We start from the raw sequence: 102,640 nt of genomic DNA, 5'->3' as shown, positions 1-102,640 counted from the left end.
CAGTTTTTATAGAATAACTGGGTTTTATTTTCCAGCTACCGTGCGCTCCTTAGCACGAGTCGACGCTGATTCAAACATAATATTTTATAAAAATAAAATATTACCTACACGATTATCGAAAATTTTGCATTCTTATTTTATGGATCATTTTTTTAGCCAACCACAGTAATACTCGCCATTACTGTAAATGCACCAAGAATCTTAATACAAGCCTTTTTAGTTTACCAATTCGGCATTAAACATGGGCGATCGTTGTTGAATCGTTAAAAAAATAACAATACAAGAGTATAAGTATATAATTTCAATGCATTCGTTACGATCGTGTCATTTATGCTTTGCTTAGCATAAGAAATCAACAGGTCATCAGTTAAACTGTATAATATACTATATTACATTTTACTGTCACCGTATTGATATATAATATTATATATTAATATAAAGGATGGTTATTCAATGTTTCTGAGAATTTTGAAAAACAATCTTTTGATAAAGCGTGAAAGAATTTACCATAGTCCATGATTATTCACATGATATAATGTTAAAGACTATAAATATATTTATCTCAACAAAAACACTCCGCTAACTCCGTGTAAAAAAACTCTAAGTAAAGAAAAATAAATAAAAATGCTATAAACTATGTGATATAAAGTGGAATCTAAGTAAATGGTCTAATGTGTAAAATGTATACATAAGTAATTGATTCAAATTTAATAACATTGGTTATTTTATTATTTATATTCATTTATAACATGAATTATTGTATCTAAAATTGATCTAAATTTGGTTAATTAATTAATTTTAATAGTTATTACATACACTTAGTACTTGGCTATACATTTTTAGACCGAACATTCCAGCCAAGTAACCCAAATTTAGATAAATTTTAGTTAAAATAATTCATGTTATAAATTAATATAAATAACCAGTTTTTAATTTGAATCAATTACTTATGTATACGTTTTACACATTAAACCATTTACTTAGATTCCACCTTATGCCGGGTCCACACAGAGACGACACAGAAACAAAACAAAAACCAAACTCAAACCCTTCTTTTTGAAGTTTGAAAAAAATAAAACACAAACAAAACATGTGTCCATACTGAGGTGAGTAAAAATTAAACAAAACATGAACAAAATTCAAACATTTGTTCGTGTTTTGTTTTTGTTTTCAACTATCCATACAGAAATATAAGCTCGTCGTTTTATTTCGTTCATCCGTGGTCATTCCGTCTGTCTTCAGAGTTCTTGCTTTCTAAACTCTTCGTACTTACAAGTTTTTTTAAATTTTTTTACTCTGAGTGAAAATGTGGAAATTGAAAAGAGATATTGAAGACGATGAAGATTTATTTATGTTGGGTGCTGGGTATATTTACCTACAGTTACAAAGTAAAAAAATAAATAATAAGATTAAAATACGTTTTAATTATATAATAAATATATATTAAATTTATAAATAACCAAATTGGTACTGCCTGCGAAATCCCGATAAAGAATATTGCCTGTTGGTTGTTTTGAAAACATGTCCACACACGTTCGACAGTGTTCGCAAAAACAACAACAAAACCAAAACCTTTTGATGTTTATCGACACCGCTCGGGACACGACTTTGTTTTTCAAAACACGAACAATTTGTTGGAAAAAACAAAATTGTTTTTAAAATGTTTTGATTTTGTCGAAAAACACAGATTTTTTGTTTTGTTTTACTTTTGTCGTCTCTGTGTGGACCCGGCATTATGCCGATATCATTGGTTTTATAAATTATTATATTACTGAATTAAATACGCCCGTGTCAATTGTGAATTGCGGAAAAAAAATCCTCAGACCGCAATATTACTCACAACCTCATGAAAATGGTTGAACATATATTTTTAAACGTTAAATAACACCTACTCACAGTAAAAACATATAGCATATAAAAATATTTCGAATAATTAATGCGTCAATAATACAAAATATAGATAATAATATTAAAATTAATAATAATATAATAATTATCAAACAATAATCATTAAACGTAGGCAGCTATTCACAGTAAAAACATAATATAATGATATAATTGTTTGTAGTTTTTTGAAATTTTCAACAAATGTTTATATGATGTTTCCTAAGTAGGAATTTTTATAACATTTTCAAAATATTTTAAATATTTTAGAGCTATTTATAAATCAAACGTTATGATTATGACTTTATATATTAGACAAAAAACTGTTGTCATTTTTAAATGTAATTATAACGGAAAACAAAAATAATTAATACCAAAAATTACAAACATTTTCTAAAAATGCAAAAAATTTTCAATTTCTATAGCTAAGTATTGCAAATTTAAAACAAGGTTTCTCATAAGTAGTTGAAAAAATTCTAAAAATCTAAAAAAATATCTATACATTTTTACTCTAAAATACTCTATGGGACTACTAGGTACTCGGTATTTTTTATAGATATTTTTAGTTAAAATTATACGGATGAAAAATATTTAAAAATATAATTTTATAATAAAAACTTTGTTTTTCTAACAACTATATTAATTTATTGAATGATATAATATAATATAATATACGTATTTGTAATTAAATATTAATAATGCGGTAATTATAGATACCAATTAACGTTAAAAAATATTTGTGAATGAGGCTGTGAGTAATATTTTATAGTCTGGGGATTTTTTCCGATTACCGTCAATTGTTTACCCCGTGCACCCAACGACAGATTAGTTAATATTACTTAAAAACTAGATAATTTTAGATTCTGATGTAAGTAAAAGATCTTATGGTTTTACAATGATGTTAATTTTTTTATTTAATTTTTATTGTTTTTGTAGAATTTAAGCATCTGCTCTAAATTTAGTTTATTTTAAAAGGGTCCATATATTTTACACACGAGTACACGACGTGCATCGAATAATGTAAAAATGTAAACAAAACAGATAAGCTCGAGCGCGGGACTGAAATACCGACTGGCGACTGCACAGACGCACAGTACACCGATTTGACCGATTACTGATAGAGAATTAGAGAATAGAAAATAGAAATGGACGATTGTGATTGTGAACAATGTGAACCATGTCCATAATGTTGGTGCGTTGTATGTGTTAGCTGAGGGGGAAAGCAATAGTAGTGGGAGAAGTACGCCGCCGTCGTATGAATCCCCGCCACCCGTCCCCGACCAAGTGACCCGTATAACGGTATAAATGTATAATACGGCAACCGGCGGCCAAAGTAATATAAAATTAAAAATGATCACTAAAATAACCAGTTTTTTGCTCATAACTGAAATATTGTTCAACCGATTTCATTGAAAATTATATAAGCACGTAGCCTATGATTTTATCGATCGACTGATACCTCATTTTAACGATTAGACCATTTATTAGACCTACAGTCTTTAAAATAAAGTATAGCAAAATATTAACACGTATTTAAATGTGAATGTTTTGGTTTCAGATAATATACACGGCCGAGTGCTTCGCTTCCTTTTTTTTTTACTTAGCTGGATATTTTAGTTTTTAAAACATGGCGGCTATTTAGTGTGAGGCACAGCCTCTCGGCAGGCAACGATGCACGTTTTCCGAATTTAATAATTTGAAAAATAATTTAAATATTTAAAATTTAAAAATAAGTACCGTCGCCGAAAATAATATGTCCAAACACGCGCGGCACGGCTTTCCTTTGATGTAAATTGCCTATTAGGCCGATCGGAAATTTGGCTGTTGAAAACAAATAGTGATGTTACACTCTTGCAACGCGTAAAAAGCTGCTCCATCTAGACGTACCTTAAGGGTCTTCGTCACTAGATTTTTCGTGCGCTAAAACGGTCTTCGAATTTCCAAAAATTAACACAGTTCAAACTATTCAATTTCAATTTTGAAATCTGTTCTAAGCTCGTTACTAGTCTTATGTGTTTACACCAGATCATTTTTAATAATTATTATTTTTAAATTTAATACAAGCTATTAAGAAACTGATATTTTAAATAATAATTTACAACAGTTATAAAAAACTCAATATTAGTTTATTTCAAAATGTATCTGGTGTGAACCTAGATTAAGACCTTGGCTTTAATTTTGTTTAGGTATGTTATTTCTCTAAACTAGGCTTAGAAGGTTGGAAGTCGTAAATATGGAAATACTATAACATGTTTATTGATATAATAAATAAAAGATAGATATTAAATAATTTGTTTCACAACCTGTGCTGCTCAACAATTCTAACGGCCACCATGGTTATTAATTCCAATACTACTATTCCTGGAAATGCGTCGACGGTCGCGACTTGCGGCACGAGCGATAATACGACAGCTGCCGCCCGCCTGGCTATTTTTATTAATAATTGCTTTATTCTTACAACATTTCATTTTTATATTAACCAACACTAACAGGCCTGCTGATTATTTACTATTTACTATTTAGTGACTATTATTATTAAAATCATTTCCGTCTTGAGCTTCAACGTTGAAACGTGAACATTGAAATGGATCACTCTACAATTAATATTAGTAAAAATAAGAGAGGTTTTCCATAAAAAAAAATCCAAGATAATAGGTTCACAAAGCTTGTTTAAAAGTCGATGGACAAGGTACATATTTTATTATTATATTTTTTTTAATTTTCGATTCATAGTTTTACGAAAAATGTTTGTGTAACAGTAAACAATAATTTGAATAATTACTAAATAATTTGAAAATGTTCGTGATATTTAGGTAGAGATGTGAGTTTGTATTATACAAGGTATTATACGTATGGTGTTAAATTATTTTATACAGACGGTATAAAAAAAAAATAAGGCGTTATTTTTAGTTATTACCACGGTTATATTTACGATTTATTACTATTAATTTTTTAGTAGTACCTGTAGAATGGATCTCCAATACAGTATTATTATAAAATTAAAAATATAAAATATAATTGTAATCATGTTTATTTAGCATACAGGTGTTAAAATTACTTAAATCAATTTATTGTACTATTATAATATTGTAAATTTAGGTACAATGAGATAGTATAGGTATAATATATAACTATATAAGTATTAAGTATAGTTTTCCATTTATTTTTATTTGAAAATTAAACATAAAAAAACAGATACCCTAATACCTATGTTTACTTAAACATTTAAAAAAATAAATAATATAGTTATATATTTTTTTTCTAAATTTCTTACATTAAATATAAGTACTTAGTAGGTATATAAACATTTTTATTTTAATAGCACGGACTACCTATACTACTATAGTCTATACGACCATAATTAAAATCCATTTATATTTAGTTACAAAAAATAAAAAGATTATTTTAGCGTATTACCATTTATCACTAAAATAACATAAATTATTAAGCTAGACCGTGTAGTTTAGGTAATATGTTAATATATACTATGAAGGGTGTTATAAATTGAGAAACATTATATCGAGTTTAATGCAAAGTTACACACAAATAAGTAATAAGTATACTCTAAAACCTTAATTTCTTATTCTGTTCCCTGCAGGACTAAAGAATCATATCATTATAATTTTAAGATACTTATGTTTTTTATAGAAAGAGTATACTCAATAATATCATTCAAATATCATGTCTATCATTCAAAATCAACGCATAATACTCAATATCAAACAAACCGATCAAATATTGATGACCTGATGTAGCTTATAAATATTAAATCTTATGAAATTGGCCATTGCCTTATTATATTATATTATCAACAAGAATCAGCTGGATTTGGTTAACTAGGATTTGTGTGTAGCGTGTATCGATTTATTTATTTTTTGATCCTTATATACAGGGCAATAATTTTTGTCTAATCCCTCACTCATTGGTGAGCATTGGTTAAATGCAGGGCCGTATTTAGGAATTTGACATCAAGGGGCAACAAAAAAAAATACGCCTCATTAATCATATACAAAATACAAATTTAAGTTATAAAAAAATTAGCCACCCTCTCTTACTCTGCCACTCGGGGCAACTACAGTACCCTGTAGCTCCCCCTAAATACGGCCTTGGTTAAACGTAACGTTAAGATATAAACGATGTGTTTATGATTTCATTTTTCAATGTGCAATGTAAGATATGTAAGTATGTCACTGACATAATGTAAGTACCTAACACTTGTAGAAAATTTGTTTCGTTTTGTAGAGCGTCCGAACGAACTTGGTGAAGGTAAGAAGACGTGAATACTCTATGTGTTGTGTTTCTAAAAGACATGCATGTATTTCATGAGAGGTCTATTTACTCTGATTATAATACTAATGAAGCTACACACATGATCTACCTAGCTTATTAGGTATGTTACGCACCAGCGTTACGTCATCTTAAAATTAAAATCGAAAAATATTTTATAAAATTTTATCTTGTATAATATTTAATTTTAATATTTTACATGACTTATTAAATTAAAAAGATTCAATCGTTCAGTGAATTATATCATCGTGGAGAAGAAGAAGTGAGCCCAGGAATAAATCTGGGATGGATCAAAGGCGTGACAATTCCATGTCTTTTAAGTACCTGGAGCGTGATGATTTTCTATAAGATGCCGTGGATTTTAGGACAAGCTGGAATATTGATTTCAATCATTATTATTTTTCTTTCAATGCTTATCATTCTATTTACCAATTTTTCACTGTATTTGTTTTTCTTCATATATTAGATTAATATATTTTCAGTTTCAAGTAATAAATAATAACAATGCAAACTGTTTTGGAAAATTATTCACCATATTATAGTTTTACCTACTTTAAATGTCCAAACATTAATAATCATTAAATTGAACACGACACGTTAGGATATTATAGATTATTTCCCATAAGTAATTAAATATAAAGCCAATAAAATAAATATAAATATATATAAATACACATTTATTTTAATTTTAGATTAGAACAGTTGTTATCACTGTATAGAATAGATTTCGACTACATAGATATAATTTTAAAAGAAACCACTGGTACTACAACGATGGCATATTTCAATTCTTTATTGGAATGCGCAGCTTCCAAAGGTAACACAAACTCATTGTTATATGTCAATTATCTATGATATATTATATATGTATTATATGTAAAATTATCACAAAACTATCTATACTATGAGTTTTGGCACGTGTATATTTACAAATAACAGGTTAAAAATGTTTTATATTGCACGTATTTTAGCTAATAATTCTTAATTATTTAAAAGTCTGGTCAAGGGCGGATAGGCCTATCGGGAAAATGGAAATTTCCTGGTGGGCTCCCATCCTTATTTTGGCAATGGAACCTTTTATTTCATGCAGGGGCTTTTTCAAAAATTTTCGGTTGGCCAAAAATTACCCACCCGTGATCCCAGTTATTTATGAAATTAATTAATCAACCATTCAAAAAGCAAAAATTACTTTATATAATAATTTGAATTTATTTTTCAAACAATCAGTATGATTACAAATTATAAACAGAACATATTTCTGATACGTTATTTTTAAGAGATTTAATTTAATTACATTTATTTAGTTCTGATCTTATCATCTTGTATGTATATCTTTTAAGTTTATTTTTATATAAAAGATTGATTTAAAAAAATTAATTCCAGAATGACTCCAAAAAATGATGAGGGTATCAATAATATATTATTCATGTGTTGGATAGAAACGATTACTAGAGGATTGCCACCGTGTATTAAAATCAATGGAAGTACAGAGCAAGTTCTTGCCGTCAATTCTTAAATCATTAATATATAATACAGTTACAGTGTTTGAAAAGAACGTCGTTCATGAACGCATATGTTCACACGTTCACCTTCATAGTTAGTGAACGATACGCGTACGTCGCTCATTTTTTAAAAATAGAACGTAGTAAATTATTTATAAACAAAAAATTTGATGAACTACCTGATGAACGCGTTCATTTTTTTAGTGAACGTTTCGAACACTGAATAGTGAATATATATATATATTATATATATATACTTAATATATATAGATTATACTTTATTTATGTACACAATTTCGCACTCTTAAACATTTTCTTTTTCATTAATAACTAATAGCATTGATTATAGAATAGAATTATAGAATTCTATAATCAATGCTAATATAGGTACCTACCTATTGTGCTATAACTTGTATCGATTATAGTATAACTGTTTCCAGAGTTGATATTTTCCAAGCAATTTTTCCTGGGGTGCCAGGATGATGTTACCGCGCGCAACCTAAGCACTGCTATTACTAAACAACGAGTTCTATGAATATTATTATTTTTCATTAAGTGCACCATGACCATTATTTTTACCAGTTAGTACCACTGAGATTGAATTTGTACACTTTACATAAATGTTAAGAGTCATATCTACTTTTTTTCATTGTAAATGACAATGCTATTTTGCTATTTTTGTAACAATTAAAATATAAATACTTATTAATTTCTATTATTATCTTTATAAATTTTTCATTCATTGGTTTTTGTTATTATATTTTTAAATTAATTATATATTTTATAATGCAAATAACATTTGATACCTATCGTTTTATATTGATTATTTTATTTAAATTTTAAAATGTCAGCACGTCTTGTTCAGATTTTCACTCAGTAGTCAAACTAATGTTAAAGTAACCTCATTGGAACTTCGTTTAAATTAAGTGAAAATGAAATTAAGATACCTTTTTTTATTAAACCTAATATATAAGAAAGCGTTTTGTTGAAAAAATTTAAGGCGAGTTTGACAATGGTCAATAAACACTTGAATTAATTCTGTTGGTGATTAAATCTATGAAGTTGTATCCTTGTTGGTCTGGAACTATAATTAACAAATTTGCTGGTTTCAAAAAATCAATGGTACAGAATTATTATGTGAAATATATTTTTTGTTATTTGTTCATAAAAAAAGATAGTTACAATTTAAAAAACTCTAATAAGGAAATAAATCAATAATTGTTTATACCAGTAATAATTATTAAGTAAGTGCGTCTTAAAACCAATTGTGCGCTGGTATCAAATATGTAAATGGTCGTACAGAGTCATGTGAAATAAAAAAAAAAAATAATAATGATTTCATTATTTGCAACACTGTTCAGATTTTCCCATCAACCCGTTACACCTTCTCCAAGTTTTGACCTTCCATCCGGGTCCGAGTATGTTGCACCAGTCTCCGGCTGAATGTGCATGACAGTCGAGCCAGCGACACTCAGCATCGATCGTTGTGGCTGCGACTAGCAAAACTAAAAAAAAAAAATCATGTTAAATATTGTACACTTTCATATTATCAGGCATATGCAATTTTCTATAGTTATTTTACAATTTTTTTTATAAGCATTCAAAGTTTGAATTTTGACAAAATACGTAAAAATCACAAAAATTCGCAAATTTTAGTGCTAGAAATTCAGAATTTTTTTTTTTAAACCTAAGATTTGAAAATATAATACACGATTCCTTACAGTTTGTCAATCTTTATCACAAAAAAAATGTCCACCAGAAATTCAAATTAAATTTTTATGAGCATTTGAAATTAAAATTTTAACAACATTGGATTTTCACTGGATTTCTCTTTTTTTCATGAAATTTTCACTGAATGTTTATATAGGCATTTTCTATATTTGATAAGATTTTCAATTACTGACATTTTAATTTTCAACTTTTTTAGTTTATTTTTTGTATAATATGTCAATAAAATTTTAGTGGTTTGGTCAAAAAGCTTAAAATTTAATTTAAGGCTTCCAACATACTGTTTTAATAGCAGTTGAAAAATATTAAAAATACATAGGCATGATTTTTTTTATAAGCATTTAAAGTTCAAATTTTTACTAAATACGTGAAAATTACGGCAATGTTCAAATTATCTTAGACAGCATAAATTCATAAAAATTGACAATTGTTCTTTTATTTGTTCTAAGTTTTGAAAATTTAATTCAAGATTCCTTATAAGTTTGTCTACCTTTATGGCTTTATCAAAACAAAACAAAAAAAAAATGTATACCTACCGGAATGTCAAATATTTTAATAAGTATTAATAATAATTAATAATAATCTATAATACCTATATCCTAGACAGATAAACCGTCGCCGTTCAAAATCGTTTTTCGTATACAATGATATAGTATTATTGGATTCAAATTTAATTCCATCCATTACATAGTAACCCACTTGTAACCTACTGTACAGCAAAGCGATATCCACTTTCCCGCATTTTAATAAGTTTGATTACATTGTTTTGGCTGTTTATACATTAGGTGTATTACCATCGACGTCAATGGGAGGGGGTTGGTCAGGCACTGAACCTTATACTTAAACGTTTTTAGCTCCTTCTAGTTCAAATCTAAATCCTCTCAATAAAAAAATCTTCATACGTTGAATGAGTAAAATAATCGATGCTTTTATATAATATTTTAATTTATGATACACCGATAACGGTGATAACGTGGTCAATATGGTCTAGTACCATAGGCGCACATAGGGGGGTGCTTGGGGGTGCTTAGCACTCCCAGGTTTAAAATTAGCACCGCATAAACTATTTAAAATATTTATTACATAGTCATATCTTTTGAAATATTATTATATAAATCTGTTTATGTATATCAGGATATTTTGAAAATATCAACAGTTAGTTTATCAGCAGAAATGATGGTTTTAATGAATAGTCTACCAGCCAGCTTTATATATGAAGGCATGAAAAATCAATGTTATAAAAGTTCGTTTCCAAATGTCTGTAAGCTATTGGGAATAACAATTCCAATTTCTTCGTCAACGTGTGAACGCTCCTTCTCAGCTATGCGTAGATTGAAAAATTGGTTACGCACCAATATGGGCCAAGAAAGATAGAAAGATTTACTAAGCTATCTACGCTTAGAATTGAGAGGAATCTTACCAATAAAATAGAGGGGGAAATTATAATGCAAACATTTGCAATATCAAACAGAAAATTAAATTTTGTCTAACATTAATAATTAATGATTACATGTTATTATAACTTTTAATATAATTACAAAATATTTATTTTTATTTTTAATAAAATTTATAATTATTGCAATGTAATTATTATAGTATTAGGGTGGTGTAGTGGGGGGCTTCGCTCCCCACGGGTCTGTGTACTATAAATTATTTCAGCACCCCCTAAATTCACACCCTATGTGCGCCTATGTCTAGTACGAGTTCATATACGTTAAGAATACATCAGGTCGACTATGATTCAAAAAAGACTCAATGATATGGCTACAATATTAAGTAATATATACAGATAATAATTATCTAATAAGATTATCGATATAATGAAATTTATTTCATAAAACTTTGCGCCTAAATAATGTTATAAAATAGGTATACACATTTTATAATTATTTTATTTCTTATGATTATAGGTAATGTTGACGAGTGAGAGACTTTAAGCTGAATATTATTATATACAAAATCGAAATAAGACTTAGTATATAGATAGTAATATTATAGGTATTTTAAATTATTTTAGAATTACTTTGGAGTGTTATTATTTTATCCGTTGGGTCATAAAACTTGAAAATTTTATACAAGGTTCCCCATAAGTTGATATAATAGCAGTTGGAAAATATTAAAAATACATAGGCATGTTTTTTTTTTTTATAATTATTTAAATTTAAATTTTTACTAATTGGAAATTAAAAAAATTCTTTGGTCTTTAAAAATTTATAAGATGTTTAACTTTAATAGCTAAGGATTGAAAATTAAAAAAAAAGTTACAAGTAAGTAGTTGATTCTTTTGCAAAAAAATCTAAAAACAATGCGCAAACACAGTTTTTTCTTATAATTATTTTAAGTTCAAATTTGTAATTTTTTATCTATTAAATAACCAAAATTAACAATTTTAGCTATATTATTGTAATTTAAAAATATTCGTCTGTACTTTAAATTGTATATACCTATTACCTACTATGAATGACACTGAGTGAGCCGTGTGCATAATGAATTTGATTGGATTAATTTGGAACTTATTTTATAGGTATCTACCAACATTTTTGGAATACTACTAAAGTTAAATTTTAATGACAATTAATGTAATTTATATTGTACACATCCAAACAGTACAGTATAGGAGTAATAACTCCTTTGAAATAGTGTAAAAAATTAATACAAGCATAATATTTTGATTTATACAATTACAATTTCTAAGACGCATACATTTTTTTAATACTGATTTAAATCCGTATGTTTTTATTAGTCAATAAATAAATAAAAACTTATTTTAAATTTTTTGAGTGAGTACTTAAGTAGTAGTTCTAGATTTATAATCAATTAAACGTACTTTAAAAAGTCAAGTTACAAGTCTTGTTAATTCTAAATTAAATACCGTCTAATTTTCGGGATTGCTAGTTAATTAGTAATTATCAGTCAAAATAGCAAATATAGAAATGCTTACACTTTTATTAAAAGTTATAAGTTGATACTTATGATTATATACTAACTCGATCAACTTGTTACCTATGCGTCAAAGTGGATGCGTAAGTACCTACTACCTACTTAGTATCTACAATTTGGAAAAATAAATTGATCAATCAAACATTACTTTATATTTTGTAGTTTGTACTTACCTACTGCGACGATCAACAGAAACAAAGACAAGTTGCGATTCATGTTGATGTTGTTGTTGTTTAAACGTTAACTCACAGTAAGTTGATATCGATGGTTGGAAAGTGGATTCTGTTTTCTGAAGTGTCAGACTTGTTCTTTTATAGAACAAATTTCAAAGATCGGATGATTCATACTAGATACAATAGCCAATAGGTAGTACCTATATTCCTATTACAATATTATTATACCATAATATTTTTTTACTAGATAATAATGCTAATAATGTGGTTTCTTGCATGAGGATAGACGCTCAGGAAATTCCCAATACACAATAAACGAATAGTAATCAGAATATTATATCAAAGTTATATTAGTATTTTAAAATTATTGGTTATAACCATTATTAATTAATGAGATTAAACAACTAAAGATTATTAAAAGGTCAACATAATTTATTATGGGGTTTTCTAATATTTTTTTTTTTCCCATTATCAAGCAATATTATTAGCATTTTATTCTGATTGTACAATAAACATTGTACATAATAATATTATATACGTTTAGCATGACGTAAATTATAAATGTAATGTATTTCAATACTTATTATTAATTTTATTGAAATAAAAATAATACACACAAAATACATGTATAATATCATAATAATATAGTTTCTTAATAACTACTTGTTAATTATTGGTGAATTTTTTTAAAATGTATCGATCTTATATATATATCTTACAATGGTATGTGTTAATGTGTATACATTTTTCGTAGATGTTTACATGAGTTTATAGTAAAAAAAAAATGTTACGATTTTCAACACAACAACTTTTATAATTGATAATATAATCTAGTTAGTACTTTTTTAATATCAATGGGAATCAAAAAATTTGAAGAAAATTCAAAACCTGGAGTTTTACGGATGTTACATTTTTTCACAAAATCGATTTTTTTAAATTTTAGATTGTGAGCGGAGCGATGAATGTGTTAAATTTACAATGATGAGTGTTTTTTATTTATTTATTTTTTGTGTCTGTGTACACGATAATTTTTTGAAATAATGCTTTGATATTCAACTTAAGTAGCTTTTCCCGGTGGTACATTGGGGAGGCCAAATTTTTAAATTCCCAGTAGTTTTCAAAAGCACTAGGAAAAACAAAAACAAAAATGAAGGAAAAGCGGGAATTCGTACGCAAAATCAATTTTTGAGAAAATCGAGTTTTGAATTTTTGATATTGGTGTAACTCTAAAATAAGTTACTGTATACAGATGTCATTTTTACTGAATGTTTATGTTGGCATGCTCTATACTTGGTAAAATTTTCAAATATTTTTGAGTTATTTATAGACATTTGAAATTTTTAATCCTTTTAGTTAATTTTTAGATTCTGAACGAAGTGATGAATGTATTGATTTTACAATGATGTATGTTTTTTTTTTGTCTGTGTACAGCATAACTAGTCGAAATAATGCTTCAATTTCAAACTTCGGGGGTGGTTTTCAATGTAAAAGTGAATATCCTTGGTGCACTAAAGATATCAAAAGTAAACATTTTCCAATAGTTTTCAAAAAAATAACAATCGGGTGTTTAGACAGTGCTCACATAAATAATAAAAACACAAATACCAACAAAGCTAACTTAAATTAGTTTAAATAGTGTGTTGCGGTTGGCTTGTTTATTTACATTGCTAAAACCTATTTAATTATTATACTATGTCTATTATTATTCAAAATACGTATTAATCGTTTTTTTTTTTTTTTTTTTAATTTTAGGCATGATTATTATTATTTCAGAATGTAGTACCTAAGTATTTAGATTTGTAACATATACAAATATTATTAAACTCAGATTAAGTAATGTTGATTTACACCTAAAGGTGTGATTCATAATGAGATTGAACTTATTCCTTCAAGTGAATATATATGTTACCGGAAATGTTGACATTTAGGAAATGATGACAATTCCTAATAACGGAAGGAAATGATATCATTGCCTAGTTCATGTTATCATTTCCTAACGATATCAGGCAAAGATGCCATATATATTTTTCTTAGATATTTTAATTTAATCTGTCACAATTATTAATTACCCGCTATTACACTTATAAATTAATAATCAATGATCAATAATTAATAAAAAATTAGATATTTTTTTTTTAATCACTTTATTAAATTCAATTCGCATTTTATTCAAATCCATTTTAACGAAATAATACGTACTGCACTAAGAAGATAGGCACACACTACTAAGTGGACCGTGTTGTATGGACAGGTAGAGACACTTTTAATAAAACACGTAAATGGTACGTTAAGTGGACCACAATAAAAAATTCAGTCAAAAAATTTTTTACTTTTTTCATTTTTTCTTATATCCGGACTCAAAGGGTTAAACATATTATCAACCATTTTAACGATATCAGTTATTACCCACCTGATATTTTTAATAGAACACGGACAATATTGACAGTAATGGCAGTAAAATGGTTTTTAGCATCTCACCGTTCCGAGTTAGTTAATAGTTATCATTATAATAGTTTTACATTATTGTAAAGCCACATGACCTGCAACATCATAGTCACCAATGACTTTGTGTAAGAAACTGATACGTGATAACTAGGGCTCGAATCTTTATGCACTTAAAACTACTCTAATATAAATAAATAAAATTATAAAATATGTATTTTTAGCCAACAAAAACACAAAAATATGTAAAATAAAAATAGTATTATTTGATTCAGTAAAATATGAATTAAATTTGTACCTAGGTTAGCATTAAATTGAATAAATAGAAAAAAATATGCAATTTCATAAACATCCGAGCCCTAGTGATAACATTGCCTAAAAAAGTGTGGAAATTATGACAATTCCTAGGCGATGATATCATTTCCTTACGCTATTAGGAATTCTCATCATTTCCTAGGAACTGTCATCATTTCCTAAATTGTCAACATTTCCGGTAACATATATAATTCATGTAAATTATAGTGTTATGTGAGAAGTTCCGATGCATGTGTCTGGAATTTAAGAAATTTTCATAACAAGGGTTGTGTAACATTAACAATCCAAAAAGTAAAGCACAGGCAATAATTCAACACAGTATCAAGAAGAAAAAGCGGGTAAGTCGTGGATGTCGCTCTGCTGTACAGTAGGTTACAACTCGGTTACTGTAATGGATGGAATTAAATTTGAATCCAATGATATTATATCATTGTATACGAAAAACGATTCTGAGCGAAGACGGTTTATCTGTCTAGGATATATTATAGATTATAAAAAATGTTCAAATCTTAGATTAAATTTTTCCTATAATGATGCTTCGAGTTTTCTCTATAGCTACTTGAAGGAAAACTTATGGAAAACTTAGTGTTGTATTTTTAATCCTTAGTTATAAACGCAAAAAATTTTATGATTTTTCAACTTCAAAATTACTTGCAAATTTTCGCGTTTTCGACAGATTTCGTAAAATTTTGGACTGTAAACGCCTATTAAAAAAAATTGTGACTAACGATTTTCAATTTTTTTTAGCTAAAATTATAACAACTCATAAGGAATCTTGTATTAAATTTGCATGGTTTTTTGGTTGCCCAACATTTTTTTACCGACACTTCAAAAAAAAATTATCAAAAAAATCGAAAATTTCAGTGGTCTATAAATAACTAAAAAAAAGTCGAAATTAAACTGTATATAGATATCACTAACATTAACATTTGGTGAAAATTTCAAGTATTTACAGTGATTAGTTTTTGAATTACAACCATATAAAAATATCGATTTGGTCGAAAACTGGTTTTGCATAAAAATTCCCGTTTTTCTGTCATTTTTTTTTTGTTTTTCTCGATTTTTTTGAAAACTGTTGGAAAATGTTTACTTTTGACCTCTATAATGCTCCAAGGATCTTCAATTTTACATCGGAAACCACCCCCAAAGTTTGAAATCAAAGCATTATTTCGACTAGTTATGCTGTACACAGACACAAAAAAACACACATCATTGTAAAATCAATACATTCATCACTTCGTTCAGAATCTAAAAAGTGGGTAAGTTGTGGATGTTGATCTGCTGTACAGTAGGTTACTGTAATGGATGGAATTAAATTTGAATCCAATGATATTATGTCATTTTATAAGAAAAACGATTTGGGGCGGAGACGGTTTATCTATCTATAGGATATATTATAGATTATTAAAAATTTTCAAATCTTAGATTTAAAAAGAACATTTTTTATGAATTTCTAGTTTAAAATAATTTGCGAATTGTTGTGATTTTTACTTATGTTGTGTAAATTCAAACTTTGTATGCTTATAAAAAAAATTGGGACTGCATATTTCTTTTGTTTTTCAACTGCCATTGTAAAAATATGTTAGAAGCCTTGTTTTAAATTCTCAAATCAGTCAAATCTTAGATTTAAAAAGAAAAACTTTTATGAATTTCTATCTAAGATAATTTGAACATTGCTGTAATATTTATGTAGTTAATCAAAATTTGAACTTTAAATGCTTATAAAAAAAAAAAAATCATGCCTAATGTATTTTTAATATTTTTCATCTGCTATTGTAACAATGTGTCAAGAGCCTTGTATTAAATTTTCAAGCATTTCTACTCAACAAATAAAATTTTATCGATATTTATAGAAAGAAAAATTAAAAAGTTGAAAAACTAAAATGTGAGTAAACAGTTTAAAACAAATCTAAATATTTTGAAAATTGTATCATATTATATAGAAAATGCCTATATAAATATTCAGTGAAAATTTCAAGGATCTGCGGTCTTTTGTTTTGGAGTTACACCAATATAAGAAAATCGCTAAATGTGAAATCCAGTTAAAATCCAATGTTGTAAAAATTTCAATTTCAATTGCTCATAAAAATTTAATTTGAATTTCTGGTGGATATTTTTTTTTTGTGATAAAGATTGAAAAACTATAAGGAATCTTGTATTATATTTTCAAATCTTAGGCTTAAAAAGAAAATTTTTTCTGAATTTCTAGCACTAAAATTTCGAAAACTGATTGTGCGTAAAATTTCCTGTTTTTCCTAAATTTTAAAAATATTAGGGATCAATTTTACTGCCCCAAAATATGATGACAGACACAAAAATTAAATAAAAAAACACACATCATGGGAAATTCAAAACATTCCTCACCCCGCTCAAAATCTAATATTAAAAATAAATTTTCACAATTTTTTTTTATAATCATTTAAAATTTGATTTTCAACAGAATACTTGAAAATTACGAAAATTTGCAATTTTTTTCAGTTAAATTTTGTAAAAATTTATCTTTTTAAAACTAAGGTTTGATAATCCAACAAGATTGTTCATGCGTTTGTCTACTTTTATCTAATAAAAAATATCTACGGGAAAATCAAATTAAATTTTAATGAGCATTTGAAGTACAACATTAGATATTCCTCAATTTCTCTTGTACCGATATTCTTGTTTTGTTGTTTTTCAAAAATGAATAACTGTAGAAACTTGAAATTTACTCCATAATTTAGTTTTTATTAATTCCAATATTTGATAACATTTTCAAGATATTTCAACAACTTTTAAGTAATTCATAGACATTTTTAATTTTAAGTTTTGTATTCTATAAATTTCGATAAAGTTTTATTCATTGGGTGAAAGAAAAGAATTTGAAAATTTAACACAAGCTTTCCCATAAGTTGATATATAGTAGCAGTTGGAAAATATTAAAAATACACAGGCACGTTTTTTTTTTTTTTTTTATAAAATCATTTAAATTTCAAATTTGACAAAATGTATTTAATTGAAAATTTACAAATTCTTCAGTTGTTAAAAATGTATATAACGTTAAAATTGTATAGCTAAGGATTGAAGATATAAAACAAGGTTCCACGTAAGTATTTAATTCTGTACCGAAAAAATCTAAAAACTATATATACACAGTTTTTTTTTACAATTTTTATAAGTTAAAAGTTTGGATGAAATTACATACTAAATACTAAATAGCCAAGAATAACAATTTTAGTTATATTGCTGTAATTTAAAAATATTATTCGTTGGTACTTGACATTTATAGAGTATACTTTAATACTTTATATTCTGATTTTAATAGGTTATGCCTTAAAGAGTACTAAATATACGAAATAACAAAACTAACAAATTTAATATAATTCTAGCTAGACAGCTTAAAATATGTGGTCTCGTGTCAACAAAATAATATCGGCCATATTAATATTTTATAATCAAGAGATTAATGAGATGGAAAAATAAACATAATTTATATTCGTCGAACTTGACAGGCCACCATACCCACAAATAAAATATGAACCATTCACTCTAATATTAAAATGTAACATTAAATTCTAAACGTACAATTCACTATTTTTCGGTTATTTCGGTATCCTATTATTTCTATAGAGGTACACGTCATTTCAAAACATTTTATTATTTATTAATATAATTATATTAATATGTACAAGCGGTTCCATGCCATATAGCATACGCCGGAAAAATCCAACCGTCCATAATAAATACAACTGCTCACAATAAGCAATAAACTAATAATGTGGGTTCAATTCAAGCATGACGGTGTAATAATATAATTTATAAAAAACCATATATTTACGATTAGTACGAACTGCGGGCATCATTATACAGTATATAAATATAATATTAAAAGCGTACCAGAACTTAATGATTATTGAATTCCATCATTATAAATTTATAAACACAAATATTTTAAATTGTATACGTACATCGTAATTTGTGATGTCGGCCCAATACTCTCTCTAGCCTGCGCTCAATATAGACTAAACGCATTTACGCAGAATTTTTCTATGTTTTTATTAATCTCAGAGTAAAACCACCAGTTATAAAAAAAATAGAGAATAATATTTTTAATGCGGCCCTCACACGATCAATATTACTGACACTATGAATATTGACAGTATTTACTTTACTGACAGTATAGTCCTCAAACGGTCATTACAAATTACAGTCAATACTCAGTATTTTTTACTTTCACAGTAGTTCAGATCGATTGTTGTCTATTGATATTGTATATTGTCGTTAATTTTTTTCAATTCTTTCCGAAAATTGCTTCTTAATGTATTAATTTTTTTTTTACATCTTCAATTGTAGAGTCATTTTTCAAATGTTTATAATAAACTAAGAGTTTTTTATAGGCAGAATTTTTTTTATCTCTATTGGAGTACTCTTTACAACGAACATCCCACAATTCGGGCAATTGTTTGTACTTTAAAATAAAATCACGCAAAATGGACCGATCGCGGCATTCGCGGGTTGTGATTTCACTTCCGTCATCCATCGCTGCGATGTCAATACTGACGAAGTGTCAATATCGACCTCACACTATCAATATTATCATCAGTAAACAAATACTGACGACTCGATATCCGAATTTTTCATCAGTCATCAGTATCGTTTTTCCATACTGACAGTACATCAGTACTCACATTACACGATCAATAATACTGTCAGTATCAAAAATACTGTCAGTAAAATTGATCGTGTGAGGGCCGCTTAAGGGAATGACAAGATGGCGTAGAACATAGTTTTCCACATTCATACTCGCGTTTTTTGTCATCGGCTTGAATTGAGTGAACAATACGACGGATTGTTGTCGCAGTGACCAAAATAAAATTATATTATATAGACATATAGTAATGTTATTTGTATATAGCTATTAGATGCACGGCGCGGCGTGTCGGTGGTCGGTTATGTTGACATTTCGAATCGCTCTTATTGATTATTTATTTGATTAGTTATTTGATTAGTTCAGACTTTCATTGAAACTCGGCTCAGTTGGCTCACTATGCTCACAGTTCTCTGTGCCTATCAAGCGATCAATATGACGATGATTTTTATAGACGATATCCAAATTATGAAGAAATGATAGTTTATTTCAACAAAGGTATAATTTTATAATAGTGTACCTTCAAGAGTGTGTGTATGTATGTTCATGAAGCTGAGTGGCGTGAAGGCAGGGGCGTATTTATGGGGGTGGCTGAGGGGGCTTGAGCCCCCCCCCCCCCGAAATCCAGGAATTATTTATGAAGTCTACGTATTATGCCCTATCAGATGTAATTTTTCTAACTCATATAGGCTGAATTGGGAATTTCAGTTGGAGAAAAAACCACAGCCCCCTCCCCCAAAAAAAAATAAAATCCTAATACGCCCCTGCGTGAAGGTGCTCATAACGCTCAGGTCTTAGTGGTTATGGTACATCTGAAAAAAGGCTTTCTTATAATATAATGATGTCACTCCTATTTAGTCCTTTGTTTTGGCAGCTTGCGTATTAAATTTACAGTAGAGAGTTGTAGAAAAATCGTATTTGCCGATTTGGAAGGTCTACCGGTTCAAATACGTGCTTTACTAACACCTACCGGTCAGATCTGTCAAATCTAACTACATAATATTTTACATTTTTTTTTTCAGATAAAACCATTTTATTATAATAAATATTAAATATTAATGATGGTTGAACTATAATCGGGTTTTTTTTTTGTACACATTATCGTACATCAACGTAACCTAACCGATCTTAAAAATGATTTGGTTGTAAATTGATTAACGCCACCAAACATAAAAGCGAGTCATGCTAAGAAACGATAATTTTAACCGGCCCATAGTATGACGCATCTAAATTATTGGTGTCTATTTTTATCGATTTAGGTAGGTAATAGTTTAGTACCTACTATTATCAAAGAAGTGTTGTTTTCTATATTTCCCGATGTACTTATCGGCATTATAATATTTTTAATTGTAACAGTGACATTTGCATCACACGGCGATCATTTAAAAATGATAAAACTTATGAAAAATTATTTTCATAGCTCAATCGGATTTTAAAACATAGCTTTACATATTGAAAGACAACAATCTAATAACATAGGTAGGTACTATTAAAATGATGAAAAAAAAACTGGAAATTTGATGGACATTATGCTATTTTTAACTTGTATTAGCTGGTAAAATATAAGATTTATAAAAAATTTACGCAAGACTAGTTTTTATTGGCAGTAGTTGGACAGAAAAGAAATGCCAGTAACTGAATACTGTAAAAACAATATTTAGTGTTTGCTATTTGGCTATTTGGTACCCACAATAAATTAATAATTTTGAGTTTTTGTTTCCATTAGATTTACATCAAAATTTGATTTCAAAATCATTTAATGATATTATTGACTACAAATAATAACTTACTTTTGTTTTATCCAGTATTTCACCGGTTCATCTATATAGAATAATATCTATTTAGACGTTAGTTTTTATAAAAAAATATGGATTGATTAATATGAAAAAAAATAAAAATGTTTTTAGTGTAACTATAATTGTATATATATATATTACTTTTAATTCAGTATTATTTTTATATTTTGTTATCTGTTTTTGTTAGGATTTACTACACATATTTAGTTTTTAGTTTTTATCTAATATGTTTTCTTTATATAAATTGTAAAAGGGTATATACCCGTTGATATACAACATAAATAAATAAATAAATGCTAAATGCATTATATTTGTTGTTAAATTTATGTTGTCTTGGATTATTTTGGAGGTACTGGTCTGTTATCCCCCCACTAATCATAGGCGTAGCATGGTTGATTTTTTTGAGGGGGCTATAGCCTTTTTTTCCTCGTAGAATCAATGATGCTGCTGGAACTTCTTGTGAATTATTTCAGCGAAGGGGCTAGGTCTATAATTTGGCTACAAACATATATAAGTACTAACAATTTAACTAAAGAAAAATTTAAAGGAATAAAATATAAAAAGAACTAAATAAGCATATATTTAAGTTTAATATAAATAAATAAAATACCATATATCATATTATCAAATGCATATTTTATAATTGAATTAAGTGTAAAAAAAAAACATTTTAAATAGGAAATTATTACCTACAGTATCAAGTTTAAACGTCTACTTTTTTGCGCAAATATATTAAGAACATCTTCAGAATTAATAATATTAGCTAAGTCCCTTTCAATATGAAGTAATGATAGATTTTCAAATCTATCATAAGTCATAGAATTTCTAAGCCATGTTTTTATTCGCCGCATTACTGAAAACGATCTTTCGCATGACGCAGAACTTACTGGAATAGTAAGTGCTACTTGTAATAGTTTATATAAATTTGGAAAAACTTTTTTGTTAATTTCTGATACAATAGAATCTATATCAAAATTATCTTTATCAATACAATTCTTCATAATTAGCATTTCAGCTTTAAGTTGGTCCTTATCAATACATAAAGCTTTCTAAAAACAAAACCTTATATTAACATAAATATTATATATTTTTATACATTTTACTAACCTCGTAATGCTCAATAAAATATAAACTTTCAGGATATTTTAACTTTATAAAGTTATCAATACTAAGTCCCATTTTCAAGCTTTCTGTTGAAAATCTGCTTCTCAAACCAGATATAACACAGTCAAGTATCCTAAAATAACCATTAATTTTCCAGTATTCAAACTGTGTGTCTTCATCACTCATTCCTTCATCCATATTATCAACAGAACATTCAGCACCAGTAGTATTACTAACAAAATAGTTTTGTTTAATGTGTTTAATGTGTTGTTTCTCTACGATGGCGATAACATTATATTAGTCTAATGATGATTATTAGCTATATTCATAAATCACACTAAGTGGAAATTCAGTGTATATCATATTTTAATATATAAATAACATAATATTATAACAAAATATTATTATTGCTAATGATATCGATGTAATATAATGTATAAATAACTGAATAATTTAAAATTTGAATTATCAATTAAAATATTCTTTGGAAATAAAAATAAAAATAAATAATAGAACAATTATTCTTCAGTTCTCATAGTACATGGACCATGGACGTATAAAATAGTTCATTTTTACACAAGGGGCTAAGAAGAATTTTAGGGAGGCTTAACAAAATTTGGGGGGGGGGGGGCTATAGCCGTTAGATGTACGGCATTATTGGTGTGAAAAATACCCAAAATTGCACTTAAAAATTGCAATAAAAAATATTTTGTACCAAAAAAATAAAAATAAAATATATTAACAAATTATTTTATGAAATGGATTAAGCCATTTTATTAAGTAATATTATAAAGTTTTATTAGATAACCTTTAAACGAGTAGATAATAAAAAAGATTCAAATTCAAATTCTCAATCAAAATTATAATAGGTATAATAAATATACCTAACTTACTGTAGTATAAAACTGAGATCAGAGCTAAGGTAACGGTAAGGTTACCTACATAATAATATAACATGTAGATATTAATCATATATATACATTATAAATTCTTAAAAAAACTTTTCATTGTTTGTGTAGTGGTATTTTATTTTTTACAGTAGAATAGGTACTTAATTAATTTTAAATTTATAATAAATAGATAAAGTTGTCTATAATAATTAAAAACATTAATTTTTAATTTTGGTTGATAATAAAAGGTAGTACAGATAAATGCTGTGAACAATAAATGTTAATTGATTTATTGTGTATAATTAAATAAATATACATATATTAACAATCAATGTAATGATTTAAAGTAGTTATATATTAATTAGGTAGCTAATATTAAGCTTTTACTGCCAAAGAAAAAAATGTAGGAGCTATGTTAACTTTTAGTAATATGAAGGTACCACAAATGCTCATAAAAATCATAATATAAAAACATACATGTTCAAAATGCATATATTAATTAATAATGCAGATCATAAAAAACAATTATTTTAAACTTTTTAAAGTTTAATATAAGCGAGTAAACAATATACAGGTAACAGGTTACCTACCTTCAAATGTTTCAATCAGCATCCCTATATTATTGGCCATATTCCATTCATGTAATATTTTTTTTGTGAATTTGTCTATCATGGTCTATACATACAAAATAATAAATTATACCTATTCTCTATTTTTATTGTCTAGTTAGTAGTTGCTATCAGTTATTATAATAAAGTGACTTATATTGTAGATCCATATCAACTCATCTCTTGAATAATTAATCCTAAATAGTATTCATATCCCTTTGTAGTAAAACTATTGTATATATTACTTAATTAAACATAAATATTTTTAAGTTGGTCGTAGGTGAATAGGTGGGTAGGTATGTAAAATATTTGTACAGCTTATTTTAGAACAAGTATCAAAAATCAGATCAATTAAATAAATGTTATTTTCTAAAAAAACGATGGTTAAATTATGAATAGATGGTTATCTGTATTTACTTCATAATAACTCTTTCAATACCTACCATTCAAAATCGAAAGGAAATTAAAATTAAAATTATCAACAAATTAGGTTATTAATTTATTATGTTATTTTAATACCTATAACATTTAATATTTAAATCTTAACAATGAATATACAATATGTATATCCTATACAATTTTTTTTAAATAGTAAGCATAATTACTTATTTAACATTGAAATTGAAAATTCACAATAATTTAAAATAGGGGTAATCGTAATAACATAGTACTAATAATAAAGTACGCCACTGTCCACTGCTATAGACTTTTTGATGCTCGAACTACTAATTTTTTCCGCTCCCATCCATGCAATATCAACCTTTCAGTGGCAAAAAGACATTGAATTAATTTTTTAACAAATTAATATGTTAGGAATTGACAAGAAGTTTTACATTTGATAAAAATAGTATACTATAAAATAAGTGACAATAGTTGTCACTGACAACACTAATGTCTAATATATATAGAACTTTTTTTAAAATGTCGGGGGGTGTCAAGACATGGAGGACACCCCCCAAAATACGCCACTGAACCTATTGCGCCATAGAATATTTGTATAAGTAAAATTTATAAAAGAATACAGTAACGTATATCATTAATAATACTCATTATAAAAAAAAAAATCACAATTAAAGTATCCGAAATATTTATAACTGGTCATAAAAATATGACAAAATTTAAATGTACAAAAATCTAACAATAAATCAAATATAAGTACATTTTTATGGCGGAAATGCGGAATTTTATACAAGCAAAGTTATTAATTATATCATTGGTTATAAATATTTATAGTATAGTATCTTTATGATAAATTTTTCTGTAATTTTCCTTTTCAGTGTTGAGAAAAAAAATGCCAAAAGTGTTAAAACGATCCTGTTAATCGCAATAACGATTTTTAATCCTTTTTAATATTGAGAAGGACCTTTAATCAGAACAGTTTGAGAGATTGGAAAATGGTACAACCAATTTAATAAGAATTTGGATATAAAATTCCTATAAAAATTGTCGATGTACATATATTGTGTGGATATTCGATATGATGATAATTTTAAATTTCTGTAATAAGAACAACATAAAAGAAACCTATTTCAATTTCAAGCCGTAGCTATTAAAATTGAAAATAATTGTATGAATATTGTTAACTACAATATAATTGTGTTTTTTTGACGAACTGTGTCAAAATTTGAACTTTTAAACTTTTTGATCGGGAAAAATGTTTGCCACTAAGTCTAAAATTATTAACAAGAAACTAAGGAGCACAGTTTTTCCACAAATTCGAATTATTCAATTAGTTTTTCATTGTAGATACCTACCTATAAAGTCCTATACCTATAAGCTAATATGATCAGTGAAAAACTACACTAACATAGTAACATGTTATACATTGGTTTTAAATGTTTTGATTAATGATTTATGAAAATCTTTGGCAAAACATTGTAATATAAGAATTATTTACACTTTTTCATCTGACCTAATTTTTTTACGATTTTCTGATGCCAAAGGATCTCTTGAGTTTTCTATTATTAGGTATTTATAAAATACAGTAATTATTTCATATTGTTAAGAGCTATACAATTAATGGCTTTAAAAGGGGTTAAAATCTAAAGTAATAGTATACCTAATGTCCTAATAGATGAAATTTTAAATTTCTGTCGGCGAACGGTGTCGGCGAGATGTCCGTCGTCGAAACGGATGGTGTCGAGTCGGGTGGCGGTTTTATGGCGGAAAACTTTTTGAAATAATGAGTGTTGTGTTAAGAACCACTGAATATTGTATTAATATTATATTATATATATTCTTGTATTAATTGTATGTATAGCTGTAAAATATTGTAAACTGATGTGTGTGTGATTTCGTCATGCGACTGGTCTAAGGAATCCGCTGAATGAGCCTTTTTGAACCGGACGACCAGCTCGTATGAAGAACAACGGGGACACATAGTCAGTCTTTGAGTAACACATTACCAATACAGACCATTGCAGAGCGTTCATTTAATTAAAACATCATTTCAGTTAAATAAAGAGTATAATATTAGCCAAAGTAATTTCGTCTCGTTGTTTTTTTTTATTTGTCTTGGAGTCGCTAAGTGCGCGTCCATAACATTTTTGGTGGCAGCGGTGGGATACGGCTATTAGTCAGTATCCGTTACCACGAGCAAAAGAAATTACGCTAAATTTTTTTTTTATTCTCTTATAATTGTGTGATTGTTTTAACCGTCATCAATTTCAAAACATTCAAGACTCGTCAGAACATTTTCAAACTCCAGACCATCTACAGAATATTTCAAGTAATACAAGTTAATATTATATATAACGTAACGTGTCGTAGTGAACGGATAGGCATAGCGTGAGAAAGGGTAACGTCAACAATTTAATACAATACCCCGTACTCGCCGAGCGTATAATATTCGTTATTACGTAGCAGCCGCGCGTATAATATTCATTATTACGTAGCCGCCGCGCGCCGCCCGAATCGTCATCAGAATATACGATAAACAGCCGCCGTGCGTTAAAACAACTGGTTGTGTGTGGAGGTATCGCTCTCTAGTGGTGCAATCGAGCGAAACTACGAATTGAGCGCCACACAGTGACCAACGGACTATTTGTGCCGCCGTAACGAAAATTAGGTCGTGACCGTGAAATTGCCGCCGCGAAGCAACTAGGTCGTGACCGTGAAATCGACACCGCCGCCGACGACGTCGCCTACAGAGGGTACGCGCCGTCGCGGATGTAAACAAAAAAAAAAAATAATAAATAAATAAATACGTATTATCGTCGTACACACTAATACACAAACATCGCGTATATCACATGTATTACCGTTATCACCGGTAGTCACGTAAAATAAACTAAAAGAAGCGAAACCCAATATTAATTATTGGTCCCTGCGCCAGCTGTTTCGGGGCGTAGAACTTCGTATCAGAAATTGCAGTCGAAGAGGATAGTCGTCGTTGAGAACGGAGTACGTGATCAATCAATCCACAAATTCCCGGAACATTTCAGCATCAAAGGCGGACTATTCAAAACTGGACAGAATGACAGTAAATACACACCGATCCTCGTGAGTTAAAACTATTTTATATAATATTATTATATTTTTATTATCATTTTTTTTTTACTCTTTTCTTTTGTGCTTCTGCCTGTGAGTAGTGATTGCCTATTTGTAACTGCCATTCTATTGCTTATTAGCCAAAAAAAAAAAAAAAGGGGGGTTAATGAATAACTCCGAGAACGGAAATAATTCATTAAATGAATGTAACGAATTAAATACAGCTTTTACTCAACAACCTATCCCAACTTCTCGAACTAGTTTGCCCGTTAGGTTTTCAAATCCCGAAAACCCGATTTCTGAGAGAGAGGTAGCTGATATTACGGTAGATAATTTATTAATTAAGGAAACAGACCTATCGAAAGCCACAGATAATTTATTGACTAACATATCTCATGAACTACAAGAGGTAGACAAGAGCATAAGTTACGTTATCACAAAAACAACTAATCTAACTACAGAAAATACAGAACATACAGAAAATACAGAAAATACAGAAAATACAGAACATACAGAAAATACAGAAAATACAGAAAATACAGAAAATACAGAACATACAGAAAATACAGAAAATACAGAACATACAGAAAATACAGAACATACAGAAAATACAGAAAATACAGAAAATACAAAAGACACAGAAAATTCGATACGAACAGAGATTTTAGGACAACCCAAGGACTACAAAAATTCAAGAAAATCCGAACAGCAAAAATTAGAAGAAAGTTACTCAGAGATTCGCATTGATTGGACCATAGATCAAATTAGATACGACAAATTGAACATGGCAAATGACACAGAACCTCAACGACAAGATTCCGTATCAAATGAAAATGTCGGAACTTTGACTGTCACAGAAGAGCAGTTAACACAAATTATTAATCAAAAAGTGCAAGATGCACTCAGGTTACGAAATGTCCCTCAGACAGCAGAGGCGATGTCCAGCAATCAAATTGGCCTACAAGACGCAATCAGGCTATTGCCAAAATCACTTGATGGTGAGAATACCGAGCAAGTAGAAGTATTTCTAGAAAAATGTGATTTTGCTGTATCTTGTACGGTACATACAGCCATTCCACGGTTGGTACAAGCAATTCAAACCAGATTAACTGGCAAGGCTCGACAGGTAGTAAAATACCAGAACTTTGAATCTTGGGAAGAACTAAGGGATCTTCTGAAATCAAATTTAGAACCCCAAAGAACCACCCAACACTTGTATCAGTCTTTATATGCCACAAAGCAGAAAACGGGAATGGATATATTAACTTATTCTAAGGAAGTGGAGGCCCTTCAAAATACGATTATTGAACAAGAAACATTAGGCTGTTCAATCGAGGTAGCTCAAGCTCTCGAGAGGACAATAAAAAGACAAGCATTACAAGTATTTATTGAAGGCCTAGGAGATTTGAAAAACTATATAAAAGCCCGACACCCAGATTCTCTTTTCAGCGCCATACAAGCAGCTAGGGAAGAGGAGATAGTAAGAAAATCATCAGAGGAATCCAAAAAACTATATAAACCAGCAGCGACTTCAAAAAACCAACCAGGAGTATGCAATGTTTGTAAAAAGCCTGGGCACTGGGCAAGAGATTGTCGATATGCCAAGACGGAAAATAAGAAGGCCAAATCGACTACCACCTCCACATCAGTCGCTACAGTTAGTACGGTCACTTGCCAATATTGTAAGAAGCCGGGACATACGAAAGACGTGTGCAGGAAATTGAAATATGTACAATCAAAGAGGAATGATTCAAATCATACTGAAACTAAACCAGCGGAAAACTACCAACAACCGAGCACTTCCGGCGGGCGCCCGGTAGGGAGTATCAAAAGCGCCGTGATATCTTTTGCAGAGCATACCCAATAATTTCTAAATTAACAGATCATCATTTAACATGCAGAACATTTCAGACCATTAATCCAGACGTAAAGTTTTTAGTAGATTCAGGGAGTGATTTAAACTTGATCAAAATTAGTGCACTCAAAGATGAAGTGATAGTATACGAAGAAATTATCTATCATTTGAAAGGAATTAGTGATCAATTAGTGAAAACAATAGGGTACACTACAATTGGAATACAAGTTGGAAACCTCAATATACCTACTGAATTTCAGGTGATACATTCAGCTTTTCCAATTCCCCATGACGGAATTCTAGGAAAACCCTTTATAACTGGGAACCAGACTATTATAAATTATCAGACTAATGAACTCACTCTACCCACAGTAGATGATATTGTTTCTGCACATTACACATGCGCCATCATTCCAGCACGCACTGAAACTCTAGTGGCTATTCCAACACCAACTTTTCATGAAGGAGAAACCCTGTTAGTCTCTGCGCAGATTATTGGGGAGGTGTTAATGTGTAGTAATACTGTCAATAATGTACGAGATGGATGTGTACTTGTGACTGTCATGAATCCCAAAGAAGAAGCCTTTGAATTGACAACTTCTCATGTTAATAAACTCAGTATAGAAAAATTTAATACAGCCAAGATACATACGTTGACCAATCAAGCAGAAACTTCATATAAAAGTAACAGGATAACTATGCTGAGAAATGTCCTACGAACTAATGAGTTAAATTCTGAGGAACAAGAATCTCTCATCGCTATTTGTGAACAATATACAGATATCTTTCATTTAGAAGGAGATAAATTAACAAACACAGAAGCGGTTTATCACGAGATAAATATACCTACGGCAACTCAGCCAGTCAATGAACGTCCGTACAGGCTTCCTTTCAAACACAAGGAAGAAATAAACAAACAAGTAAAACAATGGGAAGAAGATGGAATAATAACACCTAGTAAGAGCCCTTGGAATGCGCCCTTGCTAGTTGTCCCTAAAAAACCAGATCGTGACGGGGTAGTCCAATATCGAATATGTGTTGATTTTAGGAAACTCAACCATATATCTAGTGGAGATGCATATCCACTCCCGAACATAACAGATATATTAGACCAATTAGGAAAATCCAGGTATTATACTACCTTGGATTTGGCCCAAGGTTACCACCAAGTAAAAATGCATCCAGACCATAGGGAAAGAACAGCATTTTCCACCGAGAAAGGGCACTTTGAATTCCAACGTGTCCCATTCGGATTAAAAGGAGCACCCGCCACATTCCAAAGACTAATGAATACAGTATTAACAGGATTAAATGGATTAAAAACATTTGTATATCTAGACGATATCATAATATATGCTCGAGATATCCCAGACCATTCGAAAAAACTTCAAGAAGTCTTTGAAAGATTAAGGCAGTTCAACCTGAAACTCCAGCCTACAAAGTGTGAATTCATGAGGAAAGAAGTAAATTATTTAGGACATGTAATTACGGACCAAGGAGTACGCCCTGATCCACAGAAAATTCAATGTGTAATGGATTACCCAATACCACGGAACAATAAGGATATAAAATCGTTCCTAGGTTTATCAGGATATTACAGAAGATTCATACCTGATTACGGGAGAATTGCTAAACCACTCACTTCATTATTAAAAAAGGACGTTGAGTTTAAGTGGTCTGATTTATGTCAGAAAGCTTTTGAGGATTTAAAAAATGCCCTCACACATGAACCTCTGTTGCAATACCCCGATTTCAATAAACCATTCAACCTCACATGTGACGCTAGCAATTACGCAATAGGGTGTGTGTTATCGCAAGGCCCAATTGGAAAAGATCTCCCAATCGCATATGCATCAAGAACATTGAACAAGGCTGAACAAAACTATAGCACAACGGAAAAGGAATTGAGTGCTATCATATGGGGAGTCAAGCAATTTCGACCTTATTTACTGGGGCAGGAATTCAACATTATCACTGATCACCGAGCATTAACTTGGCTTTTCAATGTCAAGGATCCTGGTTCGCGACTAACCAGATGGAGACTTAAACTAGAAGAATACCAGTATCAGATTCAATATAAGCCAGGATGTAACAATACAAACGCTGATGCATTAAGCAGAATCCGAGTCACAACTAGGGCACAAACTTCGAAAAACGAACAAAAACCTGAGTTTTCAGAGAATACAGAAAGTACAGAAATTCCAAAACCTTCAAATACTACAGAATCTACAGACATTTCAGAACCTTCCATGAATTCAGAATCTTATCAGACATTTTTAAATTCACATGACCTACCTACTTCAAATGTTATAGAGATGGTCGGCGATATCTTTAGTACGTCATCGGACACCTCACTGGCACATTGTGTTTCCGCAGATCTCAAAATGTCTAGAGGAATAGCCCTCCAATTTAGACGAAGATTTGGACGGATACAACAATTACGTCAACAGGAAAAATCAGTTGATGATGTGATACTTTTGAGAATAGAAGGACGAACAATTTTTTATCTAATAACGAAGTTACACAGTTGGCAAAAACCAACTTATCAATCTATATTCAATTGTCTACAAAAACTTAAGGTACTTTGTGCAGAGAATCAAATCACTAAAATCGCCTGTCCAAGAATCGGATGTGGACTGGATGGACTCAAATGGGAGGAGATCCGTAAAATGCTTCGTTACATTTTTAAAAACACTACAATTTATGTAAGTGTTTACTCTAAGGAGGAATTAACCGAAGATGAAAAACTCCGGCTAATATCAGAATTTCATGACACTCCGTTAGGAGGTCATCAGGGAGTCACCAGGACTTTTAATAAGCTATATGCGCAGTGTCATTGGAAAGGGATGAGGAAACAAATACGAGATTTTATTAAGAAATGTCCTATATGTCAAAAGAATAAAATAGGAAATAAACCATTGAAGGAACCCATGGTAATCACCACTACCTCTGACAGACCCTTCGAGAAAATATTTTTAGATGTAGTTGGACCTTTACCAAGATCTCATAGAGGGAATTCCTTTATCCTAACGCTGCAAGACGATTTAACAAAATTTGCATGGGCAACCCCGATGGAAAATCATGAGGCTAACACGGTAGCGCATCACTTCGTAACGCAATTCGTGTGTTTGCATGGGCTACCAAAGAGCCTTGTAACCGATTGTGGTACGGAATTTCTCAGCAAAGTTTTTAAGGAGGTATGCAATCTTCTTAAGATAAAACAGACTTCAACAACCCCGTACCACCCTCAGAGCAATGGATCGCTAGAGAGAAGCCACCGTACTATGGGAGAATATCTACGAAACTTCATCGAAAAAGATCAATTGAATTGGGATATGAAAATTCCATACGCAATGTTTTGCCACAACTCCACAGTACATTCGGCAACTAAATTTCAACCTTATGAATTGGTATATGGTAACCCAGTTACCATTCCCTCATCTTTATTAAAAGAACCAGATCCTCAATATAATTATGAAGATTACCAGTTTGAAATCAAGAAGCAATTGCAAGAATCACATGCAATAGCTAAAAAACATTTGATAGAATCTAAGTTAAAATCAAAAGCCCAATATGACAAGAATGCTAATCACAGAAACTTTGAAGTGGGACAAAAAGTTTTACTACAAGATAAAACATCTATTAATAAGTTAACTCCAAAATGGCTAGGCCCTTTTGAAGTTTTGGAAATTGATCCTACCAGTAAAAACATAACGATAAAAAGAAAGGCAAAGAGGCAAAAGATTCATTCGAACTTATTAAAACCATTCCATGAATGATATTGATAATAAACATATTGTTTACAGAAAACTGAAAATTAACGACCCAACCATACTCATCGGATACCTGATTGTCACCTCCATCCTCATACAAACAAGGATAACAAAATGTCAGAGTCTACCACCCATGGATGTAGCAAAAATTACATACTTCAACAATACGGAAGGACTTTACTACAAATTTCTAGGCAAACTAAAAGTTACGGATTCCGATTGGAAACTAATAAATTTCTTGGATCTAGAACACTATACAACGAGGTACATGGCACTATCCAGATTATACAATACTACTTCTCAACTCTGTGGTGAGTTACGACAGAAAACTGAAAATTCAGAAAATAAACATAGCTGCCAACAGTTTGCACAAGCAACCCTTCCATACCTTCACGAAATTGATCAAAACCACCAGAATATTTTATCAACAATAGGAAATAATGATCAACCTAAAAATAGAAACCGTCGTGGTCTTGGAAATGCTGTTAGTCGGATGGCCAACGTACTATACGGCAGTGCTGAGAACATCGATTTTGGTTATCTTTTCAACAAAATATCTAAATTAGTAGGGAATAAAGTAAAAGAAATCAACTTGATACCTGAGCAAACTCGAATTATCGAATTAGCAACTAATGAACACAATTACACGCTACACCAGACATTAACAAACCAGCAGAAAATTGAACAGAACATTCAACTATTAAGCGAACAAGCAAAGAAAAACGCACAGAACATTGATCACATAAAGATCAGGACAACGCTGTTGGAACAGACCCTTTTCTTTGAAGTTTTATTGAATCAATACGCCTATGAAACTCAAAATCTTTTAGCAATAGTGAATTCCGCACTACATGGAAAATTACACACTAGTGTACTGAATACACAGCGTTGGTTAACCGAACTTCGTGAAATTAAAACAAATATCCCAGTAGGAACAACTCTTCCATTCGAAATTAAAGCAGAATCTATTTCCGATTTCATAAAAATTTCCGAAATCATAATTTGTCACAAAGATCAATACCTTATCTTTGTAACAAAAATTCCATTAGTACAAATCACTGATTATAATGCCTATAATATAATTCCATTACCTATCACGTATGATAATCAGAGCCTTGTTTTAATTGATCCCGACATTGAGATTTTAGCAACTAGTTATGATACAGAAAAGTTTTTCTCGTTGACAAATAAGCAATGGGAAATGTGCAGAGAGGTACAATCATATACACTTTGTAAAAGTAGTCAACCGATCCATCATAAATCTAAAACAGATTCGTGTGAGATATTACTCATGTCAAAACCACAAACCCTGCCCGACACTTGTAAGATCAAATTCGTAACAACAAACGCATCTGTGTGGAACAGACTTCCGCAGTCAAACTCTTGGTTATTCTATTTACGATCAGAAATCATAACAATATATTGTGAAAACCCAGTCAGAACATTTACTTTTGAGATTTATGGTGTAGGTCGATTGACTATTATCACAGCATGTAACATTCATACAGATAATACATTATTACTACCCTCCAATCACATAAGACCGAATACTTATGCTGATTTAATTCCTGAAAACCCTAAATTTGATGTCAGAAACTCCTTTGCAACCTTGTTAAGTTTATATATACCTCAAAGTATCATTAATGTACAGATTATAAAAGACCTAACAAAGTTTACACATAATCTACAAGTATTAACTACTTTAGAAAAACGATCCCCAGAACCTCCAAGTTGTATAAAAATAGATGTACACATAGTAATATTATATGTATTTATTATTTGTATCATTGGTTTAAATATTTTTGTTATATTAAAATTAAAGCGGAACAATACAAAAATGTACAAGCCAGATATTGCAGAACCTGAGCTTACAGAAAATAATTAGATTAAGTTCATATAGTGGAAAATGGGGACTAATAAGCCCCCATGTTCCATTTAAGGGTAGGGGTGTTAAGAACCACTGAATATTGTATTAATATTATATTATATATATTCTTGTATTAATTGTATGTATAGCTGTAAAATATTGTAAACTGATGTGTGTGTGATTTCGTCATGCGACTGGTCTAAGGAATCCGCTGAATGAGCCTTTTTGAACCGGACGACCAGCTCGTATGAAGAACAACGGGGACACATAGTCAGTCTTTGAGTAACACATTACCAATACAGACCATTGCAGAGCGTTCATTTAATTAAAACATCATTTCAGTTAAATAAAGAGTATAATATTAGCCAAAGTAATTTCGTCTCGTTGTTTTTTTTTATTTGTCTTGGAGTCGCTAAGTGCGCGTCCATAACATTTTTGGTGGCAGCGGTGGGATACGGCTATTAGTCAGTATCCGTTACCACGAGCAAAAGAAATTACGCTAAATTTTAAATTGAATATATAATCAAAAGATGTGTATTTCACTTTCACATTTTCAACTTATTGCTCCGCTCAGAATTTAAAATAAATTTTAATTAGTCATTATAATATAGTATAATCTACTGGAATTCTGTGCCACAATCACTCGGCCACAACAAATCATAGCACTCAGCCACTTTCAAATTCATCAGAAAGCCAGAACTTCAAAAACAATATAATCACTTCATGAATAAGTTAATGTTAATAATAGGACCTTGTCACCCACTTGTCTATGTCGCTGTGGGTAAATTTTTGTTAATAATGAAAAATATATGTGTATATAAATATATAATGTAATCTTAGTGTAATATATTTATGCAATGTTTTTTTAGGTCTTAGGAGTTGATAAGGAAATAACTGAACCTACGTCAATAATATATATCAGTTGTTTTGAATTATTTTTGATAGGAAGATTTATATTCAATATTTGGCGTATATTTTTCGATAATTCAATTTCCGTGGTATTGACCAAACTTGAAAAAATTCATGAAAAATTGATACACCAAAATGTGGCAGGGACGATGAATATAAGAACTGGGTATTGGAATCCTATAGTTGTAATAATTACCGTAAATGTGATTGTAGTTATTATAAATATTTACTCAACGTCGATAATAATTAAACAATCATTAAGCACACAACTCATGGTAATTATAAACATTTTAACAAATTTTATAAGGCTATAAATAAATAATAATATAATATATAGGTACCTTAATATATAAAAATTTGACAAACAACTATCTCCCATCTTACCATTATTGCAGAATACAGAAATTTTATTTCTGTAATCTTATGGATTTATAATATAATCTGTGCTCTAGTCCTCATGTTGCCCAGATTTCCTTATCCAAATATATTTTGGTCACTTTGATCGTTTTAAAGATGTCCAAATGTGTTATATTTTATGAGTACTTTATGGGACTAGTTGTAGCTTAAATTCTCTTTTGAATCTATTATGTATATTTAAAATGTCAAATATGTTATATTTTTAGGTCACTATAGTTCTAATAACTACTTGCAAATACGTCGTATTTTATGAATACATATTACTAATAATATACATGAAGTGGATGGTCTACATTATAAATGAACAAATTCCGGAAAGAAGATCATGTTTGAGTACATTGAGAGACATGTATTTGGAAATTATAAAAATCTTAAATGAAGTCAACCATTTAATGTATGGTTGTCCGGCAATTATTGCTTTTGTTGTAGCAGAATTCGCTGAAATGATCAATGCCGTTTACCACATTTTATTCTCTAAATACGATTTGTTTGGTTCTAGTTTGGGACATATTTTAATTGCATTGTCATTGAAAATAATGACTGTTCTAACATTATACATGATTGGTCACTCAACGGAAAAAGAGGTTTTTATATAAAATTATATATGATTTTTGAATTTAATAAGGTTTTTAAAAATTATTCTTTTTCTATTCTCAATACTTAGTTGACGGAGTCAGCTTGATGCGTGATTGATATGTCCGAATTAAATTTAATGTTTAATTTTTGTTTTTAGATAAATCGTATGAGTTTGGTCTTACAACAACGATCCATAGTCGAAAAAAATCCGAGAATTAAACGTCAGGTATCAAATTTTTATTTAAACATTGATGGTCGCACGATACTATTATAGTCATGACTCATGATCTTTAAGTCAACAATTATTAAAAGTAACATTCAATTTACAGATTTTTTTGTAATGTTATGTATTGGTCGTGACCGTTAATGTATTGGGTTACTAGCGTAATAACTGCGTATGATTAATATTATATAAATTATTGAAAATTAATTTGTTTTATATTTTTATTAAGATCAAGTTTTTTTTACTACGAAGATTACATGAACACTTCAATTTTAAACTTTATGGAATACTTCATATTAATCTGAAACAACTACTTATTTTAATAAACAAAGCAATTGGATATTTAGTAATTCAGATTCTGTTTAAATTAAACAAATAATAATAACAAATATAATAGTACCTATACGGGTACAATTCATTATTTTCTTGTTGTCTTTCAAACTTTGAATTATGACCTATTTTTATTTATAAATATAATTTTTTAACATTGTTTAAAATATTATTTTATTCTCTTAAATTCACGTAATTTATGTTATAAACTTAGTTATCCATGTATGTTTTTTAAGTGAAGATAATAAAAGTCTAGTTATCAAATAATTATTGCTCTGTTCAACTATTCTTTGTTTTGCTTTTTTATTTGTTTGTTTTGAACAAATGTAATTTCAAATCCCTTATCATTATAATAAAATTATAAGTATTTTTTTAACATTTAATATACTTAAATTATATTGATAGGTGTATCGATATTATACTATGAAATACAATGTTTATTTTGTTCTTACTCGTATATTCATCGATTTTTTAATAGCATTATACATCATTTATTTTACGCCCAGCTAGCTATTATAGGTACACCTGTGATTTGCGATCAATGTTGATAAAAACATTCACTTACATTAGAATATAACTGTTTATCAGTTTAATTAGTTAATAATTGAACATTTAAATAAAAACATCTTAACAGTAAACCAGCTATTCTTAATATTGGGCTTTAGCCTTTAATGAATAATGATAAAGGTTATATTATCATATTAGGTTCTGCATCAAGTCTGTTGCGGTTTTTTGTTTTTGTTGAAACGTAGGTGGAAAATCCCATTTCGCACATATAAGAGGTTGCAAAGTAATAGTAAAAGTTCCAACACGGCATTTTGTGACAATTTAGTACCTATATTCATCTTTTGAACTACGATGAATCAGATGTCATTTCAATAAAAGTTTCATATTCTTTTGCTGACATGACTAGATATTTTGAAGTAATTTTCTCTACCTTTGCGAAACCATGAAATTATTTTCACGGAAAACAAGGGTTCCGTGGAACACAATTTAAAAACGCTGCAGATTTATTGGATTGTTAATAAATATATATTATACAATTATAATTAGTATAGGTACACAATTTATTAACTCTTAAATTACAGTATGTTTTTAAATATAGCTTAACAGTTTGACAAAATAAAACATTCATGGTATTAAAAACTGTTGAATGTAAACAACATACCCTATATTCTATAGATTACAAGTAAGTTATCCACACTGTATAGTACAGGCAGTACAGCAGACGCTGAATAGGCATTTTGTTTTACTATAACATAATTTTGTATAGTAGCCTGTAGGACGATTAGTTGTTGGTTTATACTACGCCTCAGAGCGCTATAGACTAGGTATAGTAATTCATATCAATCATATCAACTATACATATTATGATATTAATAGTAATAATTGTAGTAATACTAGTAATAGTAGTGTAATAATTTATTACATATATTCAATCGTATTATTATTTACCTTTAGCTTTTGTAAATCTGTGTACTTCAACAAAAACACATATTTTAGTTATTATTAATTTTTTATGTCCATCCATAACAAAAAAAGGCGGGTAAGTCGTGGATGTCGCTCTGCTGTACAGTAGGTTACAAGTGGTTTACTGTAATGGATGGAATTAAATTTAAATTCAATGGTATTATTATATCATTGTATACGAAAAACGATTCTGAGCGAAGACGGTTTATCTGTCTAGGATATATTATAGATTATTAAAAATTTTCAAATCTTAGATTTAAAAAGAAATTATTTTATGAATTTCTAGTTTGAAATAATTTGCGAATTTTCGTGATTTTCGTGATTTTTACATAATATGTTGACAAACTTCAAACTTTGAATGCTTGTAAAAAAAAATTGTGACTACGCAAAATTTTATTAAATATAGAAAATGCCTATATAAACATTCAGTAAAAATTTTAAGTATCTGCGGTCATTTGTTTTAGACTTTTAGAGTTACACCAAAATAAGAAAATCACTAAATGTGAAAATCCAGTGAAAATCCAATGTTGTAAAAATTTAAATTTCAAATGCTCATAAAAATTTGATTTGAATTTCCAGTGGACTTTTTATATTTGTGATAAAGATTGACAAACTTGTAAGGAATCTTGTATTAAATTTTCAAATCTTAGATTTAAAAAGAAAAACTTTTATGAATTTCTATCTAAGATAATTTGAACATTGCCGTAATTTTTATGTATTTAGTCAAAATTTGAACTGTAAATGCTTATAAAAAAAATGTGTGACTATATATTTCTTTTATTTTTCAAATGCTATTGTTAAACTATTTTAGGATCCTTGTATTAAATTTTCAAATCTTAGGTATAAAAGTAAAACTTTTATGAATTTCTATCTAAGATAATTTGAACATTGCCGTAATTTTTACGTATTAAGTCAATAGTTTAGTTATTTTCTGGCAACTCAGAAAATATTTATATTAAACAGTTGAACATTTTCGACATTATGTACATATTATGTATATTATTATGCTTATTGAAATGTTTAAATTAATTTATATATGCATTATGCACTATTTCAGTTTTATTTATACATATAATGATGATAGATTTACTATGTCTTGTACATTGTAATATTTATAAATATTATTATTATAATAATTCAAATTTGTTTTAATTCTTATATTTTGTTTAAGGAGTTTTAAGAAGGACAATGAGTTTTAACAACAGCTACATTTTACTATATAACCTATTAACCTACCTTTAAATCAAATATTATTAATTTATTACTTTGGAAGATTGCCGTGATGTCTGAACAGGATTATGGTACGTATTAGTGGCATCATTATTTACATCTTCGAGAGGTTCAAATTCAATCAAATTAATATCATCTATGTTTATTTCATCTTGAGGTACAAGTTCTAACACCTTTCCTCTTTTGTAATAGATGCATTATAGATGTTGATATAGGTAGGTATTACAGAAGCATTTGTACATAAAATTTGGATATTTAAAGAAAGCATTACTTATTTTTTTATTTTTTTTTTACTTACTGGAACTAAAATACTACTTTTAAACAATTTAAATTTGTTTAAAAATTTTGACTGGATACTATTTTTTGATATCAATATTTTGATTTATACATTTGTTCAAATGAATCATTGACTCTCTGTCTACCCCTTCATTTATACATTTGTTTAAACCAATTATAAATAGGGTGATTTGTAAAAGACAATATGAATTAAACATTATAAATTAACTGTTAGTTAATTCTGTAGTACACAACTGAGATCAAAGCTGAGCTAATAAGGTTACCTACATAATAATAATATAATATGTAGTCGTAGATATGCATTATACATTCTTAGAAAAACTCTTCATTGTTGTAGTACAGTATTTTTTATTTTGAATTACTTAACTAATTTTTAATAAAGTTGTTAATAATAATTAAAAACATATTAATTTTTAATTTTGATTTTTAATTGATAATAGTTGGAATCAAAAATGCTGTAATGATATCTAGAATCTAATAAAGTAATAAGTGTTAATAGATTCATATTGTAGATAATCAAATAAATATACATATATTAACAATCAATAATGTACTAATTTAAAGTAGTTATCTATTAATTAGGTTATAGGTTGAATAATTATATTGTTATTTATTAATTTATTATATATATAAATAACAGTGACGAATTTACGTTTACGGGAGAATATGGGGGATATATATCCCTTCTTCTCTTATTTGTTACATATTTTATAATGTTGTGATGTCGATGGTAAGCGAACTATCCACTCCTCTTTGAGAAATTAAACGTTTGCTATCGAAATTCTCCCCCTTGTCAAAATCATAAATAGCGCAGTCATATGCTCACAACTGGGAAATCGTTCTGAGTGTACGTACCAGCCGGTGTTGCTAGCTCCCGGATGGGTGACTTTTAACAAATCCTTGCTACACATACATTACGTGTAATAATTAACAGTCACATTTATCTAATAAAAATAGAAAATATAATTTACTTTGTGATATAACAGTGTCCACCAATTTTTTTTTTTAAGAATATCTAAACCACCTAATCTAAAATGCATTTCCAAAAAGGATTAATAATAAATTAAACTAATACCTTATTTTTCTATCAAATTTCTATCTTAAATTTATATTTATAATTTTGTTTTAATTTAACCAAAAAAAAAAAAAAAATGTAAAAAATATTTTTATACCAAATGTTCAATTGTGTTAATGACCTAGCCTACTTATTGTAATAGCGAAAAGTTTCAAGTGTTTTCGATCAATATTTTTTGAACTGCAACATAATAACTAAAATGTATTTCGTTACTACCAATTTCATCGGAATTTGTTCATAAAATTCCTATACAAATTTGTATATATATAAATTATATATAATATTATGTAGGTATTCGATATTTCGATATAATTTTAAATTTCTGCAATAAGAACAACATAAAAGAAACCAATTTCATTTTCAAGCCGTAACTATTAAAATTGAAAATAATTGTATGAATTGTTAACTAAAAAATAATCGTGTTTTTTTCACGAACTGTGTCAAAATTTGAATTTTTATGATTTTTGAAAATAAGGATGAGGTTATTTGATTTATATGTTAGTAAAAACATATTATGTTAATTAAAATTTTATATAGATTCAAATACAATTACGTAAATTCTAGAGCCCCAATTAGCCCTCCTTCCCCTTGGTGAGTGATAAAACTTGCCCTGTTTTCGCTGTACATTTTTAGACAGATGGCTTTTTTGAAAACGAATTTTTTAAACCGATTTATTTGAAGATGATAATATATAAAAAAGCAGTTTAACTCTGCTGTACATTATGTGTCTAGATTCTAGAGAGTCACTGTAATGAATGTGATAAATTTGAATTAAACGATATAACATAATAATTCATTGTTTTCGAGCGAAGACGGTTTGTCAGCCTATACCTACCTATATTTTATGATATTATTGTGAATTGTGATTAAAGTAATCAATTTTACTAATAGTCAATAGAACTACAGTAGATTTAATTTATTTTCACATCGGATATTCACTAAATTATGGCATGTAAACTGTATAAATTCATAGTTGTTAGTTGTTACTATATGGTATACATGAATATTTGAATAATGCGGCTGGTTAAAAAAAATTATTATATTCCATATTATATGATGGAACCAGGCGCTAGATAGGCAACCAAATCAACATTTATTTGTATTTAATGGTAATTAGTTTTCCTCTCATTTAATACATATCGATTAAATCTCTTTAAAGAATTTAATCAGCATGTGATTTTAGTTTTAATAGGAGGGGATAAAAGTTTTGACCAGCCCATATATTGTTCTATGTCTCTGTGATAGTGATATAATAATTAATATTACTGAATCGAAGAAAAAAAGGTTCGCAAGCTAATTTCAGTTAAAAGTTTTATCTTAACAATATTCCCGTGTCCCGTCTAATAAAACTTTATTTATATACGTATCCTAGTTCAAGGCAAAATTATTTTTACTTTAGATTAAAAAAGACGCCAGGAGTTAAAAAATTATGATAAACCTTAGTGGTGTTTTTTAATATTTTTCTAGTGGAATTCAACGGATTAAATTACAATATGAAAAATAACTACTAAAACGTACCTACTAAAAGTTTAATGATAATATTATCGGTAATAAATACTAAATTAGGTAGTTATCTTCTATTATGGTGGTTTTTTCGAGAGCACGGATAACTTGAAATGTGATCGTTTTGTTTTTAGAATTCCTAGAGTTTCAGCGTTTATGTGTATTTAATTTAAAAAACTATAAATATTAACTATTATCGTTACAATAGTTTTTTAGTGCTTAAACAGTATTATATTTCTTTAAAATTAGAAAAAAATATTATAGTATTACGTTATTTTGCCACAACCGGCTCAATAATATTGGATACAATCAGACATAGGAAAACGCATATTATCTTGATCGCCTTAAATGACGCCACTTAATTCATTACGCCATAGAAATCATAGCATATGCCAACATTTATTTATACTTTTTTTATAATATTTTTTCCGCGGTGCCTTGCTATGAATACGACGAAATACAAGACAAAAGAATTCTCAATAATAACAAAATTGTCGGAAAAAAAATTCTATACATTTTAAATCATTTATTTCGAGCCGTAGGCCGCAGTGTCCTTAGAAAGTGATCGCGTTGCACCGTTTGGGAATCGCTGAGGCGTAAAGTTTATACGCAAGTAAATTTTGCGCAAAAGGGGCTTTCGATAAAAACGATAGTTCAATAATTGCAAATTTGCGCCAAAATTATAAAATTAAATATGATTTGTATAGAACTCCTGGTCGCAAGGAAACAGATTGTTCAATAACAGGTCGTCCTGCGCACTATGTCAGGCCTGTTAGCAGTCGGCATCAACAGCGCAGACTTGTTCCATATTATTATGTTTTTGATTTTATTATTTTCGTGAAATAGTTTATCGCGGCGGTCGTTAAAACGACGGCCATGACTCGACTCGACTCATGTCTCGTGGTAAAATTACTCGGTAATCGCCGATTATAAACAATTTATAAAAAACTGTAATTGGATTTGGATAACTCTGTTGTTCGTGATAATTATATTTTTATCGACGTTTTCAGACGTCGTAGAATTGTAGACGAGTAAAGTAAAGACGTAGAGTTCAGTGGCAACAGAGTCGAAACAAATTAACAAACATTATTATGTCGAAAGATAATGGAAGAATTTCTGCCATTCGCTGAATGTTGAATTAGCGATTTGCTATTCATTTGGCGGAGTACTATTATAATACTATAGCTGGTGCGTATTTACCATTTACCTTGTTATCAGTTAAGTTTGTTCGTTATCTAAATTCTAAAGTACCGGCCGAGATGTACACAATCATTTTAATTTTTAATTTTTATGAAACAACCAAAATATTGTCTTAGAGCAACAACCAAACCACCAACTGTATACTGTTGTTATATTATGCTATATTCTAGTATTCCGTACCAAACGTTAGATCAAGTTTAACGGTTGAAGGTAACTATCGTCTAATGTCTATCTCATTGCTACCCATTTGTTTTTTTTTTTATTGAGAAGTACATTGCTTCGATTAACCGTTTATTTGTGAACACATTATATCGCCAGAAACCTGAAACAAACTTACTGGTAACACTTTGTACCTACATATTTAATTGCCTATTCATTATGATCTAAAGTAAATGTTCAACTACTGACCTAGTTTTTTTATTTGATCATGTCTTAATCAAGCAGTTGAGTTCACTTTTTACCCATCTGGTTGTACTGGTTGTACTGATCATATAACGTTAATTTAAAACGCAATTTAACAAAATAATTAGCTACTATGAATTCATCATTCATAGATATTATGTTGTAAGAGGTTAGCAAGTTGGATTTTTTTTGTTAAATTATGGCTTTAAACATGCTCTTAAAGATATTTTTCATTTCATTCCTATAGTGGTTGTTATGATATAGAGGTATTCAAACTGTTGTCACAGATTTAAAGAACATTATGAGTGTTGGTCATGTTATCAATGGTACTGAAAAATAAATCAAATAAATATAATAATGATGATGGCAGCTATTTTTGTGTAACAATATTGAAACCAAGAATTTTTGAAAGAAATTGTGTAATTGCACCTTTAGATAATTTGTGAGTAATGTACATTCTAAACACACCCTTTTTCACCTTCTTAACATAAAATTTTGTTGTCATTAATGATTCGGGAGCTCCAGGATTTTACAATGGGTGGGCTGGAAAATTGATTACAATTTTATTTTTGTTTTGTCCAGTCTAATAAAACGTGCTTAAGTAAGGTATTTTAAATTTTTGTACAACTTCAACTTCTCAACTTTTCTATTGGAAAAATATGCTCCATCATTAACTTTGACGGAAGTTTTTGTAAAAAGATTGGATCTAGTTATTACTTTCGAGAGGATTAAAATAATCAGGAAAAATAAAGATACATATCTAAATTAAAATTTGTAATTAGGTTAATTTTCTTTGGAAGAAATCAAATTAGCCAATTTGTAAATCTAATTTTAAGAAAAACGTTAATAGTAAAAATATTTAACTAGGTATCAATCTAATTTTTATTTGTGAGGTCTATTTGCAACTAAAATTATTAAAAGGTGTGTATTTATAATTATTTTCTAACAAAATTATTTAATCTATAAAAAAAAAAAACTTTAAGACTTCAATACAGCTTATTAGTTTTATTTTCAAAAGAACCTGGAGCATAAGTATGTATTTATCATTAAAATATATAAAATGAGATGATGATGGGAGGTTATAAATACTGATAAGAATAGGGGTAGATATTTTGTAACCAAAATACTTAAGAGGGTATACTAGTATGTGTTGTCTCTGGTGCAGTGGTGGGTTGGTTTCTAAGTATTATGTTTAGTGCTGCAAGACTTAGAAACTTGAGGTAAGACACTGGTTTATCAGTTACTTAATTGTTGATTAACCTTAATTACCAAATAATAATATAGTAAGTGTACCTAATTATAATTAAATATAATAAGTATACCTAATTATAATTAAATATAAAATTATACAATTAATATTAAATGTAATAGTTTGTTTTATGAAAAATAATATGAGTGTTAAGTGTTAACTAATTTTGATTCAAATATAAATATAAATACTTCACACGCTTAATATTACAATAAAAGTATAGGAGTATAGGCCATGGCCCATGAGTGCCTCTGGATTTTTAGAAAATACCTTATTGTGTTGCGAGTCAAAATAGCTTGGATAACACTGATATAGTAGATTAATTGTTTTAAATGTCTGTGTTGTCATCTGTTTTATTCCATTAGTTAAATATTTAATAAAATTAGATATAAACTAATAAACAAATGAATTTCAATCACAATTATCATTGGTTAAAAATTAAATTTTTATACTACTAGCAGCAAATCAAACATATTCTCCCCAAACCGCCTCTGTTTCCATATTTTTGAACTGATAACATTTCTGTGTTTAACAATCCAGTTATGTATTGTTTAAAATCTTTTATGAACTGACTAAAAATAGCTTAAAGATAAAAATAAGACCTATGTTATTCGTTAGTTTCTTGCAATATTTTAATTTTACATACTCATAGCATTGCTTAAATTCAAAATTACTTGAGTATAAAAAATTAATGTTTTCTGATTTTTATTTATTAAATTTGAATCAAAAATAAGTTAAATACTTTTGATTTCAGTTTATAGGACTGTTAAGAATTGATTGTGTGAAAATAAATTTTCTAATTACTTGAGGTAGGAATATCCGAATATTATAAAAAGTTACTTATTTCATTTTTTGGGAAATTATGGTGTTCTTTGTTTAGTATTTTATATTTTATTCACTGTGAACACTGAACACTGGACATGTTGAATTTTTTTTTTTTAAGCTATTATTTATTTGTATTATTCATGAGCCATTTTAATTAATTATATGAATTGTTATTTAAAATTTATAAGCAAATATTTTACTTTTGTTTTAGGTTTGAACAGTAGTTATTGAATAAGAAAAAGATTTTGATAATTATTTTAAGTGTGATGGAAAAAAGAGAGTGGCCACTATTTGTGTATGGTGGTCTATCATCCTGTATTGCTGAATTTAGTAAGTTATTAATTTATTATGTATATGTTTATGATACAAAAATATTTACTGTATATTATATTTTTTGTTATTAAAAGAATATAGCTGAAGTACATAACTGCTTATTATTGACTGTTGAATTATTTTACTAGGTACTTTTCCTATTGATACAACCAAGACTAGACTGCAAGTTCAGGGGCAATTGGATGGACAGTTTAATAAAATTAAATACCGTGGAATGGTAGATGCCTTTTGTCAGATTTATAAACAAGAAGGTTTTTTATCACTTTATTCTGGGTATTTATTTATTATTATTATTATTAACATTTATAAATTAAAAAAAAAAAGAAAACAACTTGATGTTACAGAATTAGCCCAGCATTAATACGTCAGTGTACATATGGTTCACTCAAGTTTGGAACATATTACACATTAAAACAAGCAACTAATGAATATTTGAAAGTGACCGAAGATGTAGCTGTAAATTTTGGATGTGGTATATGTGCTGGAATAATATCTGCATCTATTGCTAATCCTACAGATGTACTTAAAGTCAGACTTCAGGCTTTAGGTCGAGTTAAAACTGGAATTTTTTTAGATACTAACGTTTTTAAATGTTTTCGTTACATTTATGCACATGAAGGACTCAGAGGTCTGTGGAAGGTTTGTATTTTATTTTTATGTAAGAAAGTAGGGGCCAAATAATAATTATTTACACATTAATCAATTTAAATTAATTAATACACATTCATTTTGCTGGAGAGCTACTACACCTAAATTGTTTTGTAATCGATCTACAGCAGTGGTTCTTAATCCTAGGGTTCCGCGAAAGCTTAAAATTGCAAGAGAGAGAGACTGCTGGCGGCTGGTACTCTTAAGATAACTTTCAAAGGGGTTCCGCATGAAAAAATATTATTATTATTTGGTGTTCCGTGGTATCAAAAAGGTTGAGAAACACTGATCTACAGCATACACTGCTAATATAAGTTACCATATTAGCTTGAGTATACAGCGTGTTTCACTTAAATGGCAACACTAAATATTTCTGTTCAGTGAAGTCGGACTGAAATGGGGTTTTCAAGAGGATATATGGAATACTGAAATACACATTTTTTGCTCGTATCTGATAATTTGAATTATAATTTATTCATTTTCGTGTTAATATTTTATTATTTTTGTGCTTTTATTCATATATAAAAATGGCTAATCACAGTGAACAATTGGATATGCTTTCAATTTTTAATAAGTTTCATCAAAATTCCCATCATGCTGAAGGTATACCGACAGATATCAACCAGCTACCAGTACATAACTATTTTATATGCCTTGAAAATTAAATCGGAACTTATGGTTCATTTGGAAGTAGAGGTCAATACAGCAAGCAAACATTTAAGCTAACGAAAAAATTGAAGTTCATGTATCCTTTAATCAATCAAAAATAATTTTATAATGGCAAAATACAGACATTTTTAAATTTTTGAAAATTAAACAAAAATCTTTATTGTTTCAACTTCCACGCAATGTAAATCTTCCAATTTTCGAGATAGAAGAAAAATGTAAGTATAAAAATTGCTTAGAAAAAACTGGTATATCCGAATCTGATGTTGAAAATACTTAGAGTTAAAAATTTGAAAATTATCAAAAAACATGTATTTCCATATTCCATATGCACTCTTGAAAACCCCATTCAAGTTACCATTTGAGTGAAACACATTTTATAAATAGTTAACATATACATTTTTACTTTCTTGATTTTTAATTAAGTAAAACTGATGATTGGAAGGAAAAGAAACTTGTATTTTATTGTTACAAGAGTTTGTAATAAATAAAAATGTAAGACAGTAAAAATAAGTTGGCGGGTAATTAAGTTAGCTTTAATAAGATATTAATGAGATATATCCAATATTATGTTCAAGGTTAAAGCAGTATAATGATTTGAATCCAGAAATAGGTCTGGTTGTTTATCCCTTTTACTCTATTAATATTTATATGTTTTCTCTTCAATACGAGAGCTAAAAAATTGATTGATATTTAATTTTTAATGTCTTGTCAAGTAAATATTATAATATGAAAAATTTTAACAATATTAATAAATGAACTTTTTAATAATTAAAAAAATAGTCGTTTTTAGTTAGATTTTTCAGAATTTGGTTGAATAACTTCAAATCTTTTGACTATGTCATGAAAATTAGTAAAACATTGAAACGTTTTTCTGCTGAAGCAATAATCTTGGAGGATTTTGTTATAAAATTGTTCTACTGGTATTATTTCCTTGATATTTTTGAGATACATCTCATAGGTAAGGATTTTTTTTGTGATTTTTACTGCCATTTAAAAAAATTCCTTGTATTTTATTCGAAGGAACTGCTGTGCTTAATGCTTGTCGAGGAGCTGCAGAACATTTGATGCAATATTTACAGTTTCTAGTATTTTACAAAGAATTTAAGAAAATTTAAAATGAAAATCTTTTAAAAGTTTCAAAACAGATTACTTAGAATATTTTATTTTTATTTTTGCTTCTAAGAAATATAACATAATTATTAATAATAATATTAAATAAATATTAATATAATGATACAGAACAGCTAATATAAAATTATACTTTGATGACCATAAGTTATACATGAATCTTTTTAATGTAATTTAAATATTTGATTTCCTGAAGATAAAATTAATTTCTGACGTTTAATACTTTAAGAAAGCTTTTACTTTTGTTTCATTAACATGAATGCATTGCATTATTTAGAACTAACTTCAAATTATTTGAGGTACAGTAGATTTATTATGTTGATAATTATTTTTTAGATTTTAACCTAGTCTAGATACCTAATTTTACAAATTTATCTCATACCGTCGACTATGAGGTTTTAATAAATTAAAATTTTTTTGTTGTGATACAAATAATTTCTATATTGGCTTCTAAATGACACGTCATGTTTATGACCACTAAGTTCATTCACTACACTACAGATGTTTAATGCGGCATATTGTAAAAACACATACACATTTATGTGTAGTTATGACTTAGTACCAAAGGCGGAAATTAGCTTACAATTTTAAAAGTGATTTAAAGTATGAGGTGATTTCCATAAGAATAGTACAAATTAAATTTTATACTCAATATTTTAGAAACAAACCACTAAAACTGTGTATAGTTGGAGGAAAAAAATTATGCTGCAGCTTAGACAATATTTCATTTTTGAGCACTGCTTACAGTAGAATTTGGATTATTGCTAGTGTAATACAATTTATACACATATTAAATAATCATTCAAAAATTGAAAATTAAGAAAATGTAAACAACCACCCCAAATTGGCAAGTGTTTATTTATTCATAACAAATTGAATGCCTTATTTAAGGTATTTTATTTTAAGGATTCAATTAATTTTTCTAAATAGAATGAAATACAAATATCCATCTCAAAATTTTAATTTATTTTTTATTATTCTCACTGAAAATTTAAAATTTGGTGCCTATTTATTATATTTTTAAGTATTTAAAAACAAAGAATTTATAATTAATAGAGAACCATTTATTTTATCAGGGAGTTGGACCAACATCGCAAAGAGCTGCAATTATTGCAGCTGTTGAGTTGCCAGTTTATGATTATTGCAAACACAAATTGATGGATGTTCTTGGAAATCATATTGTAAATCACTTAATGTAAGTTTATGTTATAGGTAACAGTTCTTAATGTCTATTGTATCATTGTATCTATTGTATGAAAATAAATATAGTTGTCGGAAAAAAAAAAAATTTTTATTTCAAAATCAATAGTGGAATTAGAAATAAATAAATATAAATAATATATTTTTACTATTTATTAGTTTAATAGTACAATAGTTTATTTATGTATTAGAACTTTAGACTAACAAATATCAAATTTTTTTAATTTTTTTCAGCTCAAGTCTTATAGCTAGTTTCGGAAGTGCTGTTGCTTCTAATCCTATTGACGTAATCAGGGTAATTATTTGTTAACTTTTTTGTGTTTAACAACAATATATTAATTAAGTAATACAGATACATTTAATTTAAATTAGGCAACTAATTTTAATGCGTGCATAATAATAATAATAAATATAATGATACAACACACTAATGTACAATAGAAATGGATTGTATAATATCTTGATTGCCTTAAGAGCTATATCCATATTAATACTATAGCTATAATATATATAGACAACCTCACCCAGGATAGTTGTCTTTAATCTCAGAATTTTTGCTTTCCTTATAAACGTATAACCATACTCCATTCCACAAGAGAGTTGGACAATCCACAGACTAAAACCAGTAATCGACTGCCCAAGGCCCAGGTGTGCTATATTTTGGAGATTTGACATCTCCACCAATCATACAATATGCGTGAAACAATCCTATACTCTCACGGAATGGGATATATAAAAATAATTTATAGCATGATAATACTATTTATTAACTACAATTTACTGGATATTGGATGATAACTAAATTAAAATTGAATATTTTAAGAAATTTTATTTTATTGATATTGATTAATTTAATATATTATAATATAATTTTATTAAATTGTATGATTGGTTATATATTGATATTGCGACTGTATATAAACATTAATATCAAAGTCCCAATCATAACTAGCTTGCTATTGCTTATTTGAATATTTAAAATATTTTTCAAATTGTGATTTGCATAGAATATCTTAAAAATTACCTTGTTATAACTTATAACATTGGTTTAAAATCATTGTACAATAATACAGTTAAAAATAAAATGTTGATAATATATTTTTATTTTTAAATTTGATTCAATATATTAAAATACATTTTCAGACTAGACTGATGAACCAAAAGCACAATAGAAATGTTGAGCTTGTTCAACAACATATCTATAAAGGAAGCATTGATTGTCTAGTAAAAGTATGTTTCCTATATTTAGTACAAAATTTGATGATTCAGTTGTTATTTTATTTTTATGTTTCAGACTGTTAGGTATGAAGGAGTTGTAGCACTGTACAAAGGTTTCATTCCCACTTTTGTTCGAATGGGACCATGGAACATAATATTTTTTGTGATTTATGAAAGACTGAAAACAATATAAGTTTTTAGCCTATATAATTAAAATAAAATAGAGTATCCAGCAAGTTAAACTTACTATTGTTATCACCTATTTTACATTTAAGTATTATATTATTAATGGAAATATAAAAATATAAGATAATTCTGAGAATTTAACACAACATTTTAATTTATTTTTTCAATGAATTAATTTTACTTATCATACAATTGTAAACATCCATACAAAACCACTTGTAAAGAAAATAAGAACATAGTGTGTCTACTTATTTTATTTTAAATTTCAATAATATTTTAAATATAAAATGAATTTGTCTTAAGCTATATCTTAATTAGCCACAATCTAATTTAAGTATTTTATAATTAAATGAAGCAACCGCAAATATATTTAAAATAAGTGAATATAATATTGTTAAGTAAAATTATATACACAACATCTTAAATAAATACCAAAATAAAAAAAATCCATTCCAAGTTTTGAAATATGACATTCTCAGTTTCTTGGATTTTTACCAATTAATTAAAACTTATTAGAGAACAGAGTTTTACCCCTGTGATTAAATATATAAAATGCAGGTGTGTTATGTAATGTCTCCCATGTCTTGCATTCCAATTCTTCAATAGCTCTCACTTCTTTAAAATCGCCTGCCAAGTACAATATTCCATACATTGATATAAAAAGACTGATTACACCTTGCACAAATATCTGAAACAAACAATTATGATATTATAATAATGAAGAAATGATAGTAATTATTATTATGCAATTAAATATTTAATGGCTTACATCAAATGGCAATCCATCAAATTCTTGTTCCGTTATTCGTAAATAAGATCGATCTGTAAAATAAAACAATATTTGTTATCTTTCTAAAGTTTTAAAATTCAAAACCTTGGTTTTTGTTGTTACATTGTATTTCAAATTTTTAACTACAATATTAAAAACATTTTATGAACCCTTAGATCAGGGATGGAAAATCATTCTAATGATACACGTCAAAAACTATTGATCATTATTGACTTAATGTATACTTATAATTACAAATAGGAATACAAATAAAAAATTTTTAATTTAATTGTATTTATTAAGAGATTAAATAATAATAAAAAAACAATACTAATTATTGCATATAAGCTATGGATATACATTTCTGTCCTACATGATACCTAGTTCTTACCCACAATTAGAAAATAGATAAATTTGTTCTCATATTCAAAACAGAGAAAAATATTTTGAACTTAAAATTTAGTATATTATATGTAAGGCTCAAATGTTATTGAATTTCCAACTTTTTTTCTACCGTTTGAAATTTAGGTAAGTATATGTTTTAAATTTGTTTTTCAGCAAATTTAAGTTAAAATCTAAAATGATTATGTGCAATTTTTTTCAATTTCCTCAATAGTCAATTTTCTTATCTTTCCTCATTTATTCTACGATTTTAGATACTTTTCAATGTTCTTCATATAATTTGGTTTTTTTATGTTAGGATATGTTAGAATATTTTATGTGTATTGATAGTTATTTCAGATTTTGCAATGTTGACCATAAACTGGAGGTGAAATAAGACATTGCCACTTTATGGTTTTGTTAAAAAGATTTGTGAATAATTAAATTCCGAGAGGGAATAAAAAACAGTTATTTTTATTAATGACAGGTTTAAAATGTTCTAGATAAAAATAAGATTTATCAATAAATTCAAAAATTGATTAATTTAAACATGTACTAATAACCTCTATCAACAGTATTTCCATGTACATGAACTTTTATATATTAGCCCGAGGAAAAAATTCCTACACTGACAATATCAAAATTGAAAGGCTTAATCAGTATATTTGGTTTAATTATTTTGGTATACCTTTTTATCATAAGATTATAATTGAAGCAATATATATAAATTTGTAATTTATACTTTTATTTCAATAAACTATTTAATTTTTACTGATTGAAATTGTCCAGATTGATTAAATCACTCTTCTTTCATTTTACTGCTCCAAAAGAAAAAAAAACATCAAAATGTAAAATCAAGAAATTCCTTCACTTGCTCAGAATCTAAAATAACTCAATATTTTGATCGCTAGCAGAGCAGTATTCAATAACCTTATGAGGATGTTACACCCATATAGTGAACCTTAAGTAGTTATCTCTATTCTAATCATAGGTGTGTGCACGGGGTGGGCCAGGTGGCCACCCTGCAAGCCAAACTGTATATATATTGTGACCTGATAATTTTTTGTCATGAAAATTAAATAATACAATTACAAATTACAATTTTCAATTATAATAATTAATTTAATGGATTTAAAATTCAAAAATGTAATTGATTAAATATTTTAAAGTATCTCTTGAAGTATCTAAATTATAATTGAATTGGCCCACCCTGCCAAAAAGGTCTGGACACGCCTATGGTTCTAATATAGCATACATCACAATGAAACATTTTGTATTCAAAAAATATTTCTTAAGCTATATGATATGGTATAATATGTATGATATTAAATTTCATAGTTTAAAATGATAATAAGGGCATTTTTCAGGAGTCACATTGTCACGCAAAAAGGTAGATATCGCTTTTTATTTTCCATTTCTAATTTACTTAGCTATTGAAGGATTTATGTTTATATAGTTAAATCCAACTTGAATACTTATGTAAATTACAAAAATGCAATTATTGCAATCAATCACATTACTTTCAATACTTATTTTATAAATAAATAAACAAATATGCTTTTAAATTTGAAAAAAAAAATGGAAATACATTCTTGAATAATAAGAAAGTGATTTTGACAGGCCATTTTAAATAAACTACTGTTGAAAAGAAATTTAAAAAATACGGGAAATACATATAATGTTTGAACGATTTAGAATGAGAAACAATATAACTAGAGGAAAACTGTTTAACATGGCAATTTATAAAAATTCATTATTCATTGCAAATCGTCATTTTTTTTCATCAATACAAATTGATTTATTTTGGTTAAAGCGATGGATCCAGATAGATAATCGTTAATGCATTGTTAAGGAACTTACAACTTTATTGGATAATTTTTGTACTTACGCTGAGCCGCTGAATACGCTGCATGCAGTAACGACAGTATACCAAGAGCGAATATTTGTTTGTACAAGTTGAACATGTCAGTGACGTTGGAGTGCCGAGAAAGTCAAAATTTCAGAATGAAATAAGAGCGAAACCCTGATACAACTAAACAAGTAACGCCGAATGCCGACTGTAAATTGTAAAAGTTCACCAAGTGTCCAAGTTGTTCAATTGGAGCCGTCGACGGAATCAATATCTTGATAAACATTAAACGCTCTTATCAGTTATCCGATAGTGAACTATATCGAATTCGGGCGGAACTATGATTGGTTTCCAAAGTGCGAACTACACATATTTATAACCGTCGCACCGATAACAGCAGCTGCTCTTACTCAATAATTCAGCTGTGCACTGTGCTCTTCTTACCATAGACCTATAAAATATTATAGATCTATGGCTCTTACCTCGTCATTATCTTATAAAATGATTATAGGTTTCATTGCATTTAGGTATATATTTATTTGTCTTGATTCAAGACTCTTGATCTTTATGGTTTAAAAAAAAATTAACTAGGTTATACTTATACAGTACCTATACTGTTTCCTTTTCCTCCTTAGATATTTAAATCACTTATAAAGTACATTTGATATGTATTATGATTGATATGAAACGATTATTCGATGTACTACGAACTACCGTATAATACCATTGTGTGCCGGAAAATTCTATGGGAAGCGAGTTACTTTAAAGTTTAAAATGTGTTTTTTCTATTAAAACGACTTATTGAATCTCGTATTTTTTTTATTAAGATGGCGTTACACTGATATTTGTTGTCTCCGTTTTCTACGTGCATAACATAACAAATTTTAACCCTACAACTACAATGCGTGATTTTTTTTGTTAAATATTATTTTTCTATTGTTCCTTTATGTAACTCTTAATTAGAGAAAAACAAAGAAAAATTTTTTTTGAAATTTTAAGTCCCCCAAAATAAGTACTTTAAGTTTGTTGCCTGTGAGCAACACTATGCATTCGGGGTTCTCTACGATCAATGAAAAAATAAATGTAACACAATGAAATAAATTCAAATAAAATTATGAATTATAATAGAAAAAATTAAAATTAATCATATTTCTCTTGTATGATAAAGATAAAGATAAAATAAAAAAGGTCAGTATAAATAAAAAAAAAAGCGGGTAAGTCGTGGATGTCGCTTTGCTGTACTGTAGGTTATTGTAATGGATGTGATTAAATTTGAATGCAATGACAGGTATCATTGTATACGAAAAACGATTCTGAACGGAGATGATTTGTCAGTCTATAGGATATATTATATTTAAATATTGTCATATATTCTATTTTAAAACAAATAAATTATTTTTCAATTAGGACGCATTTTGAATAAGGCATGGTTAATCAATTTTTCCAAAAACATTGCATATAGTTATCATAATTCATAATACTTTATATTATCATAGATATACATATACCTGGTTTGAGGATAATTAATCGTTATCATTGCGCGATTTCATAAAAATTTAAAACTCAAACGCTCAAAACATTTTTCCTATAATAACGCTTCAAATATTCTCTATAGCTATTTGAAGCAAAACTTATGGAAAACTTAGTGTTAAATTTTATAACCTTAGATATAACATTTCGTTAAATTTTGGACTGTAAACGCCTATTAAAAAAAATTGTGACTAACGATTTTCAATTTTTTTTAGCTAAAATTATAACAACTCATAAGGAACCTTGTATTAAATTTGCATGGTTTTTTGGTAGCCCAACATTTTTTTACCGACACTTCAAAAAAAAATTATCAAAAAAATCGAAAATTTCAGTGGTCTATAAATAACTAAAAAAAAGTCGAAATTAAACTGTATATAGATATCACTAACATTAAGATTTGGTGAAAATTTCAAGTATTTACAGTGATTGGTTTTTGAATTACAACCATATAAAAATATCGATTTGGTCGAAAACTGGTTTTGCGTAAAAATTCCCGTTTTTCTGTCATTTTTTTTTTTGTTTTTCTCGATTTTTTTGAAAACTGTTGGAAAATGTTTACTTTTGACCTCTATAATGCACCAAGGATCTTCACTTTTACATCGGAAACCACCCCCAAAGTTTGAAATTGAAGCATTATTTCGACTAGTTATGCTGCACACAGACTCAAAAACAAACATAAAAAAAAAAAAACACACATCATTGTAAAATCAATACATTCATCACTTCGTTCTGAATCTAAAAGGCAGGTAACTCGTGGATGTCGCTCTGCTGTACAGTAGGTTACAAGTGAGTTACTGTAATGGATGGAATTAAATTTGAATCCAATGATATTATATTATTGTATACGAAAAACGATTCTGAGCGAACACGGTTTATCTGTCTAGGATATATTATAGATTAATAAAAATTTTCAAATCTTATATTCAAAAAAGAAAAATTTTTATGAATTTCTAGTTTGAAATAATTTGCGAATTTTTGTGATTTTCGTGATTATTACATATGTTGTCAAAATTCAAACTTTGAATGCTTGTAAAAAAAAAATGTGACCTTAAATTTATTTTATTTTTCAACTGCTATTGTTAAAATGTGTTAGAAGCCTTGTATTAAATTTTCAAGCTTTTCTACCATACAAATAAATTTTTATCGATATTTATAGAAAAAAAAACTAAAAAAGTTGAAAAATTAAAATGCCAGTAAACCGCTCAAAACAAATCTAAATATTTTGAAAATTTTATCAAATATAGAAAATGCCTATATAAACATTCAGTAAAAATTTCAAGTATCTGCGGTCATTTGTTTTAGACTTTTAGAGTTACACCAAAATAAGAAAATCACTAAATGTGAAATCCAGTGAAAATCCAATGTTGTAAAAATTTAAATTTCAAATGCTCATAAAAATTTAATTTGAATTTCAGGTGGACTTTTTATTTGTGATAAAGATTGACAAACTTGTAATGAATCATGTATTAAATTTTCAAATCTTAGATTTAAAAAGAAATTTTTTTATGAATTTCTAGCTTAAAGTAATTTGTGAATTTTCGTGATTTTTACATAATATGTTGTTAAAACTCAAACTTTGAATGCTTAAAAAAAAATTGTGCCTACGTATTTTTAATATTTTTTAACTGCTATTGTTTCAATGTGTTAGAAGCCTTGTATTAAATTTTCAAGCTTTTCTACCGAACAAATAATTTTTTATCGATATTTATAAAAAAAAAAACTAAAAAATTAAAATGCCAGTAAACAGCTCAAAACAAATCTAAATATTTTGAAAATTTTATCAAATATATAAAATGCCTATATAAGCATCCAGTAAAAATTTCAAGTTTCTGCAGTCATTTGTTTTAGAGTTACGATAAAATAAGGACATCGCTAAAAGTGAAAATCCAATGTTGTAAAAATTTAAATTTCAAATGCTCATAAAAATTTAATTTGAATTTCCGGTGAACTTTGTATTTGTGATAAAGATTTAAAAACTTGTAAGGAATCTTGTATTAAATTTTGAAATCTCAGATTTAAAAAGAAAATTTTTTATGAATTTCTAGCTTAAAATAATTTGTGAATTTTCGAGATTTTTACGTATTTTGTCAAAATTCAAACTTTGAATGCTTATAAAAAAAAAATTGTGACTATGAATTTATTTTGTTTTTCAACTGTTATTGTGACAATATATTTAAGAGCCTTGTATTAAATTTTCAAGCTTTTCTGTCTAACAAATAAATTTTTATCGATATTAATTTAAAAAAAACTAATAATGATCGAAAATTTCAAATGCCTATGAATAGTTCAACTTAAGTCAAACATTTTTGAAAATTGCATGGTGGATAGAATATATTTATATAAACATTCGGTGAAAATTTCATGTATCTATTCGTCATTCGTTTTAATGTTACATCAAAAACCAAAATCGATTTTGTCGAAAAATGAGTGAGCGTAAAATTTCCCATTTTTACCTTAGTTTTTAGTTTGTTTTTTTTGATTATTTAGAAAAGTATTAAGAATACTTTTGACCCCTCAAAGTACCAACTAGATTCACTTTCTGATCGAACGAGATACTGAAGTCAAAAATCGAAGCATTTTTACTGCCCCAAAACGTGATGACAGACACAAAAAAAAAAAAAAACACACACACATCATGGTAAAATCAATACATTCATCGCTCCGCTCAGAATCTAAAATTTAAAACAAATCATATCACTTTTTCTAATAGTAAAAAATTAAAAATAAACTGAATAGGGAAATAATATTCACCAATAAACTCATATAGTCATATGAGCAATAACCAATAAAATAAGTAGATAAAACTTTTAAATAGTTAAAATAATAATAATAATAAATAAAAAAAAAAAAAAAAATAATAATTTTAATTTTTAAATTATTGTCCCCGTAAAAAGATTCTAAATATATACTCTCCACGCGGCAGTAATGTGGTGGTCTTTTTTTTAAATTAAATTTTTCAAAAGATTAAAGAATATATTTATGGATAGATTCCTAAGCTTAAGTAAAGCAGGGAAATGAGATAAAATTGGTCAATTGGTATTTAAAAACTCAATACATTTGTCAACTGGCTTTAAGTAGTTAATGTCTAATTATCACATTATATGTATATTTTATTATTAACTTTAATTTAAAAAGAATTGTGTTTTAATATTACATTAACAGTAATGTATTATCATCTCCATTAATATAGTAAAATATAGATGAAGGCTTGGTTTTTATAGTCATCTTAGTTGAACATACCAGGTATTTTGTATAATATCTAAACCAGAGGTGGACAGCAAGCATCTCTTATTTTTAATTTTTTGTGGCTCGCAATTCAAATTTATAATTTGTACAAAGATCATAAACTAAAATAGTATGGACTTAAACTGCTAATTGTAATGTTGATTGTAGATACTTTGTTAAATTAATAAACCTAACATTTATAAACTTAATAAATAAGCTAAATTTAATATAGCTATACTTTTTATTTTTAAACATAATATATTATACTATATACAATCTGTAAAACTTTATTAACATCAAGAGTATGTACTAAAATAACCATGACATGAGTTACATGAAAAAGAATAACCCAGCAGTAACACTTTATATTTTCTTTAAAATAAAATAAGACATCTATATTCAAAATTGCTGTGAAAATTTTATTATTATTTTAAACATCAAAAAGACAGCTGACCTCTGATATATGTATATTACTTATATTATAAACGAAAAAAATAAATATTTTATTTGAATAAGCATTGTTTTACATTTTTGATGTGCTATTTTCTGTTGTTAGTTAGTGTAATACATACAAGAAATATTTTATCTCAATGAAGATATGGATCACTCAATTTGTTATACAATACCACCAAAACGGTAACTATAAGTATAACATTGGAATATATTAAAATAACATGTGTTATTTAAGAATTGTATTTCTTATTTTCAAATGAGAAATCATTTTCCAACAGTTTGAGATCTTCAAAATATTGTATTCATCTTCTAGATTTGGTAACTGAGGAAAAATATTTCAGTACTTCTGGAAGAACAAAAATCAATTTATACATTATCTGGTGAGCTGTGTATAAATTATTTGTATTTCTATAATCCTAAACTGAAAAGATCAGTATAACGCATCAAACACTTAAAATGGTTACCTACCGATTATACAGATCTTTCTAGTAGCAAAACTAAATTATGCTAATCCAAAAAAAATTATTTATTATTATGACTATTAAACTATTAATTATAAATTTGAAAATTTTTACTATTTAGTTTAAATTTAAAAATGAAATACAATTATTTATAAGAACAATTTGAGTTTGGATAACATTTAGAATTACAAAGTATTCACCCGGATTTGCATTTACATTTATTTGTTAAGTATTTAGTTTTACATAAAGTATAAACACTTCTTCAAACCTTGACTGCCAGAAAAAAATTGTACATACATTGCTATTTAATGCAAATATTATTTTGTGGCTAAAATTTTTTAAATATCTATTAATGGTTCAGAACATATAGTAAATTGATTTCTAGAATAAAGTTGATGAATAGTGCCATTTTTACTACCGAGTTCGTAATATTGATTATCATCAGGGCTCGGATTTTATGGCATTTGCTAATTATTATAGGATAGACATAAAAATAGCAGAGTGAGCTATACATTTGGTTTATGCACTAGGGACTCCAAATATGAAATTTTATTATGCTATTTTTTGCATATTTGAAGTATTTTAGGTTTTTAGTGCTATTTTTCAAGTTTTGGTGCTAATTTTTGCTAATTTACATAATATAACGTTTTATTTTGTATTTTCATAAATTTAGTTAATACTTAATATTATGTGCTATGAAAATTATAAAAATGTATTTATTTTTTTTTTTTTTGAATACTTAAAAAAAAACACCCATATTATAAATGTACCTATTAATTCATAAACAATCTTTAGTTAATAAAATAATAATCATAAGTTATTTTTTAATTTTGAGCTGAATTCATTTTTATTTTTGCTATTTTTCATGTTTTTAGGTTATATTATAGTGCTTATTTTAACATTTTTTAGGTTATATTATATCGCATATTTCATTTATTTTTAGTGCTATAAAATCCGAGCATTGATTATCACTAACAGACAAAACCACAAAGAGTACATTCTGTGGATCACCTTTACTTCTATCTACTTCTGGTAGTTTGACTCGAACTATGTCGCCAACATTGCAAGGTTGGAATTTGTTAATAGATCTGAACTTTATTTTATTTTTTCTCGTAGCTCCAGCGATAATTTTGAATTGCTTCTATCTTTTTTATGGTGTTCTGAAAATTTTTTAATAAAAATAAATAAAATTTCTCTTAAATAATACTTGTTTTATAATAATTACTTTTTTATCACATAAAATATAAATAGTATTTTTATTTTATTCAATAGGTACAGGTAGTGTTCATTTCATATTACCCGGATAATATGAACATTAACCATTATTGTACTTCTACCCATAGCACATACAAATCTGCTCTCTAATAATAATAATATCTATAGTTGATTTGGGTATTTGCGATGTGATACAGCGTTTCTCAACCTTTTTCCCTCACGGCACACTAGTCTGAACCTTCAAACCCATATTTAGTCGTAGCACACTAACTTATACACGTTTAATAAAAAAACATTAGGGTTTCATCATATTAATACAAAAAGTTGCATAATCAATAAATTACTAGCAAATAATTTAAAATAATGTTTATTTTGGTTAGGAAAACTTAATTAAAATCATATTTAAATTTATTAAAAATTTGAAATTAATTGATATTGAAAAACAGAGACATAACATTATGGTTATATTATCTTTATGTTACATATAAAAATCTAGTCCTAGTGAGAAATTTAGCACTGATTTACATTGTATTTGAATAGTTGACGAGCACACCCTTAAAATAGGGTAAGAGAATCGTTAAAATTATTTTAACTTATTATTGAAATTATAAGTAAGCATATTAATAATCATGATATTTTGTGGCACACCTATTGACACTTTTCGACATATCAGATCCAGATAAAATTTTACTAGTAACAAAAAATGTTTAAGTATTTTTACTTAAATAAGTAAATGGTTACTGGAATCTACCAACCGACTATTTTTTTATCGATTTAAAGGTTAATAAAATACAAAGTAAAATAAATTTAAAAAATAGTATTATAAAAAGGGATTAAGAGCTGGGAGCCTGGAATTAAACTTATAATAAGATACTGATGATACTGTATTAAAAAAATAAATCTTAGGCTATGATCTCGATGCTACAGTAGAATTTATAACATATATGAATAATGCATTTGATTTACTAAATAGTAGATCTAAATATTTCATCGGACCATATAACGAGTCAATTTTGTTTAAAGTTTTTAATATATACAAAGAGACTTCTAGACCAATGCATTCAATATGCAGAAGGTGTTGAGTTTTTAGAATATAAAAATGATCTATCCATTGTCATAAAAGCTATTGAATCTAGTAGGAAGACAGGTTTTCTTGGTTAAATACTAAAATCTGAAAAATCAAATTAAATTTTGTATTTATTATTACATACAATTAATTGATTTACTTGTACTACTTGTAGTCCTAAAAGCTCTTTCAAGTTCATACATCAATTACTTTTGGTATATTTTGTAGCAAAGGTGGTCATAATAGCAATCATACTAATAAAGTAATAAAAAATTTGGAGCTGCTTAAAAGCGTATATTAAATATTTAGTGTATTATCAAGTAGTTGTTTCAATTTATAAAAGTGCACTATCTATCTTGGCTAAATAATAATTACTACTTACTAGGTTATTTGGAAAAAAAAATCAAGCTACATGGTCAAATCCAAATCATTTGAGAAATATGTTAGGAAACTGAGTGTTTAACAGTCACCAAATCAACACTGAATATATAAAAAACAGTAAAAATAATTATATTGTATAAATTAATATTATTTAATGCTAAAGGTTACAAAGACAATTATCCAGTTTTAATCAAGCATTTTGCATAGGCGTAAATTTCGTTGAAAATCTAGGGGGTTAGAAATATTAATTTAAAACATATTAACATAATTTATTATACTTAGTTAGATAAAAATATTGGGGAGAGGGAGTCTAAGCTCACCCAAAAAATGAAAAATGTATGCCTGTCAAAATTTAACCTGTTGAGACCAATTGACAAATTTGATACGCAAACATTACAATTTAGAAATATTTGAACCATGAATAGCATAATAATAATCTTCACGATTATACATAGATCATAGATAGTACATTAGTACCGTGGTTCAAGGATATGTATAATAAATTAGATTTCTAAGGGCTAGTTGTACCATTTCTGATTAAAGTTAACCGGAGTTTAATCGGCCAAATTTGCACGGTTAAATATCTGTTATGAGCTGATTAAGCATAATCAAAATTTTAACCATAGACGGTACAACTGGCCCTAATTGCTGTATCTTAAGCCAGGGTCACATGATAGTAGTTGCTGTGGTGAAAGAACTATTATGAGAGAGTGAATAAGTAGATAGTGCGATAGTAACTATAAACCTGTTCATATACATTGGCATTTTCCTGATAGGTGATTTCAGGATAGTAACTATCGTGTTTTACTATCACCGTGTGACCGTGGCATTACTTATGTATTTAGTTGAAACAGATAGCAGTAATTTAATTCTAGGTCCATGGGCTAAAGCCCATAAATCATGGCCTTAGATTATGATATTACGTACAGCACATTATCTTCATATTTTGTAACGTTACAAATTCTTCGTTAACTAGTTTTTACAAACCTCAAGTGTATTAATTTATTATTCTGTCTTCAAAACTGTTTGTTCTAAAAATTTAATTCGTTTTTTAGGGTTGGTTGTTTTCGAAGTATCAAATAATATTTTCTTGAATTTTGTTTTGAGTGTTGGTGTATATGTAGGAGTATGTGATGACTGGCTAGAATCTACAACAAATTTTAAGAAATGGCATAGCAATATTATACATAAATTAAAGTCTTAAACTATTTAACTTACTAGGTCCAATAAAAGTCAGATCAACAGCCTCATAATTACACTCTGCATTTTTAATACAAGATTCAATCGGTACATTAGGAGAAGTAGAAAGTATATTTGTATTTGTTGATGTATTAATTATATTTGATGAAAGATAAACTGTTGGTGACAATATAATTTACTTAATAATTGCTAAATATACAGGTAGGTAGTACAAATGCAACAATGAACTCTGTATTTACCTGAAGAACTATAATTGTGATTAAATTTGTTGCTTAAACATTTGATTGCTCTTGTGGGATGATAGAAATTTGATGGAATAGCTGTATTTTTTAATATAAGTCTTTCTGGGGCTTCTACAAACTCGCTGTTGTTAAAATGGAGACTGCATAAGCGTGAATACTTTGTAGGAATAAAGTTATCTCTTAGGATGGAGTCCACCCATTTTTGTCTCCTTATTTCATCAATTGGGAATCTATAATTCAAAACGAAATTGCAAGCATAACTATTATTATTATAAGAATATTTTAGCAGAGCTAATTATTTTTGATAACTTCTGTGTAGAGTATTTAGTTACCTAAATAGTTTTGTACTTGAACCTTTAATTCCGTCGCGGCTTTTGCATCCATCGGCACAGCATTTATACGGCATGATTAGAGAGATAGTATAAAATAGGAAAATGTCAAAGCGAAATGCAGTTCATAGTCTCAAAACAAAATAATCATATAACTGAGAAGTGAGAAGAGTAGGACAATAAAGAACTACTTTAAACTACCAAGAAGAAAGAACACGTTAACACAATAACACATCTACATCACAACACAATCTACGTGGCCGCGATTAAAAAATTTAAAACTTAAATCGGATAAGAACTATATAATTACTATCTTATCATGAGAAAGCAATCTAGTACATATTTGTGCCGCGGTATGAAAGATTCGCGGTACAAACTGATAACACTGAATGTAGTCGTAATAAAACATTTTAATATTTTTTTTAGTATTATTTCTACTAGTATTAGTTTAGTATACGTGTTTAATGTTTATAAATGAAAATTAAGTTGTTGTTTCTTGTACATATAAATTATTAATTACAAATACAAACGTATAGACTATAGTTTAGAAAAATGTCTTCAAAGAAAGGGTTTTTTTGTATGAATACATTGAAACAATTTGACGCATTTGCTAAACCATTAGAAGAAGTTCAAATAAAAACTGTATGGGGAGGAATCGGTAAAAAAATATTTATTAATATATATTTGTATGGAATTTTAATTGTATAGTAGGTAGTGTAATCATCCACCATTCAATTATTACGCCATACATAAACAATATACTTACATAGTTACATATATTATATTTTATGCTTTGGTGTTAGTCTATTAATACATGTTTATTGTTTCATAAATGTCAAAAGTGTTTTCATATTTGATTGATTTTTTTAATAAACAAATGCAATTACAATTTAGCTGTAATGCAAATAATGTTTACTATTAGTTAATAGTTCCAAAATATTCACAGATTTTTTATTTACTCAATAAAACAAAACAATCTGACAATCTTTAAATTTAAAATAATTATAATCAAAGTAGTTTTATAATTTGTACATGTTTCAATGGTTACTGTAGTACTATAATCTTTTTAAGTTTCAAGGTATTATTTACATTATATTAATGAAACAATATTTGCATTAATGTTAAATTGTAATAATTGCATTTGTTTATCAATATGATAATATGTAATTAATTAGTTGACACTAAATTTGTTGAGTTTTGATTTTATTATTAGGTACTTAAGTTTTTTTTGTTCAAGTGCTTAAAAATTAAATGTTATTATGTTATTTATTAATTATATAACTGATAGGAACTTATTAAATGTCGAGATGTACCTCTTTCAAGTGTGTACGTATTCATATGTTATTTCTTGATTTAACATATATTAAGAATATACAATATAAATAAATATTAAATAAAATTGTATTAAGTATAAGATATAACTATAAAATGTTAACCTAACATTGTAAGCTCAATTTCTTATAGTCTAATTAAAATCCAAAGCATAAAATATTAATATTGAAAAATGTATGGATTATATATAATTCAAAATTACTTTAATTATATTAATTGTAAACAACACTAGGCTAAGAATAATGTATTAAATTTATGAATGATTACATTTTTGTTTATTTTCTTTTAGTTTCTTTGGTGTGTTTTCTGACCATTGTACTTTTGATGGTGTCAAATTTAGTTGAATATCTTGACAACACTCCCACTGAAGAACTTTTTGTTGACACATCACGAAATAAAAAGTTACAAATAAATTTTGATATTGTTGTTCCTAAAATATCTTGTGATTGTATGTATTAACTTTGTTTTTTAACAACATTTACATTAATATTTAAATTAATATTTTTTTTTAGTTCTAGTTTTAGATGCAGTTGATAATTCAGGTGAAACACATTTGCAGGTGGATCATAATATTTATAAACGGAGGTTAAATTTAGAAGGTCAACCAATTAGTGACCCTGAAAAATCTGATGGTAAGATTAGGTTTAAATAATTGATGGTCATTTCTATGAGATTTACATTTCCTTTTCATTAATATTTAAAATTTAAGTAGTAACTTTTTGTATATCTTTGATTTAGATGTTGGCAGTAAAAAAATATTAAAAGTAAGTAATTTATTTAAAATATTATAATTTCTATATTATTTAAAAATATTATAAAATAATTGTTTATTTTATCTGTATCTTATTTATAGAAATAAAAAATAGAAATATTTAAAAATAATTATATTGAAATACAAATTACTAAGATTAAGAGGGTATACTTATAAGTGTAATTTTTGTGTTGTCTTTCATATTAATGCAAATTTAACATTCTAGAGAATTCATTGTACTTTGCTGTTTTTAATAATTTTTTGTATAGTGAATTTAACTACTCTCAAAATGAAGGCCAGAATACTATAAAAGGAAAATTGTAAGGTTTTTTGTTGATATTTCAATTTTGAAGCAAGTTATGAGTATTTTCAAATATGTGAAAAATTTGAAATTTTGTGTGTTTGTAACATGAAGGATACACATGGGGGCATAACATCTTCTTAAAGTATATTATATAAAATGTTTAATACACAACAATTAAAAGCAACTTTACATTAAAAGCACTTAAGTCAAGATTTTTATTTTAAATTAATTAAGTATGCAATATGTTTTTTAGCCTGAATCTATGTTAAAATCAAATGAAACAGATAATGCTAATAATACTGAAGCCCTTTGTGGAAGTTGTTATGGAGCTGAAAGTTCAACTATTCCGTAAGTAGGATTGAACTATTTTATCCACTCTAATGACTTAATTACATACAATATTTATGGTGTATTTATTTTATTTACCTCATTATAATAAGTAATAATAAAATCCATCTACTAAGAATTTAAAACATTTCATATTATGCAAGATTTAATTTTAAAAATATTTATTGTTTAGGTGTTGTAATACTTGTGATGATGTTAAAAGAGCTTATAAAATGAAAAATTGGGATTTCCGCCCTTCAAGTATAGAACAATGTATGAATCAATCATCTCAAAATGAAATGCATGACAAAGCATTTAAAGAAGGCTGTCAACTATATGGTACACTTCTGGTAAATAGGGTAAGTAATAAAAACTAGATATATGTTGATTTTTGAATTACATATGGATAAGAATAATCTAATCAATATAGAATTATGTACAACTTTCTTTAATTAAAAAAATATTTTTTGGTTTGGAAAATTATTGTTAATTAGTTTATTGTCTAAAATGTGTTTATAGGGTGTATAAAAACTGTTTAAAACAATTGATTATTATATTTATAATTATCTGTTAGGTCAGTGGAAGTTTTCATATTGCGCCAGGGATGAGTTTTTCATTTAATCATATGCATGGTAAGTATAATTATACTAGTTTCATGTTGGTAATTAATTTTTTGACTTATTAATTAATATATCAATTATTTATAGAGAATTTATTGAAATACAAGACATATTACTATATTAGTAGTCAGTCTGGCTATGGCATCAGGTCGTATTTGTGCCAGGAACCCACAGGGTCAAGATTTATAAAATATTGTCATATAACTACTGACTGTCTTTTATACACAATTTTCTCATAGTTGAAAAAACATACATAATATTGTATGAATATTACCGACAGCAGTAAAATAAAATAAATTATAATGGTTGACAGTTGTGTCCTTGTGACAGTTGTTATTTTTTTTTTAGATAATATTGAAATTTTTATAATTTTAATAAATTCATCATAACTTCATCATTTCAAAATCTATTGTTACTTTTTAAATCGTTATTGTCTAGTGACATACTGACATAACAAGTAATCTGACCTAAATAGTTGTACAAAATAATACAAAATTGAAGTATGCTACATTATTGTAATTTTGGCTGTGTTTTTTCGTGGATTCCAATTTATAGCACAGTACCTATTTATTTGCTTACTAAAACAATACATTTGTTAACATGGAGAATGATAATTGTTTTTTTTTAGAACAAATTGACAGATAATGTATATATTAGATTTATGGCAAAAATAAAGTTTTGTTAAAAAAAAAAAATTAATGATTAGTTAGAAATACATTTTTATCATTATTTTGTAAATTTTTTATAAAGACAACTATACTATTTTATTATTTTGTTGATTATATTAAAAAGATGTCAGAGCTCTTTTTGTTTTTTCTCTCCGATTTACATGCAATATAGTGAATTTTATATTTAGGAGAACCAATCCTGTGTTTCTTTTAATAGAAGTGTAAATTCATCTATTAATAAACATTAAATTAATAACTTTACCTGTGTTGCTATATTGTCTTTATTATGGTCTTTTAAATTGCATGAAATTTTCAGGCATTTATAATTTGTTATAATTTACAAACTTAAATTATATAAAAATTAAAATATCATTAAATAACCAACCTAGCCACACAGGTTATGTTCTGAACTTAAACTTTGATAAGATTGATTAATTAAGTATAATCTATAATACTAAATGTTTCCACAAGCTACATAGGATTAGTTCTATTAAATATAAATTATGTAGTTGCACGTAGGCAAGAGAGATAAAATAAAAATGCAGTGACATCATCTTAATAATAAAAACAATTATTGATTTACTAATGATTATATTACAACAAATAGATTATATATCTATAGGTGTTTTAAGACTTTTAATTTTTTAAGTATGGGTCTGGTAGGTTAAGTTAGTATGGTAATGTCCATTGCACATTATTATTTATTTTATGTATGTTTTAACCTTTTTGTATTTGTTTATTTCAATATTGTTGTTTATTATTTTATCAAATTTGGATTAATATTTTAGTTCATGATGTACATCCATTTTCATCTTCATCGTTTAACACAACTCATATTATAAGACATTTGTCATTTGGTCAAAAATTGGAATCAATGACTACAAATCATGGCGGTAATCCATTGGACTCAAGCGAATCTATTGCTGCAGAAGGTAAATAAAATAAAATTTTATATTTAAGAAAAGAAAGAACAATATATTATAAATTGGTTCAAATATTTGTTTTAAATTGAAATACTAATTTAGATAAAAATAAAAATCTATGAGTTTTGATAAGTTAAAAATAATTAACTTCAAGAAGATTATTTTCTTTTGAATTTAATTATTAATAGAAGCATGGAGAGAAATATGATAAGTCTATATGGCTATTTTGTACAGTTACTTCTTTAGAACATTGATATGCTTTTACTTTTTGCAAAGATGAAATTTATGAGTATTTTATTGCTTAATTCTATATATTTGAATTGGGAAATTATGTTTCTATTGATGTCAACTAGTGCTGAGCATTATTTCGACTAATCCGGATTACGAATTACAATTATTCAATCCGAATTTCAGATCAATCCATTGATTTGGATTTTGGAACCAACCCGTTAATTCGAATTTCATATCTAATCTGGTTTTATTGTTTTTTGTGGTAATTTGCTATATTTTTCATTTTTAGTAAAATACATATTTTGTGATTAGTAAAAGAATTATAGTTATATATTTAGAAAAAAAAATTGTTTTCAAATGCTTAATATTCTGGATTAAATTGATTGAAATTTTTATTTCAATCCTGATCAGTAATCTGGATGTGGATTGATTCAGATTTGATGCTCAGCACTAATGTCAATAATAGGCCCTTTTTTTATCATTTAAATTAAATTTTATTATTTTAAAAACTTATTTCACTTACTAAGGTTTTTTACGGCTTTACAATGAAAATATAATTTGAAATTTGAATACACTTGATACTAAATTAAAATATGTTAGTGTAATCAGATTTGTTTAGATGTAGGCATTTATTATGTTACATTAATCTTTTTAATCTGATTATTAACACATTGACTATCATGTGATCACCGTTAGAATTACTCTATGTGTATCATGGTAAGCCAAGCATATCTTTCAGTTTCATTCCAAATTTGTATTTTTTATGAAACTTGAAAAAAATTTGAAAATATAAAAAAATATGTTCATCACATCGAAAAAATTGTTCTTCTTCTTCTCGTGTCCGGAATCACCAAATTAAATTCTGTTACAATTAAAAATTGTTAAGATTCTGGCAATGGCCAACACGTGGTATGTTGTCTATAAATTCAGTATATTCTATTTTTATACAGAGTATAGGTATTTATTTTATTATCTTATAATTAATTTAATTTGAAATTTTGAACACAAATTAATAAAATTGTTTTTACTAAAATTATAAATTAAATATATTACATAACTATATAGTTGAAATGGTAATTAATATTGTTATCATTTTTTGTGACCTCGAACAACACTTAATGAGTTTAATTTAAGTTCAATATTCTAAACATAAAAACCAAAATATTTTTATTCATTTTAAGATGTTCATCTGTATGATTTGTGGTTTCAGACTTTATAGTTTAACTGTTTACCTTTAAAATATGAAAATGTGTGTTGATATTTAAAAGTTTTCTTCGAAATTCCATTACTTACTTGCAAGTTGATTGTTTTTTATTACAATTTTATAGTATTATGTCCTTTGATCTAATAAATACAGATAAATTTAAGTCTAATAGGAATAGTGTGGCAGTATAGTGCATGAATTCTTCTTCCAGTTCATTTTTTTATGAAATATAATATTTATTTTTATTTTTTTTTACAAAAAAAGAATAAATTTCAAAATACAATTTTTATTATAGGAATTATTATATAAATTTAAGGGTTCATTTCAATATTTTTCACTCAATTAATTAAGAACAAACTTTAAAAGTTTTTAACCTTGTACTTTCTAAATTTAGTTATTTCAGCCAACTATCTGGCTCAATTACAATAATGCACATTTATGTTTTTATTATTGCATGTTTATGTATATCTTATAAGAAAAGTAGGAAGTTGGGCATTGTGCACAATGACCGAGCACTTTGCACAATGCCCGATTTGCAAGGGCATAGTTGGAATAAGTTAACATTACTCAGGCAGTGCTCAAATCTTATTGGTCACTGTAGATTAAATAAATTAAAAATTAAATAAAACATCTTACAGAATACTTAAAAGTTGTTTTTCACAGACTTTTTCACTTATCGTAAATCACTTTTTTTGTATTTCTCATTTTTGTTTTCAATGACATTTCCACAGCCTAGAGCTTTTTCTAAGTCTTCTTCTGATTTAAGCAGAGGTACAAAATATGAACACAGATAATACCTTTAAATTTTATAAGAGTTCAAATTCATTTTAATTTTTAAACTAACGGAGCTAAACGTGATCTGCTAAGCTTAAATTTTCTGTTACACATTTGTAAGACGGATACAACATACGGAATATAAATTTTTCGATTTCATTTTGAAATATTATGTAGGTAGCCATAATGTTTGTGTAATAAACTATGTGATCACTTTATCGTTAAGATTACGGATCGGTTCATATTATCGCCAGCTGTTACTTTTTCTTGTACGAATGAAATATCTAAGTATAATTTTGTAGTGATAGTGTTATGTATAAATGAAATTTTATGCACATTTGTACACCGCACTGTATTTAATTTACTTTGCCCACTTGAATCTGGGTAGGGATCACTTTGTCCGGGCTATCTATTATTTATGTATTATATTATAGCTATCTAGTATAACGCCCGTTCAAGAATAATTTGAGTATTAAAATTATGATTCTTACATTGCCCAAAATATTTGGGCATTGTGCATAGTGCACAGGTATTGCATAACAATGCCTGGATTTTTACTTTGCCTGCAACATATATAACCTAATAATTATGATGATTAGGAAGTTAATCAATAGAAATAAAATACTTAATCAATGTATATTTAAATAAAAAAAAAATTGCCAGTACCTATTATTTTATAATTATTATTCCTAATATGTAGATGATCTATCTAATACACCATTATTTACTAGACATAGGTAAAAGTGTAGTAAACTTTTAATTTTTAATGGTATAATTTTTGGATAAGGTGGATTAAAGAGAATTTGTTTCCAAGTTTTCAATTAATTTTTAAAACTCATATTATGTTGATTCTTGGGATTGAATGATGTGAAATCTCCATGAGAAAACTGTTAAATAAAAGTAATCATTTTTAATTTAATATTTTTCTGTAATTTCTAGTATTACTATTACCTATTGTAAGTTGTTATGTCTTAGAATTTTGATGTATAGATAGGTTTTTTATTTTATTAGTATTTAATATGTATCAAACATTTTCAGTGCAATAGGCATATTGATGGTTGAGGAATTACTCATATTGTTAAAAAGAACTGTGGAGAAACAAAATATTTTTTTTTAAATAAATAATAGCCATTTAAAATGTGACAGTTGACTTGAAAAATTTGAAATCACACCAATGTTACACTTCTTAGTTCTTGGTTAGTGAATTTAAAAGTTAATGTTATCTGACTTTTAAATTTTAATATAACATTGGTGAGCAGTATTAATAATATACTATTAAGGTAAATTAAACATAACCAAACGTGAATTATTTTATCAACTACACCATACATTTATAGTATAAAAACTAATATCTAATAAACAAAAATGCATTCTTTATTATAGTTTGTATCAGAAATTAAGTTTTACACAAATAAAAATTTAAAAAAAAAATGTATCTAATAATAAATAAACAGTAATTAATCAACATCTAAGGGCAGCACCAACACCCATAAACGTGCCAAATGTTCCGCCACTCTGCAGCATCGTTTTCCCCATACTGCCAACAAGCTCTCGGCCCCTGTACCCTGACCTATATGGAATAATTACGGTATTTAGAAATAAGAAATATAATTACAATGTAAATGTACGTTGAAAATACCTCAAGCCTCCTAAACCACCGAACAGAATTCCAATAGTTATTCCGATTGTAGCTCCCATCATAAATGAAGTGGATACTCTATCGTAACATGATGGTTTACCTTGACCTCCGTACAAACTTCCACTTGGCACAGGCATCTTTTCGTTTCACGATTTGAGAGTTTAAAAAGTAATAGAATTAAGATATCAAAATGACCCTCGTTTAGTTGTATCCTTGTATCTTGTATTGTTGAAATTTCCATGCAGTTTTTTTCAATGTTAATGTTATCACTTATCATACATTACCGCGTCGTTATCAGTGATTATTATATGACCATATTGTATACCATACAATATACCACGACTGGCAGCTAGTAGATAATAAAAGAAGAAAAAAGGTTAAAAGAACGCCGATTATGCGTTAATCTGGTTGTTGGACGTAATGTCGTGACGAAGAAGTTACTAATGGTGCAATAATACGATTTTACATACTACGGATTTTACAATTTCTTTATTTCTTAAAGTTCTAAATCCTTGTATTAACTATTGAAAATTATTGAAGTGTTATATTAGATGACTCGGTTTACCGGTATGTTTGGTCACAAGCTTTACTTGGTAATAAATTATCATTTAATATCACCACATCATTATTATTTATTATTGATTTCATAACATTTAATAGTATACGTGAAAAGGTATATGTAACCGAACATTTTACGCGGGTCGGGCGGGTGTATACTTCCTCATGATCCGCATCCACAAATATCCCTCTGATAAGTTCATGACTTCGGAATGTTCAGATACAGTTCACTAGTTCAGAGTTAAAGAATTAATATTATTTAAATGTTATGCATACAATATATACCTATGTTTGAATAATCGCGGAAAAAAAGCCCAAAAAAATAAACACGCCAAGGAACAAAAGCCCACGGAAAAAAAGTATAACAAATATAGGCAATTTTATATACGGATTACGGATACTCAAATACAAAAATAGGTACATAATATAGTCATATAATAATAATAATAGTCACAGCAGGTCAGTCGACTAAAAATATAACAATAACATTATAGACTATAGTATAATTATTTTGTTGGGTATAGTGTAATATGATATTAAATATATAATGAAATTAACACTCTAAAATATGTTGTCATTCAAAATACTAAAAAATTTAAAAATTGTAATGATAAAATGGTAAAAGTGAACTACGGTATATAAGTGTTCACATTTATATTTTTGGCTTTTTTTCCTTGATGTATTTTTTTGGGCTTTTTTCCGTTAGGTTTTTTTTCTGGGCTTTTTTTCCGCCTACAATGTTTGAAATAGCTTATTAGTTGGTAATTTGAAGTTTAAGCTATAATATTAATTACAATAATACCTTTGCTTAAACCATATTAGTGATTTTTTTTTGTATTTAACATTTTAAATATATTGTATATTACCTAAAAACTACTTATATTCTAACGTTATTTGATTGATATGATGATTATATGCAGATACGCATAGGCGCAAATAAGGTGGGGCTCGGGGGGCTTGGAGAGGCTAAGTCTCCCTAATGTGAATTTAGCCCCCTAGATTAATATTGTATTAATGTAATTTTTGTAAAGAAAAAATTTAACATATGACCTACGTAATAGGTGCTTAAAAAAAAAACTTTAAAAAAATTAAGGGTTTACTTGTATTTTATAAAAATTGTTCTAAGATTTTGAATGTTATGTACGGTGTACACATAATCATCGTAAATAATATTATAATAGTTTTAGTTTTATGTTTGTGTTTAGCACGATAATGAAGACAATATATATCAAACTGGCACTACTCACAGAGTTACTTTTAAGCTGTTTTAACCAAAACGTATGTTTGTTGTTTTGTTCCCGACGATCATCGAAATCGTAAATTTGTTAATTGTGTACATTTATTATTTTATATGGTGGTGATTTTTTAAATTTAATTAAGCTTTTATCTTTCAACATTACAACTTTTAGTGATTATAAATTACCTATAATAATAATTTAATGATTATTTTAGATCATTTAATGTTAGGGTACAAAGCCTCAAATTAATTTTTAGTTAATAATGGTAGTCTGAAGCCTCCCCCCTATTGAAATTCTTTATTTTCGCCTATGTAAGTCGTACTAATGGTGGAAGGGGGGAATAAGCCCCCAAAATTGTGGAATTATTTAAATCTATGATTTTGAGCTAAGCTTATTCAGTTATGTTAACCTAAAATTATGCATTTTGCTTGCTAACATGAAATTATTAATTTTGTTTTAACTCTTACTTATTTACATTCTTATCAGAAAAAAAAACGACTTTGTAATTCAAAATATATTTATGCATTTTCAAACATTTTGATTGTTTTAGTATTGAAAATAAAAATTAATAAAACATAATTTTAGGTAATTTGTGCCACGTCTACATGCCCTCTTTTTTTGGATTTAATTAAAAAATACAAAAATAACTTTTATATTTACCAATTTACTTAACAACTTAACCTTGCTTTTGAGTTATGAATAATTGGTTATGCATTTTTATTAATGGTTTAACTGTGTAAATATAATATATTATATGAATACATTTTTTAACTTTTTCCTTGTTTTAAATGTCTTGTTTTTTTACTATGTATAGGAGCAACAATGTTTCAGTATTATATTAAAATTGTTCCAACACTCTATCAAAGAAGAGACTTATCATTATTTTCTACTAACCAGTTCTCAGTGACCAAACACAAGGTATATTTTTGGTTTTATTGTGTTGAGTATTGACTTTACATATTATGTATACACTATAATTTAAATCTCCTTGGATAGATATTAAATTTATTAAATAAATGCATATTAGGGTTTACTATGGTTATTTTTGTTCACTTATTATTTTATATTATAACATTAATATTTGTATAATAGGTCCAATCATTCGATAAAGGTCCATCAGGCGCCCCTGGAATATTCTTTAGCTATGAATTTTCACCCATTATGATCAAGTTGACTGAAAAACCAAGGTATATTCTTCGATTTTTAAATATGTGCATTAAATATTCTTTATTTTTTTTGTACGTATATTGTATTAATTTGTTGTCTTGTTTAATTTAGGTTATTGGGGCATCTGTTCACTCAGTTTTTATGCAATATTAGTGGAGTTTTTATTTGTTTTTGGATTGTTGATATATTTATGTACAAATTATCTAAAGTGTACAATATACGCAAGAAACAATTACCTAATTCTAATAATTAAAATGTATAATTTTCTAAAATATCAATGGCATGTTTTAGGATATTTAGGTGAGTGGTAATAATAGTTGATGCTCTAGTCTTATGGTTGCAACATAATTCAATTATTATATTAAATAGATAAATAGAAAGGTGAAAGTTTTTGTTTAGGACAGTGGTCTCAAACATTTTTAAATTAAAACAAAAAACCAATATGTATACCTTTGTAACGGATCGATGACAATTCAGCGCGGTCATTTTAGTACACGAAAATTCAGCGGTGATATTTCAGCGCAAGACAAATCAATGTATACGACATTTCAGCGCAAGACAAGTCAGCACGTCATGTTTATTAAAATATACCAAATTAATTAAACATATAATAAAATACCAAATTAAAATCATATTAAAAATATCATTAAATATTGCTAAACGTTAAATACCTATATTACATTATTTTAAAAATCACTTATTTAAATTAAAATTATGTTTAAAATTAAAAACAAAAATACAAACATTTATAAAAAAAAACATCATATTATAATCATTTATTTAAATTCAAATTGTGGGCTATCCCTTGTAAGTACTCATTGAGTGGTCGATTTTCAAAATCTTCGCATATGTGTAATATTTTTTTTGCTGTATCTTTATTGTATTATTTTGTTATTTTGTTGAGTTAAAATGTCACACGCTAAAATGTCGTATTCACTAATTTGACCCACGCCAAGATGTCGTATGCGCTTAATTGTCATGCGCTATAATTTCCACGCCCAATTAACGTGCGCTGAAATTATCACGCGCAATTGACGGTACACCCTTTGTAACACCTAGGTATACTAGGTAATATACAGTTATATTTTAACAATAAATAATAACCAATTGAAGAAATTTATCTTGTTGTAATTTATTTCGGGTGTAGTATTAAGATGAGGAAAAAAAGGCTGAGAGGATATGTGAGAGGTGGTTTTTCTCTTTCTCTGGTTCACACAAGACATAGACAAACTGCAGCATAACGTTACGTAGAATTGTTATAAAAAAATAATAGTTTTGAACACTCTTAAGAGTAAAATCACTCACTACTAAAATGATACAGAACAATATTATTGAAGGTGTATATATCAATTTGTCTAAATACTATCTCATAAAATTTAAACATAACATTTTTTTTTTTTTAATTTAAAATTGAGTTTAATAGTAATACAATTTAAAATCAAACATCAATCAATCAATGTATACATATATTTTTTTTTTTAATGTATCACATATTTTATATATTTAAAAATATATGAATATTTCAAAACTTAATGTAACCCACTAAAAATATAATTGTGTGATCACAGTTTGGAAACTTCTGACTTAAAGGATAAAAATGTTTGGACAATTTTTACAATTGTTATACAATTTGTTGTACAATTAACATTTGAAGAATTGCCTCTCAAATTGAGGCTCAATAGATGATTTATACTGTTCTCTATAAAATTGAATTGATTTATTTTTTATTATTGATCGAATTATTAATGACCCTCCATTTTTGACTGATTTTATTTAAATGAAATTTTTTTTTAAGGTCTCAACTTTTACTACATTAAAAATTATTTTTATCCAAAAATGTATGTTTAATAAAAGCTGTCCTTAATTTTATATTTTAGATAAGTTATAACTATTGTTGTAAGGGATTTACACTTGTTTTTTTTCGATTCGTGTTATTATTATAAATATTATTGATATTTGAATCTCATTAAATAATATTTCTTATAAAAAAAACCCAAGGAATTGTTTGAAATATAAAAATTGACACCTAACTCAAGTATGCCATTGTTAAAAATTATAAAATAAATAATTGTATTGAAGAATATATAATAATAATAATAAAAAAATTATGTTTATTTTATTTGTCACAAATGAAATGAAATCATTTCCTTTTTTTATTAAAAGTTTTACTTTTAGGACCAGCATAAAACTTAGGTTTACGTAAGTTTTTAGGACCTTTTCTCATTACACTTTGCCTTTCTTTTTTGTGTTTTTCTGCTTCTATGTCAGCTTTCTTATATTTCTTTTCCTACAATAACAGTAAAATATGTCAATATGCAATGAAGCTTAGTAATAAAATTAATACTTATTTTGTATATACCTTTTGTGTAGAAAATGTGAACTGCCGATTACCACTAGATAGCATTTTCACTGAATTGAAATGTTCTGAATTTATTCTTTCACCCAATGTTGCACTGATATATAACAATTTTATCATTACAATTATAATAAAAGTTACTAATGGGTAATAATTGTTTTAATTTGTTGAATGTATTACCTAGAGTTTTGAATTAAATTTAATCTATTATTATTAGACCCAACAAATTCTTCTCCTTCTTTAATTTCATAGAATTTTGGTGGTTTTATTGCACGTTCACTTTGTACACTTAAATCATTATCATCACTATCATTGTCATCATTACTATCTTTTTCTGTTTTATTACGTTCCTCACGCTCAGTTGCTATTCTTCTTCTTTTAGCTGATCTGTATTCAGACTTCAATTCCTTAGCCCATTTTTGGTCATCGTCTGAACTATACTCATCACTACTTTCTTCTGAACTAGGTTTTCCTTCAATTTCATCCTATGAAATTATTTAATTAGGTTTGTTTTAAATATAACAGTAAGTTAATGTTTATCTTTTAAGAAATATTGTATTAAAATTAAATCTATTTACTTCAATTGGATCAAATTGTTTTTGAATTTGTGACTCTAGTTCTTTTTGCTTAGATTTATCTAATCGTTTCAAAACTGGGTTCAATAACCTATATAGATATATTCAAATGTAATTAGATTAAAATACAAAGCATTATCTAAATTCATGTATCGCTGATGCTAACTAAGTTAAATTTAATTTATACAGTTAAATATAATATATTACTTATATTCTTCAGCATTTGTGTCAACTTGGAAAGATGGGTTTTCAAACAATGCTTTAAACCGATCATCTTTTAATAAACTAGTGGTATGTTTGGATTTATTATTTTTCCTTCCTTCTTTTTCGTCATTTATTAATTTCAAAGCAAGTTCTTTATTAACAGCAGGTAATTTCTGAAAATATTTAAATTATGTTAGTACGTGTAGTTCATTTATTATCAAGTTAATATTTTTATACTTGAACTTGGACACGATTAGTTCTTTCTGATTCAATTTTTTCTCTTATCTTTTTCCTACGATATTCTTCATAAGCAAATGGTTCCGCGACAGATTTAGCTTTTCTGTACAATCTGATGTCCACAAAATATCCATGCATATATGCTTTCAACAAGTTTGTTCCTAAAAATCACATTTTTATTTCATGAAGTATTATATAATTCAATAGATTAAAAAATGTATATTACCTATTAAATGTGATAAACCAAGTTCTTCTAGTTCATTTCGAGTAACAAATTTATAATCATCGTAGACAGTTTCTTTTTTAGTTTCTTCTAATTCCTCAACTAAAGCATCTAAAAATCCACACCATCTCGGAGCTGGACCTAAACTCTAAACATGCATAGACATATATTAGATTTTATGTTAAGTAATAAGTAAATATCAGTAAAATAAAACTAGGTTTAAAAAAACAAACCGGTATGTAGTGTGTTTGAATTTTTGTGTTTTCATTAGCAATGAACATCATTCCGGTTTGTGGAATAACACAGAGGTTATTAAATTGCGTATCATTACCAGATTCAAGAGCAGCAAATAATTTACCCTGTTAAACCAGATATATTTTTTTTAAATTAATATTATAAAAGTTTTATTATTAATTAACAATGCTCACAGTATTCTTATTCCAGATTTTCACAGAAGACGAGTCCATAGATAATACATTTTCATCTTGGAATGCAATATCTCTAATAGGTAACCCAAACAAATGATCTTTAATTCTAAATGGTTTGTTAGAGCGCAAGTCGTACAAAAGTATTTGGCCTGTGGCAGTACCAACACCCAATGTTAAAGCATTCTCAAATGTCAGTGCAGTTATAGATGGAAATCCGTTGTCACTAAAATAAATGATTTTACAGTTAATCAATTGAACTATAAAAGTTATTATTTAGCTTACGCAACATTTGTGTCATTTGTAACTGAGCTTAGAGCACAATCTAGAACTCCAATACTGACATGAGCTCTAGGATCCCACGCTTCCACTTTTCCTTCCTTAGTGCCAGATAAAAGCATATTATGTACAGGGTTTATGGCTAATTTGTTAATTTCATCGCCAGCACTAGATACAAATGGATTTAAAAACTGTCCTCTATCTAAATTTAATCTGTAAATATCTGAACTGAAAAAAATATTATACATAATATTAATTAAGAAATTAGGATGAGTAGAAAATTTCATTTATTATGATAATTATTATTCTAATTTATTATAAAATATGGTTATTATTAAAGCTCTAATGTTTATGGCATAATTTTTTTTTTTTGCGAAGCCAGAATTATACCTGAGTATGATACAAATTCAATTCATGAAGTCTAAATTATTAATATGTAAACTTTTTTTACAAATTTTTGCATATTAAATTTGTCATTTTAATTTTAAGCATATTGATTATTTATAGATTATTTAGCATATATACTATAAATTATAATTATAATATTAAAAATTGTCCATATTATTATTATTGTTGTTAATTAAACGCCGAAACTGCAATTTTACATAGTATTACAAATATGGTATAAGTACAGTAAGGTAGAATACATAAATAATTTAGATAAAAGTATAAATGATTCACCCTGAATGTATACCCTATACATGCTAATGAAGTATAATTAGTGGCCTAAGGATTATTGGTTGTTTGCAGCTCTGAGCATGTGGTATAGAGTGTGGTTGTGCCCATAAGAGGTCTTGTGGGTTGGGACATAAAATTGTGATTGGTTTCTGGAAGAATGAGAAGGAACTCGGAATGGTATGGCTGCAAGGATATCAGGAACATCCAAAGAACCAATTAGAATTGAGTTTAGAAAGGCTAAGTCTGCTTTTGCACGACGAGAGGTAAGAGTTGGGATGTTCAAAACTTGCCTTATGTTAGATTATAATTATAATCATGATTTTCGTGATAAATGTTCATTTTGAAGGCAATAAAGTTTAGAAATTTATTTTGGACACGTTCTAGTCGTAGCTGGTCTTTGACTAAATACGGTTGCCAGACCACAGATCCAAACTCAAGAAGAGAGCGGACAAGGGTATAGTATATAGTACAAAGGCATCCAACCGACTTAAATAATGTAGTATTACGTATGATGAACCCGAGGACTTTAAGTCTAGACTATTAACCATCGAATTTATGTGAGTGCTAAAACATAGATTAGGCGAGTAAATTATACCAAGGGCCTTAATGGAGGAAACTCATTCAAGTTCTGTGCCGTTAAGAAAGTATGTGGTTAAAATTGGAGTTAAAGATCTGGAGGAGGAAATAACGTTACACTTAGAAAGGTTTAGAGTTAAATCTAAATGAGAGACCCATTCTGTAAAAATGTCTAATTTATTCTGAAGTAGGGAGGAATCTGAAGGGGATTTAATTTTATGAAATATCTTTATATCATCCGCATACAACAAAAATGTTACTTGGTTAAGCCGTATGGAGATAGAGTTAACAAAAAGTGAAAATAGTAGTGGGCTTAGGTGGCCGCCCTGGAGTACGCTAGAAGTTGTTTCAAATGTTTTTGAAGAGGAGCCCAGTGTCGATACGAATTGGTTTCTTCTAGTTATGTACGATTTAAGCCAAGATAATAGTGGGTTACCAACTTCCATGCTTTCAAGTTCGTTTATTAATATATTGTGACTGACAGTGTCAAAAGCCTTCTTAAAATCCGTTGTTATAGTATCGACTTGATAACCAGATTCGATGCATTCTGCAATGAACGTCGTAAAAATGACACTGCTAGTGATGGTAGATTTTCTTGGGCAAAATTCATGTTGCTCATCAATTAAAATATGATTAAAACACCTTTTAATATTACGATAAACGACTAATTCGAATAGTTTAGCTAGATGCGGTAAGATTGAGATTGGTCGATAATTGCTGACTAAAGAGGGGTCACCAGATTTGAGATTGGGGGTAATTGAAGAAATTTTCCATACATCGGGAAATATACCATTATCAAAGGCGTATCTGCATAAAAGATAGATTGGGAATGCAAGTGAGTGGCGACAGTTATAGAGCAGATGAGCATTATCATTATTTTTCATCGTTTATTTGTTATATTTCAATAAAAAAAAATGATCACTAATCTGATTGTGTTTATGAGTAACATAAAATTATACTCATAAAATTAGGAGATTAGATATTTATAAACCAGCAGCGCATGGGCTATGGAAATTAATGACAGTGTTGAATTTAAGTTTGCACCAATCAACTCTCTAGACATGGAGTGGTTGTTTTTTATCTATAAAAACATATTATTGGATTGTAAAAAATCTTTTAAATTTTGATAGATCAAAAACTACCAACCTAATTAAAATCAGTTTTTTTTTCATATTTATTAGTCGTGTCTCGTGTATTTTATAATAAACTAATTTTGAATACACATTTAAAAGAGTATATAATTTTTTTTTGAATTTATATTAACCCTTTTTTGCATTAATTAGTTGAAAAAATAGGTATATTTAAAATAGTTTATGGCATACAATTGCATATTTTTACTTTTTTAAATGTATATTTTAATAAAATTTTTGTCATTTATATTCGAGCTCTAGTTACTTTTATTTATAATTAAGCCTAATGACTAATTTACTATTTATTTAATAATTAAAATTAATTTGTATATTTTAATGGGCGAACCCAAGTTACAATTATTGTAGACATATGTCTAGGATTTACATAATATTTTGTTATTACATTACTGTCAATCTTAAATATAATACAATAGTACAGATAGTAATACAATATTTACCTATTTCCTCCAATATATAAATCACATGTTGGAAAATGATATTTCATATCTTGACCAAATTTTGGAATGCGTAATCGATAATAGCGTCCTTCTTGAGAATGGAATTCAACATAACGGTCACATTGTAAGATCACAAACTTAAATAAGACATAAAACAATAACATATATATATTTACATTATTTTAATAACCATAATGTATTTACTTTGCTATAATCATTTGAGAGTATTTCAAAAGTAACAGCTTCAGAATCAAAACATCTTTCAAATTTCATGGCTAAATTGTTGACATCAAAACACTTAATCCTGGGCTTATAAATACCAGTAGCCAAGATATATTGACCATCTGGTGTTACTTTGACTGTTGTACTAAGACCAGGCATATCAAAATCTTGTAATAATTCAATTCGCCTTTTCAATTCTAAAAAAATAAAGTATACCATTTAAACAAATAAAAAAAAACAACAACAATTTTTAATATGTGACATTATGATAGTTTTTAATAATTCTTATAAGAGTAAATATTGTTATAATAATTACTTGTGGTTTTATTTTTTTTAAGTGAATAAATATTAAAGTTTACATGGATATTATGAATAATACATTAATTACATAAATGTAACAAAATAAAACATGTAAGGTTAGTATACAGGAAAGCTAAAACATATTATATACATTATATATGAATCATAGTCAAGTGAATAATTTTAATCTGTATCAAATTAAATTTCATAACTATCAAAAAAGTTACTAATTTTACAAAAAGAAATAACTGTTAAAGAATTAAGTATTAAATAATTTCCTACATTTAAGTATTAATCAAACAACTAAAAGAAAATTTTGTTTTCAAAAATTAAAAAATCTAAATTTTTACTTTTGTTTTTAAAAAACAATTCATTATTTTCTGGATTGACTTAAATATTAGCAAGAGTGATCAGATTTTAGGGAGGCTAAGTCTTAAGTATCTTTCCTAGTTACTTTGGTGCCGACTATGGTATATACTTTTCAGGTAGTTCAATTGAACTGTCTTGAAAATTAGGTGGGTGGATAAATAATAGAGCACCTAAAATATCGAGTTATTCTACTATAATTTTAATAAACACAAGAATGTCATTAAGTTATTTATAAATAATTAGTTAAGCTCATTTCACAGTTGTTTAAAGTGATTGGCTAGTCAATGCTCTCAGTTAAAAATTTCATTTGACGCCATATTCAACCAGTGGGCTAAAATTAACTTTTAAGGTCGGGCCACACATAGCGGTCGACTCGCAGCGGTTCAACCGCCAGATTACCGTTGACATATGAGCGGTCAAACCGCGTGCGGTTATACCAAAGTATTGGGTGATAGAAAAATTATTATATTTTAAAACTTAGTAATTAATAGTACCATATACTACAGTTGACATGCTCGTAATGAAAAATCCATGAAAAATTAATTATATCTAAGTAGTAAGTATATTATCTTTATTAAGTGAGGCATTTATACATTTTATTATATTATTACATACTTACTTTATATACAAACATACTTCTATACGCTGTTCCAAAAGAAAATACACCAGATTTTTATATATTTTATAATAGATTTGATAAAAAAAATTAAAATTATATTTTAAAACATCAGTTTTTTTTACAAATAAAAAAACAGTGTAATTTTAAGTTATGAAAGTTACTAGAAACCTTAGGCCCCACTATTGGAATTCTTTGTTTTTAATACAAATGATCTTTGAAAAAATGAACAGCGGTTATGAACCACGACTATGTGTGAACGGACTAATTCAAAACAGTTTGTTTTGATCATTTGGGCGGTCGAACCGCACGCGGGTCAACCGTGACATGTTTCGGTCGACTTTTCGACCGCAGCAATTTCCGCGGCTGAACTGCATAAGTGTGAACGCATATCAGGCGGTTGCATTTAAAATTTTAAATTTGTTGAGCGGTTGAACCGCTGCGGCTCGACCGCTATGTGTGGCCCGACCCTTAATAATTATCAAAATACCTTAATACATTAATTAATAACCAATTAAAATTCATAAATAATTTAAGTTGTAGATATATTTCATTCTATGGAATGAAAAAAATAAAACTTACATGAATCAGTATAAATATAATCCTAATTAATAAAAAATTTAACTATTTATACGCATCAGAAATATTAAATATTTATAGCAGCCTTATTGGCAAAGTTACCAAAAACAAAATATTTGGTGAAAATGCGCTAAAATTGGATTATGTCTAGAGAATTTTTGTTGGTTATTTTGATACGGATGAATATTACCTCTATTAAAATAGTAATTCAACTGCAAGTGAATTGAAATCTGAAAATTCTGAATATAAATAAAACTAACTAAATTCTGTTGATGCTAACATTTACTTAGAATTAAGAAATACAGTAACAATATCATTTTAGGTTTTTATAGAAATGTTGGTGGTATCATTGATTAGAACTAAATCATAAGATTAAAAGTGAATATTATAATAATTGAAAATGGTATTTGTATTTATTATCTTTGTACTGAAATAATACTTAGAGGACAATCATTAATAATATTTACACATTTTTGTCGATAACTCTTTTGGTAATTCTACATTTTTTTTTCAAAAGTTTATTAAAAGATATTAATTGAGATATAACTTTTTTGACTTACCAGGATTTTTTTTTAATAATGTTCTTCTTTTTCTTTCGGAAAGCCACTATAACAATTTGGAAAATACATAATATTATATTAAATTATAAATATTTTTCAATATTCTATATAGTAGGTGCAATAATTATTTTACAATAAATGTACATATAAAATAAAATATACTAAATGCGGCAATTTAAAAAAATATAATTTTTAAGCTTAAAATAGGAAAAATGTTAGGTATAATTAATTAAAAATTAGAATTAAATAATTGAGTATCAATAGTTTTTAATGAACTAATTTGGTTTTGTTAAATTTGTTTTATGTAGATGCATAATACACAACTACGCAGTTAAAACTTTAAATATTAAAATATTGATGATCTATTTGAAAAAGGTCTTATGTTATAAGAATAAACAGTGACATGGTTTTTATTTAATTTATGCATTGAATTAATGGGTATAAAGTATACAGGTTAAATATTGAAATACAAAACATTCTGTGTCAACGTGAATTCACGTTATAGGAAATCAACTCACTTCTGGCAATGATTTTCCACAGCTTAGATTGTAAATTAATGGGCTGTCCATCGCTTAAGGATATTACTGTTTTTACTGTATCGTTTTAAACACTAAACTTTGAAGGAGTTTCAAACACATTTTTAACTTCTGACGATAGAGTTGTAGACACAGTCACACAGACAACAAGTAACGACAAACACATGGCCAACGTGTGTTATCAGATTATATCGATTACGAATCACTACAGCGTTTGATAACAAATATTATATTATTTAACTATTATCCATTATGATTTATCATCTAACTGTACCCATCCCTTATGGCACCATGTTCTAGTATCAGTTATTTTTACGATCTTAAAAGGTAAATCAATTTAAATAAAACATCCTTAAGTCAAAACTCGAACACGTCCGTGAACAGATACGTCGAATCTATGACCCGAGAGGTAAGCAATTAATATTATTATTAACTATCGTATTGGTATTGATTATTGAAACAATTATTTTTCCTGGATTGCGATGTTAAGATTTTTAGAAATAAGTAATTACGATTATTATCCTCATAATAGTTGTGAAAGTTTCAAATCAAAATGTTATTATAAGCACTAAGCAGTCGATTTTTGATTGACTGTTTTAATCATCGTACCATACGCGAATGCCTATGCCCTATAGCGCCAAAGAAACGAAGACGACTACAACTACTTTTTGTAAGATTCGATCTGTAAATATGAATGAATCGTTTTTATGTTTTCATTTAGGAGCTACTACGCTAAACGGTGTTGTATTCATCATTTTCCTTTCCGAGTTCGTTATTCCATGACTCCTTGTCGTCGAATGTTATGAATTTAATGTTATGACATTATTTAATATTTATCATAATATTTTATCTGTCAAACATTTTTATTTCGCACAATGCGTGGTTCTTCATAATGCACCGTAGTGCAAACAACGACGTCCCCACTACGGACGATAATTATTAATTATTATTGTGATTATCATTATTGGACTTTTAGGCGTTCGTGTCAATAAAAAACTGATAACTACTCCCTGGAATATTGAAAATTTCTTATTGTTGTCATTATTTTTGTTGCCGTCTGTTATTACATTATACCAATAATAAAAACCCACTTATTATTGTCATTATAGTTATAAACTATCTTACTGTACAGTGACAAATTAATTGTTTAAATTACGTTGGCGTATTTAAAATCTTGCACTTTTTTTTTAAATTCCATTTATCAAGACATTGTTGTTTTGTAAAAACAAACCTGGCTACCTATTTTCAAATTGTGAGTAGGTTTGATATCATTTGATTAAACTAATATTTTTTTATTGTTTGTAATAATGGAGTTGCTTAAAAAAAGATTGTTTGTTTCTATACTCTCTATACTATTGTTGTAGTATCTAAATAAGATTTAGTTTACTAGATTATGAAACTTAAAAACAATATTCATACGATGTGAAACAGTTTTTCTATGACTTGAGTGGTATTACTACCAATGTCTCCAAATTTTAACTAAGACTCTAGCTTGTTGTTACAATATTTTCTAGCCAAGAAAACTTTCTAACTGTTTAAAAATATTCGAGGATATACTTCTGTATTCTTCGTTGGACTTTTATGTATATTGCCTTGCAGTGATAGTGGTATGCAATTTATTCATGAAAAAGATGCCATGGATATCAGTTAATTCATATTATTAGGTGCATAAAGCAATGTAAAAAACCTTTTTTAAAATTTGTAATGTGTGACTTGGTTGAATGGGCAAGTATGTCAATATTATTCACAGGCTTAGGGGTATAGGAAAATAAAAAACATATCTTGAAAATTATTTTTTTAATTACTTAGCATAGGCGTCTTAAATAATATAAGGAAAATAATTTTTGAAACAAATAAATTCTACTTCTAACTTATTAAATGTATTTTTTTTTTGGTAATTGTTACGAAAATTCAATTATTTTACATTTTCCCTGCAAGTACCTTTAGTGTTAAATGAAAGCTTGAATGTATTTGATCTTCAATAACACAATCTTATATATAGGCAAATCAGATAAAATTATTAAAAAAAAAAAAATAATAAATATCTTAGTAATTAATATGATAATATATATATATTATAATTTTACAAATATTTTGAATAAGTTTTATTAGATGAAATTACTAAAATATATCAATCATAGTAAAAAAAATATTACTTTACAAGTACCTGTTTTGATTGTTTGGTTAAATTTAAATTTAAAAAAATTAAAAATGTATTTATTTAAATATTAAGTATCTCATATTATTATTAACTATTTTCTTTAATATCCAAGAAACTAAGGAAACATTACATTTTGTTATAAACTTTCAAGTTATAAATATATATTTTTTTCGCTATCATTGACAAATATTCATATTACCCCTCCCCCTTAAAAGCCATAGTTCCCCCATTTACTGTTTTATAATATTTAATTAAATCATATTAAATATAACTCTTTAAGCACATAGACAGAAAATGTCTACTAGGAGCAGTGGCGTGGCAAACATCTTTCAAACCCTAAGCAAATTATTTATACTATGACCCCCCCTCCATAAAGGTATAATTTTCTGTATACAAATTTTGAATGTTTGTTCTAGGGCTAAGCAATTGCATTAGGTAAACGTCGTTCACCACGCCACTGACTAGGAGACCAAAAATTGCTGACCTTTTTATTATTATTTTATTTTGAATTTAGGGGTCCAGAGTAAATTTAAGGTAGGCCTGGCCCACTCTGCCTCTCTCCCTTGGCTACGTATCTGTTCTAGTCTGGGTATTTATTATAAAATGTTAATTTATATCAGGTTAATTTAATTAGTTTGTAGTTGCAATAATATATATATATATATATTATTTAAATTTTTCTTTCAGCTTGGACAATTTGTATAATGAGACACGTATATCCACATTCCATTCCAAATAATTCAGCGTAAGTAATTAAGTATCCACTATCTTAATAAGAATATTTTATATTTATTAAATTTTAATTTTAATGAAGCACGAATTTATTTTACAAAAGTATACGTGTGTCATCAGTAGGACTCTGATTTATATGTAAATACATATTTTCACCGTGAAATTTCATTTCAAAATGAAATGAAATTCGAACTCATTTCGAAAGTATTCAATTATTTTCTCAAGATTTTTTGTAAGATTAGCTATATTTGATTTTACAAATTTTTACATGTTTCACAATAATACATTTTTTCTCGTTTTTAGACAATTTTAGTGTTTTGATGTGTTTCTTTAGAATTTAAAGTGATTAGAAGCCTATATAATATATATATATATATATTCTATTGGCTGAAATATCAGATATCATATCATAGTGTTCTTAGGTTGACAAATGACTATCACACAACAAACAAGCAAACACTGCGATGAACAGTAAAGTTTAATGTGTGTTTGTTGTTTGTTATTTATGAGTAGTATACTAGTATAAAACCTATAGGTAATGCTGGAAGTGTTAAGGTATTTCACAACAGAATCAATTAGATCGCTGGATCCCAAGAATTTGAAAATTTGAAAATGCTGCATGTTCTTATAAATTGAAACCAAGATAATTAATATATTTTATTCTTATTACCAGGGCTCAAGACATAGTAATTGCTTATTTTTATAGTTTGACATAAAATGTAGCAAAGTACTATGGAAGTGTATGCCATGTTACAACACGTTCAATTATGGAATTTGAAAGTGCTTTTTTCAACGAATTAATAAAAAGTTCCAGTATTTGTTTATTTTTGCTGTTTGCTTAATCTCTGGTTAACTATGAATGATGACATAGGCCATAGACCTAACTCAGCATTTTTCAATATTTTTATCCCAGAATTTGTGATTTAATAAAGTTAAAATTAAAAATAATTCTATTATCTTACCTACTTGAATTAGTTTGTCTTTGTTTCTTATCTACTTTGTCACATAGTCTGTTGATGTCCGCTGCATCGTTGCAAAGTTAACAAAAATATTCCAACGCTCAAAATAGAACTGGATTTCACAGAAATTATTTTAGGTCCTATCTTAGGTATAATTTATGGTTATTATTATTATTTTTTTTTGATTAAATATTTTTTGCTTAAATTTAAGGTTTTTAAATGCTGATTTGAGTGCTTGTAATGCTGTTTTAAGTGGTTATTTTAATTATTTTAAGTGCTTATAATTCCTTAGCCCGGCTTATTACATTTTATAATATCATCATCATTATTATAATTTTTTTTTTATTTGATAACATATTATGAATTTATTAGCACGTATTTATTTTTGCTGTATAAATACATATAAATCTGAGCCCTAGTAATTATTGAGAACAATAAAAATGCTTCATTTTTCTTAAACAGCATATTTTCTAGTTGGAAATTGAAACTAGTTGATACTTTAGGGGTTCAAAAGTAAAAAAAATTTCCAATAGTTTTTGCGTCTGGAAAAATTGAAAACTAAAAAAAAAAATTAGCCTCTGATACATGAAATTTCCACTGAATGTCAAAATAGCAATGATAATGCACCTTACAATTTTCAAAAAATTTTGGTTTTTTTCAAACTACTTAGAAGTTAAAATGTTTTGACGAAATTCATATTATATACATGTACATATTGTGGCTAATAAACCTAAAATAATATTTTATTATTTAATCAAGTGTCGAGTAGAAAAATGTGTACCATATTTTTTTTAAATAGGGGCACCAAATTTTTTACAGCCTATGGGCACTGTAGATCTTAATCCGGGCCTGCCCACAAGGCAAGGATCTAGTTGGAGTTGGCAAACCATATTCTTTTAAGCTCATTCCACCTAGATTCAAAACAAAATCTTCAATTAACACCAAACATTTATTATAAAGTTCATCGTTTGTTATATTATTTTCCATGTGTTGTCTATGGTATTGTCGCCGGATATCGTTCGAAGGATCGTCCTAATACTTATTCCAAAGCCTTGAAGCGTCCGATAGATTGCAAAATATTATTATTACACCAAATAGTTCTCTCATTTTATTAGGTAAATGATATACTGCTGCTTCTTCTAAAGCTGAATTCCAATGATTGTTATCTTCTAATAATCCAAGGGCATGTTGCTTGAAATGTCGGATATTCGATGTTGTTCTCAGTCTTCAGAAATTAATATGATGTTGGGTCTTTTATATGATGTAAAAGAAGATGAAGATAGTAACATTCAACATTGTTTAGGTGGATTGTATTAACTCTACCCAAAGCTGTATCTTTTTGACTCTTGACCAACCCGCAAAATTCTGGCCTTATTTACGTCTAACAAATTTCTTATTTATCCACACATAATACGAAGCAACTTGTGGATAAACCAATTTTCTTGCAAAATCATTGGTTTGACATATCAGAAAAAAGCCTGATGAGTAGTTGTAGGTGGATTTTCTATTCTTTCTGTGACATTATCTGCTGTAACACATCCATTTCTAGGTGAACATAAAGATGAGTAATATCAAGCAATTCAAGATGAGTAATAACCTATCATGTATAGTTTTCCAAGCTGTTTCGGAACTACTGATAAACCTGCCACTTACATATATTTTTTTTACTATCTCGTACAATAAAGGATCTATAACTGGATTTGGAATCTCAGCACACACAAATCTATCTATCATATCTGATGATATTCGATTCTCCAACCATAGCAATATGTGTATGTGAGGAAGGCCTCGCTTATGCCATTCAATGGAATATATATGACACCTCAATTTCTCAAACAAATCAATTTTTTTCAACAAATCCATTAACTTGTTAACTTTTAAATTAAAAACTCTTGCATTGATGTCTGGGCGATGGTAATGTTTTTGTTCTGGTAGAAGTGCTTCTTGGATTTCTTGCCATTTTGGATTACACGTAAAAGTGATGAATAAATCTGAGCTGCCAAACATACGTCCGTACATGTTGGGATCGTTCATGTATATATCGTGGACCTCCTATAAAAAATGATGGCAACACAACTAATGTTCCAATTTTATCTGCTTCAACATCTTGTCTTCAAACGCCATATTTTAAATAAATATATTTATCTGCTCTAAGCTTTTTTTGATTATTTCTGATAAAATAAACGGAAAAGGCAGGCACCATTACCAGTATATATTCGTATGGTAGCCTAACCGGTAATTGGTAACTATTTGTGATGTCAACATTTCATTCACAGTAATTTCTTCAATAGATGACATTTTTTATTAATGAAAATGAAAAAAAAATAGCTGAATAATAAATTATATCTTATGCCCATATTATATTGCCAATGAAAACCTCTAATCAATAATAATAATTTAATAATATAAACAAATAAATATAATATTAATAATATTATATATTGCTTGATAGATGGCGCCACTGTTGTATACTTACAACCACTTAATTTTACCTTTAGGGGTTGAATTACCAAAAATCCTTTCTAAAAGCTCAGTGAAATTATAATATTAATCCACCCTGAAAATTTCAAGCAGATCTGCCCTGTGGTTGGGCTCTACAGTGATCCCTTCAGAGTTCGGAGGACAAATTCCTTTATATTATACTCGTATAGATAGATTATTATTTTTTGATTAATTTTGAAGATATACATGGGTATATCTATGTATCTCTAGTAATTGTACAGGGTATACACTATACACTAAATTAGTAAACTGATACTTATACCCTCCAATACACCACTGTTAACGACCAGTACAAATATTTTACTATTCAGATAATTTTTAAGTTCTTTGAAATAAAAAATAATAATAACTTGAGATGTATTGACTTTTGTTATTTTTTAAAAAATATCTCTGCTAGAATAAAAATAGCATAGATAAAAGAATATAAAAGAAAAAATTACAAGAAATTTGCTTGTTAAACAGAAAAAAATGGACCATATAATTTACATGATTTATTATCCCAGTATGTGGTAATAAAAGGATATTTTGCATCGCTTAAGGCCTATAAATTTCTAGACACTGACAGTTGTAACTATTTAAATAATTATTTCCATTTGTTGGTTCTGTCTGATACACTTTGTATATATATTAATTATTACTGAGGTGTAATCAATATTATATTTTATTTATTTGAATATGTAATTGCACCGTTATTATATTATAATTTATAACTAATTAGAAAGTGTGATAGTGTTTTATCTATTACTTAATTACCAGCAAACTTGATGTTTGATTTTAGAAGCAGTCAAAATATGAGTTCACAGTCAGTTGAAACAGAATCTGATGTTACTGAAACTAATGATAGTGATACTGATTCATATCAAGTTGTTTCAAGTACTACTGATGATGTATTGTTAAAAAGTAAAGGTAATATTAATGATTTATATTATCTTGGTTCTTAAAATTTACTTTTAAGATTAATTAAACAAATACCTTAATTTTTATATGTAACCTGTCAAAATTTAAATGTAAAATTATAAATATTTTTTTTCAATTTATATTTATGAAATTGTTGTATAAAAATATTCTTTTTAATAGAGCGTAAAACAGTATGTTTCTAACAGTTAATAAGAAGTTAAATAAACATATTAATTACTGTAGAGGAGTTAGTCTAAAACATTATGACTCAATTACTTTGAAACTAGCGCTTAAAGTAGACCAGAATAGCATTCCAGCTCATAATATAAGTCTGATGGTTATATTTTGAATTGAAGATTCCCTGGTTCATTAAAGTGTTAATTATTTAAATAACTTTAAAAGTAAAAATATTATAATTAGTGTATATATATAGGGTGTCCCACAGATATCTGACATTCTGACAAATGAAATAACTTTTGTTCTAATCAATATTTTTAAAAAATTTCCTTTAAATATAATTCATAGACACTTGCGCTACATTTTTAGAATACATATTTATTTTTTAATACTGAAAATAAAAAACTTAAAAATTGATAAAAATTTTTTTCGAAATATTCAATATAGCCAATTTGTAAATCTGATTTTTAGAAAAATGTATATTGTAAAAACACTTATTTAAGTCAAATGGCTGATTTTTTAAAATTTTTGTTAAGTAAATTACGATCTAGTTTATGTTAGAAACCTTGTAATTTCAAATAATAATAAAGTTTTTTAAAAATTTTTTATAAAACATTTTTAAATAAGTGCATTTTAAAATCTAATTATTTTTTTTATTGTATTTATTTTAATAATATGTGATGTATAAACCATAAATTACTATAATTTACCTAACGAAAATATTGATTTTTAAAAAAATTGTAAAAAATCAGCCTTTTGACTTAAATAAGTTTTTACCATATAAATTTTTCTGAAAATCAAATTTACAAATTGGCTTTATTGAATATTTTGAAAACAAAATGTATCAATTTTTAAGTTTTTTATTTTCAGTATTAAAAAGTAAAAAATAAAAAATGTATTCTAAAAATGTAGCGCAAGTGTCTATGGATTATATTTAAAAAATATTGATTAGAACAAAATTTATTTCATTTGTCAGAATGTCAGATCTCTGTGGGACACTCTGTATATTATAATCGTGGATTGAATAATTATTATTTGTATGATATCAGTAATATCTGTAATGTCTATCATGGGCGGATAGGCCTACCGGGCATTTCCCGGTGGGCTCCCTTCATATTTCGGTAATGGGGCCTTTTAATATCATATATTATTAAATTCTTTTTCATGTGGGGCCCCTTTTTAAAATTTCCCGGTAGGCCAAAAATGGCCTATCCCCCATGGTGTCTATTATATTATTTTATATTATATTATAGAATATTGTTAAAAGTAAAATATACATTTTTTGAAAAAATACATTTTAGTTGAATAACTTAACAGTCATTTTTTCCATCACTAAAATTTGTTAATATTAAAAATGATTTAAAGTCAACTAAAGGACTTAAATTTATTCAGCTTGGCTAGCAAGAAAATTTTTGAAATTGTACCTATAATCCAGTGTTATACTTTTATTATAAAACTTCTGAATAAGTTATAGACTCAATATAAATGCACTCTAGACAAAACCTTGTAAAAGACAGTGACACATAGAGTAATTAATTATTTTTATTCGAACCTGATACATCAGTACTCTACCATAGTGGTGTGACAATTTGATAGTACAATATTTAACAATAAAAACACTTATAAGAATAATTGCCCAATTTCAACTTTCAAGAGACGTAGAAATTTCATCTGTAAAATTCTCAATATTAGTAAATCATAAATTCAAATTTTAGTATTTTAGTAGCAGTATTTATAACATACTATTTCAAATTTTCAACACCGGCCACAGCATTTGAGGCATTTGAAAATGTTATTACTTAACAACATTTATAATTGTCATGTTTGATAACAGTGAATAGTTCAGTCCATTTCTTTATTACAAAATAATTTTTGTAGTATGGGTTATTCAAATTAGATTTAATATTTATTACATAGATACTCAATACTATGTCGTATAGTACTCTATGCTCTCTATTTTTACCAAGGATTTAGACAAACAATTTTATATATTCCTGAGATTATCAACTTTTTGTTGTTGATTGGTTTTCTGTGTAATTACTATTTCAAAGCTCAAAAGTATTTGATGATTTGAAACAAGAGAGATGTATGTCTTTGCTTGAGTATTTAAAATGTATATATTTTGAAATTACAAAAAAAAATATTCAAGAATTAATAAACCAAATGAGCTATTATAGTTGGTCAATAAATTATTATACAATATATATTTTATTCTGATTAATTTAATTTATTTTAGATGCTTTAAATTCTTCTGAAGTATCTATTTCGTCTACTGATGATAACAGTGTTAATATATCAAATAATGTGAAGACAATTGAGCGTAAATCCAGATCCATATCTCAGTCTTCTAATGACTCATCATCTTCTCAGTCAGGTTCTTCTTCACATTCAGTTTCTGGTTCTGGTATTAGGGATAGATCTAAATCTCGATCAAGAGATATGTTACATACTCAATCAAGATCAAAGTCTCCTTCAAGATCTAAATCTAGATCATCTTCAGTATCATCAGCGGATTCTCATTCTTCTTTCAAAAAAAGTAAAATAAAACGTAAAATTGTATCTGATTCTGAAGATGACGACTTGCCAACTAAAAATGAGGACAATTCTGATGATGACCAAGGTAATAATTATATACATATATTATAGATATTAATTTTATAACCCAATGTTTTTTTTAGAACCAGAGGTTAATATAACTAAGAAAAAAACATTTAAAAAGGTTAAAATTATGTCAGATTCAGAATCTGAAGAAGATGACGATGTTAAAGATATACCTGTAACGAGTCCGATTGTTTGTATTATAATTTAAATTATATAATATAATATGTATATACTATATATATATTTTATTTGATATTTTAATTAATTAGGTTCGTAAGGAGCACGCTATATCTGATGATGAAAATACAGAAAAGGTATTGGATGTAGCTGAAGTGTTGCCAGAATTATCAGATGATTCCGATAAAGAAGATGATCCAATTGCAGAAATTGGAACAAGTGCTAGCAAAAGTAATGCCAACAATGAAAACGTTGATGACCCCGATGATCCTGAAAAACCTGATAACCAGAATAGGTAATAACCCAGTTTGAAGTTATTTATTTCATAAATAACCTAATGGATTCATTCTTCTAAATATCCTTCTAATTTAAAATATACATATTTATGCAGTGATAACCATCCGGCATCAGATTTTGAGATTATGATGATGAGAAAAAAAGAAGAACAATCAATGAAACGCCGTAGAAAGGATATAGATATTATTAATGACAATGATGATATTATTGCTGGATTGATTGGAGATATGAAACATGCAGCAGAAGTAACTAAATTACTAATAGAATTCAAATAAAAATTCAAAATTGTTTTAATCTATTTATTTAACTTGAATATTTTTTAACTTTTTGTGTTATAATTATTCCATGAATTATTTAGTGTGATCGACAATTAAACAAAGAAGGAAAACCTGCAATTAACAAAATAACCATGCTTCCAAAATGTCTATCACAACTAAAGAAACACAATTTGATGTTGGCCTTTATTGAGCATAATGTATTAAATGTTTTCACTGATTGGTTAGCACCTATGCCAGACAGAAGTTTGCCTTCATTGCAAGTCCGCGAGTCATTGATTAAACTTTTAGCTGATGTAAATCCATTGTACTAGAGTATTTAAGTTCATATTATTTATTTGTTTGTTTTTATTACAGTATCCTCCAATTGAACAATCTACTCTCAAGTATTCCGGAATTGGTAAAGCTGTCATGTATTTGTATAGACACCCCAAAGAAACTAAAGAAAATCGAGAACGTGCTGGTCGTCTTATAAATGAATGGGCTCGTCCAATTTTCAATTTATCAACAGACTTTAAAGGTCTATTGTTGATAAAATATAATTTATTCTTCATTTAAATATTGTGCTTTTAAAATTAACTTTAATTATTTTTATTTAAAGCAATGTCCAAAGAAGAAAGAGAAGAACGAGATCTGGAACAAATGCCTAGGCGGAAGCGTTCAAGTATTGATGATAACAAACCCGATGACGATGATGATGATGATGATGACGGGTAACTCCATCATTTTTGCAAACATACATTTTAATTAATAATTATTTTTCTTTGATTATTATGTACTCGATAATTTAACTATACTGTCTATATCATTTTCAAAAAAAAAGTAGCTACTGACCTTGAAATTTATCATGAAGTTTGTCGCATTATAGTGGTTCACTTAATATATAATAAACCAGACTGCAAGAAGTGTCGTGAATTCAAGGTCAGCCACTGCATTCCTTAATTTTGAATTTTGCAATTATAGTTTTAATAGGCCACTAAAATTGAGAACAATGAAAAAGTTTACAAGACCAGTCTACCTTGTATTTGTTTTTTTTTTTTTTTATATATAACCATATCACATATTAATGGTTCTAGTATGCCTTTTAAAGGTATACTCAACTTCCCTCTCCAAAAAAAAAATTATCTCATGTTTGGCTTTGATACTTCATGATATAAATATAAATACCTTGAAAACAGAATTTGGAAAAAATGTATTTCAGGAGAATTCAAATAATAAAGAGATACACATATTTGATATTCTTTAAATCATATAGTGGAAATATTAGTTAATTATGAGTAGATCACTTTTGTTACTTGGGTGCAACCATAAGCTTACAGCGTTAACGCATAGGTGTACAATACATGAACAAGTAGAGATAGGGCCTGCCTAATGATAAAATATTGAGACACGGAGACATATATTTTTACTCTGAAAGTCGTAACACGTACCTAAATAAATAATTTTTCTTTTGACGACATGTTTCACGGTAATTTGCAACACATCATTTGAGAACCACTAGTCCATTGAGATCGTATAGTGTTATAAACACACCAATATTGACTTCTATTTGTGTATTTTGCATCTTACTGGTTGACGATACAGCGCGTTATAAAGCCGACTGGTTGCATGGTTGCTGTCAGTTATCACATCTGACAACGTTTTCCGCAACGGAGCCCGTCGTAAATCTCGATTCTCGATCTTCACTGTGGTGTTAAAATGTATAACATCACTGCAATGTGAAGTCTAAAAATATTTCGGATTATGAGCATCTAAAATCTATACCATTTGGAGTTTGGATTAAGATATGTATTATATATTCTTTCTTATAATATACAGGGTGTAATAGAAAGACCTGACCAAAAAAAAAAAAAAATATGCCAATTGATCGTATGACAATTTTTTTTAATATTATATGATAAATAAATAATTTAAGATATATACTCATGTTAACAAATTCTCAATAACCATATTTTTAAAATGTTATTGCGTTAATTTAACCAAAAAAATATTAAATTTTATAAAACATTCTAAAAAATAAACTACTTGACTTAGATAAATCTTTTTACAATAAAAATTGTTTTTATAATCTGATTAACAAAAAGGCTATTTAAAATTTATCCAACATTTTTTTTATTAAATTATTTATTTTTTTCAGTACTAAAAAATATTAATATGAAAAAAGTTAGGCCAAAAGTCAGTTCTATCTGTTGCACTTTGTATAAAAATTAAGTATGTATTCAGATTTTAAAATTCTAAATAGTACCATTATTAAATTATTAAAAATAGTTGCGATGTATGAGCATTACTGAGGCGAAGTGGTGCCTCTTAAACTTGTCAAACCACCAAGACCACTACTGAATTGAATTTATTTGTGTTAATGGGGTTCATGCTGGTAGTGACGAATGCCACTCTCGTATGAACATTCATATTAACGTGTCAATAACTCATTAAAAATATAAATTACACTATACAAATGTTAAAATTTAGTTTGTTTTGATAGAATTAAAGTTAATTAATATTGTCTGATTTAAGTTCTAAAAAAAATGTTATTATATTTAATTTTCAACTGTAATTTAACACTTGTAAATATGAATTTAATCAAATCATGATTGTATTAAAAATAAGAAGTGTTCTATACAAACTATAGGCATTTTTCTGTTAAATTCAAATCTTTTTTTCTAAATTAAAATCAAACAACTTAAATTAAATTAAATTTTATAAAAATTTTAGTGCTTTTGAACTAAAATTGTCAGTTGTAGCAAGGCCCCTAAATTAAAAACCATGTTCTATGAAGTATGTCTAAAAAAAATCATATTTTTTGTTAATTAGTGGATTTAAATATGGTTTTAAAGCACTATTTTATTACAGTTAAATTTTATTTTAATACTTATGAGTTAATAAATAATAACATGTTGGATGTATTTATATTCATTTATTATTGTTGTATAATTTTTTAATTTAGTCCAAGAACATTAAAACCAGGAGACAAAGGTTGGATAGCCAGAGCCCGTGTACCTACTCCCTCTAATAAGGATTATGTGGTTAGACCAAAGTCAATGACAGATGCTGATATTTCAAAGGTAATATAACTTACATTAATATAAGTTAATATGTTTAAATAAATATTTACAATTTATAAATAATCCATTAATGAAATTTGAAATATTTAGGCTGTAAAGCGACCAATGAACCGTTTTGAAAAACACTTAAAGAACTATATGGATAGCAAGAGAAATAACCAATCGAAGCGTGCAGTTTCGATATCAATAGAAGGGAGAAAAATGGGGTTGTAAATATTTTTTTAAAATTTAACTATGCTGATTTTTAGATCATTGTAAAAACCGTGTTATAATTAGAATATTTTCATTGATTTAGTACTTAATACAATAAGTTTTATCAACCATAAAACAAATATTACTTTTAAGTACTTAAATAAGTTAACATTTGTATAAGATTTTTAAAATATCTCATAAAATCAATTATATCTAAATTTTTAATGAATTTAAGTTTCTTTGATAATTTAGTTTGTAATTTAGTTTGTAATTATAATTGTTGCTTTAAGTTCATTCATTATGAATACAGTCAAGAAATAAATTAGGTTTAATTGTAGTTGAACAAAATAAAATATTAAACATAAAAGTATCTTTAAATTTAATTTGTGTTATTTATAAATTTTTGTACGGAAGTTGATACTTAAGTTTTATTTGTTCAGGTTAAAAAATGTAAAAATGTAAAAATTATAAATATATTGATAATTAAAAGTAATACTGCATTGCATTTAAGCAATTGAATAACAATTTTTAAATAACGATATTAGTAATCATAGATCTTATTCTACTAGTCAAGCGTCAAGCAATGAGTGTATGAAAAGCATCAAAATGTAGAGGATGCTTTTTGTTCACTCGATATATGTGATAGAGCAGAGTTGTAGAATAGGATACAGATTACTGTATTTTGTCATCAAAGCAGCTTATATTAATGTGAGATGTTTTGTTGCCGATTGTAATGTAATGTTATACACAGGCCTAGTCCAGTAATATAATGTTTATGGAAAGTTAAGAAAATTAAACATAACGATACAGATTACAGGGTTCATAAATTGGTTATTTACCCTTTTAGGTATCTTACTATCCCCCCCCCTCCCCACCATACATAAAAAGTAAAAAATTAAGTTATTTTTTTTTAAAGTAACTTCTACCTAACAAGTTAATTTTTTTTAATGTTATTCAGTTACTTATTAGTTTATTTGATACGTTAAGTTAATTTTTTTCCTAAACAACATATGAAAATATTTTATATTTTATAAAAATTAAGAATGGTTATTATATTACATAACTGAGTCACAAATAATAGATAAA

At 27.4% G+C, this 102,640-nt stretch overlaps 10 protein-coding genes and 1 long non-coding RNA gene across 24 annotated transcripts; 6 read left to right on the top strand and 5 right to left on the bottom strand.

Annotated features, from left to right (window-relative positions):
- The first annotated feature begins 4,347 nt into the window (after nucleotides 1-4,347).
- LOC149060308 (uncharacterized) lies at nucleotides 4,348-6,605 on the top strand. The gene is made up of 3 exons (XR_016189718.1): nucleotides 4,348-4,573; nucleotides 6,127-6,274; nucleotides 6,392-6,605. It is a non-coding gene; the product is annotated as an uncharacterized LOC149060308 (long non-coding RNA).
- Nucleotides 6,606-8,803: 2,198 nt separating this feature from the next.
- On the bottom strand, nucleotides 8,804-12,674 carry LOC149060307 (uncharacterized). The gene is made up of 2 exons (XM_089216021.1): nucleotides 12,515-12,674; nucleotides 8,804-9,178 (listed from the first exon to the last, which is right to left on the bottom strand). The coding sequence occupies exons 1-2, from the start codon at nucleotides 12,555-12,557 to the stop codon at nucleotides 9,015-9,017; spliced, it is 207 nt and encodes a 68-aa protein (XP_089072147.1). The 5' UTR covers nucleotides 12,558-12,674; the 3' UTR covers nucleotides 8,804-9,014.
- Nucleotides 12,675-26,490: 13,816 nt separating this feature from the next.
- Nucleotides 26,491-36,203, top strand: LOC149060306 (uncharacterized). Its single transcript, XM_089216623.1, has 2 exons — nucleotides 26,491-27,791; nucleotides 33,441-36,203. Exons 1-2 carry the CDS (start codon nucleotides 27,766-27,768, stop codon nucleotides 35,290-35,292), a joined length of 1,878 nt encoding a protein of 625 aa, XP_089072749.1. The 5' UTR covers nucleotides 26,491-27,765; the 3' UTR covers nucleotides 35,293-36,203.
- On the top strand, nucleotides 35,927-37,846 carry LOC149060305 (uncharacterized). Its single transcript, XM_089216624.1, has 5 exons — nucleotides 35,927-36,051; nucleotides 36,144-36,458; nucleotides 36,807-37,184; nucleotides 37,334-37,402; nucleotides 37,629-37,846. Exons 1-5 carry the CDS (start codon nucleotides 35,998-36,000, stop codon nucleotides 37,776-37,778), a joined length of 966 nt encoding a protein of 321 aa, XP_089072750.1. The 5' UTR covers nucleotides 35,927-35,997; the 3' UTR covers nucleotides 37,779-37,846.
- A 6,234-nt stretch (nucleotides 37,847-44,080) lies between these two features.
- Bmcp (uncoupling protein Bmcp mitochondrial) lies at nucleotides 44,081-52,498 on the top strand. Of its 8 annotated transcripts, none has more exons than XM_015518812.2 (9): nucleotides 44,081-44,220; nucleotides 44,315-44,492; nucleotides 47,192-47,310; nucleotides 47,442-47,586; nucleotides 47,658-47,952; nucleotides 50,835-50,953; nucleotides 51,193-51,253; nucleotides 52,102-52,188; nucleotides 52,253-52,498. In XM_015518812.2, the coding sequence occupies exons 3-9, from the start codon at nucleotides 47,247-47,249 to the stop codon at nucleotides 52,367-52,369; spliced, it is 888 nt and encodes a 295-aa protein (XP_015374298.2). In that variant the 5' UTR covers nucleotides 44,081-44,220; nucleotides 44,315-44,492; nucleotides 47,192-47,246; the 3' UTR covers nucleotides 52,370-52,498. The 8 variants fall into 8 exon arrangements, with proteins under 8 accessions (XP_015374298.2, XP_015374299.2, XP_015374295.2 ...); XM_015518813.2 differs by having other exon boundaries at nucleotides 44,092-44,207; XM_015518809.2 differs by having other exon boundaries at nucleotides 44,099-44,254.
- Nucleotides 52,499-52,598: 100 nt separating this feature from the next.
- Nucleotides 52,599-55,645, bottom strand: EMC5 (ER membrane protein complex subunit 5). The gene is made up of 3 exons (XM_015518818.2): nucleotides 55,401-55,645; nucleotides 53,132-53,184; nucleotides 52,599-53,050 (listed from the first exon to the last, which is right to left on the bottom strand). Exons 1-3 carry the CDS (start codon nucleotides 55,474-55,476, stop codon nucleotides 52,865-52,867), a joined length of 315 nt encoding a protein of 104 aa, XP_015374304.1. The 5' UTR covers nucleotides 55,477-55,645; the 3' UTR covers nucleotides 52,599-52,864.
- A 4,869-nt stretch (nucleotides 55,646-60,514) lies between these two features.
- On the bottom strand, nucleotides 60,515-65,791 carry LOC107169162 (uncharacterized). 3 transcript variants are annotated; one of them, XR_016189475.1, is made up of 7 exons: nucleotides 65,467-65,791; nucleotides 65,132-65,364; nucleotides 64,911-65,048; nucleotides 64,680-64,840; nucleotides 63,694-63,791; nucleotides 62,042-62,190; nucleotides 60,515-60,915 (listed from the first exon to the last, which is right to left on the bottom strand). XR_016189475.1 is itself a non-coding variant. In XM_015518822.2 (5 exons), the coding sequence occupies exons 1-4, from the start codon at nucleotides 65,538-65,540 to the stop codon at nucleotides 64,698-64,700; spliced, it is 588 nt and encodes a 195-aa protein (XP_015374308.1). In that variant the 5' UTR covers nucleotides 65,541-65,791; the 3' UTR covers nucleotides 61,226-62,190; nucleotides 64,680-64,697. The 3 variants fall into 3 exon arrangements, 1 of the variants encoding a protein (XP_015374308.1); XR_016189474.1 differs by lacking the exon at nucleotides 63,694-63,791; XM_015518822.2 differs by lacking the exons at nucleotides 60,515-60,915; nucleotides 63,694-63,791 and having other exon boundaries at nucleotides 61,226-62,190.
- Nucleotides 65,792-65,870: 79 nt separating this feature from the next.
- On the top strand, nucleotides 65,871-78,315 carry LOC107169154 (endoplasmic reticulum-Golgi intermediate compartment protein 3). The gene is made up of 11 exons (XM_089216243.1): nucleotides 65,871-66,121; nucleotides 67,085-67,243; nucleotides 67,308-67,427; nucleotides 67,534-67,559; nucleotides 68,104-68,198; nucleotides 68,371-68,536; nucleotides 68,752-68,809; nucleotides 70,254-70,397; nucleotides 76,847-76,950; nucleotides 77,125-77,219; nucleotides 77,311-78,315. The coding sequence occupies exons 1-11, from the start codon at nucleotides 66,016-66,018 to the stop codon at nucleotides 77,450-77,452; spliced, it is 1,215 nt and encodes a 404-aa protein (XP_089072369.1). The 5' UTR covers nucleotides 65,871-66,015; the 3' UTR covers nucleotides 77,453-78,315.
- Nucleotides 73,951-74,494, bottom strand: LOC107169161 (reactive oxygen species modulator 1). Its single transcript, XM_015518821.2, has 2 exons — nucleotides 74,237-74,494; nucleotides 73,951-74,167 (listed from the first exon to the last, which is right to left on the bottom strand). Exons 1-2 carry the CDS (start codon nucleotides 74,371-74,373, stop codon nucleotides 74,059-74,061), a joined length of 246 nt encoding a protein of 81 aa, XP_015374307.1. The 5' UTR covers nucleotides 74,374-74,494; the 3' UTR covers nucleotides 73,951-74,058.
- A 969-nt stretch (nucleotides 78,316-79,284) lies between the features above and the next one.
- On the bottom strand, nucleotides 79,285-87,703 carry l(2)34Fd (nucleolar protein 10 lethal (2) 34Fd). The gene is made up of 14 exons (XM_015518820.2): nucleotides 87,505-87,703; nucleotides 86,987-87,032; nucleotides 84,545-84,759; nucleotides 84,341-84,477; nucleotides 81,505-81,726; nucleotides 81,223-81,445; nucleotides 81,028-81,153; nucleotides 80,798-80,942; nucleotides 80,572-80,732; nucleotides 80,338-80,507; nucleotides 80,134-80,221; nucleotides 79,736-80,040; nucleotides 79,559-79,652; nucleotides 79,285-79,486 (listed from the first exon to the last, which is right to left on the bottom strand). Exons 1-14 carry the CDS (start codon nucleotides 87,553-87,555, stop codon nucleotides 79,340-79,342), a joined length of 2,130 nt encoding a protein of 709 aa, XP_015374306.1. The 5' UTR covers nucleotides 87,556-87,703; the 3' UTR covers nucleotides 79,285-79,339.
- An 86-nt stretch (nucleotides 87,704-87,789) lies between these two features.
- LOC107169153 (protein IWS1 homolog) lies at nucleotides 87,790-102,059 on the top strand. 5 transcript variants are annotated; one of them, XM_089216240.1, is made up of 12 exons: nucleotides 87,790-87,931; nucleotides 90,371-90,428; nucleotides 94,658-94,782; nucleotides 97,187-97,570; nucleotides 97,629-97,741; nucleotides 97,821-98,023; nucleotides 98,120-98,270; nucleotides 98,384-98,596; nucleotides 98,658-98,820; nucleotides 98,902-99,013; nucleotides 101,245-101,362; nucleotides 101,453-102,059. In XM_089216240.1, the coding sequence occupies exons 2-12, from the start codon at nucleotides 90,388-90,390 to the stop codon at nucleotides 101,573-101,575; spliced, it is 1,746 nt and encodes a 581-aa protein (XP_089072366.1). In that variant the 5' UTR covers nucleotides 87,790-87,931; nucleotides 90,371-90,387; the 3' UTR covers nucleotides 101,576-102,059. The 5 variants fall into 5 exon arrangements, with proteins under 5 accessions (XP_089072366.1, XP_089072364.1, XP_089072368.1 ...); XM_089216238.1 differs by having other exon boundaries at nucleotides 94,655-94,782; XM_089216241.1 differs by lacking the exon at nucleotides 87,790-87,931 and adding an exon at nucleotides 88,563-88,774.
- Nucleotides 102,060-102,640: the final 581 nt, after the last annotated feature.

This window comes from Diuraphis noxia, unplaced genomic scaffold (genome assembly GCF_037042655.1).
Source record: "Diuraphis noxia isolate RWA-SAM2 unplaced genomic scaffold, SU_Dnox_SAM2 contig0001, whole genome shotgun sequence".
NCBI classification, from domain to species: Eukaryota; Metazoa; Arthropoda; class Insecta; order Hemiptera; family Aphididae; genus Diuraphis; species Diuraphis noxia.
This window is presented reverse-complemented; position numbering and strand designations above follow the sequence as displayed.

Bases quoted from the DNA above. Each gene is read 5' to 3' on its own strand.
- LOC149060307 (XM_089216021.1), bottom strand. From the start codon at position 12,557: ATGAATCGCAACTTGTCTTTGTTTCTGTTGATCGTCGCAGTAG. The intron at 9,179-12,514 runs GTAAGTACAAAC...TTTTTTTTTTAG, and splicing joins TCTGTTGATCGTCGCAGTAG to TTTTGCTAGTCGCAGCCACA.
- LOC149060306 (XM_089216623.1), top strand. From the start codon at position 27,766: ATGACAGTAAATACACACCGATCCTC. The intron at 27,792-33,440 runs GTGAGTTAAAAC...TATTGTTTACAG, and splicing joins GTAAATACACACCGATCCTC to AAAACTGAAAATTAACGACC.
- LOC149060305 (XM_089216624.1), top strand. From the start codon at position 35,998: ATGAATAAGTTAATGTTAATAATAGGACCTTGTCACCCACTTGTCTAT. The intron at 36,052-36,143 runs GTGGGTAAATTT...ATGTTTTTTTAG, and splicing joins ACCCACTTGTCTATGTCGCT to GTCTTAGGAGTTGATAAGGA. The intron at 36,459-36,806 runs GTAATTATAAAC...TTATATTTTTAG, and splicing joins CATTAAGCACACAACTCATG to GTCACTATAGTTCTAATAAC.
- Bmcp (XM_015518812.2), top strand. From the start codon at position 47,247: ATGGAAAAAAGAGAGTGGCCACTATTTGTGTATGGTGGTCTATCATCC. The intron at 47,587-47,657 runs GTATTTATTTAT...TTGATGTTACAG, and splicing joins TTTTTATCACTTTATTCTGG to AATTAGCCCAGCATTAATAC. The intron at 51,254-52,101 runs GTAATTATTTGT...ATACATTTTCAG, and splicing joins ATCCTATTGACGTAATCAGG to ACTAGACTGATGAACCAAAA.
- EMC5 (XM_015518818.2), bottom strand. From the start codon at position 55,476: ATGTTCAACTTGTACAAACAAATATTCGCTCTTGGTATACTGTCGTTA. The intron at 53,185-55,400 runs GTAAGTACAAAA...TTTATTTTACAG, and splicing joins AGCGTATTCAGCGGCTCAGC to ATCGATCTTATTTACGAATA. The intron at 53,051-53,131 runs GTAAGCCATTAA...TGTTTGTTTCAG, and splicing joins TTGATGGATTGCCATTTGAT to ATATTTGTGCAAGGTGTAAT.
- LOC107169162 (XM_015518822.2), bottom strand. From the start codon at position 65,540: ATGCCGTATAAATGCTGTGCCGATGGATGCAAAAGCCGCGACGGAATT. The intron at 65,365-65,466 runs GTAACTAAATAC...TTTGAATTATAG, and splicing joins TCAAGTACAAAACTATTTAG to ATTCCCAATTGATGAAATAA. The intron at 64,841-64,910 runs GTAAGTTAAATA...AATTTGTTGTAG, and splicing joins TCTGACTTTTATTGGACCTA to ATTCTAGCCAGTCATCACAT.
- LOC107169154 (XM_089216243.1), top strand. From the start codon at position 66,016: ATGTCTTCAAAGAAAGGGTTTTTTTGTATGAATACATTGAAACAATTT. The intron at 67,560-68,103 runs GTAAGTAATTTA...TATGTTTTTTAG, and splicing joins GCAGTAAAAAAATATTAAAA to CCTGAATCTATGTTAAAATC. The intron at 68,810-70,253 runs GTAAGTATAATT...TTAATATTTTAG, and splicing joins TTCATTTAATCATATGCATG to TTCATGATGTACATCCATTT.
- LOC107169161 (XM_015518821.2), bottom strand. From the start codon at position 74,373: ATGCCTGTGCCAAGTGGAAGTTTGTACGGAGGTCAAGGTAAACCATCA. The intron at 74,168-74,236 runs GTATTTTCAACG...TATTCCATATAG, and splicing joins GGTGGTTTAGGAGGCTTGAG to GTCAGGGTACAGGGGCCGAG.
- LOC107169153 (XM_089216238.1), top strand. From the start codon at position 90,388: ATGAGACACGTATATCCACATTCCATTCCAAATAATTCAGC. The intron at 98,024-98,119 runs GTAATAACCCAG...ATATTTATGCAG, and splicing joins AAACCTGATAACCAGAATAG to TGATAACCATCCGGCATCAG. The intron at 98,271-98,383 runs GTAACTAAATTA...TGAATTATTTAG, and splicing joins ATATGAAACATGCAGCAGAA to TGTGATCGACAATTAAACAA.